This window comes from Cupressus sempervirens, chromosome 10 (genome assembly GCF_028749045.1).
Source record: "Cupressus sempervirens isolate cs-2001-9-10 chromosome 10, ASM2874904v1, whole genome shotgun sequence".
In the NCBI taxonomy this organism is placed as follows: Eukaryota; Viridiplantae; Streptophyta; class Pinopsida; order Cupressales; family Cupressaceae; genus Cupressus; species Cupressus sempervirens.
The window spans coordinates 249,092,655-249,236,833 of NC_143127.1; positions in this window are offsets into that span (position 1 = coordinate 249,092,655).

Here is a 144,179-nt window from a genome sequence, read left to right on the forward strand (position 1 = left end):
ATGGCTCAGCCACAGGGTTTTGAGGTCAAAGGTAAGGAGAACTTAGTGTGCAAATTGAAGAAAAGTTTATATGGCTTGAAGCAAGCACCTCGGCAATGGTATCTGAAATTTGACAGTTTTATGCATGAGCATGGATATAATAGGTGTCATTCAGATTACAGTGTTTATTTTAAGAGGTTGGATGATGATAGCTACATTATTTTATGTTTATATGTTGATGATATGCTTGTAGCTGGGTCTAACATGGATCATATTAAGGGGCTGAAACGCCAATTAGCACATGCATTTCCTATGAAGGGAGATTGTTAGATTGTGGTGACCGATTATGGCCGACATATGGCCGACATGTTATAAACCTAAAGCGGTTTAATACTTGTATAAAAGGGCTTAGGGTTGGGTATTTTTCATAATGTTGTGATACGAAATTGGTTCTTGCGGCGGTATTGAGCTGTAAGGGATTACGGATTGTAATCAGGTTGTAATCATTGGATTGTAATAAGATCGAACTTGTTGTTTGGTGGACGTAGCCCAGGGATTGGGTGAACCACGTTAAATCTTGGTGCCTTGTGTTCATTTCTGTGTGTTCTATTATTTTCTGTTATTGGTTATATTTGCATGTAGTTTTTTATTTTTGTCCATGGTTTATCCTAACACCTACTGCTCTCCCCGTAGGGTCTGCTATGACGTACAACAAATGTCACCCAAAAAAAGAAGAAGAGGAGGGGAGGTGGGGTGTGGTGGCCCACCTCCCACTCATGTGTTCAAACACTATTTTAAAAAAAGATTTGTTTAAATAAGAACAAACAATTTCCACCTCCCTCAAATTTAAATTTTTTTTCCTCAAGTCAATATTGTTTAAAACATATATATATATATATATATGTATATACATGTATATACATGTATATATACATAGATGTATATATATATATACATGTATACATGTATATATATATATATATATATACATATATATACATATATATATACATATATATACATATATATATACATATATATACATATATATATACATATATATATATACCAAAATTAAATCTAATAGAAGGAATGCATAAAATCAATCAATTTTGTATAAAACAATTTGGATTCCTCCCACAAACCCTATTTGTTATTTAAAAATGATTCTCTAAAATTTTACAATGAGGATTTCTAATTATCAAATCATATACAGATCTTCTCAAAATGAAGAACAATTAAAGTTTACAACAAGGGTTCCAACCCAATTTAAAACTCTGAAAATAGATTTATCTAGACATGAAGAATATAGAAATTTGAACAATAGAAAACTACTGCACAAATAAATCCACAAGATTCTACCTGAATCTGATGCTCATATGACAAATGCATGGAGCATGCGAGTAATCCCCTTTCTTCTGAAAACATCTTCCTCTGAAATTGCTCCTTCAAAACCCAATTATGGAGAAATGAATTCTAAATTGCTAATAAAGAGTTTTTCCCCAAATTTAGGGCTTTGATTGTGGAATCATGCGAAAAGCCCTTTTCTTTTATTATTTACTTATATCTTAATTTTCATGCACAACCTTTTTGCCATTTAATTAAAATATCTTTATTAAATTAATTTCATTCTCTCTTCAATAAATTCTTGAGAAATTTTTGATAAAAATATTTATTAACTTAAGTAATAACAATATTTAGCATTTATTTAAACATGAACTCATAAATATTTTATTATTAAATTAAATAAATATTATTACACCCAAAATTAGACTTTAACTAAATCTTTAAATTTCATTCTTTTATTTAATTAATTTCTTAGTTAATTAAATATAATTAAATATAAAATATCCTTCATAAAATTTCTATAAAAGTAAATTGTTAATTATTCTTTTAAATCAATTTAATTATAACAAAAAATTATCACATATCCACGAGACTGAATATAAAAATCCATAATAAAGTACAAAATACTAAATCAAGCTCAAGGGTTAAAATCATGAATTTACGTCACTTGATGAATTTAGAAGGGTAGACAACTTAGATACTTGTCCTACTTTCTAGGACAATTGGTTTAAGTTTAGGACTTGGACTCAAGAATTGTCTCCCCTCTTTTACCATTGTGATACTATGATAGGGTACACTCATCCTGACAATTCAGGGAAGTCGATACCTAGTACCTAAAATCTGCATAAAATCCACACATATACATACACATATATTCTAAACTAAATAAGCAATGGTGGGAAGTGGTGCATCGTGTAGATCCTGAATAGCAGGTGACTACGACTCACTCCCTCAACCACATCAGAAATATCATACATAAAATAAAACATATAGGTACACCATACACATGCAAGTATGGGGTAAGTATCCATAGAAAACACATATAAATAATCTATCTAGCTATCATCATGAAATAATTGGAATCAATGTATACTATCATCATCATCGAAGAACAATCATACATACATAAAATAAGTAACTCATCATATAATCAATTGAGTATGAAATAATATCCAACAATTTAGAAAAAATTGTCATTGATCATCAAACATAAACATAAAGCTGGCCTAAAAGAGTTTGGCAGTAATAACTATAAAGTAAACTAGAGGTAAGCATTACATCTAAAATTGATATTTTACCAAGGAAATTAGAGAAGTGTCTTGCACCTAAGGCCTACTATGACATGTTTTCCTATACTAACTTGAGCATGGTCGAATAGACATCCTATACACTTTATGCACTCATTAGTATATCTGAAATAGTCAAGAAAAATTGGAAGAAGGACCTTGAAAGACTACAACTTAGTTTTGCAGATTGTTTATCTAGAATGACAAGTTGATTAGCAAGAGGAAACACAGTTTTGTATACATTTTTTTGACACATTTTCCATTGATATCAAAGGGGGAGAAATATAAGTAAGAAAAATTGCATATGTTTGTAAAAAGAAGTAGGTATATGTAAGGGGGAGTCTACCTATATACCATTGTAAGGAGTGATAAGGAATGTAATGATCCATTAGAACATGAATAAAATATTTTCTATTTTGAAGGAAATTTTGTGTAGTTAACTTTTGTATTCATTTTTGTATGACATCATTTTGGGACTTAGCCAATTTTTCCAAATGTTTCCATCAATGACAAAGGGAGAGATTGTTGACAATATGACTAGTTATATATCTAAATTATTGTCATTTATGCAATCACAATTAGAAAATTGTCTAAGTGTTAGATAGATTGCAATAGTACAAAGATAGATACAACATGTATGGATGACTGAGTTCAAGTTAGGACATGTGTAGTTAAGGATCAATAGATGACAAGATGGTGATGTCCTATGTCAGTGTGCAGACCTATACAAAATATACAATGCAAGTTACAGTCAAGATACCAGTTCAAGTATTTAATAGAATAGAACAAAGCATATTAGAGTATTGGATTGTACAACTTAAGGAATTATTTTGGTGAGAAAATAATTACTAAGTCATGATGAGCTGACATCTTAGATGTTTACCCAAAGTCATTTTTATATTCAGTCAAGTGTGTGAAAGCGTTAAAGCCAATAGAGCTAAGATTTATTAGTTTGTGAGATATAAGTAAAGATCATATCTTGCATAGATAAAGTGATGTAGATGTGATGCAAATGATTGAGAAGAAATATTAAATGATATGCGAGCCTTATGTGATGTGAAATATGATGTATGATCAAAGCAAGTGCAAGATACAATAGTAAGATAGTATTGTATGTATACCTACTCTTGTGGAGAAACTAAATTGTATAGTTGCATGTTAGGGCAGTGGGCTCTTCTTGCATACATTATATTTGTTCTACCAACTCCTTCTAGGCTTGAGGCTTTTAACAAGGCCTAGTCCTCTAACAAGAACTCGAGACACTATATGTATTTCACAGACTCCTAATAGGGTCAATATCCTTAATAGGATTTTTTTGTTTAGTGAATCATCTTGTGGGTACTGTTGGTGGATATTTTGTAACTGATAGTTTTGAGTAAAAATCTAGTCACAAAATAGGATGACCAGCCACAACATGTGAGACAGAGTCTCTCCTATCTTAAAGGGAAGGCTCCCCTTTCTCACTATTCCTTGGATCAACTCAAGGTAAGCAAGAAATTGAGAGATTTTATAAAATGGATGTTACCAATATCCTTTCATCTTAGCTTTCAAAAAAAAAAATCCACTTACTCTTGGAACAAGTAATCGACAGAGTGAATCTCTAACTACACTTCTATCAAGAGTTAGAAATTGTGATATCAATAAACCTTCACTAACTCAAAGGCTAGCTAAAAATGTACTAGTTTGAATCTAAGTCTAGTTGTATTTCTATATGAAGAGCTTTACAATTAGGGCACAAACACTCCTAAAAGTAAGAATACTTAACTATTTTGTGAATTAAGAAAGAAGTATAGCTATAGACAAAGCTTCTAGCTATATATTTCCACAACCACTCCATGTCAAAGCTTCAGCTCCGATTGCTTCTAAATCACTATGCTCTTTTATTGAACACATAATAATAACATGAATTAAGACAATAAGTATAAATTACATTCAAAGCTTCTAATTTTCTCTATTACAATTGTTTCTAGTCAAAGCTTCAAATCCAATTGCTTCTTTTATTCACTTTTCTCCCAATTCATACTATGCAATCAAAGCTATTCATGCAAAAATGTGGTAGAGTTTTCTTGCATAAAAAAGATATGATTTTTAAAATGAGGGGGCACTCCTTTATATAGGCACAAGAGTTGAGAAAAAGGTGGAGGAAAAAGTGGGAGCAACTCAACCAACTTTGACCTAGTCTAACTACAGGAGAAAACATAGGTTGCATGCAACTGTACATGCAACTTGCATTACATCTTTTACATACACATGTAACTCACATTACATGTAATTACACATCTTCATATAATGCATCCTGTCCAACTACAAACATGAAAGAAGAAGAAGATAGAAGAGAAGGAAACAATCCTAAAGGGCCTTGTACTTGACGATGCAATCTTAGATGATCACAAGATTGAAAGTTCCTATACTTTGTACTATTGCATTCATCTTGATAACCATGATGTCACATTTTTTGATAACTTCCAACTTTGATGAATTGTTTGTTGTCATTTGAAAACTTGATGTAATGCAACTTTTCTCGATCAATGTCCTAAACTCTCCTTTGTAAATTAGCACAAATGTGGCCAAAAAATGCATGTTTTTGAGTCATTTTTGACTTATGAATGCAAAAATGACTTTCACAAATGGATATACATGGATTCAAATGCAAAAAAGTGATTCCAAAATGCAAAAAAGTGGATAAAAACTCCAATTTTTTAAGCATTTTTAGCAAAAACGTGATTCATAAAAGGCACGAAATGAATTCTTTTTTGGCTTCTAAGTGTAAAAATGTGAGCCATGATGTATTGTAAATGATAAAAAATGTCAAAACTCCTCTTTTCCTTGCAAAAATGTGATTTAAATCACTCAAAATGGATTTATTTGAAGATTTTTCTAAAAATGTGCCCTTGGAGGGAGTTTGGAAAAATGTCTTTTAGCAAGATAAATCCATTTTTGATGTTAGAAAATCCATTGCCAAGCAAAAACAACCCTATTGGAGAAAATCTCATGCAAATCCATTGAGAAAAACTCAAGTTATGAGAAAAAATGGAGGTAATTGGAGTTTTCTTTAAAAACATGCCCTAGGACTGAGCTCCAAAAATAAATTTTAGTATGTTAAATCCATTCTTGATGCAAAGAAAAAAATTTCCAAGGAAAAACATCTTCAATGGAGAAGATTTCATGCAAATCCACCAAGTAAATCTCAAGTTATGAGCAAAATCAGGTTCTTGGAGGCCAAATGCATGCTTTCCTTTCAAAATTGAACTTTTTGGGATGCATAGCATATTTTAAAACATGCAACAAGTTAAAATTAGACCTTTTGGGATCAATAACATGTTTTAAAATATGCATCCAAGTAAAATCAGACCTTTTTGGGTGCATAACATGTTTTAAAGCATGCAAGTCATCAAAATTGGACCTTTGATCGCCGTTGAGCTCTGCTAGGGTTTTCTTGCTACATGCGAACTTTCAATTTTTTTTGCGTACAACCCTTCACCTACACTCCCCTTCTGTCAGCACTTTTCATACCACATTTACTGTCAGAGCTTTAGGTTAGGATATAATAGCTCTAGCCAGCGGTGAACCAGATGTTTCTGGTGTTCACGCTACTGCTTCGGACTGCCATGGCACCGCCACCAAACAAACATCCACACAAGTTTGTCCCAAAGGTTTTCCACAAGGTAATCCTGATATTATCCTTCCTTTGCAAGAATTTGATGCTGCATGTGACTGGTTAGAGCACCATACCTTGATAGGGTATTTTGTTGGTAGGACTCCTCTTGAAGCTATGCTCAGAGAATGGGTCAACAAATGCTGGACTCCTCATGGAGTCTGCCTTGATGTTGTACAAAACCTTACCAAAGGTTTCTTTTTATTTTGCTTTGCTAACCCATCGCAAGCAGTCGCAGTCTTTAACAATGGCCCTTGGTTTGTGTGTTCCTCTTTGCTTGTTTTTCAGAAATGGTCCCGAAACTTCACTGTCTTGGATGATAAAAAGCTTAGGGTTCCTGTATGGGTTGAATTCCCAGGTCTACCCTTGCCCTGCTAGCCTTTCATTGAGTCTATTGCCCAAGCCCTTGGCAAATTTGTTACCAAGGAGCCTGAGAAATTTTTTAATGCTCGCCCTTAGCGACGTGTTTGCATTGAAGTTGATCTTTCCAAAGATCTCAAGGATTCTGTGGAAATCTAGATTGGAACTCGAACCTTCTCACAGAAGGTGCTTTACTTGAACCTACCTAAAACCTATTCTAGGTGTCAGTCTATAGAACATAAGATCAGGGATTTCCCTTTGGCTATGCCTAGGGTCAAACCCCAGCCTAAAGCGGCACCTGTCAAACAGGCCAAAGGAAAAAAAGAGGAATGGGTTACTGTTGGGCACAAGGGCAAGCCTACCTTGAATCCCTTGGCCCCTAAGCCATCCTATGCAGTGGTTACCATGATTCCTCCTACTTTCATAGAAGTGTCAATGCCTGCTAGCGTGGAGACGCCAGCGGCTTACATTGCACTTGTTCTGGGGGTTTCGCTGGTTTCAAACCCTGCTGGTTTGCAGGGGATCAAGGTAGCTGCCAAGGCCTCACCCTTGGCTGGGGCTCATACTCCTCTTGCAATTTCTTCCATAGTACCACCAGCAACAAGGTGTTCTCATAGTCCTCCTGGACGTGCGAATATATCGGGGGTAAAATGGTAGGCTGTAAGTCCAGAGGATTTCCTGTCTGACTTCCACTCGGTTTCTACCTTTTTGCAGAATAGCTACTCCTCTTTAGAGGATGAGGATGATATTGAAGAGTTCTCATGAACTTCCTCTCATGGAATGTTCAAGGTCTTACAGACCTCCCCAAAAAGTTCTATGTCTGGGATACCTGTCATAGACTTGGGAATTTAGATTTTCTTTGCCTACAAGAAGTTAAGATTTCTGGTTTCATGCTTTCTGTTGCATGCTGCATCATTTGGCAGGATAGCATTATGTTTTCTTCTCAACACGAAGCTGGTTGAGGTGGTGTAGTTACTCTCCTGTCACCTCGCCTTCATTCTACTATTATCTCACACGGTTTTGACCCCACGCACCATATTATTTGGCTTTTGCTTTCCATTAACAATCATTCTTTTGGAGTCATTAATGTTTATGCCTCCAATGATGTTGTGGAAAGGGCACAAATGTGGGTTTGGCTTGTTGACAACTTGCTGCTAGCTACTTGGGTCCTGTGTGGGGACTTCAATATGGTTGAAGTAGCCTCTGAAAAAGATGGCATTTTGCCTTTCCATTGGACAGCTGGGGAAAGAGAAGCTTGGTTTTGCATGCGAAATAAATTGGGCCTTTTTGATCCCAATACAAACTGCCACCATGGTCGTGGGGCCTGGCACACTTGGTCCAATTTTTGAGCTGGTCCTGACAGCATTTTGAAACATCTTGATCATGCTATGATCTCGGCACAATCTTTTTTCTCCTTCTTTGAAGATCATGATTTACCTGTCATTCCCCTGACAGATGTGATGTTGTCAGACCACTATCCCATTTATTTTGGCATTTCTTGGCAAACAGTTGTCCCCAAGGTGGCCAAGTCTCAATTCTTCCTCAAAATGTATGTGTTGTTGCATGCTTCCACCATCTCCCACATCCAACGTGTCTAGAATTTGGAGCCATGTCCGCATTCCGATCGAGGTTGGATTCAATGGTGGAATGATGCCATTACTAGAATTGCTCATTTTTTTAGCATCTACAGGCGTCAGCTGGCAATCTTCAGAAAATGGTCTTATGAAGCTAACACCCTTGCCCTCAAAAAAGCCTTTGAAGCTCTCACCTTCAACCCATTTGATGTGGATTTACAAGTTTAGCTTGCCAAGCTTTTCCGTGATAAGAAAATTGCTGATAACTATGCTGCATGAGGAGCCCAAATCAAAGCCCATCTCCACTAGTTGGAGGTGACAAAGCCTCGAAGGAGTTCTTCTAGGCTCTCCGAGCCTGTCATACCAATGTTGGGATTAAAAAGATAAAATAGGGAACTGATGTTCTTTCCAGTCTGCCCGACATCCTGCAAGCATTTTTTCTTCACTATGAGAACATCTTTGCTTCATAGGGCAATTTGGTTGCTTAGGAGGAGGCTCTTAGAAAGTGTATCACTGTTACTCCAAACTACCTCGTGGTTGAGCAATGCACTTTTTGTGAGCAACTTCTTTCCCTTCAAAACCTTAAAGAGGCAGTTTTCTCCATGGCGGATGACAAATCCCCTGAGTGTGATGGATTTCCCTATGAATTTTACAAACATCTTTGGCAGCAAATTGGTCCTGATCTGCACAAAGTCTATCTTGAAGCATATCATTCTAAAAGCTTAGGAGCAATCATAAATAAAGGAACTATTAAATTCATACCTAAAGTTGGTGATCCTGAGGACATATGCAACTGGAGGCCCATCACCCTCCTGAATGTGTCTTATAACATCATTGCCAAGGTGCTCTCTCTCAAAATCTACCATATGCTACCTTTAATTGTGTGGCCTGAACAAACTGGCTTCATCAAATCCAGATATATTCTTGACAACATCATTGTTGTCTGGGAAGGTATGGAATGGGCCCGTAAGTCCAAGCAATAGGCTATCTTTTTAAAGATAGATTTTACTAAAGCCTATGATCGCATTGAATGGCCTTTCATTTTGGCTATGCTTCAGGCTCTGGGTTTTGGTCCCAATTTCCTTCAGTCCATGGAGATGCTCTTTGGTGATGCTAATGCTTGCATCACCATCAATAATTTGCAATCTAAAGCTTTTGGACTTTTTTGCTCCATCAGGCAAGGTTGTCCACTAGCTCCAGCGCTTTATGTCCTTGCTACTGAAGGTTTTGGTTATTTACTTGCTCACTCTATGTCTTTAGGACTGGTCCGTGGCATTTTCTTGCCTGAGTCAGTTAATGGTCATTTTTCTAATGATTCTTTTCTTACTCTTCTTGAAGATGAAGAAAACATAAAAAATGCTTTAAATTGTCTGGACACTTTTTGTCAAGCCTCTGGCTCTGCCATTCAATGGCATAAAATGCTCTATTACTGCCAGTCTTTCTTGCCAGCTCCACCTTGGCTCAGCCAGTTTCAATGGAAATAGGTTACTCATGGAGAAATCTTCCACTTTCTTGGCATTCCCTTTGCTTTCTAAGCTTCCCCTGTGGAACTTTGGAATGCTGTGCTTGCAAAGATTAGCAAAAAGCTTGATTATTGGATCACTAAGCCACTTTCTCTTCCCGGTAAATTCCATATTTGTTCTAAGATTCTGGCTTCCACCCATGTGTACTATTCTTCCTATTGGGCTCCCTCCAAAGGTTTCTATCTCAAACTAGAATTTTTGCTCAGGATTTTCTTTGGGCCTCTGGTTCTGACCATCATGGTTTTCACAGAGTTTCTTGGGATTTCTATTGTCTCCCAAGAGAATCTGGGGGTCTCGGCCGGCTTTCCACTCGAAAGAAAGGCCTTGCCCTATGTGCTAAATGGATTATCAGAGCTATTTCTGGACATAAAACCTGGAAGATACTGGTAAGGCATTGCATTTCTTCCTGCTTCCCTATTAACAGACCAGCGTGGAAGGGGATTGGTTTTTAGACCCTTCTCACTATGCATGAACCAATGGTCATACAGGGCTCTTTTGTTATAAAGAGCATCTGGAAAGCTTGGGAAGCTATTAAACCTTGGCTTCGTTGGGCTGGTGATGAGTTTCGCAATGGGCTATCCTTAAATCAATAGAACATTTGTTGGTCTCCCTTGTTTGCCATCCAGGGTACTCCTCTTGCCAAGACTCAAGGTGCCAGTGCTCTACATTTCTTTAAACATGGCATCCACAATACCAAGGATATTTTTTCAAGAGTCACCATGAATTTTAGGTCATGGGAGGATATGCAAGTTCAATACCGCCTTGTTAGTTCCAATCGCTAGACTTATGACCTTCTATTGTCTTCCATCCCTGTGCACTTAGTTCATAAAGTGGGGATTCAGTCTGTTCGTCCTTGGTGGCATGATTGGAAATGGTATCTTGCCACTCCATTTACCAATTATAAACCCAATATGGGGTACAGATGGCTTTCTCCCCACCTTCCAATGGTGGACATGCTTAATCAACGGTGGCATTTACAATCTTCACTTTCTCAATGGAGAAAACATTTCAACACCATTTGGAGTGCCATTACAAAACCTAAGATTGCCCACTTTGTTTGGTGCCTTGCCTTCCAATGTCTTCCCCTGGGGCCTCGACTCAAGCACATTGGGGTTCCTAATCCCAGATGTCCCTTCTATGGTCAACCTGAGTCCTTTTTGCATATTTTTTGGTTTTGCAAGCGTGCTCAAAATTATTGGCACTGGATTCATGATTTTTTCAAGCCTTTCATGCCCAAACCATTTTCATGGCACATGATCCTGCTGGGTGAATCCCCCAGAATTCCTTGAAAGTTCTCCCAGATTTGGCATACCTTCAGGATGGAAATTTTGTTTTCTTTGTGGAAAGATAGGAATGCAGTTTTATTCACTCATAGTTTTTTGGATGTTAACATTGCAATGTACACTAAGGCATGCATTTGTAACAATGTCATTATGCAGATACAGGTGAAAGCTAATAAAGTTGCCTTGGAAGTTGCGTACTTACAAGAATTGTTAAATCATTGGGGCAATGCTTCATGCACCATTGCTAGAGTGCCTCCCGATGCCTCGGCCAATGCCTCTTCGTCTCATGGGTGCCGTTCTCGATGCCAATCCTCTGGCTGCCATTCACACATGCTGCGCTCCCAGGGTCCCCGCCACCGGACATGGCAGTTGGAGGTGCCGCTCCACTTCCCCACCGCATGGTGGTTCTGGCTAGTCCCCGGCTCCTCCCCCTGGGTGAGCTTTTGGCTGGTCCCTGACTCCTCCCCCTAGACAGGTGCACTCTGGCAAGTTTCCTCAGTTGGCCTTGGCAATTTCTCCTCCATGGCCAGACAAGAAGGATGTGGAGACTGCGACTACCCCAGATCCTGCTAATGCTGCTAATAGCTGGACTGTTCCCAGTCTGCCCCACAATCTCACTTATGCGTGGGGATTTCTTGATAAAGATGATCCTCCCTCTACTGGTACTACCTTGGCAGCCTAAGGTTGTTAAAAGTTTTTTTTGATGAATAGTGAATAGTTTCTGGCTAAGGCCATGTTGTTTTTTTTGACTTCGATCGTGTGAACTCATTCACGGGGATCTTGTATCCCCCGGCCCCTTTTTTGTGAATTGTAATCTTAGTAAATTTTATTAATTTAAAAGGACTATTCATCAAAAAAAAAAATTGGACCTTTTTGGGTCACTTGCCTATTTTAAGTTACATCTCACTTTTTAGATGCAAAGATATGAAAAATTCACTTTTCATGTCATAGCATCAAAAAGGTTCACATATGATAAAATTTTGATGTAATGACATCAAAAATGTCCACCAAAGTAAACTTTATATGCAATGCCATGTAAAAAGTCTACTTTTGATGGATTTTTCATGTTATTGCATATAAAATGTCCACTTATGAAGATTTTAAGTTATTTAATTCACTTAAAATTATCAAAATGTTACAAAATGGGTTATAAACAATATTTATTTATCATATTATGACATATAATACATAAAAATCATTTTAAAGTAACATTTAAATAAGAATTTGATTTTTAAAACTAGAAATTAAAATGAAACTATATAGTTATATAGTTACTTTAAGTGAAAAATTAAAAACTAACTCAACTTAAAATTATAACATTAAGTGCACTATAGTCACTTTAAGTTATAAATTTAAAGTAAAAGTTAACTTAAAAACATAACAAAAAGTGAATGTAATGTTATATTTTTCAAAAAGTGAATGTCAATTTGAAAATATAACATCATATTTTTAATTCGTATTGTTGCACCTAAAATGTCCACTTTTGAGGCACTAAAACAGACATAACTCTTGATTGACAACTTCGATTGATCTCTAGGTTAGATTGAATCAAAGGAAAAAATGAAAGGCATGACATAAGCAAAACCAAAGGACTAAAAATAAACAAACACAAAATCAAAAGCAAAGAACAGACTGTGAAGGCTTCAAAAAACAAGCAAATGCTCGACAAAAAGTAAAACAAAAAAAACTTGATGAAGGCCTTTAGTAAAAGGATTCATTATATCAATTGTTATTGATTGGTTGATCAATACTGACCAATTAAATAAAAAACTCAACTCAGAGAAATGTGAAACTAAGCTTTAAAAAGTTTCATGTTGTTACCAACATTTTGTGAGGACAAAATGCAGGACAATAGGTACCATCCCCACTGGGATTTTCCCTTGGCTAGGGTTTCCTTAGTTAACAAATAATGGTGTTATGAGGTCTCTTTTTGCATGGTTATATTTACTATTCAACATTGTTGGTTTACTTTCATATGCAAGTTATAAAGTAATTAACAATATTTAGTTGTGGAAAAAAGTTTGTAGAATACTGATTCACCCCTACCCCTCTCAGTATTATCTATTTCTAACAATTAGGCATGAATACAATTAATTGTTTTATCAAAGAAAAGTTTTATAGATCTTGATTCATCCTCTTCAATATCTTGTTTCTCATTAATATTTCCAACAATTGATATCAAAGCTCAGTTCTCTTGAATGAAGCCTAACATCTTGAGAGCATAAGATCTTGAAATGGAGGAATATAGAATGGGAAAAATCATTGAGAACCATATGAGTGATATCCATATTATATTACAACAACATGAAGGAGAGAAAGATGAGTTAAGGAAATCCTTAAAGAAAAGGAAAGATATGGCCATTCAATAGAATGACAAACTCTACAAGGAAGTTGATACACAAGGATTGTTTAACAATGAGAATACTAATGATAATGATGCATCATTAGAAGATCTATTGGAGACGAATAGCATTCTCAACAAAGAAATCAATCAACTCAAGAGAGAATAAGAAATTCAATCATTAAGATTATGTGAAGTGATTGAATGAAAGAAGGAAGTTGAAGAAGACAAAATCATGGTTGAAGAAGACAAAAGAAAGATTGCTAGTAGACTTGAAGAAAGAGCATTTGATGTATAGAAGCTTACAAACAATCAATTGGATATGATGAAACAAGTTTTAATTACAATTCAAAAGTTGAATAGAAAGGACATGGAGATCACAAACATGAAATTACAAACTAACTAACTAAGAAATGAGTTGAGTCTTATAAAGAACTTCTAGAAAGAATGAACAAACCAAGTGCACCTATCAGACACTTTGAAGAAGTAATGAGATTTCCAAGGTGATTTAGTGATACTTATGGTCTAGGACATGTTAAGCACACTTCATCTACTGAGGAAGGATAATCATCAAAGAGTGGTGAGCAAAGAAATGAAAAATCCAAAGACAAACCTACTTTTCATTAATTTGGTAAACTTGAGCACATTGCTAACATATGCAGGAGAAAGAATGGTATGCAAAACTCTAAACTTGAGTTTACTGGTAATTGTTTTAATTACAATTAGCTAGGCCACCAAGCACATGAATTTAGGTCAAAGAAAAGTGATGCACCTATATTTGAAGGACATTGTTATAATTGTCAAAAATATGGATATAGAGGTCATGAATGCAGATCCAAAGCAAAATCTAACTGGACATCTGAAAAGAAAACACATGCACCTAAGCAAGGTAACTCTTACAATTAGGATTACAACACATGGTATAATTTTCATTATTGTGGAGAGTATGGGCACACTCCAAAGAATTGCATTAAGACACATTTTAGAAGTAACTATAAGAAATGAATGAATGGAAACCTAGTCTATTTTAGTTGTCTCAAAGTTGGACATGTTAGTAAGAACTACAAGACCCAAGAACCTACACCAAATAGTGAAAACAATAAAGGAAAAGGGAAACTTGAGATGATCAAATTATGGAAAGAGACAATAGAAGTTGGAAGTAGTGGAGAAAGAAAAGCTGAGATCACCTTATCCAATGGATCACGTGATAACACATCCAACTAAGAAAAAGATGTATGTAAGGGACTATAGACTACAATGTAATATCATACATTAGTTCCTAATAAGAAACATGATTAAAATTACATATAAGCATGAATAAGATGCATTGGGACAAATTAGAAAGAAGTATTGGGTTGTTGAGTATGTTTTACTATCAAGTTTCAAGCATTAGTAATACAGTCTGTATTCACTAGGCATGCAATATAGATCGAGATCTTACATCAACCAAGCTGATGTATTTTTTGAGAAAATTGATATTGACCAAGCAAGGCGATAGTGATCTAGTATTTGAATGAAAAGATGTGTGAAAGCTAAGATAGTTGTTGTACACCTACCTGAGTACAAACACATTTATTATAGACCTAATTGGATAGATTGAAGGTATATATTTACCAAGATATTTTCAAAGCTCAAGTAATTCAAAGGAAATGTTAGCAATATAGCAAGTGACTCATAGTGCACCATTATAAAATTGAGGGATCATAGTAAGTCAAGTTTTTAGTGTTGAGTAAGTTGTTTTCAAATTTATTTGAAGAAAAAATGTGTGAACCCTAGTACAAATATGGAATAATCTACATCTATATCTCAAAAGAAATGTTGAAGGAAAGTAATGCACAAATTGCGAGGAATGACTAGTGTCCCCTATCAAATTTCAAAGAACATCATAATATTGCATTGAATGGTGATGAATTTGGCACCCTATCATCAATTCCACCAAGGGCACTAATGGTTCATGATGTATGATCATGTTATATGTGTAAAGTGGGAGAGATTGGAGACTATGAACTTGATACAACATATGCCAATTTGTGTGATAGTGGAGTATTGAAGGGTGAACACAAGATAGTTTTTAAGAAAGAGCTAACACATGTCCTAGCCTTTTTGAAGGTTGTCAAAGTCGAGTGGATAAAGATTGTATTGATCCATGTGCATGATATGAAGATATGGTTATAAGGTGGACTAATTAATATAAACAAGTCTTACATAGTTTGAGTCACTAGTTATCCTACTTTGTGGATCAAGTCAATAAGAAGTGTCACAAGGAACATTGTCAAGTAGCAAACAAAGATGAAGTGGAATGGTCGTTGCATGTCAATCAATAAGATCAATGACCCTACCATTGAATTTATCGTCCATGTGATTGAACATAAGTTCTATCAGTCAAGCTAACTGAATAACATGCCTTGCATTGTAGTGGACCTTGGATACAAAATTGTAAAGAAATATCATAGTTATGATCTACCTGAGATGCAACTACAACAATTGTGAGAGAATCTTGAATTAATAAGGAAAGCCAATAACACATCATGTAAGTTTGGTTCCCTACTCATATGTATATTTTTCTATGTAGAAAACTCATTCCCTATAGTAGGAACAAATTCATGGGATTGAAGCAGAACAACAACATAGTAGATAAGTGAATTGATAAGTCAGGAGAGAATTTTGAGGCAATCATGGATAACTATTTTGAGGAATTCAAGAATAAAATGAAGAACTAAATAAGGACAACTAAGTTGGTTGTGGATAATTCTTTTGATGATGTATACTTCATAGTAGACATAGATTTTATATATGTAGAAGTAGTAATACCAAGAGTTTCATGGTTGAGGCCAATACAATATGAAGTTAATGTTGATGAAGTAACAACAGTAGTGACCACACTTCTATCTGAAGAAATTGATGTAAATGCCAAGAAATTTAGTACATATGACACTACCAAGGGAAGAATGACTCTAGAAACAAAAGATCCCAAAATAGATAAGAAAAGGAAGAAGGATCTTGAGGGAAAATTTGGCAAAGGTCAACTTTAGATTATTGAAGGAAAAGGTGAGGATAACGAATTTGAAGAAGAAACCCAAACTAAGTCATCTAAGAGAAAAGAGCTAGTTGTTACTGAGCCCAAGGAAATAAAGTGGAAGAAAATAGCAATTGTGGATCCAAAAGTCAAAGAGGGTATTAAGAAGGTTGTGAACAAAGTTTTCACAACACCTGCTTCAGAGCCAAAAAGAATTACAAGATCAAAGGAAACTTAGCCCCTAGTTATAAAAGAGAAAGCTACTTGAGAAAAGAGAAAGTCAGCTAGAATACCAAAGAAAAATCTACCTAAGAGGCTGAGGAGAAAATTGGTTGTGGCACAACTGGAGGATGCCGATGAAGAAATAGAGTTTGATGATTTGAGAAAACTTCAAATTGTAGCATGATCACCTCTAATGACTATGGATAAGGTATGATAAGAGATTAGTGAATTAGCAACTTAGGTAGGATTCAAAGACATTAATTTTGATTCTTTAAGTAAAGAAGACCAAGAGAAACTTGAACAAGCTATGTTTGACATGTTGATTGTTAGAATATATAGTCCACTGATATAACTAAGAAGGGGAGTAAATTAGTTATGCAACTATTATTACAATTATCAACCTTAAACAAACTTAATCATATGAGCAATATAATAAGAAACCACAACAAGATACTCATACATAATAACACCAGATATGTTAACTAGGGAAACCCTTGATCAGAGGAAAAACCCTGGTGGAGATGGTACCCACAAGATGATGTACTAATATAAATATCCCTTGTTAGAGGATGGACCTTGTTAGGAGTCTATAACAACATTCAATACATTTGAGTCCCTATTTGGAGACTTTGAATCCCTGTTAGGAGATTCCAACCCTGTTAGGAGTTGTGGAAGATAGCTAGACCCACTACCTAAGGAAAGACCAACGAACCCACTATCCAAGTGAGCTATGTATTATTCCTTGAAGAATAATAGAATTGTACTATACTTCTCGTTCCTCTTTCTCTATCCTATCAACCAAACTTCTACTCCTATTCTTGTAACTAGATCATAAATCTTGCATCCAATAATCCCTTTGATTGCTTACACACATTTCTCAAGCACTATGATCTTTTTCAAACTTTTCACTTCATACAATAATGGATACATCTTACAATCAAGAAAAACATCTTTCCTTTATATCATATCTTCAAAATAATTCCTTGAGTCAGCCTTGAGGCTTTTCTAATTAATTATAATAAGATAATCAATTAATTACAATTACAATAGCATTGCTGGCTCATAGTCTATACAAAACTTCACACATGTGATACTAGGGCTTGCACACTCATTGACATTATCAACTAATTGTATTCTACCACTGCCTAACTATGCATCTTCTCATTGCATCTAAAATTTAAGATAGCAAACAAATATTAGGAACTGCTTTCCCAATACTTTCTCTCTAAACTACTCTCTATAAGCTAGGTACATCTTTCATACATCTTCAACTTAGACTTTGTGTACTTGACCACATCAGTAGGACATAGTATAGAACATTTCCATGACTATGCATCACTAGAAATTCAAACCATTGTTTGTACCATTAAGATCTCTTTGTGCTACTCAATCATTCTTTACGAAAACCATGCTATGTTGATATCAATGACAAACACAATCATGAATGCAACATGTCAATACTTTCCAATGCTTAGAATACTCCCCCAAAGTAGTATCATCAACATTCATGCTAGCAATCTCCCCCTTTGGCATTAATGGCAACATAGATGAAAAACATCTAAGTTCCAAGAATAGCAAGTAATACTCTATTGTTGTTGCTGCTACTATCATCTTCTCAAATCATCTTCATCAAGCAAGTATGAAATCCTTTGGATTTTAGGACTGGCATCAACTATTCACACACTAAATAAATCTTAACACAATAGGTGCATACTTCTTCTTCTTAGACATCAGTTATTTACTTCACACTAAACAATTCACAATACATAAGGTGCATATTCCTTCTTCCTTTGATGAATCTTTCTAAATCTCCCTAAAGAGATATTTCTCCCCCATTGCTTAGGAGTTCTTCTCCCCCATTACTTAGGATATTTTTTTCATGCATACTCTCCCTCATTGACACCAATGTCAAAGTTCTCAATCTCAATGTTACAACATCCCAATTGTGAAATTCCTAATATGTTGTACCGAGTCTTCAACTAGCTTGAGTGTCCAAAGACACTATTAAATACCAAATACCAAGATTCCTCGGTGACTCAGATTATCACAAATACTCCCCCATATGGGAAGCATAAGAATTCAATCCAGTCCAACAATAGCATTATGTACCACTGGACTGATGCACTTAGTGCATTACCTACTCAGAAGTATGCAGGGGCTTAACTCCAAGCATACCTCTCAAGTACTTAAGTGTATCTTTAGGCAAAGGCTTCATAAAGATATCTACAATCTGATCTTTAGTACTTACATATTCCAATTTGATTTCCTTTTATGTTGCTTTCTCTCTCAATGCATGATACTTAATATATATATGCTTATTCTTAGAATGCAATATAGGATTCTTAGACATACCCTATGTACTTGTGTTATCATAGTAAATGATAACAAGTTCTTCAAACTCAATTCTAATATCCTTCAACATCTGCTTCATCCACATAACTTGATTATAGTTATTTGCTATTGTAACATACTCTCCCTCAATAGTACTTTGCATAATACAATTTTGCTTCTTGCTTAACCAAGAAACCAATCTTCCTCAAAGAAAGAATGCTTCACCACTAGTGCTCTTTCTATCATCCACAATACCTACCCAATTCACATCAGTATATGTACATAGAATGAAATCACTTGATCTATCATATCAAATTCCATAGTCAGATGTCCCTTTCAACTATCTAAATATTCTCTTTACTGTTGCATAATGATACTCCTTAGGATCAACTTGAAATCTAGCTACAATCCCAATTGCATTTTCTATATCTGGTTTGGTGTGAGTTAGATACTACAAACCTTCAATCATGGATCTATACTCTACCTTACTATAGGTTTCTCATCTTTACTAGATAACCTATGACCAATTACCATAGGTGTACCAATATGTTTACAACTTTCCAAACCAAACCTTTTCAAAAAATTATTCAAGTACTTATCTTATGACATGAAAATATCATTACTATTCTGCATAATCTACAATCCTAGGAAAAACTTCATTTCTCCTATCATGCTCATTTCAAACTTATTCTTCATTTCTTTAGAAAATTTATTACTTGCTTCATCATTTCCTCTAAATATGATTTCATCAAAAAATATTACCATTATCAGCAATCCATTCTCAATTTCTTCCAAATACAAGTTACTATCTACCATACCTTTAGCAAATCCAAGTTTTGCCAAATAGTTGTCCAACCTTGCATACCAGGTTCTAGGTACTTGCTTCAGACCATATAGAGATTTATTTAGTTTGTATACCATGTCTTTGTCTTTTGTCAAAGGAAAACCTTTAGGCTTCTCAATAGATACCTCTTCTTCAAGTTCTCCATTTAGGAAGGTTGGTTTAACATCTATTTGATATACCTTGAACTTTTTATTCTCTACATAAGCCAAGAAAATTCTTAGTACTTCCATTCTAGCTATAGGTGCATATGTCTCCTCATAGACTATGCCTTCTTGAATATCCTTTCCATACAAGTCTAGCCTTCTTCCTCACAACTTCACCTTGCTCATTTGTCTTGTTTCTAAATATCAATTTAGTTCCTATCACATTCTTCTCCTTAGGTCTAGGAACTAACTCTGATGTTTCATTCTTCACAATTTGATCTAATTCTTCCTTCATTGCTTGAATCCAATGATCATCTTTACATGGTTCATCTACACTCTTAGCTTCAACTTGAGAAATCAAACATATCTCTTCATTAACTTTGTTTCTTGTCATTATACCTTTGTCTTTACTTCCAATTATCTGCTCTAGAGGGTGATTCTTTGTCTGATTCTTGTTAGTGGTAGGAGTTGACATCTCAACTCTTATCTCATCTCTAGGTTCAGATCTCTTCTCTCCACTTTTCTCAATAGTTAATGCATCATTATGTAGATCATTATTAGTCTCAAAGAAAACTTCTTCATTTTGTCTAACAATTCTAGAATTATTTTCTTCTTCATCTGAATTGTAATCTTATGTCTTTTCCTTAGTTCCAAATTTTTCATCAATATTGGCATTTGTGCACTCAACTATTTTCTTAGTCCTATGATTAAAACATCTCTATGCCTTGCTTTTCAATGAATAACCAAGAAACATACCTTCATCACTTCTTGGATCAAACTTTCCAAGATCACCATCTCTCTTAATATAACACATGCTACCAAATATTTTGAAATACTTAATTGATGGTGAATGACCAAACCATAGTTCATAAGGTGTCTTGCTCATACCCTTTTCTGATTTGTACTCTATTCATAGTGTACACTATTGTATTGACTACTCTCCAAAATGTCTTGGATACATCATTTTCAAATAGCATCGCTCTTGATGCCTCTGCTACTGATATATTTCTTCTATTTGCAATCTCATTCTAGTCAGGTATCCTAGGTGAATATAGCCAGCTTTTGATTCCATTCCCTTAACAAAATATGTTGAACTCTTAAGAGGTGAATTCTCCTCCTCTATCTAATCTCAAACATTTTATTGTACCACCATATTCATTCTCAACTTTATTCTTAAATATCTTAAATTTCTCAAAAGCTTTATTCTTCTCTTTAAGAAATGCTACCCACATGATTCTAGTGAAATCATCAACAAAAATCATGAAATACCTTTCACCATAGAATCCTCTTGTTTGAGAGGGACCACTCATATCTGTTTGAACAATCTCCATCTTCTCTATAGTAGTGAAATTCTTGTTAGGAAAAGATACCTTCTTCTACTTAGCCAAAATACATTATTTTCAAACCACATTAATAGGCTTAATTATTGTAGGCAGATCTCTAACTAGAAACATGCGACTAACCTTTACAATATTATCAAAGTTTATATGATAGAATCTCCTATGCCATAACCAACTATTATCCACTTTACCAACCAAACAAGTCATTTCTATGGGATTCAACTAAAATACATTACCTCTAGACCTAGTTTTAGTTCCAATCATCTTACCATCCTTATCCTTGATAGTGTAAGTCTTTTCTATGAATTGAATTGATACCCTTTTTCCACCAACTATCCAACACTTAACAAATTATGCTTCAATCCATCAACAAAATAAAGAATGTCAGTGTTAGTTCTTCCATCTAAAGTAATGGATCTAATGTAATTATATTTCTTTTCAACTTGGGAAAATAGAGCCTTTCTTCTCTAATTTATCTATCAAGATCATCTTCTTTAATAGCTACAAATCCTAGCTCATAATCACTTTCATGTTCAGATCTTTCATCAGATTCTTCATCTTCATTGGCATACAAACAATTTCTATCTCTTTTAGGTTTAAACTTTCCCTTATAATTTTTCTCTCTTTTAGGACATTTAGATGCATAATGACTAAAATCATTATGTTTCCAACACTTAAATATATTCTTACAATCTTTTTCTCTTCTCACAAGAAGTGTTATACCTTCCTCAATATTCTTGTCTTCATCAAATCTAGTTTTGTTGCTACTAGCAAAATCTCCATACGTGTTTGTGCTTCTAGACAGGCTTGGCCAAATATTCAAGGCATTAAAATTTGTCTCAACTCCTGTTAGTTCTCCTTATTGCCTCATATCTACTTCTGTTACTTCCAATCTTCCAAGCAATGTTTCCTTGGTAAACTCCTTAGTGCAGGGTATTAGTAGTTGTATCATCTGAGCAACTTGCTTGAATGGTTGTGTCAAAGTTTTCAAGATCTTCCACACAACCTCATCTTCTTTCTTGGTTGAACCATGTGAATAATTCTTACAATAATATTTGATATCCTACTAATATAGTTTCTTACATTTTCATCTTCCATCATTTTAGCATCTTGAAATGCACATATCCAATTTTGCAATCTTACTCTCTTTGTATGTGTATCACCTTCAAAATTATAATTCTTTTCAAATTTCATGAGATGTTTGAAGTTACTTTACCTTACTATATTCATTCTCTAGAAGATTTGATAATAGAGCCTCTCTAGCTCTGATGTTGCACATGAGCAAATCTCCCTCTGCTTCACTACATTCTTCAAGTTTCCCTTCTTTGATAATTATCTTCTCACTCTTTGTCAAGATCCAATAACTTAGACCCATGTACAATAAATGAGTCTTCATCTTCTCCTTCCAAATTTCATAGTTGGCCCAATAAATCTAGGACTATTCTCTCTAAAAATATTTTCCATCAATCTCCCAAAGTTGTTAAGCTTATCCTTCAAGGACCTAATGCTTTGATACCAATTGTTAGAATATATAGTCCACTAATATAACTAAGAGGGGGGTGGAATTATTTATCCAACTATATCATAATTATCAACCTTAATCAAACTTAACCATATGAGCAATGTAATTAGAAACCACAACAAGATACTCATACACAATAACACCAGATATGTTAACTAGGGAAACCCTCGATCAAAGGGAAAACCTTGGTGGGGATGGTACCCACAAGATGATATACTAATATAAACATTCCTTATTAGAGGATGGACCATATTAGGAATCTATAACAATATTCAATACATATTAGTCCTTGTTAGGAGACTTTGAATCCCTTTTAGGAGATTCTATCCCTATTAGGAGTTGTGGCTAGACTCACTACCCAAATATCTTCAAGGTTAAGACCAATGAGCCTATTGTCCAAATGATGTTTGTATTATTCCTTGTAGAATAATAGATTTGAGTAATACTTCCTTCCTCTATCCTATCAAGTAGACCTCTATTCCTTCTGATCTTGTAACTAGATCACAATACTCACATCCAATAATCCCTTAGATCACTTATGTGTATTCGGTAAAAACTTTTCTCTTTTGTGAAATTCACACATCATACAATACTTAGTAAACTTTGCAAAAAAGGAAAACATCTTTCCTTAATACCATATCTTCAAAATAATTCCTTGAGTTGGCCTTGAGGCTTTCCCAATTAATTATAATAAGATAATTAATTAATTACAATTACAATAACACTGTTGGCTCACAGTCTATAGAAAACATCACACGTGTGATACTATGGCTTGCACATCCATTGACATCATCATCTAACTTTCATCTATCATTGGTTGACTGTGTACCTCTTTATTACAACTCAAATGAAAGATATAATACAAACATCAAAAATTTCTTTCCAAGAACTCTATCTTTGAATTACTCTCTATAAATTAGGTACAACTTCCGCACATCTTTGACCTACATACTATGCACTGAATCTCATCATTAGGACATTTCTCTAAACATGTCCATGATTGTGCACCACCAAGCAAGAAAAGTCTTGTCTGTATAACTAAGATCTTTCTTTGTTACTCTACCAATCTTCACAAACTTACTACTATGTTGACATCAATGACAAACATAGTCATGAATGTAGCATGTCAGTACTCTTCAATGCTTAGGATACTCCCCCAATGTAATATCATCAGGATTCGTGCTAACACCTCTCTCATCCCAGTCAACTAGGGTTAGCTTAGCCAATTCTACACATCATAGGATTTTTGGTTGCCTTGGACTTCTCCAACATTGGGTAACTAGTTATCTAATGGATCATCTTCTTGGTGATGGGAAAAGGTTGCTCAAGACAAAAGGTCATGTCATGGACTTGGCTTAATACAAACCTAATCCACTTTATTCAAAAGTTCAATAGCATATGAATGATGTGGGTCAAAGCCTTAACTTCCAAATGCTTGTGTTCTAGTTTAAACACTTCATTCTGACACAATACACTATATGCCTGATCCAACTCAAAGTTACCTAATTCTTGAATTGAATAGTGATAAAATGACATTACATCATGAATAAGTAGTACCTTTGGAGGAATGGTTGAATGTCCTCCTTATGGATCCTTCTCTTCAACAATTGTGGGATATAATTTAAACTTGGGTGGAATGTAGTCTAGGTTTTTTATCAATATTTTAGAACCCTTTTGAACATTTATGCTTGAAGAGGCTTCCATATTGCTTGGTTGATGAAGAACTATAAATGATAACCTTGTCGATAACCCTTTTCAACAACAAAATTCACTCTAAATCACTTAGGGACCCTCAGAATTCTATGCTCTATTAGATCTTTGAATTCATGATAAAGAAATGAATCTTCAATCTCTCCTTTTTATCATTTTTTATATTTTATCAGGAACCACTTAAAACTTCTTGTTCTTAATCTGTTTTATTGTATTGTATAATCTACTTGCATGCATGGAACATAAAACAATAAAGTAATAACACCATAACATAACATTTGGTAACCTAGAAACCCTCCATGTAGAAGGTAAAATTGGGGTGGGGATGACACCCACAATGCATCACTACTACAATAATAAAATTGGCTTGTTAAGGCTTACAATTGATCACTTCTTGTGATCTACTCAGTTAAGAGTAAATAGGATTGTTTGGCCCACCTTATGAAAGGATTTATACAATATAATTAAGTATGTACTCTATTAGGAGTTGCTACAAAGGACTGTTAGGTCCACCCCATCAAAGGATTTGAGACTAATGCACCTGTTAGGATGAATAAGTGGATAAATCTCTTAAATGCAACTTTTTTATTGATGTAGACCCTTTCAAGTAAACCAATATCCTCACTATGAAAAATGAGTCTCTTCCTTTCCTTTATTTTTCTTGTAGCCTTATAAATATTTTTCTCTTTCATATTCACTTGCATGCTTTTTTCTTCAATTGATTGTACATTATTTGGATAATCAAAGTAACTTATATTTTTATCTATCCAAATAATTACATTAACAAGTCATCTACAACTTTAATAGTTTCAAAAACAATCACCAAGGTGGCTCAGTGCTGAGACTCAAGTCCAATAGCTTACTTGGGTGATACTATAGACACTTAGGCTACACTATCAACTTGGCTAACTTTGGCACTTAGTTGATAAGGGACACTCAATTCATAAAAATCATTCAAAATTTTTGGCTAGCTCAGTTTATACTGCTTTGGTTATCATTCTAAAACAAGAATGTTAAATTGACTCAATTTGTACTAGAGCTCAGTAGATACTATCAACTTGATTGACATTATAACTTGGTAGATACTATCAACTTGGTTGACACTATAACTTGGTAGATACTATCAACTCAGTTGAAATTTCTTATTACTTTCTTGGTTAACACTATCAACTTGGTTAATACATGAGCTCGCTTAACACTTCTATTTGGTAGCTCGATCACTAGTGACATCTCATAATGAGTAATTATTTTGGCACTAATTGACAATATGTCTTGCCATAAGGTTAACAGTATCCCCCTTTGGTATTATTGACAAAAATATTTATCATAAACAAAATTTGAAATCAAAATTCTTTAGTCAAACTCCTTCTTTGAGTGTGCTCTGTTCTATAGCTCGGCTTGTACTGAAAACTCTACAAGTCAGTTAGAACTAAAAACTCTATTTTTTATTTTTTTAAATTATTTTTGTTCACCTCTACTTTTTACATATCTTTATGTTATACACATTTCCTCCACTCTATACATATCTCCCCTTTATATGTATAATATATACTTTCCCCCTTGCTTTTTTCCAAAGGGCAAAAATTTACAAGGTCGTACCAAAATGAGAGAGTAAATCATGATGTACCTTCAAAATCAAAGACATAGTCTTATCCCAACTATCTTTCAATACCTTTAATATGTGCGGATCAATCTCAAGCTACATGTGTTCGGCCACTAAAAGGTTTCTATCCTTAACTAGTTTCTTTGCATAATCCATTCTCTTCTACATAATATCCATATGGGGAAGCATCAAACTCTGAATGTCTACCAAGGTTTCCCTTGTTCTAACCTAGTCTCTTAATAGTCCAACCTAAAGATCTATCAAAAATATGAATTTTACAAAATGATTTGAACTAGAACTTGGGTTGAGTGCCAATTGACCGACACTATCCTTCAAGACCATATCAATCTTAGCTAATATATCTTTGATTTCCTTGGTAAACTTTGTTGTATCACTCAACTTTGCATGTAAAGATACACCATTATTCACAACATTTTCTAAAATATAAATTAAAGTAGACAATTCTACTTGATCAATAACTATTTTATGTGCTATATTTTCAAGCACTTTATTTCAAACTTCCTTTCAACCTTTTGAAGAAGTTTGTCTTATCCATTTGTATCTTCATTGTGCTTATGTACAATTTCAATCAATTTTCCAATGATGTGTTCATTTTCATTTACCTCAATAGATAGTGCATCCAAAATATTTCTTTGATATCCTCAAGGACTTCTCTTCTATCTCCTTCTTCCCTAAGCATCTATTACTTGGTTGTTTTCTTCCATAGCTCTCCCAGTATGTCCATTTTCTTAGCAAATAGATTATATTGGTCCCAATTTGGAATCACAATCTCTTCATCAAGATCAATATCATCAACAATATTCCCCTTACCTTTTTCCTTGGCCCCTAATGAAGGTATGATTTATTTTCCTTTGTCAATTGAATACTCCTTTTGCTAATGCTTAATTGATACCCTAAGCCTATTGTTCGATTACCATTGGAAGGGAAATTGGTGAAGATGTAATAATCTTCACTTTACTAATTGGTTGAATTGGGTTCAACTTGGTAGACTATAGCTTTGGTGCAGATTTAGGAGGAGTGGTTGGGAGAGATGCCATAACCTCTACTGCAACTATCTTAGAATCAGACTCTTCAATAGTTTTAACCTCTGGTAGGTCTCTCTCTTCTATAATATTAAAAATGGTTTTCCACATATTAGATGTGGACTATACAACATCCTTTATTTTTTTTGACAAAATTTGAAAAGTTTAAAATCTAGCAGTCTATATGCTTTCATGTTTAGATATTGCCTCCTTTATTTCCTTCTTAGAGAGATTCTACTCTATGATGTCTTTCTCTATCTTGAGTGGATTAGCCCAATGATCAAAGATAGCCTTTAGTAGGGTATCAGAATATTTCCCTTTAAGTTAATTGGGGTTGTACTTCCACTTTTCCATCTTCTCAACCATTGCATCTTCAATTTTCTTCTTCTCATCATTGCTTCTAGTTTCATATTTTAGATATTTTAAATTTTTCATCCCACTACCTTCCCTTAGTGCTCTTAGTCTTATTTCAAAGGTAGGTGGTGGATTTTTAGAGAGATGATTGGAATGTTTTCTTCATCTTCATCATTATCCTCATCCTCAAGCCTCAATTTCCTTCTTGGCTTTCTAGATTTGGTGGTAGTGACAATAGGAGTAGAGGATCTTGTTGATTTCTTTAATGGTGTCTTTGCCTTCTTTGGAGGTTCCTCTACCTCTTCTTCTTCTTCTTCATTATCACCTTCCCCTTCTTCTTCCTCTTCTACATCACCACCTTTATCCTCAATAAGCATGAGAGGGGAAACTGATTTGGCAAACTTTTTCTCAAGGTTTTCTAACCTTTTCTTTCCTCTCTCCAAGATTTTAGGAATCTAAATCTCAAGTGAGATTCTAGTCTTGGCTTCCTCATAAGTTCCAAAATAGGTAGCTTTAGGATCTATAGGCTTATTGATGAGAGCATCAATGATATGTTTGGTTTCATGAATGTTCACTTGATATGCCAAAGGTTTCACCCATGCAATCCTAGGTTTGACTACCTAAATATGCACTTCATTATAGTCAACCAAGAAGGATGTGTCTTGCTCATAATCATCAACTAAATGTTTAGAGATCCTAAACATACTCTACATACTCTCCTTGAAATTCTCAAAATATGCATCCATCATGCCTTCAAAATTCTCACCCATTTCATTTATGAAATCATTGATCTAATATAACTCAAGGTCCTTCTACTATATAATAGTTCCTTTTGATGGAAATAATTTTTGCACATAAAAGAAAAAATAGACCAAGAATGAACCAAACTTACATGAATTGTTATTGGAGGCTTGGATGCTCTCCATGTTCTTTCTTAACTCAATGCATTGAATCTTGGCAAAGTAAAAAGACATGTTCTTCTTCATGACTCTATATGCCAAGTCAACTACTTCACAAGGCATGTTGTTTGGTTGGCTTGAACTATAAATCTTGTGAGCTATTCATGAATGTTGAACTTGATTTCCATGTTAGTCACATTGTTTAACTTTATGTCTTTATCGTCCCATTTAGCTAGGGTTATCTTAGCTAGTTCTACATGTCCAATGGTTTTGGTTGACTTAGACTTCTCTAACATTGGGTAACTAGTTATCTGATGGATCATGTTCTTGGTGATGAGAAAAGGTTGCTCGAGCCAAAATTTCATTCCATCAACTGAAATCAATACAAACCTAATCCACTTTATGTGATAGTTTCTTGGCATATGAATGATGTGGGTCAAACCATTAACATCTAGATGCTTGTGTTCTAGTTTCAATACTTCATTCTCACACAATGCACTGTATGTCTGATCCAACTCAAATTTACCCAATTCTTAAATTGAAAAGTGATAAAATGATATTACATCATGAATAAGTAGTACAATGGAAGGAATGGTTGAATGTTCTCCTTGTGGATCCTTCTCTTAATCAATTGTAAGATATAGTTTGAACTTGAATGGAATAAAGTTTGCATTTTCTATCAACATTTTAGAATTCTTTTTAACCTTTGTGCTTGAAGAGGTTTCCATATCACTCAGTTGATGAAGAACTATAGATGATAGCTTCCTCTACAACCCTTTTCAATAACAAATTCACTCTAAATCACTTGGGGACTCAAAGAATGCAATGCTCTGTTAGATCTCTAAATTCTCAATGAAGAAATGAATCTTTAATTCCTCTTTTTTATTAGATTTTTAATTTTTAGGGTTTCATTAATTCTCCATACTTAGGTAGGTGAAGAAGGGTCAGTTAAGTCTTCAAAACTTGATTGCACCATGAAGCTTAGTTAAGACTACCTAATGTCACCCAGTTGAGTCAATGACTCGATTGAGTCTTACCTTGCTTCATTAAACCTAATTCTTCCATCTATCTAGTGTATCTATTATACTAATTTGGACTTTCTTGTTTGTATGACTGGAACTATGATTTTGTTCATAGCTCTAGTGGTCTCCTTGTATGCTTATACAAAGGTGAATGAATCACCCAACTCATTTCCTTGGGTGTCAATAATTTCACTGATTTGAATTGAGCTCTTTGGAGATTTCCTTACCCATTTCTACTTCATTTGAGTCTTGATCTTATCATCTTTTTTTCTTTTCGTCTTCAACTATAGCTCAATTCATATTGTTCTTTTCTATATGACCAAGTTCTTTTCATACATAACATCTTTTGATAGGATTTATTTTTCTAAAGTGAGTCCTCATATAATTAGCTCAAATGTGTCCATATTACCGACATAGATAACATCTATACCAAGTGTTATAATCCTAACCAAATATTTCTTTAGTGAGTTGTTTAGTAGGATCAAATTTCTTGGTTCTACACTCTGAAGATTTATGACCTTGTTTGTTACATGTGAAGCATTTTCCTTCAAACTTAGTTTTCTCTATGCATTCACTTTCTCTATGTCCATGCTTGTTACAACTATAACATTTACCGTTAAACTTTGACTTTCCATTGCTCCAACATTTTTTTTATGTATGCCCTAATTTTCCATAATGATTACATATAAGTCTTTTGTTGTTTTGAGCTCCTTCTTGTGATGATTCTCCTTGTTTAGTGTAGCCCAATCTTGTTTTCCCTTTATGTCTATTTAAGATAGCTCAACTAACTAATCCATGCTTTCTTGAGATCTTATTTTTCTAATCTAAGATCATTCATGAGTCTATCATTTTATGTCCTTAAATTGATGACTTCTTGATTTCCACTATTAAGCTAATTTATTATATATGCCTGATGTAGTGAAAGTTAGTGATTTTTTTTTTTCTTCTAGTCTTGTGGTGAGTAGTCTTTTTTCTTCTTCTACCATATCTCTATCATTTTTAGCTTTGTTCTTTTCTTCCATAACTTCACATATACTGACTGAATGAATCTCCTATTCTCTTTTCATTTTCTTGACTTCTTCTTGCAGAATTAGGTTCCTTCCAAGGAGATCTTCTATAGCTGCATATTCTTGATCTAAACTTCTTTCTCTACAAATATCTTCAATTATTTCTTTTTTGTATAAATTTGCTTCCAATTTTTTTCTTCTTTTCAGGAATTGAGAGATTTAATTCTTTAGTTTCTTGATTTTTTCCATGGCCACATGTAGAACTGTCTTTTCATTTTCAATGGATTTCTCTAGCTTGTATAATTCCACTATCTTTGATCTTTTATCTCAAGCTATTAAACTTTTGATAAGAGAACCTTGCTTTGATGCCAATTGTTGGAAATGTGATGCAAGCTATGCAACTGGGGGTAGATTAGAAACCACTTTAAACTTCTTGTTCTTAATACACTTTATTATATTGTCTAATCTACTTGCATGGAAAATAAAGCAATAAAGTAATAAGGCCATAACACAATATTTGGTAACCAAGAAACCCTCCAAGTAGAAGCTAAAACTTAGGTGGAGATGACACCCACAATGTTTCATTACTGTAGTGATAAACTTGGCTTGTTAGCGATTACAATTGATCACTTTTGGTGATCTACTCAATTAAGAGTAAATAGATCTATTAAGTCCACCTTGTGAAAGGATTTATATATGTAAGAATTTTCCTAAGGGAAAAATTCACCCAAGAACTAAGAACTCAAACACAAGCACAACTGTAGACCAAAAATGGAGAGATTATGATCAGAATAACAATGTATTCAATAACTTGATCCTCATAAGAGTACACTAGGAGTGCCTGAATATAAAGGCCTTAGGAGAGCTTCTAGAATGCATAGAAGTTAGCACCATGATGTGTCATACAACCAAGCACATGTCCACTAGATATGGGTTATCCTCCATTAAGCACGAAAGTAAGTGCGGTGATGAGAGGATAAGCCTACAAGGGTGGGACACTCAAAACAGTGTTGTAGACACCATGTGCTTAAATAGAGTTGCGTACTCGTGTGTTGTCAACATGAAAACTCAAAAGGTTTGCAAACTCCTAAGTGTCTCACAAATAAAAATAATAAAATAATGCAAAATAATAGACTAATGCATTTAACCTAAGTAAACTTAAGTAAGTGTAAATAGTAAAGTACGTATTTACACCAACACCCCCCCTTAAGTGCAACTTAGGGGAATGCCCTTAAGCTTATGAACTAGGATGAAGATGCATAATGGGTCCTAGCTACTAGGCCATGTTAGGTACCCATGTACATAATGAAGATGCAATCTCCCATAAAGTGAGGAAAGAGGGAAAACCTCATGGGAAAAACCCTCCCCCAAAAAGAGAGATAAAGCAAGGATGCATCGATGGATGGAGTAATCAAGACCCCCCCATTACGACATACATCTAGTATATACATAAGAGAATAAGAGAAGGAAGAGAGACAGAATAGGCTCCCCCCCCCAAAAGAAGAATGCCAACAAGTGAAAGCCACTTTGATGAAGAAGCTGGTCCATGAATGGAAAATAGTGTTCCTCCCCTTAGGAAGAAACAATGCCCAAGGTACACTCCTGAAGACAAGTTCACCCCTTCCAACTGTGCTAAAAAGAATGAATGCAGATCTGGCAAGGATGTCTGTTGAACCTGTTCCACTAAACCATCTATCTCCTCAAGTGACAAAGAGACCTCCACTAATTTTTGTTCATAAGGATCCACAATCATGCCAACCTACGAAGATTGATCATGTAGAGAATGGACATGAGGGTCAGAGTGAGCCCTCGCAAAAATTATAGAAGTATCATCATCAATGAGAAGATGTAAGTCCTCAAGTCTATCTCCCAAGTCAAGTGAAGCTGGAGTTGGAAGACAAGATGTACCATGCTTTGTTGGACCTTTCACTGTGGCAATGTAAGCACATGGATTGGACTGATGTGACCTCTCACTACAACTGTCAATAGAACCCCACGTTTTTGAACTTGTTGAAGCACTATCACTAGTGTCACTATCAGTTTCCACTATGTATGATGTGCGGAGAGGAGTAGAGGATAGGCTTGGTGAACTTTCCTCAAAGTGAATATCCTTCTCCACAAAAATCTCGTGTGCCTCTGGATCCATCAGTCTGTAAGCCTTCACATTATCTTCATAACCAATAAAGGTACAAGGCCTAGATGCCAGTGCCTTGCAACTCCTAGAAGAAAGGTTTGCCCATGTTGGACAATCAAAGACTCTAAGGTAACTCACAACCAATTTTTTTCCACACCATGCCTCAAAAGGAGTCTTGCCATCTAAGGTTGGATGAGGAGATCTATTAAGTATGTGAGTAGCACTGCTAATGGCTTCAACTTCAAGTGTAGGATCAAGAGACTTGGCCTTTATCATGCAAATTTCCATGGTCTTGAGAGTCCTTATCCTCATAGCTACAACATCTGTCTTGTGCAGACTGAATGCTGGTGAGTTCTAAAGATCAATCCCCTCAATTTTGCAAAAGTTCTTAAGTCTTCTGTCTACATATTGGTTCTCATTGTCCACTCTAAGTACTTTGATGGCTTTCCTTGACTTGTGTTCAACATGAGTCTTGAAGTCTTGAAGCTTGTGAACTACTTCATTCTTATGATGAAGGAAAAAGACCCAAGTGAATCTTGAAAAGTCATCAACAAATGCGAGTATGTAGCGGCCTTGGCTGACTGAAGTCACTGCAAACGGTCCTACTAATACCATGTGAACTAGCTAAAGAACAATTGAAGCATGAAAAGACTTTCCTTTATCATACTTCTCCTTGAGATTCATATCCACTGAACAAGATGAACACTCCCCCTTAGAAAAGCTGATGTTGGGTAGACCTTTGACCATGTGTTTTGAGCAAAGTTGATGAAGAGAGTGGAAGTCCAGGTGACCAAACCGCTCATGCCATAGGTTGTCATTTGAGTTAGAGTGAGTTAACAAGGCTTTGGAAGGACTCTTAGGCACAAAGTGGGAGAAGGAATAAAGCCTCTTGTCATCATTGACTTTTCCCACTACTACCAATGAATCATCTCTGAGACTTCACACCATCACTGAATCAAGAAGGAACTCAACCTTATGACCATCTCCAAGGTGAGTGATTTGGTAAACTGATAAGAGATTAGAGCTTAGATTTGGAATGTAGATAACATCTTTGAATTCCCCATCTTCCATTTCAACATTTCCTTTTCCTTCAACTTCCATTTTAGCATCATCTCCCACAAAGATGTGTGGTACCTTTGACTGCTTCAATGAAGAAAAGTCTTGCCTTGAAGAACCCATGTGGTAAGAGGCACCTGAGTCAAGTATCCATTTCGAAGAAGAATTTGAGTTTGCCATAAGTGCTTGACCTTTACCTTTTGAAGAGGTAGGAGTTGAATCCTTGGAAGTACCTGGTACTTGAATCTTGTTCTTTTTGAGTAGATTTTCTAACTCATTGATTCTTTTTTTCTTGCAATGATGCTCGTCATGATTTGTCTTTTAGAAATTTGCAAAAAAGAGTTTTTCCTTCTTTTCATTACTTCCTTTCTTATTTGAAGAAGAATAGCCTTGTTGAGAGGAGTTAGGTTGTGTTTTCTACTTCCACTGCTTCTTCTTGTTGTTACTTTTTCCCCCTTGACTAGATTTGTGAGCATCACTAGCCACTAAGGCTTTGGTCTTAGATGACTTGAGAAGTCCAAAATCCACCAAGTGAGATTATTCAACAATCAACATGTTTGCAAATCCATCAAAGGAAGGCTTGGGGTAAGCAGATCCCATGGTTAACCTATGAGTATTAAAACTTGAAACAAAGTTGGCGTACTCAGAAGGTAGCTTCTTCAGGATGTGATGAATCAACCTGTCATCCTTCATAGGATTTCCACAATCTTTAAGAAGTGCCCTATACTCATTGACTTTAATGATATAATCCTGAATTGTGTCATAATTTTTAGGATCCAAGAGAAGTAGATCATCTTCAATCTAAAATCCCTTTTCTTCATCCACTTTACCATACAACTGTTCAAGTTTATCCCAAGCTTCTTTAGATTCTCAACAATTTTTAATGTGAAAGAGAAGATAAGCTTGTCAGTCTTGTCTTGTCCAATCAATGAGTTCTTTAGCATCAATAGGTTTGGTAATTGTACCATCAACATAAAGACTATATCCTTTTTCCATTAATCTACTCCATGCAATATCTTTCCATGTAGAATAGTTGTGTGATATTAAAGGAGGACATTTAAAACCCATGATGCAAAAATGAAAAGAGCACAAGAGAGAGACACAAAGAACACAGTACACACCCCCGCTTTTCACTCAATCAAAAGACCCCCCCAAAAAAGATGCTTTGGCACTTTATAAGTAGTGCATTTACAATCGGCCACTTGTCAAAATAAACAAAATGGACTTTCTAATTTGGCTATTACAACTACCTTATAAGGCTAAAATCTGTCACTTAAGCATTGTAGCTTAGTTTTACAACAATTCTAAAAAAGAATGAAAGCTTTACAATGCCAAAGAAGCCCTAATTCTGAAAGTGAGAAATTTGTCCACACAACCCTAGAACCTAACTTTAGATCTAGAAAGTAGACAAAAAAAATGCACTTTCAAAAAAAAAAAAAACCTGAAAATGTGACCAGATGTGCCTGTACGGAGCTTTTGAAGTTGCAAAACATAGGATTATGTAGGTACAGTGGCCAAAAAATGCAATTTTTGCAAAATTTGGGAACCAAAACCAGAAAAAAACACCACCCCTAAGAAATTTAGGAAATTCTACTTGATTTCAAAAAAATTTGCACCTGAATTGGAGTCTGGATGTCCAGGATATCGGCTCGCAAAGTCAGGCTGCCAAACTAAAAAGCAATTTGGAGAGGGGTCTTGGAGAGAAATTGCGAGACTAAATTTGATGATCAAATAGCTATTAACATAGTTATAAAATGCCCTGGAATGACATCTAGATGGGCATCAAATTTAACATAGAAAAATGATAACGTCAGCAAGGAAAAGTCCCTTTGGGTGATGTGGAGGATGAGGTGTCAATCTATACTGTATGGATAAAACGTGTCAAGCCTACTGGTGGCTAACATGGTAAAAGGTTAGTTTCTATGTGACAACGTGGCAGTACCAGTGGTTTTCAATGTGTGGGTAGGTCGGTAGTTGAGTCACAGGTGTAGAGCACCACATGGGAGGCTAGGCGTATTCCACGTCTACATACTGCAGCGGGTAGAAGAAACTGTCGCCAAATTTTAAAAAAACTTGTCGTGTTTTTACTACGTGAGTGGGAGTTTAAACAATGGGCCGAAAGGTTATTTGCAGCAGTCATTGGTAAACTCCAAGTTGTGTCGAAATTGAAATCAGGCAAAAATGCAACAATGTTCGATGAGAAGATTTGGATCGCTGTCGCAAGTGTCAAAAAAGGGCATATCTTGCACTGAAAGAACAAAATTCACTGCTGTTGGAGGTTGAAAAATGTTTGCTGTGCCCAAAAAACTTGCATCGAGCACGGGTTTCTTGCTTATTGGTCCCACATTGTGGGTGCAGTGGTCTACGAGCTATTTAAATGATAGTCACTGTAGATTCAAAACAAGCGGCCAGTGAGTGGGGTTGCCTGTTGTGGGGTTTCACTAGAATTCAATGCTCCCGATGCGGACAGTGGCCAAAAATGTGCACCGCCGATTGGTGTTGCCCGTCTGCTTAACTTTGAATTCAATTTTCGCTGCCAATTCCTCTGATTTATAAGGTATGCTCGCTTGTGTATTAAAAGATAAGCTCTCATACCGCAAATCAGGGCCTCTAGGTTCTGATTTGCAAAAAAAAATTGCCTCATGGTCGACTATGGGCCAAGGTAGCCGAGTTTATAGTCAATTTTCACCGGTTTAGCATTCTGGACACAACGGAGAGGTCAAATCTAGTGCTGGATGCTCCCAATTTTTGTAGCACTCTGGATTCAAGCTGAGGTGATGAAGCAAGAAAGAGGTCTCGAACAGCTTGTGATGAGAAAATCTCTATGCTCTGATACCATGTAAGAATTTTCCTAAGGGAAAAATTCACCCAAGAACTAAGAACTCAAACACAAACACAACTGTAGACCAAAAATGGAGAGAGTATGATCAGAATAACAATGTATTCAATAACTTGATCCTCATAAGAGTACACTAGGAGTGCCTGAATATAAAGGCCTCAGGAGAGCTTCTAGAATGCATAGAAGTTAGCACCATGATGTGTCATACAACCAAGCACATGTCCACTAGATATGGGTTATCCTCCATTAAGCATGGAATTAAGTGTGGCGATGAAAGGATAAGCCTACAAGGATGGGACACTCAAAACAGTGTTGTAGACACCATGTGCTTAAATAGAGTTGCGTACTCTTGTGTTGTCAACATGACAACTCAAAAGGTGTGCAAACTCCTAAGTGTCTCACAAATAAAAATAATAAAATAATGCAACATAATAAACTAATGCATTTAACCTAAGTAAACTTAAATAAGTGTAAATAGTAAATTACATATTTACACCAACAATATAGTACAATTAAGTGTGTACTTTGTTAGGAGTTTTTGCAAAGGATTGTTGGGTCCACCTTGCTAGAGGATTTGAGACTGATGCACCTAATAGGATGAATTAGTGGATTGATCTCTTCTATGCAACTTTGTTTGTTGATGAATATCCTTTGAAGTAAATTGATCACTTGATTGTGATAGATGAGTCTTTGCCTTTCCTCTATGCTATTTGTAGCCTTCTAAATATTGTGCTCTTTCATATTTACTTATATGCTTTGTTCTTCAATTGATTGTACATTATTTGGATAACCAAAGTATCTTATATCTATATCCATCCTAATAATTGCATTAACAAGTTGGCTACAACTTTAATAGTTTCAAAAACAATTACCAAGTCGGATCAATGTTGAGACTTGAATCTAATAGCTTACTTGGGCGATACTGCAGACACTTGGACAACACTGATCACTCAAAAAACTTGGTTGGCTTAGTTCACACTACTCTTTCTACTTGGTTATCATTCTAAAACTAGAATTCTAAACTAACTTAGTTTGCACTAGAGCTCAGTAGATACTGTCAACTCAGTCTGCACTATAACTCAATAGATACTGTCAACTTAGTTGACATTATAACTTGGTAGATACTATCGAATTTGTTGATACTACTTACTACTTGCTTGGTTAACACTCTTGACTTGGTTCATACATGAGCTCATTTAACACCTCTATTTGGTAGCTTGATCACTACTGACTTCTCATAATGACTAAGTATTTTGGCACTAATTGACAATGCCATAAGGTTAATATAATCAATAGAAGAATGCATACCTTTATTTGGTCCAAGTGTCACACCATTTAGGAATATCAAAGGAACCAATAAAAAATTCAAAGATGATTTAATAGGAATCAATCAAGAACTACACAAGTCAATGGATTTCCCCCAAACTTGAATTCATACTGCAAGGGCATAAGAACGTTAAGATAATGAGATAAAGAGTTTAACACCTTCAAGAATACCTTGTGGCTTAATCAATCAATAAATTATTTCAATAATTCAATAGATATCCTTGATTTGACATTACAAAAGTATGGGGTTATTAGGATAATCCAAGGAATCAACAAATATAAGAACATCTTTTGTTAAGGAATGGTCATCTTAATGCAATACAAATAATTAAGATTTCAATAGCTCAATAAATATCCTTGATTCCACATTAAAAGATGTATATATATTTAAAATGATAACACTTAGTATATTATTTCCTTATGGTATGAAATATATCTATAGTTTTTTATTCAAGAAGTAGATGAGAAGAACTAAATTGATGGTTAGTGAATTGATCAATTTGTTCCTCTAAATATTTCAATCTTCTGGTTCTCAATAGTCTTTCCCAACTTGCAGACCTACATCTTCAAGATCTTACCTCGAAAGTTGTAAAACTTTCCTCTTTAGAGAACAAAGCTCTGATACCAATTGTTCAAAATAACAATGGGAAAGTAAGTCCTAAGAGGGGACGGGGGCTGAATCAGCACTTAAATTTTTTACCTCTAAAACATTGATCTCATAGACTAACATGTAAACCAAAATAAAATAACATGGATCACATCCATAGCATGATGTAAATAACACATAATATAGTCAATTGGTTACCCAGAAACCCTCCAATGACAAGGTAAAACTAGGGTGGGGATGACACCCACAAATCTTAACTATTGATGTTGTAAAGTGTGGCCTATTATGGTTGCAATGTGTTTGATCATAATCTATGATCTACCCTATGAAATATCTACCTTGTTAAAGGCTTACAAAGAGTGTTAGGTCTGACCTTGATAAAGGATTTGAACTTACAATAAAGCAAGCATTGAGTTAAGAGATTTACATAAGCCTATTAGGACTACTTGGTTAAGATATTTTCTCGGTATCACCTATTAGAATGATTCAACACCATGATCCTTTGGTTAGCACTTTTCTACTTGATGGTATATCTTCTCTATACTGATTAAACCTTTATCCTCTTAATCAAATATGTCTTCTCTATCCTTTCACCTCTATATTCTATTCTTCTCAAACTAATTCTTCAATGCATAGCTCTGTCATAGCCATCTCAAGCACCATGAATTTTTTCTATGCACTTTACATTCATCTCTCTCACACACAAACTCTTTAGGATTTTCCTTGGTAAATAAACATTGGTGGGGATGGATTAGGTAAGAATCAACGGCTATGGTTGATCCATATTACCGCCTTAATATTCCTTTTTTCTGATTGGCTGCATGTACTATATAGGGATTTGCAATATACCTCCATACTTATCTTTCGTAATCATAAAATATGATTATGTCAGCCCAAAAATGGTTATATAAAAGTTTGTGCCATTAGAAAAAAAGTATGCCAAAAATTGTTCACTCGACGTCTAAAGACTTTGATGCTTAGCCTTCACTATGCTCCTAATGTTCTAACTCAGCTTCTAAATAGCTTGAGACTCTCTATTTACTTGACACCTTAATCACTCAACATTTATAGTCTACTCAACACTTAAGTGATGCAACACTAACTATCCATATTGCTTGACATGCCTTGATCACTCGACTTGCACTGGTTGCTTAGCTTGCATTGTAATTTTGCTAGATTATGACTAAGTGTTTTGTCACTGCCTTATAAAAACCACTATGAGATTAACAATCTTTCCCTTTGACATGATTGGAAAAGAAACATTTTCATGGCATATGTATTCATACATTATGCATAAGTTAGAAAATATATTCTTTATTACTCGACTCAAATACAAAACTTTAAAATTTCAAAATTTTGCAAAATTATTGTTTTTCCCATACTTTATTACTCCCCCTGAGTAAATGCTTCATTTCTATTTTCTACTCTAATACTTCTATTGAGTAGATATCTACCTTGACAAACATTTTCCTTCAAAATTTCATAATCTCTTTTTTGACACTTATGTTATTTGGGTTGTACACTTACTGTGTGTTTGTCCAAAAATGGCTTGTAAAGATCCATGATTATCTTCAAAGTTGCATCCCAATTATTGAGTGCTACCTCTAGAGATTTAAACTAAATGTATAGCTAGGCAATAAGGTCAACTAAGCCATCATGTGGTGAAAGATGATAATCTTTTTTTATCAAAGTTTCAACATAGGCTAGTTCCTTATGCAACACTTCGATGTGAGGAGTTAGCATTAATTGGATACTAATTAGAGTAGATCAAATATTAGCATCTTGTGCTTGTAACTCAACAAGCCTACTCTGACTCATTAGTAACCTCTAGAAATGTATCTAACTTTGACCAAGAGACAAATTAATAATACTACCTATAAGTTGTAGATCTCCTTGTAGTTGGTCAATTACCCTGTGGGTCTCTTGTGTGTATAATTCAGCATTGCATAAACTAGTGTATAGAGAGAAGACATTCTCTAACACTATCTTCACACTCTCCATCTTGGTTGCTAGGTTAGTCTATCTAATTGTAATAACACTAGATATCTTTTCTAGTACCTTAGTATGAAACTTTTTGTCTAACTAGTCTAATAATTGAACATTAGAATCCACGTCTTCATCCTTTATCTTATCCACAATAGTGACAATTTGGTCTATGATAAGCTTATTTTCATTTAGTTCTGGGAGGTTGAAAGCATCAAAGAATATGTCTTTAATGTCATGTAAGACTTTCTTTTTCTTGTATTCCCTCCTCAAAATTTATTGCCTCTTTTTCCTTTGAATAGCTTCTTGTAGTATACTCATTTGTTCAATAGTGATTGTGTTTAAATCAAACTTTGGGAGTTCAATCACTTCATCTAGAATTACATCCTCAAATGATGTAACTTCAACACTCTTATTTGTGCTGGTACTCAACCTTGATATTTGTAATGGAGTTTCCTGTGTACTTGATTGTTGAAGAGTTTGATTGCTAAGAGGAGATGTAGAAACTAGCAATGTGACTAGTGTCTATATAGAAATATGTTCCTCATGCCTAGTAGTCAAATCCAACTCATCAGTTTAGATATCTTCCATATGTACTACACCTTGTTGTGGTGGATTAAGTACATCACTTGCTTCTTGACCTATGTATACTTTAGTTCCATCCTTTTGAATAGTTATTACTACTAATAAACCCAAACTTTTTAGGTTTGGCACTGATGTATCTACATGTTGTGCTTCTGCCTCTTTCATCTGGAATACCACTATGGGTATTGTAGATGGTATCAGTTGTGTAACCTCTTGTGGTTCCTAGTTTATACTTTAATCTTGTGAAAGATCTTGTGACTCTTTTTCTCTCACCTCTATAGATGGTGGGGCCACATTTGATGTGTCTTTTTGTTGCTACCCTACATATACAAGTTTTTCCTTTTGAAATTCATAAACTCTCACCAATATAGGATTTGTGCATAGCATTGCTGCATTGGTAGTGTCCTTTAGGATTTTCTTTAAGTCATCCTCAGTCAAAGGATTCACATTCTATTCTAAATTATTAGAAACATCCTTGATAATAACAACTTAGTCATATTGACCCTCTTTGACTAGTACTTGGCACTTGTACAACTTGTACATCTTGCTACTCATCTTCAATTGTAGCCTCTTCTATTGTTTCCTTAGGGTTCCTTAGTATCTACCACATTAGCTTCCTTGATTTTGTTTTCATCCTTTTCTTTCTCTCCTTCCACATTCTTCTCAAGTTCTTGTGTTTCTTGCTCATCTTTCTTTGTGATTTCCGAAGTGGATAACCCACATATTTTTTTCCAAATTTGTGTACTTTTGTTAACATCTTCACTATTCCTTTTCAAAACATGGAAAGCTGTGTATTTTGGGAAAATTTTACTTTTATGCTTTTCCATAACTTTAACAATCTTCCTTCTATCTAATTCTATCATAACTTGTGCTAATATTGATTCCCTAATTTATCCCTTAGTTTGCAAGCTATATTGTCATTTCTTCTCAACTCTGTTATATAGACTTTTGGGTAATGAGTTGGAAATTTCTAGAGGAGTTGTCTTGAATGTAGCCACCATCTCAGATATGACCTCCTCAACTTCATTCTTATCAACTTTTCCTAAGTTATCAAAATATACATGTGTGAAACTAGATAAATTTGCATTTGTAGTAATATTTTCACATAAATTATCAATATCAGAAGGGGGATTGTGGATTACCACCTTGTATTTACTCAAGTCATTTGACTCGATCTTCTCCTCATCTAAATCCTTATGAGGTGTGCTCTTCTTCTTCATACTTTTTTAAGTATTCTTAGTAGGCTCACTTGACTCTATTGTATCAACTTCTCTCTTGCCCTTACGCTTTGTTACTTATGTAGCTTTAATAGTGGCTTCCCTTGTGCTTGACCTAGTCATAGGTATAGTTGGCTTTTGATGTGGCTTCTTCATAGGCTTCTCTTTTTTCTCCATTGTCTACTCCTTAGCTTTCCTCTTCTTAGTCTTTTCTTTAGATGCTTCTTCATCTCCTTCTTCCTCGAAACCTTCTACATCATCACCTTGGTATTCACATAGGCCTTGTGTCAATTCTAATGGGGCTTGGCCTTGTTCTTCCTCTTCATTATCTTCTTCTCTTTCCTCTTCGCCTCCTTCACCAAATCCCTCTTTTAGCTTCTAAACCAGTTTGTTCTTCTTCCTAATCACTGTAGCTATCTTCAAATCAATTATGATCCGAGAATTGGCTTCCTCATGGTTTCCAAATGAGGTTGGACTCTTTTCAATATCTTTTGCAAATAGAGTTGTAATTGTTGTAGAGGCTTCATCCACACTAATCTAATATGGAAAGGGTTTCAACCATCTGACCTTGGGTATTTCTACTTGCAAATATGTGTGGTCTACATCTACTAGGAAATAAACATCATCATAATGTTTTTCCACCAAGCATATAGGAATCCTTAATCTCTGCTTCACGGATTTCTTGAAATACTCAAAGTAACTAATCATTACTAACTCAAAGTTATCTCCAAGCTACTCAATAAATTCTAAAATCTATTGTGCAATTGACCTATTTCTCTTCTAAGCAACTTGACCAACGGTGGGGAAGGTGTTCTGTACATAAAATAATATGCAAAAAATTAAAGAACCAAACTTGCATGATGCACTTTTAACTTTCCTAATGGCCTCCAAGTTTTCTAATAGTTGTTGCAGTTGTAACTCGGAAAGGTCATAGGAATGGTCTCTCTTTACTATCTCATAAGCCAAATCAATAGCCATACACGAAACACTATTCAATCAGCTAGACTAAGAAAACTTGTGAGCTATCACTCTCACTAAAAGCACAACTAGGAAATATGATATAGTGTCAATAGACATCCCTCTCTTATTCCACACAACACCTATATTTTTTTCAATTGTTTCCTTGGCATCACTTCTCATACTCTTAGGTTGATCAAGGGTAGGATACCTTGATACTCAATTTATAATCATCTTATTGATCTTGATTGGTCCACCTTCAACCCAAATATAGTTATCATGTATGCAACTTAGAACAATTCTAATCCACTTGGTCTTGAACATTTGAGGAAAATCTAGGGCATGTATTAACCCTTTCCATTCAACAATTTTGTACTCTTCCCTCAAGACTCCATTATCATATAGTTTTTTATAGGCATCTCTTATCTCCATATCTCCTACTTCTCTAATATTTCCAATATAAAAACATCTAATATCTTGGATCATGAGAACCTTTGGTGGTATCATAGATAGTGCACTAGATGGATCTCCTTTGTAAGAAATTTTAGGGATAGCACAAAATTAGGGTTGTCTAACATCACTACTTATCAATTGAACATTGAAAAACTCTTTCCCCTCTTTTCTAATAGTTTCAAAAGAGCTAGCTAGCATTTCAATTACCTAGCATTTGCAAGAAATAAAACAACAAAACTTGGCAATAGCTAAATACCTTTGAACTCTGATAAAAAATGTTGAGTAGCAGTTGAATTCAATTCACAAACACTGGAATCTTCTCTTGAAATTCTCCTTCATGATCTCCATGTGCTCTATAAACTTTGGTAAGTGAAAATGAGTCAAAAATTGACTAAATAACCCTCCATATTCAGAAATAAATGCTAAGTGCTTGCATAGATATAAGCTTAGCTATGATAGGACTTTCAACACACTCAGTCAACATATTGAGCTCGATTCTTATTACCATGTCTTCTTAACTTGGCTATAACCACTATTCCTTTCCTTGCTTGGTAACAATAGTCAAATCTTCTATGTTCAACATCAACATAGAAAACTAAAAGAAAAACTATAGATTTCCTCTAGGTTCTAATCATTACATTGCATATTAATTCATGCATATATGATCTTTTCAGATATTAAATTCTTGGAACTGATGTATAATTTAACTTTTCAAATATTAGTCCCACACTTACCTTTTATTTCCTAGTTGGGGGTGATGTGATCACATAATCCATTGGATGAAGTGACCTCAGCTGAGCTTGATGTACTACCTTCTTCCTTCTTCTTCCATGTCTTGTTCATCTGCACCTTTACCTTCTCAACATTGACCTTTTATTTTTCTTTATTGTTTCCATTACTCAGTGTTGGTGACCTAGTTGGATAATTTCTATTGACTAAAGTATGTAGTCTCACTTAACCATCTATTGTAGTTTCCTCTAAAATGTGTTCCAATGCAATTCTTAGGAACATGTCCATATTCTTGACAATAGTGATAATTGTGCCTTGTGTTGTAATCCTAATCATAGGATTTTCCATTTTGTTGTACCTTTGTCTTCTTGTTTGATGTCCACTTGGCCTTAGATCTACACTCATATGATTTATGTCCATAATTTTGGCAATTATAGTATTATCCTTCAAATATTTGAGTGATCATGGTCTTGGTGTTGCATTCATTTTCCTAATGTCCTTATTTATTGTAGTTGAAGCAATATCTTCTATAATTATACTTGGCATTCTAATTGACAATTTTGCTCCTACAAAAATTTGTTGTATGACCCAATTTTCCACAATTATGACAAGTAGGTTTGTAGTTCTTACCTTTGTTATTCCTTTGCTCACCATATGTAGATAATTTCCTTTCTCAGTATTGGTCTATCCCAATCCAGTAGTATCATTGTTAGGTCTTGGAGATTCTATCAATTTCTCAAAGTGTTTGATGGCTTCACTTGGTTTGTTGAAACTTTCAATGAATTTCTTCTCTTCTCTTAGTTCATTTCTAAGTTGATTATTCTATAACTTCAAGGTTGTGATCTCAATGTCCTTTCCATTCAATTCATGGTTTGCAAGCATTAATTGATTCATTGCATCCAATTTCATGTTAGCAAGCTTTTGCACATATGATGTCTTCTCTTCAAGTCTATTAGTCAGTATCATTTTGTCATCTTCAATCATGTCTTTGTCTTCCTTAGCTTTCTTTTTTTGTTCGGCCACCTCACATAGCAATATTTATTGGACTTCTTATTCTATCTCAAGATTACCAACCTCTTCTATTAGGGCATTATTCTTTTCCATCAAATGTGCAACTATTGCATAAATTTCACTTGAATTTCCATCCTTAAACAATCCAATAGTGCCTTATTCTTGGTATTGAGTGTCATTTTTTTGAATAGATAATTCCTTTCTTCTTTAAAATGAATGTTGCAATTCATCTCTTGCCACCTTGAGTTGATGTCGAGTAATTTTTCTTTCAATATTTTGATTCTCAATAGTCTTTCCCAACTTTTAGAATTCCATCTTCATGATCTTACCTCCAAAGTTGTAAAATTTTCCTTTCTAGAATAAAAATATCTAATACCAATTGTTGAAAATAACAATGGGAGCATAAGTTCTAAGAGGGGGTGTGAATCAATACTTAAAATTTTTGCCTATAAAACATATCACCAACATCCATCTATAACTTAACATGCAAACTAAAATAACATAACATGCATCACATCTATAGCATAATGTAAATAACATGTAACATAGTAAATTGGTTACCTAGAAACCCTCTAATGAGAAGGTAAAACTAGAGTGGGGATGACACCCAAAAAATTTCACTACTACAGTTGTAAAGTGTGGCCTATTATGGCTATAATATATCTGATCATAATCTATGATCTACCCTATGAAAGGTTTTCCATGTTAAAGGCTTACAAAGACTATTAGGTCTCACCTTGTTAAAGGATTTGAACTTACAATAAAGCAAGTACTCAATTCAGAGATTTACAAAATCCTATTAGGACTACTCAGTTAAGAAATTTTCTTTGTATCACCTGTTAGAATGATTCAACACCATGATCCTTTGGTTAGCACCTTTCTGCTTGATGTCAGATCTCCTCTTTACTGATTAAAACTTGATCCTCTTGATTAGATATATCTTCTTTATCCTTTCACCTATATATTATGTTCTTCTCAAATTCATTCTTAAATGCATAGCTCTATCATAGCCATCTTAGCCACCATGAATGTTCTCTTTGCACTTAACATTTGTCTCTCACACACACTTACAAACTCTTTAGGGTTTTCCTTTTTAAATTAATATTGGTGAGGATGGATTAGGTAAGAATCAATGACTGTGGTTGATCCATATTGTTGCATTAGCTTCCCTTTTTTGGATTGGCTACATGTACTACATAGGGATTTGTAATATACCTCCATACTTATCTTTCATAACCATAAAATATGATTATGTCAGTCCAAAAATGGTTTACATAGAATATTGTGCCATTGCAAACAACTATACTAAAAATCATTCACTTGGCATCCAAAGAATTTGATGCTCAACCTTCATTGTGCTCCTAATGTTGTAACTTAGCTTTTGAATAGCTCAACACTCTCTATTTACTTGACACCTAAATCACTCAACATGTATAGTCTTCTCAAAACTTGAGTGACTTAGTACTAACTATCCATATTGCTCAACATGTATTGGTTGACAACTTGTGCTTGGCATGCCTTAATCACTTGGCTCACACTAATTTCTTTGCATACACTATGTGCTCAGCTTGCACTATAATTCTACTAGATTATGACTAAGTGTTTTTTCGCTGCCTTGTCAAAACCAATCTAAGATTAACAAATAGGAAAAGAGGACATTGAGCACAGGTCCATCCATGGTCCAAGAAAGGCATGATGAAAAGGGTGCTAAAATTTTGTAAAAGGAAAGTGAAGCCATTTTAGTATGGTACATTTAGCCCCCACTTTAGTAGGAGTATGAGTTTCCTCAAGCTCATGGTAAAGTAGATCAAGAGAAAAGAGTTAATCATGGTCTAGGAAGCAAAGAATTCATCAATCTCCAAAGAGACTTGAGTCTTTGTCACATCCAAAATTGTAATAAGAGAGATAAGCACTAAAAAGGGGTGTATTTACTCACCCAATAATGTTTTTGTTCCTTATTGTGAACCACACAAGAAAGGGGAAAGAAAAAAAGGAGGGGGAAAGGTCTTTGCAAACAAGAATGGCATTGAACGGTCTAGCAAGTGTGTGTGGCATGCTAGTTAGCCCATCAAAGATGAATCAAATTGTCTAGCAAGTGTGTGTGGAATGATAGTCAATCCATCAAAGGATCCAACTTCAAGGGAACTCCATGTCCCAAAAAGAAGAATTGAAAGTGACCCAGGCATAAGGATGTGTGTGTCCTTAAGGGATCAAAACAAGATCAAGCTTCCCAAACTATTAGCTATCAAAAGAGGGGTCCAAAACAAGTATCATGCCTCCCAAAATGTCAATAGTTTAGAGAGAGATCCAAAAGATACCAAGGTCCAAAGAATTGACAATAGTTCTAAAACTAGAAGGAAAAGAGAGAGAGAGAGAGAGAGAGCGAGAGAGAGAGAGAGAGAGAGAGAGAGAGAGAGAGAGAGAGAGAGAGAGAGAGAGAGATAAACATGAAATAATAATGCATAGATTTGGAATAACTTAGAAATCATACCAAGCACTTAAGGTTGAAGTAATTCAAGCTATATGTAAAATATGTATGTGTACTTCATGGTCAAAGGATAAGTGGAGTGTATGCCATTGTGTTAAAGTGATTGGAAACACCTTAATAGGAGCAATAGCTTTAATGAAAGTGTACATGAATCCACTAAAGAACATTTCCACTATTAGATGTCCCCAAAGAAGAGAAAAAATTCAAGAGAAATGAGCACATAATAAAAGAGATAAAATAAGAAGGGGTCTACCAAATTTGGGTTGAGTAAGATCATATGATAATATATAATATTATATCAAGCATGAAATACCATTACCCAAAGGAAGTAGAACTACATCACAATGCAAGGAAATACTATATTATGGAGACCAAAAAGAATTTGTGCTACCATATCATAAGCAACCAAGAAGACAATAAAAAATCACTAGTATGAACAATAGCACAAGTACAACATAACATATAACAACATATAGAAGAAAAAAGATACAGATAAGAGAATGGATATGAGAGGATGATTACTTTATCCTCTTGTGCTGAAAAAAGAAACAAGGAGCTTCTCAAGAAAACACAACAAAAGAACACAAAGACTACCATGGTTTTGTATTCTCACCCCCACCCCCACACATCCCCCTCCCCCCACCATATTGGTCCAAAATACTAAGGGAAGTATGGTGACTCACTCGCAAGAGGAACAACATCTATCACAATAGAAATTAGAACTAATTCTAAGCAAGGACTTTGAGAGTCACTATGCTCATTACTAGGAGTGATTGTAAGATTAATAGAAAGCATATTATGAAAAGAATTACCCATATCAATAAATTATTCATCACTAATAATATGTTCATCATCTAAATTATCTTCCATATCAAGATCAATATAATCTAAAATGTGAACAAAATCATCATGTTTATCTATACATATAGTGTTGCCTTGTTTAGCTTCCTCCAAAGATTTATGCATGTTTAAAGGTCAAGAAGGTGTAGGTTGAGAAGAAAGAGAATGAGATTTATCATTAGCTTTATCTTGACAGTCCCTACTATGCTAATGGGCACATTGGTTATAAATAGTCTTACGAGATAAACTAGAAGAAATAAGATCAACTACCATAGGTTTCAAAGAGGGAATGAGTTCATATATAGTTGCTGAAGGAACATATGTAGAAGGTAAAACATGTTAAAATTAGAAGAAACAACTAGAGTAGACAAGATAAGAGCAAGGGAAAAACCCTTAGGAAGACTAAGTTCCATGATCTTGGCTGCTTTATGTTTTTTAAAGTTTCTATCGAGATGATTGGGACGAGTAGGTGTTTTCTAGGACAAGACTGACAATAAAAATTAATCTTAGCACAATCTCTAGTATATAGTGTCTTATAAAGGGAATGATTGAGAGTAATAATGTCTCCATCAAGAGGAAAATTTAAAGCATTTATGAATAGGAGGAGCTACAACTTGCATGGAAGAAAGCCAGGGAATACCAAGCTTCACTTGAAATCGATCAGAAGTAGGAATAACAAAAAAGGTAGTATAAATAACTTTCCCTAAAACAAAAACAAGAAAAGTTTTAGAACCTTGGGGATAATAAATAAAACCATTACAAGTTTTAATCTATACATGAGTTTTATCAAAGGTATCTCTATGCAACCCTTTATTAAAAAGGTCTTCTTCAGTAATAACATTCACAAAAGAAGGATCAACAAAAGTACCATGAGAAGGAATGTGAGAAACTCTAGCAGTGATGTATAAAGGACCATTAGGTGCCTTAAACATATTAGCCTAACTAAAGCTAATAAGATGTGTTTTTTTAGATAGAGGAGAAATTAAAATTTGAGGTTCAAACTTGACCTGATTCACTTCTTCTATCTTTTCATCATTATTAATATAGCAGTCAAAATAAGAAGATTGATTAATAAAATTGACTAAGTGTGAAAGAAAAGGATTAGTGTAAATTTTTAAATTTTGATTAGGAGACACAACATATTATTTGTATTATTAACTTGATAATCAATAGATATAGCCTTAGAATAAATAAGGTCTTAAATAGCATTCTTCAAAGCATAACACATTTGAGTATCATGACTAGGTTGATAGTGGTATTGATAGAAAGAATTTGAATAAAAGACTTAGGAAACAGTTTAGTAGTATCAATAGAACAAATAGGAGGAAGGTTAAGAAGTCCAACATGAATCAATTTAGTCATCACCTCATAAAAAGGTTAAGATAATTGAGTGTACTTATACTTAGGATTATATATAAAGGAAGAAGTAGTCATACCTTTAGATACAGTAGCCACTTGATCAAATACTATATTTCTTGACTTGATTTTGAGGAAATTTTTAGGTTTAGAAAACTTGTTTGAGCTTATTATGGTGTTACTCTTATAACTAGAAATAGGAGCCATTAGAGTAGAACTCTCAATTTGACTCACTTGTAACTAGTAATGGTGAAGCCCTATACATGGATGTGAAAAGTAGGTATACTTAGTAGGGAGAATATTATCTTTAATGTCTTTCTATATATTAGAAATAAATATACATTAAGTATCATGATTACACATAGGATAAGAAATTTGAGCATACAAATATTTAAATCTACCAATAAAATTAGTAACTTTCTCATTAACATCTTGTTTACAATGCATTAAATTAGTTAAAGAAATTTGTAGACCAATATTATTTTGAAATTGTTGGATGAAATAATTAACAAGAGTTTGAAAGGAATCAATAGAATAAGGAGGTAGAGAGCAATACCATTGCAAGACTCTATCCCTAAAATTACATAGAAACAACTTGGCCATAAGCCTATAGCCATGAGAAAAATTACTTCATATAGTCTGAAAAGTTTCAGCATTAATTATAGGATCTCCTTTACCATTATAAGTCTTAGGAAGACGTACCTAAACATGTTGTGGTATAAAAACATGAAGGATATCTAAGAAAATGAGATTAGTAATGATGCATGTAGGAATGTTGTACTTAGATTGAGTTAAATGAGCTAGTTGTTATTGCAATGAAGTGATAGTTTGAACCAAGCCACTAATGGTAGGATCAAAAGATCTCATAATGGGCATAGGTATGATAGATGTATAAGGAAAGTTATAAGAAGCGAAAGGAATATGTAAGGATTTTAGAGGAGGATTAGAAGGAATAGGTAAAGGGTTTGAATAAGTAAAAGGAACCACATTAAATGAAGGTAATGAAGAAGGAATGGAAGTAGAAGGAACATTCATGGGAATTGAAAGGCTATGAAGACCAAAACTTAAAGGAGTGGACACTTGTATATAAGTATTCATAAGAAGTGAAGCATATGTAGGTATCCTAGAAAGAGTGGTGAAAATTGGGATAAAAGGTTCAATGGTTGTGGAAGGAGGAGGATATCCTAACTCTTGAGCACATTTCATTAAAGACTTATCATGAGTATTAATAAGGTGAGATTAATCATGTAAGATAAAAATTTTATTATCATTATTTTTAATAGTCTTATTAAGAGCTTCAATATAAGAAACACTATCAGGATTCTAATTTTCTTGTGCAAGCCAGTTTCACATTTATCAAATTCATGAGAAATATTATCAACTTGTGAAGGAGGAACTCTTAAAGCTTCATCATCATCATGGAATGAGTGAGAAGAGTTATTCTCTATAATAGGATTAAGATCATGAGAAATGATGTTAGTTGCATCATGAGTCCTAGGAACAAAATAAGAATCATGATCAAAGGAGCCCATGAGTCTACAATGTTGCCTAACATGAATGCTATAGGTTGGACTTAGTTTAATTCAGCTCATAAAAGTGAAGATCAAAAAAGAGGTATCTAATGAGATCTAACCATATAAATTTAAGAAAGAGCATAAAAGAGATATCTTGCCACACACAAGATAGCCAAATCCAACACTAAAGAGGAATTTAAGGGGTTCGCCAAAAACAAAGAAAACACCTAAATCAAACAATCTAATTCCAAAAATAATGAGGCACAAGTTGGGTTCACCAAAAATTTTGGGTGAAGCTAATGCCAAAGAAGAGAGATTACCAAAAAGAAAGATCTAATTCCAAGAAAGAAGGTAAGAAGGTTGGGTTCACCAAAAGAAGTTAAACACCTAAAATAAAACCATCTAACACCAAAAAGAAGTGTGGACAAGTTGGGTTCACCAAAAGAAGGTAAAAATCTACAATAAAACTATCTAACACAAAAAAAAAGGGGGGGACAAGTTGAGTTCACCAAAATATTTATGGGGGAAAGAGAGGCACTTTAATAGGATTGTAGATCTTCGTTGATCCAGGATATTAACTATTCAAATATGTATGTGAGGGAAGAGAGAAATCCCCTAATATGATTCCACTTTTAATCCAAATTAGATTCTCTAGAACCCCAAATATAAAGGGTCCCAATGCCAAATTTGAATTATGAAAGAGAATGATACAAGGAAATACACTCTTTGCTCCTTATAGGATAATGTGTATCTAAAATTGAACTAATTTCTTGAATAATATAGATCTAGATGTTATGTGTATACAATCAACACAATTAAGATATATATCTAAGATTAAGATATTAAAGGAAATTAAATATGAAAGAATCATCTTAAAATATGTAGAGAAAGATGTATTTTAGCTCTAAAATTTGTGGGTTTGAGTTTTTTTTAAAAATATCTGGTTGTGGATTCCTAAATGACTCAACAAAAGGAATAAAACCCATAAATTGTTCATCAAGAAAGAAAAAAGGACTAGATCAACTAGAGGAAGGACACCTTTCCACAAAGTTGATGAGTTTGATGACATTGTAACCAAATTGAATGGAATTCTCCAAAAAGATTTCAAGAAATTATTTCTAGATCTGCATGCAAAATTATGTTGCCATGCTTGTACACATAGAAAATGAAGTGTTTTTGTTGTTGGGTTGGATGTGGGCATTCCTTGGTCAAACCCTAGGTTAAGTAATTAAAAATAAATGAGAAATATAATTGTAAACAACTAAAAATAATATAAATGATAGGATTCACCTTGTTTAAAACCCTTGTTAATAAGGATTTCATTTGTAGTGTGTTGTAGATCTTGAATTAGGTATAGGAATGTAGGGTATCTCCAAAATTTGCAATAGACCTACCATAATCTCATGATGGTACCATGGATGTCAATCTACATCAATGTAGAAGATAATTAATGCTTTGATATAGATATCATCCTCTAATGGCCAACAATAAGCTAGATTTTGAAGAGCAAATGCAACAAAAGATCCTTCAATGCTAGATAGAAATCTCCTTTCTTGAATGTTTGAAAATCCTTGAACTCCTTCAATGCAAAAGACATAAATATTACTCTTGTATAATCTTGAATTATTTGAGAATGTGATGTATGAAAACACAGCCTCCAAGTCTCTTTATATATGATTTTTTGAGCAGGAAAATAATACAAGTCAATCAAAGAGCAAAATTAAACTAATTAAACCCCCAAATCCTTTTGGGCCTCAAGCCCCAAAATCACTAGGGATTGGGTTGATCAAGGTTGACCTATTCTAGAAAAAATTGACCTGAGTTGACCGTGTCCTAGAGATTAGGTCAAGGGAGCCATAAAAAGAGCAAGTTGTTACCATAAGAAAAAGAGGAGAAAATGGAAGAAGATAGGAAAAGAGGACATCAAGCATAGCTCCATCCATTTTCCAAGAAATGCATTATGGAAAGAATGCTAAAATGTCTTAAAAGTAAAGTATGTCCATTTTAAGATGGTGCAATTATAAGTAGTTTGAACTATGTTATTATTTAATATTTTATTGAGAATTATAATTTCCCTTCATGGATATGTTAGAGTGGATGATGTGTGGAATGAGTAGAAGAATGACAAGGGAAAAGGTTGCATTAGATATAGAGTGGGTAGGTTTGTTTATGATGGGAATAATGGACATGGTAACATACAAGATGGATATAGTGGTTGTTGTGAGTATTCATGATTTCATTCATCATGCATGCTAGGTGAAAAAAAATATTTTGAAGATATATTTTGTCTTTGCAATGCAATAGAGGGATGTGCATATTAACATTATAATACATGTTTTGATCTTCTTGATTTTTTTTTTGAAATTGTACATCACTTTCATCCATATTATGATGAGGCCCATAAATATCTTGTATTTCATTTCCCATGCTCTCATGGTTATTGCGGCATATATACTTAGCATCTTTCCTATAAAAAATAGTTAAATTTCTATTCTTAAAATCACATTGTCTTTTAAAAATCATCAATTATTATCTCTTGTTAAGATATATAAATAAATCTTGTACATACCTATAACAATGGAAGATCAATATCATCTAAGTTGCATTCATTTTTTAAACTATCCCCTATGTTGAGGTGGTATACATATTTATAGCTCGCAAGTTGTAAGCAACATGAGTCTAAATAAATACAAAATTATTTATTATGATTTGTGAATAATAAATAACATGATGATTCACATATAAAATCATTCACAACCACATATGAAAAATACTCTCTATTTCAATAGCATGCAAAAATGGAAAATGATAGGTTTATGGGTATATTTTAACAATTATCATGAAGTTTTTAATAATAGTGATAACAACTAAAAATATAGTTATATATGCACCACCACAAGATTGATTTCATAGTGGAAATGAAGAGATGTAAGATAGGAATCATATGGTTAGAGAATATGTATCCAACGAAGGAATTGATGATACCCATTATACTTTCTCCTCCACATGTTAAACATGTGTTCTCATGGTTTAGTAAATAATTGAAAGAAGACATATAGCAATAATTAAAGGTTTGGTTGGTAAATATAGAAAGTTGGAATCTCTTTCTTGAAATCCTTTTGGATGTGGCATTGGAAAAGTTAAAAATAATGTGCTAGTCAACTAGTTATTGTTTTAAATTAAAGTTCACCAAGATAACTAGGGGGAGGGGGATGAATCAGTTATACATTTAAAAATTCCCCAATGTCTTTATTAAATATGAAACATGTAAACAATAGATGCAACAACTATGTAAATATAACCATACACAATAAATCCAGATATGTTAACTAAGGATATCCTTGATTAGAGGGAAAACCCCAGTGGGAATGATGCCCACAAGATAATGTACTAATATAAACTTTCCTTGTGAAAGGATAGACCCTATTAGGATTCAATGAAATATAATTAGTACATAGAGTCCCCATTAGAAATTGAATCCCTATTAGGATATGACAACTCTATTAGGAATTATGCCAACCCTATTAGGAGATGAAAGGAGGACAATTGAACTCATTGTCCAAATAGCCTCACGTAGTCTTCACTAGACAATATTTTGAATAAGTATATCCAAGATCTAACCTAACTAAATAATAACTCCTTTTCCAATAAAATTCCTTGGAAGCTCACAATACCTCCTCAAATCAATATTTTTTCTTATTAAGCCAAATTTGCATTCAAGTTTTCATAACCAAACATCACAATGCATATCATCTCACTAATAATTATAACCAAGGATACAATCTTTCCTTTATACCAAGTCCTAATAACAAGTATTGAATCATCCTCGAGGCTTTCCCAATTTACAATAATAATATAGGACAATATTAAGATGTTACCTTATAATTGAACTCTTTCTGCAAAGCTATTTGCAATAGTTGACTCATAGGAAATATCTTCTAAATAATCTTCACCAAACCTCACATAATGAACATCTATTTATTCACTCTGAAACACATCATCCTAAACATGTCTCTAATAATCCTCTATGCTTTCTTAACCAAATTTTATCTTTGCTAAAACTCTCTCAGAAATTTGCCTCTAAAAAACATCACATAACTCATCAATATCTTCATATTTCTTTACATGAACATAACTAAAGTATCTATAACCATCACTAAATATACTCTTAACCATTCATAACCAGACATTTTTACAATTGACTGCACCAAATGAATCTTCCTCTATAACTTCGGTAATCTTAGCAAAATAAAAAATATTTTAACATCAATGACAAACTCTTTCATGAATGCAACACATGAGTACTAAATTATGTCTCTAAGAATGCTAACATACTCTCCCCATAGGAATATCACATTCATGTTAACAATATCCCCATTTTTCATTGATGGTAACATAGATGAAAAACATATAAGTACCATGAATACCAAGTACATTTCTTCCTCATTGACCTTTACTCCCCCATACAATCAATATGCAGAAGGAAGGTGTTAATCTCCCTCATACATCAATATTCTCTCTCTGATTGATATTAATCAATATTTTTCATTTACTACTCTTTCTCCCATTGACATAAATGATAGAAGTGTCATTATTCCAATTCTCTAAGTTTAATCATTTCTAAAATAATATGTTCAAACTCAAGTGTCTAAAGACACTGTCAAATATCAATACTAGGAGTACTTGATGAATCAACTCAATACACAGATACTCCCCCATAATAGAAGCATAAAAAATCTAGTCCAAACAAAAGATACAATTATCTGCTACATACTAGACTGATGCAATCTTTGCATCAACTACTTTGAAGTAGGTTGGGGCATAACCCCAAGCATACCTCTCAAATACTCAAATATTTCCTTAGCCAAAGGTTTTGTAAACATGTCTTATATCTACTCCTTTGTGCTAACATATTACAATATGATCTCCTTCTCTACTACCTTTTCCCTCAAAAAATAATACTTGAGTGAGATGTGCTTTGTATTTGAGTGTAAAACTAGATTGTTTGATATACTTATTGTGCATGTGCTATCACAATGTATGTTAACAGGTTCTATAAACTCAATTCCAATGTCTCTTAACATTTTCTTCATCCAAATAATCTGATTAAACTTATTTTTTGCTGCTACATATTATGTTTCCATTGTACTTTATAAAATACAAACTTGTTTCTTTCTCAACCAAGAAACTAATCTTCCTCTTAAGAAGCATACTCCACCACTAGTACTCTTCCTATCATTTACACTTCTTGTCCAATCATCATTAGTATATGGACACAATGTGAAATTATGTGATCTATCATACCATAAACCATAATTAGGTGTTCCTTTCAAATATTTGAAAGTTTATTTTATTTTTGCATAGTGTGTCTCTTTAGGATCTACTTGAAATCTTGGCATAATTCCAACTGCATCAGCTATGTTAGGTCTAATATGTGTCAAATACTATAGTCCACCAATCATAGATCTATACTTTTTCTATTTTTCACAAGGGGATTCATCTTTACTAGATAGCTTACATCTAATTACCATAGGTGTTCTAATGGGTTTAAAATTATCCAATCTAAATCTTTTCAAAAAATCTCTAAGATAATTATCTTGTGATATGAAAATGCCACCTTTGTTCTCTACAATCTACAAACTTGTTAGGATTAAACCACAGATAGAAATAACAATTACATGCAAATATAACCATTAATAGAAAATAATAGAACACACAAAAAAAAACACAAGGCACCAAGATTTAACATGGTTCACCCAATCCTTGGGCTACGTCCACCAAATAGCAAGTCCGATCTTATTACAATCCAGTGATTACAACCTGATTACAATTTGTAATCCCTTACAGCTCAATACCATTGCAAGAACCAATTTTGCATCACAACATAACATAATAATCAAAAATACCTAACCCTAAGTCCTTTTATACAAGTATTTTATGCCATTTTAGGGTTACAACATGTTGGCCATATGTCAGCAACAACATCGGCCATGGCCCAAAAGAAAAATTTGGGGTAGTGCCCTGAACCCCAAAGAATTTATGAAGTATGTAAAGTAATTTCTTGATTAGTCACTAAAAACTAACAATCTCTCACTTGGGGACTGATTAGGCTCCACACTAAACAAAAATCTCCCACTTGGAGACTGATCCTATAGCAATACCGCTACCACATGGGGCTCCCACTAGATCAAACCACCCTAGACTCTGTTATTCTATTATTCATGTTTAGTCTAGAAGACCAACCAAAGCTAAAGAGGAAGTTAGCTTCTCCCTTGTTACTACCTTTTTCAACATATCTACTAGATTTTCATGTGTATGTATCTTTGCCAGCTTTAACTGTCCATCCTCCAAAACTAACCGAATGAAATGGTACTACAACTGTATGTGTTTGGTCTTTGAATGCAGAGCTGAATTATTTGCAAGATGAATGGAATTCTAACTATCTGTGAAAAAATAATTATCCTATTAAGGATGTCCCAATTCTTCTAAGAAGAACTAAAGCCATATCATCTCCTTGGCTGACTTTGTAGTAGCAACATACTCTACCTCTGTAGTGGATAAAGCATTAATCTTTTGTAACCTAGAAACCCAACTCACGGCTGCCCCACCAATAGTAAAGACATAACCTATAGTACTCTACCTAGTATCAATATCCCCTACCAAATCTGAGTCAACATAGCCCTATAAATTAGTAGTAGAGCCCCCAAAGTGTAAACACTTATTAGATGTTCCTCTCAAATATCTAAGAATCCACTTGATTGCATTCCAATGCTCAATTCCTAGATGACTCATATCCCTACTAACGACTCCCACTACATGTGCAATATCTAGCCTAGTACATACCATAGCATACATCAAGCTTCCTATAGCTGAAGCATAGGGTACCTTGGACATCTTATCCTCCTCTGCCTATGTCTTAGGACACATCTCCTTAGTCAACTTCAAATGACCAAGTAAAGTTGTGCTGACAGCTTTAGCATTCTCCATAGAGCAACATTGCAACACCTTCTCCACATAATCAGCCTGAGATAGCATCAATGTTTTGTTCTTCTTAACTCTAGAAATCTTCATACCAAGGATTTTTTTTGCTGCCCCCAATCCTTCATAGCAAATGCATGTGCTAACTAGCATCTCAGCCCCTTAATGTGATCCATGTTAGACCTAGCGAAAAGCATATCATCAACATATAAACATAAAATAATGTAGCTATCATCATCCAACCTCTTAAAATAAACACAGTAATCTATATGAAACCTATTATATCCATGCTCATGCATAAAATTGTCAAATTTTAGGTACCATTGCCGAGGTGCTTGCTTCAAGCCATATAAACTTTTCTTCAATTTGCAAACTAAGTTCTCCTTACCTTTGATTACAAATCCCTGTGGTTAAGCCATATATATCTCTTCATCCAAATATCCATGAAGAAAGCCTATTTTAACATCTAGCTGCTCTAAATGTAAATCTTCAGTAGCCACAAAACTTAAAATAGTACATATATAAGTCATTTTAACAACAAGAGAAAATATCTCATCAAAATTAATTCCCTTTTTCTATGCAAATCCTTTGACAACTAACCTAGCTTTAAATCTTTTCTTACCTCCTTCCTCTTATTTCAACCTATAAACCCAATTATTCTATAAAGCCTTTTTACTTGCAAGCAACTTGCATAAATCCCATGTCTTATTCTTCAGCAAAGAGTCCATTTCATCCTTCATTGCAGACTCCCACTGAATCTTAGTATCCACCTACATAGCTTCATCATAACTTTCAAGTTCACCAACATCAATAAGTAAAATAGAATACAAAGAGGGAGAAAATCTTTTTGGAGGTCTAATTTGCCTTGTTGATCTTCTAACATTCACCGGTGTATGTGGTATTTGTTGTTGCGGTTGTTGCACATCATGAGGAATGGCTGGAACATCAACGTTTGGAGTATCATCCAACACTACATAATCATCTTCTTTCTTCTCATGTTGCTACAACAGATCTTTGTACAACACTTTCTCATTGAATATGACATCCTTGCTTTTTTAAAAAAAATTTATTTTCAAAATCCCAAAGCCTATAACCAAATTCATTAGTGCCATATCCAAAAAATACACATTTCTTTGACTTAGCTTCTAGCTTGGTTCTCTTTTCAAAATCTACGTGAGAAAATGCTTCACAACCAAAGGTCTTGAGAAAAGAATAACTCACCTTCTTACCAGTTCATGCTTCCTCTAGAATTCCATAGCCCAAAGGAGTAGAGGGACCTCTATTAATCAAATATATAGTAGTATTGATAGCCTCTATACAAATGTGTAAGGGCAACCCAGCATGCAACCTCATGCTCCTTGCATGCTCCATTATAGTCATGTTCATGTGTTCAACCACTCCATTTTCCTATGGAGTCCTTGGAATAGTTTTATGTCTATGAATACCATTAGTGGAGCAATAATCTTCAAATTCATGACTATAATACTCACCACCATTATCAGATTTGAGACATTTTAATTTCTTGCCAATCTCATTTTCAACCAAGCATTTCCATTTCTTAAAAGTTTGAAATACATTTGATTTCTATCTAAGGAAATAAACACATACCTTTCTTGTTGCAACATCAATAAATGTAACATAATAATGAGAGCCTCCAAGGGAAGATACCTAAGCTAGTCCCCATACATCGGTATGCACAAGCTCTAATTTCTCTTTTTTGTTTTCCTTCCCAGTCTTTACAAAACTCACTCTCTTTTGTTTTCCATACACACAACTTTCACAAAAATCCATATTAACACATTTCAAACCTAGTAAAACTTTCTTTGAATGAAGTACTTTCATACATTTCTCACTCATGTGCCCAAGTCTATTTTGCCATAGCATTGTATCATAATATACATCACCTATTTGTTCTCCCTGCTCAACTACAACAATTATTTCTAAACAATCATTTTTCTCTGAAATAATTAAAGTAGAAGGAACAATATAACCTGTACAAAGATATAAGGTGTCTGCTTTCACACCTTTCGCTACTACAAGGGAACCTTTTGAAATCTTCCAATTTTTATCATTAAAAGTAACTACACAACCCTCATCACTAAGTTGCCCTGCTGAAATTAAATTCCTACTTAGCCTTGGAACATGTCTTACCTCATGTAGTAGCCAATGATTCCCATTCTGTAACTTAATCTTAATTTTTCCCTTTCCAACAATCTGACAGGGTTCATTATCCCCCAAATAAACAAGCCCAAAATTCCATTGGACATAATCAATGAAATAACCTCTATGAGGTGTAGCATGAAATGAAGCACCAGAATCTAAAACCCATGAATCATCAACACTTTCTAAAGACAGAAGCAAAGCATCCTCTTTAGATTTGTTACTTACCAGATTTGCCTCCTCTCCATCTAATTTATCTCCTTCATTTTTCTTTCAATTCCAACAATCTTTCTTTTTATGACCTGGTTTCCCACAATACAAGCCATCATTCGGTCCTCTCAATTGAGACCTCTTCCCCTTTGACTTTCCTCTTGATTTCCCATAATTTCTAGAGTTATTTCCTCTCTCAGTCATTTTGCCCCTACTTTGTGCATTCAAAGCACTTCTTGATGTAGATCCACCTAAGGATTTCCTACGAGTTTCCTCACTCAAAACAACATCGATCACATCTTCACATTTTAGGTTACTAGATCTAGGAATAGAATTACTCATAGCCATTACCAAGCCATTCTAGCTTTCAGGCAAAGAACACAAAATCAAGAGAGCCCTCTCTTCATCAAAATTGATACCCACAGAAGATAACTGACTAGTAATAGTATTAAACTCATTTAAATGATCTGCAATAGATCTACCTTCTACCATTTTCATATTAAATAAATGCTTCATGAGAAATACCTTGTTTGAAGCAGAGGGCTTTTCATACAGTGTCACTAGGGTTTTCATCAACTCTTCTGTCATCTTCGCTTTTGCAATATTAAATGCCACCAATGGTGCCAAGCATAACCAAATGCTTCCAAGTACCTTTCTATCCAAAAGATCCCATTCATCATTTGACATAGATCCTTGATTCTTGGCTTTGTCATCCAATGACTTTCATAAATCCTTCTGATAAAGATAGTCTTCCATTTGTATCTTCCATAATTGGAAGTTCTACCCATTAAACCTATCAACCCTTAGCTTACTCTCATCTACCATTGCTCCCACTTAACCATGAGACTCCCACTTAACCATGAGACTCCCACTTAACCATGAGACTTTCCTACAGAGGATAACTAAAAGACAACCTCGCTCTAATACCACTTGTTAGGATTAAACCACAGACAAAAATAACAATTACATGCAAATATAACCAATAATAGAAAATAATAGAACATACAAAAAAGAACACAAGGCACCAAGATTTAATGTGGTTCACCCAATCCCTGGGCTATGTCCACCAAACAACAAGTTCAATCTTATTACAATTTAGTGATTACAACCTAATTACAATCCATAATCCCTTATAGCTCAATACCATCACAAAAACCAACTTTGCATCACAACATAACATAATAATCAAAAATATCTAACCCTAAGTCCTTTTATACATGTATTTTATGCTATTTTAGGGTTACAACATGTCGGCCATATGTCAACCACAACGTCAGCCATGGCTCGAACCCTAAAGAATTTATGAAGTATGTACAGTACTTTCTTGATCAGTCACCACAAACTAACAAAACCTAGGCAGTGTTTCATCTCTCCAATCATAATCATCTCAAATTCTTTCTTCATTTCTTACAAAAATGTTTTTTTAGCTTTATCAGTACCTCCAAAAATGATGTCATCCACAAATACCACAACAATATATAAATTATCTTCATTATTTCTCAAATACAAATTACAATCAATATTATATTTTAACAATCCCAAATTTGTCAAGTGTTTATCCAATCTTGCAAATCAAGCTCTAGGGGCTTGTTTCAATCCATATAATGCCTTTTCTAATTTTTAAACCATGTCTTCTTTATCTATCAAGGGAAAACCTTCAAGTTTTTCAATGTATACCTCTTCTTCAAGATCTCCATTCAAAAAGTTTTATTTAACATCCATTGATAGACTTTAAAGTTCTTGTTATTTGCATATGCCAAAAACATCCTCACTACTTCTAATCTAGAAACATATGCAAAAGTTTTTTCAAAATTAATTGCTTCTTACTATGAATATCCTTTACAAACTAATCTTTCTTTGTTTCTCACAGCTTCATCTTGTTCATCCATCTTGTTTCTAAATACCCATTTAGTTCCAATAACATTATTATCTTTAGGTCTAGGAACCAATTCCATTGTCTTGTCCTTTTCAATATGCTCTAATTCCTCTTTCATAGCTTTAATCTAATAGTCATTTTTACAAGCTTCATTAGCATTCTGAGGCTCAACTTGAGAAATTAAACACAATTCTTCACTAAACTTGTTTCTTTTCATAACTCCTTTGTTCATGCTTCCAATGATTTGATTAGCCGAGTGGTTATAATCTAGTTCTTCTCTCTACTAGTCTCTTTATTCTTGTAATTCAATCTTTAATTTAGTTTTGGTTTCGTAAATTAATTCTTGCACGACATTTTGATTATTAGTTCTTTGATTAGTCTCTCCATTAGAATCATAATCAAGTTTCCTCTCTTGAATTCTAAACCTTTCATCAACTCTCAAACTAGTACTTTCAACAATTGTTCCTAAGGTTATTTCTTCTACTTCTTCAGCATCCTCATCATCACTATCATCTAGGAAATTCACCATCTTAAATCAAGTTCACCATCCTCATCAATATGAAAGCAATATTGTGTAAACTTTAACTTATAATTCTTCTTAGGCTTTATCTTCTTCTCTCTTTTAGGAAAACTAGATGAAAAATGACCAAATTCTTTGCAAGTCCAACAAGAAAAATAATTCTTACTCCATATATCTTCTTGTCTTCTTATTTCCAACTCTCATAATTAATTCCATCAAACTTCAAAGTTTCTTTTCTTAAATAAGCCATGTATCTCCTTAAGTAAGAAACCTTCACTAGACAATCTTTTAGATAAGTATATCCAAGATCTAAACTAACTAAACAATAAATCATTTTCTAATAAAGTTCCTTTGAATCTCATTTTATATCTTCAACATCAATCTCTATTCTTATCATAGCCAAATTCTCATTCAAGTTCACATAACCAAGCATCACAATGCATATGATTTCACTAATAATTACAACCAAGGAAACAATATTTCCTCTATAACAAGTCCTAATAACAAGTATTGAGTCAGTCTTGAGGCTTTCCCAATTTACAATAATAACATAGGACAACATTAAGATATTACAATACACATTACATTACAATTAAACTCTTCCTTCAAAGATATTTGTAATGGTCGGTTCACACAAAATATATTATGAATAGTCTTCTTTAGAATTCACATAATGAACATCTTTTTTTTCCATCTAGAACATAACATCCTCAACATGTCTCTAACCATCCTCTAAGATTTCTTAACCAAATTTCATCTCTACTAAAACATAAATATATATTCAATTTACCATTACCTGCTTTCCAAATATTCTCTCTAAAAGATGCCTCCAAAAAGCATCGCATAACTCTTTCATATCATCATATTTTTTCTATGAATATAACTAAAGAATTTGTAACCATCACTTAATATATACCTTATTATGCATGACCAAACTCATCGACCATTGACCATGCCAAATTGATCTTCCTCTACAACTCTGGTAATCTTCATAGAATAACACATATGTTGGCATCAATGACAAACTATATCATGAATGCAACACATGGGTACTAAATTATATCTCTAGCAATGCTAACATACTCTCCCCATAGGAATATCATCAACATTCATGCTAACAATTAAATCGACTAGTTCTTGTCCAAAATTTTACAAGAAGTTCTTAAAAAATAAGTGATAAGAAGATCATTACCCATAAATTAGCATGTTGCAAACTATATCTTCCACAATGTAAAATAATAATTCTAATTAGTAAAAAAAATCAATAGTTAATTTCTATATTTTAATCTCAAAATTATATTAAATCACATGTAGCATAAAATAGTGAAATGATATGAAATTAAATGGTAATAAAATATGGAAGTGAGTATGAAAGTACATGAAATGAATTAAAATATGGGATAAAATAGGTCATAAATGGCTCTCATCAGTTTGGAGGCATGGTTTTAGTTTTAAGATGTCATTTTTTTCATGCTTTGATTTCAAGATACTACTTTTATTGCACAATTATTTCTTTCATTTTTCAACATGCAATACTATGGACAAGGGTTCAAAGGTGAGGAGAGGAATTTTTTTGGGATTTTCCATGCCAAGTATTTGATGAAGGTGACAATAAATCCTCACGAAGGCCTCCATTCTCTATTTTTGGACTTTTGTTTCTATTTTATTTGATTTGTGTTCATCTCAACCTCAAATGTAATCTCCATTCCTATTTTTGTGTTGTGGACATTGTAGCTAAATTTGTATTTATGAATACAACAATCTATGTTCATTAACACAATTACATCTATGAGGGAAATGCACTCTTTTGTTCACGCCTCACTACTATTTTTATGGGAGTGTAAAATATTTTTTATTTTACATCACTATTAATATACATTGTCTGGTTGAATATTTATGGTGTAATATTCCTTGCTACTATTAGGGTTAAATATTTTGTGCTAATATTAGAGTTTTCATATGAGTGTATCACTGAAAAAATTATACAATCATATGAAAACCCTTATATGTAATTAAATGAGTGTTTCAAATTTACTATTATGGCTTACTACTAACATTGTGATTTCAAATTCACAATTCCTAAAGTATTTCAATAGTTCTAAGTATCAATGCAATTATGTGAAGAAAATATTTCTCTAGTTGCCTTTAAACTCTAATAGTAACATTGAATGTTAAACCGTAATGTTAGCTATGAAATAATTTTAGTCACAATGAATTTGAGAACCATAATGTTATTTTTGAAAATCTTACATTAATATTATAAGTTTGAAATGCATACTGATCTTAATAATTAAGTTTATACAAGAAGTATCAATTTTATGAATAGTGTGTAATTTTAATAGCTATATTGGTAATTATATTTATCAAAAAAATATGGTTTACATTGATGACTACATCACTTCAAAATTGTCTTGACGTGCCATCAAAATTGGCAGAATAAAAAAAATCTTTTAGTAACAACCTCCCAACCCTATTCAATATAACCAAATAGTGATATATTAAACACATACCACCACGCCCATCTTGCATGACCACTAGTTGGAACTCAAGCTAACCTTGTTGCATTAATTGAAAGTTCTTTATGAATCACTAGTCCAAAATAGTTAGAGACATCCTCCTCTCATCAATGCCCTCATCTCTTTTGTATTTTTCCCACCAATCATGCTTGTAAATGATTTTAATATCTACACAATTTTTTGGAATGTCCACACTCCTTAATATCTCAAGAATAGTATGATCATATAATCTCACATAGTTAGTATTGGTTATTTTTAAATATCTTTGCCATGATTGGTCATGCAAACTTGGAATCTACATACCTTTATCAACATTGGCTACTACCAAATCCAAATCTCCCAAATAGTCATCCTTAAAGACTAGTTTGTAGTGCGGTTTGGTAGCCACCTTTTACTTGTCCAAAAACATAATCTGGTTTCCAAAAAAACCACACAAATATCAATTATTAGATGATACTAATGGTTAGTATGCAAATAATCCCCACCAATAATCTTTTTCACTACCTACACAATGTACCTACACTTATGTGTGTTTGTATATATATACACTCTTACGCTCTCTCTCACACACGTACACATAATATGTACAAATTCAAAAGTGATGTTTATATAATTCATTGCCTCATAATGATATGCAAAGAAACTATATGGACCATGACCACTCAATACTCCTTTCACTATCATTAAATACACCTTTATCTTACATAGATACATACATGCATCATGCTTTTACTTTCCATCTCAAGCAACTTGAAAAGGTGGGATTGTGCATGTCTCAATTAGTACACGAAATGGTCCAAATTTAGAAACCTAGGATGTACATTTCTTGAATAAGAGGATAATAGAATATAAAATTACAAATAAAGGTGTGTTTATTAACACATACTACCCTATTCCTAAGTGCATGCACTTTTTAACACCTTGATTGAGTCATCCTATTATCAATTTTGGAATGCAATGACATATATGTTAGATTAATTAAACATAGCTAGAAATATATAAAAAATGTCCAGTCCATATTTTTACAAGACATTATTATTGTTCATATATGGTAGTACAAATAAAAAAGAAAGAAATATACATGTGTGAGTGTATAGATTTCCTAAGTAAGTTTCTTAATAAAATAACTAGGACATCCAAATAGGAAAACCAACACTTGTTGAGGTATATTTTATTGTAGAATATAAAATGGGGCCCATGCTCTCATCTCTTGATGTTTCACTATGAGCGCTACTTAACTTATAATAGGGATGCAATATCCCTTGGTTGTAATAGATGTTGGTACCCTTGCAATGAATTATTAGAAGTAGAGAAGACAAGGGATGGTGATTCAATTTAACAATGCATTGTAGCTCAATAGGTAGGGATATTTATTTTGATCATATCCTTCAATATGCTACTAGACTTATGAAAAGAAATGAGCAAATTTGGTGTACTATTTAACATTATTTTCCTAACAAAGCCATAAGATTCTTCTAAATGGTTAGTTTCCCATCGTCATCCTTCTTATTCTTTAAATTTCTATTTTCTATCATCTTTTTTCCTTCTTTTATTATTCTTTTCTTAGTTCCTTTTCTCTTACTCTTAATATATTCTATTTTATATATGTGTCATTTTTCTTTTCCAATAGGCATTATGTCATATTATCTTTCCTCTTCTCTTTCTTTCAAACTTTATCTCCTTTATATATTCCTCTTATACCACTTTATCAAATAATTCATGTAATCATCTAATGTTAATAATTGAGATTGATGACTCAACTAGATTTTGTTATCAATAACCATAATTTTTTGTCTCGTGACAACTCTAAGAATTTGTTGATTTCTATTTTTGATTGAAAACCTTAGGAGTCCAAAATTTGGGAGAGTAAATTTTCCTCTTCCTTATTTCCACCTTCTATTAATTATTGTGTGTAATTTTCATTAATTACACTATCTAATAGGATATAATCAACATATTAATGCACCACTTTCATTGGGTCAATCATGGGTGGTGATGGGAAAGTGAAAGTGCCTTCTTATTGACCATACAAACCAATAGTGAGATCCATCACCTTATCTAACAATCAGGTTTGCAGTATTTGTAGTGAATGAATAGAAAGATTCTCCTTTATTTTTTTTACCTTGCCTTCCTACATGTTTTGTATGGGGGGATCATACGAGGGTTTGGCATTTGGATGTTATTGACTAATTTGAGCAATATTTTCTTGAATGTCTTTTCTTGAAATGTGAACAATATTGAATGGGCTAAGAATGTTTTTCTCTATTTGAGCCCCATTGAATTCATTAATTTGGGGATTTTTTCTTGGATGCATGTCCTCTATGAGTTCTTTGGGATTAAGGGGTCATATTTAAGTCTTTTTGAATCTTACCACAATGTTAAAAATTGTCGATAATTTTGTTAATGATTTTCTATGTAGTTTTTCAAGTCTTGTCCTCCTATTTTGCTAAATTGGGGCATATTTCTAGCCATGATGCATTTTTTGATTTGAATTATGTTTTGAATGGAGAAAACATAGTTAGGTATTTGGTCTACAATTTGTGGGAAGTGTAAGCTAACACTTTTATTAGGTTAACACCTAATAATTCTTTCCTTTTGGATGGTTATGAATACAACATGGCTTCCATGATTATAAAAAATAAGTAATTGTTTATTTGTGGGTGAGACATCATCTAGAAAAAATCACATGAAGTGGTGGAACCAATTGAAAAAGAGCTCCTTTTTCTTACACACATGTAGATTGTTTCCATGTAAGCACATAATTCATATTTGGAAATGCAATTCTTAATGACATTTTCCCCTTAAACAAGTAAAAGACTAGAATGCTTTTCTTAGAAGCATTAGGATTACACAATGGTAATTCATTCTCAACTCTTAGGTGTGATGTATGAAATATTCCTACTCCCATTTTTGGATAGTAACCTCATTGCCCCATTTCCGCCCACCTAAACACATATTTAATTACAAATCCAAATGTGAGAAAGGCAATATGGATTTTCATGATATATTGAATAAAATGTGTCATAAAAGGAAAAGATAATTTTCAGTCTATGGTTAAGCTCCATATCTTTTTTCAGGCCTCTAGTTGTTTGAAATGCCAACTTTGGATGATGGACCTTAAAAATAGACTACCAAGACCTATCTAATAACTTATCCTTGAAAAAGGTGGGTCTACTTTCACAAAATCTAAGTAAATGTTGCCTTATAGTTAATAATTAATAATCCATTTCCAAATCCTACAATCTCTTTGAACCATTTTTTTTCTTCTTCACTAGTTGTTAAGACCATTAAGGGACCTTTCTTGGATGTGGTAATAAGACCACCCAACCATTTGGACACTATTTCTATTGGGATGTGTCATTTCTTAGATGTGTCACTTACTAAAATGATATTTTACTATACATCTTCAGTTCCCCTTCTATCTCAAATCAAGACCACATATTTTTTGGCAACATAACTTTTTGTGGCCTTACAATTGTAATTACCTCAACTATTAGTGGAGCAACTTAGGAATTTATGGTAGGGGGATAGGTTTTAGGATCCAGAGGGATGATGGCTCATCTTGTATGTGTAGACCACCTTGTCTATGCTCTTTTCTTTTTGGCATGAGTTGTAATTCTATCTAGCTCCTCCATCTACATGCATTATGGAAAATATGCATGCTAGCAAAGGAAGCAAGAAACTAAATTTTGACTAGCTAGCAAAGACAACAATGCTTCATAAAATTAAAGTATGGTATAGAATGATCCCCAAAAAGTTGCAAGAAACTATCCATGGTATATTAAAGATTGAAACTTGATTAAATAGAAGTAGTATGTTTATGATAACATGATTTTTTATTTTTTTTATACTGAGGTGTGAACAAGGTAGTCAGTGTCATACAAATACAAAGTGCGGAAAGGAAAGTGTAACACCTTATGACATATAACAATTATCTGGCATATATTCATAGCTAAATCCCTCTTCATCAACCAAATATGGTGGTGTTGTAGGAGAAAACTCTTTCTAAATTATTTTTTAGTTATAGACATGACAAGATATGTTAGGAGACACAACGTTGAGATGATCATGAGGTATACCATATACATTGGTAAATATCCAAGATGGAATATTTTCATTCACAACTCAAACCCTTTTTTTCCATAATAGATTCTCAATGCTTTCTCAAACCAAGGACTATATATATTGAAATATTTAGTATTTTATGATTTGAGGTTAACCTTGCATAATTTTGAGAAGAAGGAATATTTTTTTATGAACACAAGAGCATAACAAGGATTTGGTCCCACAAGGTATTGGTCAAAAATATGAGCATGTGTTCCCAATCCATGTTATAGGTACTTGAAGTAGTGGGTGTGTGATCTTGATGGTTCACTTTGTGATGGGAATTGGTCTACATGATGTATTGAATAATAACTTGATAAATCTTGAGATATTTTCATTTGCAAAAGTTGAATAGTAGGGTGTAATAACATGTTGACCTATGAGTGTGATGAACATTGAAATAGTTTATGCTACACCACTTTCACAATTTTGTATAATTTGATTGCATTGATCTTTGTGAGTGATGTCAAAACATAACTATGTCCATCTTTGTTATTTGAATTGTATCATTATTACTTGCCTATATATGTTATAAATGATTAATATAGATAATAATCCACATAATGGTCGAGATTATAAATTTGATATGTGAGCTCTAAAATTGAAGGGTAGTGGAGTTATAGTAAAGTGTTAATTTAATTTCATTGATTAAATGTACTTTACTCCCTTCTTAAGATTTTATTTTATGCACCTTTTGCATTCTAATTTAATAATTAATTAGTAATTATTAAATAGAATTTACCTTTTAGGTTACCCTTTCAGGTTTTGATCTCCTTCTATAAGGATAGATCATTTGTAATTATCTTACATCTTTTTCATTTTTGAGAATACAATTTGCATATTTTCCAAGCAAAACCCTTGCCTCCTCTTGTCTTTTTCTTCCCTTTCATTGGTTTTTTACAAGCAAGTATTCTTCAGGCTCTGTGGATTTGTATTGCTCAAATCCTTCATGGTAGCATAGCAAGATTTTTTGTAGCTTGTTCAGTATTTGGAGAAAAAGGAGAATGAGGGTTTGATAGAATAGATTGGGATTTTTTTAGGTATTTCTTTTGAAAAGAGGGGGTTCTTTGATTTTTAGATCACTTTGAGGCCAAAAAAACCTCATGGATGGATTCAGAAGGCATCAAAACCCCATTTTCATATAAAGTTCATCCATTTTGAACAATGTTGATCTAGGAGGCAAAAAAAATTTCCTAGCAAGGGTATATGACCTTTGCACACATTTCAAGGTCATATTTTTCTCAAAAATTGCAAAAAAATAATAATTTAAATGATTTTTGCACCACTAGCGGTCAACTGTCATGCATCACATAGCGAGCTCTGTGCAACCTCTGCCAACGGCTCCACACTCTCACCCACCACTAGTCGGCCATCACCATCATTGGTGGCTCCACTCAACCACCACTCCAACATTCCTCAGTGATATCTTTTATTAATATTTTATTTACTTATTTATTTATTTTTAAAAAATAAATTCTTTTTTTCAAGAATTTCCAAGGGGCCTATCTTTTTTGCGACATCTTAAGCATATAGATGCATTTTTTCAATCCAAAAGAAGTGTCAGAAAGTTAGTTTTGAGATAGAGATGATGGCATAGGTAATTTTAGGAATTTTTTCCAGTTTGGTACCTATTATTGTGCTTGAAGTCGGTTAATGACTTCTATTTTCTAAGGGGCATAACTTCTTCATTATAGCTCCATTTTCCAATCTAAAAAAAGAGTCAAAAAGATCTCCTTGAGAAATTTCCATATTTTATGTCATTTCACCAATAGTTTGTACAACGTATTTGTGATTCATTTCTGAAGCTTTTTTTCTATTCACTCATTTATGCATTCTTTTTGTAAGCTGGGGTTTGGTTATTTGCATTGTGGGGGGTATTTTTATATTACTTTTTATTATTATATCAACATATCAAACAACTTCAAAATCCCCTTCTAAAACAATGGTCGAGACATCTTATTGTCTAGAACTTCTGACCCCTCACAACTACCACACTTGGAAGACCTTGATGAATCAGTTTCTCTGATCAAAAGGGTTATGGTCATGTTTAGATTTTGCACAAACTATTTTTTAGAGGCCTTATGAGATCATGCAACACTAAAACAAGATGGATGAGGCAAACAGATTGATTGCATTATAGGTATTAGATAGTCTACAATTTCATCTAGATGGGTGCAATACTACTCTAGCTATGTGGACCAAGATTCATGGCTTGTTTGGTACTGTGAATGAGTTCAAGGAACTTCACATAGAGGTAGAGATTACCTCTCTTGTACTAGATTCCTTCCCAACTATTGATGAATTATTGATGAATTCTAATCAATAGAGATCTATGTTGTATGGTTTTGGAAAGATGGAAACTACTGTTGAGTGTATCTATCTAATTCTCTTTAAGCTTCAATGAAATTTTTAGATTTTGGCTTCAACCTTCTATTCCACCAAAGATGCTTTGGGCAATAGATTTTTTATGCCTACTTTTGAGGTCTTTTGTGATCACTTGACTAGAGAGCAATCGAAGCTTACATAGTTGGATATTGTACACTAGAAATTTGTATACTTCTCTAAATCATTCCATTTAAGATCTAACTCCTAAATTATGATCTAAAGCTTCCTAATTGTGGAGTGCAAAGATTAAGAAATGAAATTAGGTGCTCCCAAAACAAGTCTCAAGCTATAAATCTTTGCTATTAAAAGCATAATATGGAAGATTCTAAGATGAATGCAACTAGATTTAAACTATGAATGCAAACTAAATATGAACTATGAATGTAAAATAACAATATATGAAATGAAATGCAATGGAAGAAGAAAGAAGATGGTAAATGAAGAATTGAGAGGTGAAATACAAGAAGAAATGTAACTATGCAAAACTAAAATGGCATAAATGCAATTAGAATGAATTTTAACAAGTGAGTTTACAAGCCTCCTTTGGTGATGTCTTCAATGATGGAACTTCATGATGGTGTTGACCAAATCTTCTCCTCTTGATGTGAAAATAACCTTCAATATTTGAAAAAAATCTGTAGATCCCAATGGCATAACCTTAGCTTTCTATCCCTTTTGAAATGAGGAAAGACCCCTCTCTTTTAAAGAGAAATGGATGGTGGAGATCAAAAGACAATAAATGCATTATTAAGTGTGGAGAATGAGTGTTGCCTAACTTATAGTATTAAAATGTGCTTAGTCAAAATAAGAGGCTCTACTCATATAAAATAATGTATTTTGCATGTGTAGACAAAAGACTTTGTCAAAATAGGAGGCTCTACACATGGAAAATTACACCTTTCATGTGTAGACAAATGATTTTGTCAAAATAGATGGCTACACATAGAAAATGTTTTTCCTTTTATGATCATAACTGGGTACATGAATTTTTTATAATTTTATTTGAATTAAAAGGGGGCAAATTCTTTTAATAAAAAATGTGTGTTTAGAAAATGGTGGTCAAACTATAGGTTAAAATCAAATAAATTGATTTTACCTTATTTTTGAGAATTTATAATCAAACACCTGATAACATTAGCAAGAAATGCTAGAAGGGGGTTTATGGTCTGGGTAACCATTTTTAGTTGATTACATTTGTCCCTCTTTGACTAATGTGTGATCGATATGGGAACACATGAGGTCAAAGAATAGAAGAAGCTAAGCATTCCTCATCTAATATGTGATGGATATGGGAACACATTAAATGAAGAAGCCATGATAGCAAATAGATAGATAGCTCTAACTTCAAAGAATGAAGCCATTCTCTAACTAATGTGTGATCAATATGGGAACACATGCAGTCAAAGAAAAAAAGACTATAATAGCAATGGGTATAGCAAGCATTGAGTGACCAGACTAATAGTGATAGTCTAGAACACTAGTAGATGGATCAAGAGCAAATGTACATCTTGTATATGTTATCAAGCATAGCAATGATATCATCTGCCCCCTCAGGATCAAAATTGAAATGATAGAGAGGAAGTGTAGAAACTAGCAAGATATGAGAAAATTGAGATATAGTAAAGTCCATAATGATAGATAGATGATTAGAACCAAAGATTGACCATAAAGAAGTGATGGAATGGCCCAATTTGACAAGAGTTGACCATGAATGATAAAATATGAAAATGAGGTCAAATCAATCAAAAATAATGATGTAGAGGTATTGAAGTAGAAATGAAGCATGGTAATAGTGAAGACATGGAGGAATGAAGATGCCCTAGTGGAGATTCAAAGACTAGACCTCCAAAAGTCAGCTAACTGTAGAGAAGAAGGAAGAATGTGAAAATGTGATTTTGACCCAAAAGATAAACTCATATTTCAATTTTGATCCTAAAAATATATCTAAGATGTAAAAATTAGCTAGGGTCAAAAATGATAAGAGATACAAAAGGGTAGATAGATGTGATGATAGGGTTAACCCTTTTGATGATAGAATATCAAAGAGGCAAAGCAAGAATGCAATACTATGAAAACTAATGTGCAAATTGGTTTACTAGCAAGGAACACAAAACATTTAGACTCTAATTTCATCATCGAGCATTTATAAGATCATACAATCATCACTAGCATGACTTATGAAGATATGAATATGACCTTATTGGGATGTCGAAATGAGGTGTAAGCATTAAGGCACAAGAAGCCAAAATGACCAAAATACCTATCCCTTTCAATTTAGCAAGGGAACATAAGCATCAAAGCATAAAGGCTAGGATGACTAGAATGTTTCTTGGAGGCAATCACACCATACACATGAGAGATCCTTCTCATGCTAAGTAATCAGAAAGTTTGTTGTCCGCAATGACCCTTACATTTGTAACCTGAGACAAAAGTTTGCAATGGATACTCGTAGTGACCCATATGTTCACTAAGAGGAAGAGTATCAATATGTACTATAGCATAAAGAACTCACTCAAATAGACAAATATGAGAACCAACCTCACTAAAGCATCCATATAAAATGAGTCGAGGTATACATGACCATCCAACATGAGATAGAGGGTCTTATAGTAGACAACCCTTTTATATGGATTCTTCAAATCATTGGAACTAAACCATCAATAAAAAAACAAAGAAAAGATCATGTCCTACAATCCTTCCTCCTCTAGTTTTGAACATCATCGAGTTGCAATAGACATGTGATTGAAGAAAAGAAAACATCACATAGTCTTTGTTTATTGCATAATAATGTGTGATAGTGTTTAACAGTGCAGTTTGTTCTTATCTTGTTTAATAAAGAAAAAGTGGGAGTTGATTTGGACTAGTAAAGGATAGTGGAAATCCAAACATCATGTTGTATCATGAAAAGTTTAGTTTCCAATGAAAAAATTGAGTGAAAAGTGTAATAACAAAGGATGTGTGAGACACCTATCTACAACTATCCAATTTAATATTGATAATTCAATAGACAACTTCACCTACTCCCAATATTACTTTGATGCATTGCAATGACAGGATGAATGAAATGACATGTAGAGACAACAATGTATGTTAAAAAAATTCTATAAATAAGCAACTACATTAATTGAAACAATTCACAAATCTGTAAGATTATTAGTAGTCTTGAGAAATTGGAGTGAAGTAAATAGAGCTTGTGAATTATTATAGTCATGGCTAGTGCTCAAGATAAAGTGCAGTTCAAGAACTAGAAATGGTAGATACTGGAAAGGGGGGATGGAAAGATGAGGGAAGTGATAGCTTGATGGATGGAATATGGAAAAGGGGATAGAAAAGAGAAAAGCACAAGTGGTTAGTACCAAGAGGAGCATCGTGTCATCAAAGGGTTCATAGATTCAACCTAGAAGTGGTTGGAACAAGTTAAGTGGAGCTACCAATCTAGGGTCCAATAGAGGAAAATGCAAAGGACCCTATCTTGCTTCAATTTTTAGCAAAGAGTGAAATGTAGCTCATGGAGCAAGAGAAACTAGTAGAGGAAACAAGATCACCAAGCATGGAAAGACTTAGTGAGACTGCGGATCTGCATATCAGTTTCACACGTAGCCAAGCAGAGGAGAAAATGTTGATAGAGGAGCCTTCCCAAGATATGGAGCAAGGACCAATGATAAAGCCTATTGTATCACCATGGAGGTGGGTAAAAAGAATCCTAGGGGGTATAGTCAATATCCTCGAGGAGAACACAAGTGGTATTCTTAAGTGTCCATTTCATCCATTTAAAGAAGTGCAACCTAGTTTGGTTTTCCCACCAGTTCATGATGAAATCAAGGTGATGGAAGTGGAGCTAAAGGAAACACCAGTGGTAGAGAAAAATTAGGCTAATAACATAGAGAAAGATGCACTGGTGGTAGAGACAAAGTGGGCTGATAATGTAGAGAAAGATGCAAATTTCTTTCATGGTTTGATTGAAAGAACTCAAGAAGATGGAGCACAGGAGGAGGTGAAGTGAGCAGAAGTAGCACTATTAGCAAAATGAGCATGGGAAAAAATGATGGTAGAGTGGGTGGTGGTGGAAAAAATTTGCAATGAGATGGTATTGTTACAACCTCAGGTGGAAGCTTTCAAAGAAACTATGGCAAAGACTAATGCCATAGTGTACCGATCACAAGATCAATTAAATGTTGCCAACACAAGGATCACCCACTTCATGAACTAGATGCATGAAGTAAAGAATGAGAGAGAATCATGGAAAATGACTATGAATACATATAAGGTATAATGAGACATGTCTCAATAGGTGATGACACTACCTAAGGCAGAAAAATTGCAAATGGATATGAATGAAGTTAGGGAGAAGTCAGAGAAGCTGGCACAAGAGGCAGCATACTACATGAGATTTTACCATCAAATAATCCCCCCAAAGTATAGGAGAAAAATATCCTTCTTGGATAGGAATTTTATTACTCAGATGAATACTTTGTTGAGATGTGCCCATATCCCAATTCTGATGGATACAATGTGGGAAGGTGCAAGACTAATGCTAGGAGCTTCATCATCTAAGACTACACAAATAGGAATACCCCCAACTGGAAACCCAAATACCCCACCTCCATGAGGAGGACATTGATGAGCATTGTACTAATGTTGTGACTTTGTGTATTGTGTGGTAGGAAGTATTTGTCCAAGTGGATTGTGGTAATCTCATGACATATGTGGATGTTTTTGTGATTTTTTTGGAAAATGATTTAAATGTTTTAGGAATTTTTGAAAATTATTTAAATGTTTTGTAATTTTTTTATGAATTTTTGGATGTTTTTGGAATTTTTGAAAAAATATGTGAGTGTTTTTGGAATTTTTGAAGAATATTGGAAAGTTAATTTTTGTAAAAGTGGGAATAATATAATGCGTAGAGTAAGGAAAACCTTTACTTATATGTGGGGAGTTAAATATCCGTGTGGGCTTGTAATGAAAGAAGAGTATAGATTTGCATAACATTTGGAGAGTTGTGGTGTATAAAGTGTAATTCTATGTATACTAATAGCCCTTATAGATGATTATAAGGCCAATGTTGGGATGTTTCTCTAAGTGTGTGCCGAGACATTTTGGGGGCTTAAAAAGGATGGTTGGGCCTTGCAAAAGGAGCTTTAACACAAAAAGGTGTTTTGGGGGCCTAAAAAGGATGCTTGGGCCTTGAAATAGGCATTTGGGCCTAAAAAAGGTGCTTGAGGGGCCTGAAAAAGATGTTTTGAGCTAAAAAGGAGCATGAGGGGCCTAAAAAGGCACTTGAGGGGCCTTCAAAAAGGTGCTTGGGCCTAAAAAGGCACTTGATCGGCCTTGAAAAAGGCACTTGGGTCTAAAAAGGCACTTGATGGGCCTTGAAAAGGCACTTGAGGGGCCTTGAAAAAGGTGCTTGGGCCTAAAAAGGCACTTGAGGGGGGGTGAGCTCTCATGCTTACACTTACTTATTTTGTGCCCCTAGTTAGGTGATGATGAAAGAGTCTGATGGATATCCAGGGTTTCAGGATAGCATTGATAGATTTACTGAAGGAGGTTGGACCAATCATGGCCACTGCAACTTAAATATGACTAATGATCCATTGGGAATTGTTGTTCTTGACAAGAGGAAGGAAGAAGGGACTCTGCTGACGCCTCTTGTTCTATTCACATTGTGCCAAATTTTCCAAAGCCTAGTGAGATCTTTCAAGACATAACTACACTACTTCTTAATAAAAGTGAGTCATTTCAAATGTGATGTACCCTATGTGAGCTGAAATGAGCCAAGAATTGACAGGAATTTTGGGGTGTTGTTAATGTTTCGAGCATTTTTGTCTATTCTTGGCAATTATTACCCCTTTTTTGGATTTTTTTGGCAATTTTTAACAATTTTTGAATCCTTTTGCTAATTTTAGGCAATTTTTGGATTTGTTTGGTGATTTTGGACAATTTTTAAATTTTTTTTTGGTGATTTTTGAATTTTTTTGATAGTTTGTGATAATTTTTGAGTTTTTTGGGTAATTTTAGGCAATTTTTGGATTTTTTTATAGTAATTTTTGGATGTGAGTGAGATTTGTTGCAATATAGGGGTAATTAGGACCGTGGGAGGCACCTAAAGAAGCAAGGAGATGAAAAGTGGGCCAAAAGGCAAAATATTGGGCATTGATAGCTATGATTGGGATGCAGGAGGCAAGGAAAAGAGTTTGGTATGTCAAATGAGTCAAAGGAGGGTTAAAATAAACATTGGGAATCATTAGTCATGGTGGATAGCTAAGATTTGCATTGATTTTCTTATAATTTATGTCTATGGTATCTCAATACATAATTTGACTCCCTATTTCTCCTGATTTGTTTATTTTCCCTTTGTTGTTGACATACTAACTATCTTTGCTGATGTGAACTACATCTAATGCCAAAGAACCAATGAATTGTAACCCACAAGTGTTTCTCAATTGGGAATGTGTGAAATTAACTAGGTAAGCCACAAACAAGCAAAATTTTCTAGGGGCTATTGCTTGAGGGCTGTCTTGACTTCTTCTTCTTCTTTTTGACTTTTTACAATTTTTAGGATTTTTTTAGGATCATAGATATGTACAAGATAGTTGAGTAGTAAGCCTTTAAGCATAGAACTTCTTCAACTATAGGACATTGATAGGTTCTACCAATTCTTCACCTTCAAGAGTAGACAACCAATAAGCCCCAGACCCAAATGTTATTTTTATAATGTATGGGCCTAACCAATTAGGTTCAAACTTTCCTTTCTGCTCTCTATGTTGTTGATTTTTTGAATTTTCTCTAAGCACAAGGTCACCAACTTGAAACTCATGTGGATGAACCTTCTTGTTATACTGTGTAGTCATGCACTTCTAATAAGCCCTCATGTGATCAAAAGATACCTTACGGTGCTCATCAAGAGTCTCTAATTCCTATATTCGCATAGCTCTATGGTCTTTATTAGTTATCAACCCATGTTAAGAGACTCGCAAGGAGGGGATATCTACTTCTAATGGGAGAACAGCCTTAGAGCCATCGACTAAAGAAAAGGGTGTGGCCCCTATAGGAGTATGGATGGTAGTTCTATAAGCCCAAAGTGCTAGATTTATCTGTAGATGCCAATCTCTCCCAAACTTATGAATTGTGTGATGCAATATTTTTAGAAATTTTTTGTTGGAGGCCTCTACTTGGGCATTCCCTTGAGCATAATAAATAGAAGACCAATGTTGTTTGATCTAAAACTTCATGCATAGCTACCTTAGGTCCTTTTTTTGAATTGTCTTCCAGTATTAGTGATAATAGAGGAAGGAATACCATACCAAAAAATGATGTGATTTAGTATAAAAAAGGCAACATGTTTGCCTATAGTAGCAGATAATGGCACAGCTTCAACCCATTTGGTGAAATACTCAGTTGTTGTAATGATGAACTTGTGACCACTAGATGAACTTGGGTGAATTTTTCCTAACAAGTCAAAGGCCCATTGTTGAAATGGCCAATATGTCATAGAAGGAATCAACTCATGTCTAAGAGCATGAATTAAATTACCATGGAGTTGACATTTTTGACAAGACTTGGCATAACGAACAGCATCATCTTCCATTGTTGGCCAGTAATAACCTACCCTAAGCAACTTTCAAGCAAGTGAAAGGTCATTAAAATGTGCCCCAAAAATGATATCATGGACTTCAACAAGTGTCATTTTAAACTCTTCTAGCTCTAAAAACTTAAGAAATGTTTCATCTAGACCCTTCCTATACAAGTTACCAAAGTCCAAAATGCAATATCAGGCATTACAGAGGAATTGGCATTTTTGGTTTCCCATGAGGTTCTCAGGAACATGATCATGTAGGTAAAAGAAGATGGCCACATAGTGGGAGGAATCATGATCTACAATAGTGCAAATTACGTGATTATCAAAGGAATCGTAGGTGAGATGATGTAGTTCTTCCACTAGGAACTCAAATTGGGATCCATGTTCTCATAGTTAGAGAATGGATGCTAGAGTGGCCATAACATCAACAGCCTTGTTTTCTACTCTAGGAACTTGCTGAAATGTCACAAAAGTGAAGTAGTTCCTTAGAGCATCTATTAACCTTTTGTAAGGTATCAACTTGTCATCTTGCATTTGATAGTCATTATTCACTTGGTTAATAAAAAGTTGAAAATCTCCATAGATATGCAATTTAGTTGATCTCCATTCAAGAGCCATTTTGATCCCATTTGTTAAAGCTTCATATTTTACCATGTTGTTTGTACAAGGGAACAAGAGTTTGTAAGATTTGGGGATCATATATCCATGAGGGGAAACAAACAAGATACCTACTCCAGCTCCATTTTGTGTATGAGACCCATCAAAGAACATTTTCCAAGTTCTCTCAGTGATGTACATAATTGCGGCATCTAGAAATTCAGCTTGTATAGGTGTTGTATCTTCTAGTGGAAAATTAGCTAATTGGTCAGCTATGGGTTGATTTTACCTAGACTTTGTTAACACTTGTCATTCCAGATATGAGTAGAACCTTTGTGCAAATTCTTATTAAAAGGTTGAGCTTTATCAACTAATTGAGAAATAAACCTCCTTATGGATTTTAGAAAGTTGAGCTTTATCAACCAATTGAGAAATAAACATCCTTATGGATTTTAGATGTCCTTGGAGACTTCTTAGCTAACTAATGTTGTGAGGTAGAGGCATTTCCATGATAGCTTGTACTTTTTCTAAATCAACCTCAATTCCCTTAGCTGAGATTATGTAACCTAGGAGCTTGCCTAACGTGACACCAAAGGCACACTTCTTAGGATTTAATCTAAGTTGAAATTGTTCCATGCAGTCCAATATCAAACTCAAATCATCTAAGTGAGTTTCTCTTGTTTTGATTTTTCCAAGGTATCATCGACATAATCTTCCATTTTATGGTACATCATATCATGAAAAATAGTAGTCATTGCCCTTTAGTATGTTGCACCAGCATTTTTTAGTCCAAAACACATGACATTCTAGTGAAAGGTACCCAATGCACATGTAAAAGCTATTTTCTCTTGGTCTATAGGGACAATTTTAATTTGGTTGTAACTAGAGAATCCATCCATTAGTGAATACATTTCATACCCCATAGTCATATCCACTATCATGTCTATGTTTGGAAGTGGAAAGTCATCCTTAGGGAAAGCTTTGTTGAGATCTTTGAAATTAGTACAAACCTGAATAGATTTTTCATGTTTAGTGATAGGTACAATGTTTGATATCCAATTTTCATAGTCTATAGCTCTAATAAATCCTGCACTCAAAAGTTTTTCTAACTCAACCTTAACCAATAGTGCAATATGAGGATGCATCTTCCTCAACTTTTGTTTGATAGGCTTAACATTAGGAGCTATGGAGAGATGGTGCATAATAAGATTAGTGTATAACCTAGGCATAACAACATATGTCTAGGCAAAATTGATCTTTTTCTCTTTAAAGAATTTAGTGAATTCTTCATTTTCCTCTTGTGACAAAGACTGAGCTAGATATATGATTTTAGGAGCTTCCTTAGTACCAAGGTTTATGGGCTATGTTGGTTCAATAAGAACTCAAAATCTCTCTTGAAAATAGCTAAGGAGACTACCAAGTACCTCATCTATAGGTGCCTCAAAGAGGTTTTCACCATTAGATACATCTTTATTTTTACTATTTTTAGGCTTAGATAAGGCCACAATGTGGTTTTTTCCATCTGACCATTTTTTTTTTCTTTTGATTTTATGACTAAGGTACTTGATATCTGATTCCATCATATGAATCATGAGTTCACTAGTGGAAGAAGTGATAGGTTCAATGGCATTTAGGTAATAGGTGATCTCATAGTCATTTTGGAAAGATTGTGTTTTTGGCTTTTGATGTTGAATGGACCAATCTATGAGATTAGGATGAATCAATGAGAGTGAGTTAGAAGCTTCAAGGTTATTAATGCAAAAGGAGTCATCTCTGGTGATAGGAAAATTTGATCCTATGGTGAATGTTGCAAAGGTATCCAAATCAGGAATAGTCCTAGAGGGACTAGTGTGGCCCACTAAAGCATTTTGCAAGCCAAACTCATTAGACCCTATACTAGACTCATCTACCACATTCAATTGGATTTCATATGTGTGAATGACATCAACCTCAAGTTCACAAGAGGCCTTTGATAAACTTTCCCATTCATACTCTTGAGAGTCTATACTCTGATCTCTAACAATTAGATAGGTAATATTTTGTCTGATCTGTCCTTTATTTAAATCTTCAAGCTTAGTTTCATCCTATTCTAGCTGTCTAGAGGTGGAAGCCTCATCATCATTATTGGTAGTGAATGTTTCTTCTCCCCAAAAAAGAGAATTTATAGGTATAAAGTCTTCATCTTGTGAAGTGGCAGAAACAAAGAGAGAATCATCATCCTCTGATTCACTAGATATGGGGGTATTTTGAGTAGACACTAGCATATTATCCTCTAGCCCAAATCCTAGGCCAATAGTATCTCGAGCATCATGACCTTGAGTATGACTTAAAGGGTTAGCTAGAGCTTTTTGGTTACTAGTTAAGGACCCATGACGTTGATATCTCATGTTTGCAAGAATCTTATATCCTTTTCCATATCATTTAGGAGAAATGGGAGTGGTGACTGTAATATCCTCTTCATCCTCCTCTCCCCTATATATCCAATCTTTAATAGCTTGTTCTTCTTTTTATACTTCTAGGGGAACTGAGGACTACACAAAAGTGCCAAAAAGTGTCATGGCAGACACAAAAGGTTTTTTTTTGTGGACAACTTTCTGTAAGAATTTGGCTTAGGCTAGAATTCACCCAAGACCAAGGAACTCAAACACAAGCACAACAGTAGACCAAAAGAGAGAGTATGATCAGAATGATGATATATTCATTCAATATGCCATATTAAAGTACACTAGGAGTGCCTATATATAAAGGCCTCTAGAGAGCTTCTAGAATGCATAGAAGTTAGCATCATGATAAGTCATACAACTAGGCACATGTCCACCAGATATGGGTTATCCTCCATTGAGCATGGAAGTGAGTACGATGATGAGAGGATAAACCTATAATGGTGTAGCATGCAAGTTAGTGTTGTAGACAACATGTGCTAGAAAAGAGTGTGAATAATTGTGTTGTCTACATGATAACTCAGTGAATGATGCAAACTCTAGTGTTGTAGACACCATGTTCTGAATTAGAGTTGTGTACTTCTATATTGTCAACATGACAACTCATGAGAGTACACAAAATCCTAAGTGTCTCACCTAAATAAATAATAAAATAATGCATTAACCTAAGTAAACTTAAGTGTAAATAGTAAATACATATTTACACCAACACCCCCCCTTAAGTGCAACTTAGGGGAATGCCCTTAAGCTTATGAAAACTAGGATGAAGTGCATGATGGGTCCCAGCTACTAGGCCATGTTAGGTACCCATGTACATAATGAAATGCAATCTCTCATAAAGTAGAGAAAGAGGGAAAACCTCATGGGAAAAAACCTGCCCCAAAAAGAGAGATGAAAAACACATATGATATATGGATGGATGGAGTAATCAAGACCCCCCCATTACAACATACATCCAGTATATACATAAGAGAATGATGAGAAGAGGAAGAGAGATAGGATAGGCTCCCCCCCCCAAAGAAGAATACCTGCTAGTGACTGCTTTGATGAAGAAGCTGGTCCAAGGCTACAAAATGGTGTTCCTCCCCTTAGGAAGAAACAAGGCCAAGGGTAAAAATGAGATGCTTCCACTATATGTGGAAAGAATCTCATAGGTAAGTGATGTCTCTAAAACCTACTCAACTAGCTGAAGAACCCATCTCAAAGAACTGTCTACCACTACAACCAATGAAGAACCCCTCTGCAACTACTGATCATAAGTATCCACAATCACTTTAACCTATGACGATTGATCATGTAGAGAATGAATAAGAGAGTTGGATGAAGTCCTTGTGACAACTCAAGAAGGTGCTTTTGTATCTAGAAGAAGAGGCAGATTATTAGTACTATCCCCCAAATCTATCACTGAAGCTCGACCTAGAAGACTGAATGTACCCTGTTGTGTTGGACCTATCACTATGGCAATATATGCATGTGGACTGGACTAATGTAGTGACCTCTTACTGCAACTATCAATAGAACCCCACATGTTTGAATCTATTGAAGAACTATCATTGGTGTCACTATCAATTTCCACATGGTATAATGTGCAAACAGGATTAGAGGACAAGCTAGGTGAACTATCCTCAAAGTGCACATCCTTCTCCACAAAAATTTGATGTGTCTTTGGATCCAATAGTCTATATGCCTTGACACCATCTTCATAACCAATGAAAGCACAAGGCCAAGGTAATTGTGCCTTGCATTCCTTGGAAGATATCTTTGCTCATGTAGGACAACTAAATACTCTAAAGTGTTTCACAATAGGTTTTCTACTGCACCATGCCTCAAAAGGAGTCTTGCCATCTAAGGTTGACTGAGGAGATTGATTAAGAATGTGAGTGGCATTGATGATTGCTTTGACTTCTAATGATGGATCTAGAGAGTTGGCCTATATCATCAAACTTGCCATAGACTTAAGAGTTTAGATCCTCAAAGCTGCAACATCTATCTTATGCTGACTAAATGTTGGTGGATTCTGAAGATCAATTCCCTCAAGCTTGCAAAAGTCTTTAAGTCTTGTGTTCATATACATGTTTCCATTGTCCATTCTTAGAACTTTGATATATTTCTCAAATTTCTTTTCAAAATGATTCTTGAAGGATAGAAACCTATCCAACACTTCATTTTGATTATGAAGAAAGTAGACCCAAGTGTATCTTGAAAATTTATCAATGAAAGTAAGTATGTAGTAACCCTGGCTGACTGCAAAAGGACCTGCTAATACCATGTGAACCATCTATAGAACACCTGGTACTCTTGAAGAATTACCTTTTTGTAACTTCCCCTCTAGATGCATATCCACTAAATTTGTTGAACATTCATTGGGGGAAAAGTTGATTTGGGGTAGACCTTTGACCATTTTTTTTGTGCAAAGTTGCTAAAGATAGCAGAAGGAAACATGTCCATATGGTTCATGTCATAATTGCATTGTTGAATTTGATTGTGATAACAAGGCCTTTGAAGGAGACTTGGGCATAAAATGGGAGAAAGATTATAGCCTCTTGTCATGATTCACGTTCCCCACTACAACCAAGGAGTCATCTTTTAGACTGTGCACCTGTAGTAAGTCTGGAAGGAACTCAACTCTATGTCCATCTCCAAGGTGAGTGATTTGGTAAATTGAGAGGAGATTAGAACTTAGGTTTGGAACATAGAGAACATTTTAAAACTCTTCATTTTCCATTTCCATGTTTCCTTTCCCTTCAAATTCCATTTTAGTATCATCTTCCATGAAGATATGTAGTACCTTTGACTGCTTCATTGAAGAAAAATCCTCCTTTGAAGAACCCATGTAATAGGAGGCACCAGAGTTAAGAATCCATTCCTTTGAAGAGTTTGAATTTTCCATGAGTGCTTGCCCTTTGCCCTTTGAATCTAAAGAAGACTCTTTCTCCTTGTAAGAATTAGGTAGTGGAAGATTATGTTTCTTCATGATGTTGGTCAACTCATCAATCTTTTTAAGATAACACTCATGTTCTTCATGACCCATTTTCTTGCAATAGGCACACTTTTTCTTCTCCTTATTGGTGTCCTTTTTGGAATTCAAGGAATACTTGCCTTGTTGATTAGATGATGGTGTTGTCTTTTCTACATCCTCTAATTTTTCCTTCTTCCATTTCTTATTCTTACCCTTTCCTTTATTTGAAGACTATCTAGCTAAATTCTAAGAACCCTCATTGTTGGCCACCAATGCTTTAGACTTAGGTAATTTGAGAACCCCCATTGATTTCAACTTCTTTTCTTTAGTATCCAATAGATCAACATATTCATCAAAGGAGACTTTCTTATAGGCAAACCCTAATGTAGTATTTGAGGTGTTAAAAGAAGAAACAAATGTGAAATACTTCGATGGAAACTTTTTATGAATGAGATAGATCAATCTGTCATCTTTTATAGAACTCCCACAATCAGTAAGCTTTGTCCTTAGTTTATTCACCTTAATGATGAAATCATGCATTGAATCAAATGACTTAGGATCTAAGAAGACAAGCTCATCTTCAATTTTGAAAACATCCTCTTCAAACACTTTACCATATAGGCTTTTGAGGGTATCCCAAGCTTCCTTGGATGTAAAACACTTCTTAATTTAATACATGATCTTATCATCAACCCCCAAACATATATCAACTAGGTCTTTCCTATCCATTGCTACCCAAGCTGAAATATCACTTGCTAATACATTATCACTTGTTGGTTTAGGAAGAGTACCATCTACATATTGAGAAACTCTATTGTGCATTAAATGATACCACATTTTGATGGACCATGTAACATAGTTATGAGGAGTTAATTTTGAAAACTTAAAATTTCCCATAATGCAAAAAATGCAAAAAAATTGTAGAAAAGAAGGAACACAACACCAAGAACACCCCCCCCCCCCCGCCCTTCACTAAATCACGAAATCCCCCCAAAATAGATCCGTTACAACCTCTTGAATGATTACAAATTTGGAACTTTACAATGTGCTACAATTCTAAAGCAATACAAAGCAAAGAAAGGCTATATTTCTAAAATTGACACTTGTGTCCACATAACCCTACAATTTGAGTATATATCTACAAATTAGATGAAAAATAACACACTTTCAAAAAAAATGGAACCTATTTTTTACTCTACATGTGCCTATACAAAGCATTTGAAGTTGTAAAATGCAAGATTATACAGGTACAATCACCAAAAAATGCAATTTCTAAAACATCCTTGTACAAAAACTAGAAAAGAGCTATACCACTAAAATTTTTAGGAAATTCTACCCAATTTCAACAAAAAATGGACCTAATTTGAAGTCTGGATAACTGAGATATGGCCTCCCAAAGTTGGATAGTAAAATTAAAAATCAATCTGGAGAGGGGTTGTATTAGCAAAAGATGAGGTTAAATTTGATGGTCATATGGCAGTAACAACAGTTAAAATTTGGGATAGAATGATGGTCATATGACTATCAAATTTAGGCCTATAAACTTGATGACGTTAGTGTACCTGGGCCCTCTGGTGATGTCAGCATCGTACGAATGATGACATCAACATACAAAATCATATGTTTGTAGTGTATGGACTGTATGGACAGGAATGAGGTGTTTAGCTAAGTTGGCTGTATAAATTGCTTATGAAGTGCTTACATGTCTGCTTAGTTAGATGTTGACTAGATGCTTGTGTGGGCACTGACATAGGTGTTTTCTCACTAGGTAGGTATGCCAGGTGTTAGAGTTTTATTGGTTGTTTTTCCATGTGATGTTTGGCCAAATCAAGCCATGTGGGTAGGAATATGAATGCCCTATGGCATGGTGGGAGTTGACTACAGAGGTTTCCTATCAACTTGTTATTGCACCATGTGGTGATGTTGCAAAGGGGCCCAAAATCGAGTTCACATGTAATTTGGCATTGTTGGACTACATTTTATGGGTGCTGGAGGGAGATATTGCTGACATTGGAAAATTCACAATAACTGTGCTAGGTTAATGAATGTGTTGCCTAACTTTGACAAATATCAATGGTTGGATCTATCACTGCAAGAATTGGAAACCTTTTGTATGCCAAAAATTGGGATTTTTAAAATCCCACATCCATCGTGTGAGTCCCTCTATAGTTTTAAATTGAAATCTATGATAACATTAAACAAAGCTACCCATCGGTGGGAGTTGTGGCCCACTCACTATGGAAAAATATGTGGACTCACCGAAAATATGTGCTCATGCTCGATTATGGTAGTGTTGTGGCTAAAAATTTGTACAAAGCCCATCGAATAGAATATACCACTACCAATAAATAATGATTCCTTGTGTTAATATAATAACAAAATATCCAAATTGCAGAGCTAGGGTGTGACTGCTCAGTTCTACAAAAAAAAAATTCTTTGACTAGGAAAAAATTGAAAATACCTAGATGGAAAAATAAATTGCAAAGATTAAATTAAATTCAAATCACAAAATAAATAATTAGATCGATTAAACAATCATACTCGATTTGCAAATCAATGCCTTTGGGTGCTAGTTTGTAAAAAATTTTGCCTCATGATCAACTTTGGCCTAACATAGGCATATTTATAGTCGATCTTCATAGAATCGACATTCTAAACGTAATAGCGAGGTTAGATCTGGCTCTAGATGCTCCCAATTTCTTCATATTCTCTAGATTTGGGTCGAGGTGTTGAAGAATTAATGGTCTTGAATGGCTATGTGTAGAGAATCTCCCCAAGCTCTAATACCATGTAAGAATTTGGCTTAAGCCAGAATTCACCGAAGACCAAGGAACTCAAAAACAAGCACAACAGTAGATCAAAAGAGAGAGTATGATCAGAATGACAATATATTCATTCAATATTCCATATTAAAGTACACTATGAATGTTTGTATATAAAGGCCTCTAGAGAGCTTCTAGAATGCATAGAAGTCAACATCATGATAAGTCATACAACCAAGCACATGCCCACTAGATATGGTTTATCCTCCATTAAGCACGAAAGTGAGTAAAATGATGAGAGGATAAGCCTACAATGGTGTAGCACACAAATTAATGCTGTAGACAACATGTGCTAAAAATGAGTGTGAATAGCTATGTTGTCTACATGACAACTTAGTGAATGATACAAACTCTAGTGTTGTAGACACCATGTGCTGAATTAGAGTTGCATACTTATGTGTTGTCAAGATGAAAACTCATGAGAGTAGACAAACTCCTAAGTGTCTTACTTAAATAAATAATAAAATAATTCATTAAACTAAGTAAACTTAAGTAAGTGTAAATAGTAAATACATATTTACACCAACACTTTCCATAAGACTGAGGGGAAATAGGTAGAGAAGAAATAGAGTCTAAAATATATTTGCCCATACCAAGACTAATCATTTCCATTTTCTATTCACACTCTATAAAAGATGGTGTTGTCTCATGAGAAGAGAAATTGTGTAGAACCAGTGTTTCAGCAGTAGAAAATGTGTTGATAGAAATTGAGTTGTCACCAGGGACAACTACTTTAGTACCATTAGAAGAGAACTTGATGCACTGATGATACATAGAAGGAACCACTTGCATTTCATGAATCCATGGTCATCCCAACAATAAATTATATGCAAGGGTTATATCTAGGACTTGGAAAACAATATCCTTCTCCACTAGACCAACTCTAATTGGTAGCACAATTAGACCCTTGGAAGGTCTTTCAACCTCATCATAGATTTTTATAGTGATCTTGCACCTAGGGTCAATAGCAAACTCTGACCTGCTCAACTGTTTAACAATGTTGAAAGAAAATATGTTTAACCCTGTACTATTATCAATCAGTACACACCTGACTCAAGTACCTCGAATTTGAACTTCAATGTGCAATGCTAGATTATGCAGGTGACTTAGAGTCTTATCATCTTCACTTAAAAGGGAAAGGTAGTGTAGAGTGGAGATATGGTTGACCATGGTCTAGAACTTATCTACATTAATGTTGTTGGGGACAAGAGTGGTACATAAAGCTTTTTCTAGAATCTTCTTATGGAGGGATGATATCTCTAACAACTCAAAAATAAAAATTTTCATAGGGGTCTTCTATAATTGATTGACAAGGTCATAAGTCAATGTAGAGGTAGTTGATAAACTGGTTGGCTTAGTACTTGGTTTCTTAGAAATATTAGCTACTCTAAGAACAACTTTTGGATGACTTCTAGTAACAACATTTAGTTTATCACCATGAGATGAAGGAGTAGCCCCTCCAAGTATGATCAAGGGTTCATGTCTAGTAGAATCTTGTGTATCAATAGAACCAACACCTCTTAAGATAAGTTTTGGTCCTTCATAGCTAGTGTCATAGTCATCATATCTAGGCCTCATTGTATTAACACTTTCACAAATAGGTTCAAGCATAGCAATGAGATTGTTGGCATTAGCATATGTATAGTTGATTTTAGCATCATAATTCTTCTTTCCTACATTCATGTTGGTGTTTGAACTTTCTCCTTGAGTATATTTAGGTAAAGGTTCCTTGAAAGCCTTATGATCTGAGTTTTTAATGAGTCCATCTACACCAACCTTCTCATCCTCAATGAGATCTTGAATAATGTCTTTTAGTTTAAAATAGTTATCTATTATATGGCCTTTTTTTTTATGATAGTTGCAATAATGGTCATCTCTCCACCAAGGAGGTTTGACAATGGGGTCATATGGTCTAGATTTGTCAAGTAATGTGATGATTCTATGTGCAAGTAGGATTTTGAGGATGATCTCATATGAATCTCTGAGAGGAGTCAAGACATGCTTGGGTTTTTTTAATAAGCTTGTCCTTGTTAGAATCCTTTTTTGTAGATACCCCTTATTCCTTTGGTGCGATTAGATCACTAGCCAAGTTGAAAATGGGTTCTTTAGTTTGTGGAACATCCACAACACCATCATTTATCACATATGTGTTCTTATTTCAATGTTTATTCTTATCTTTCCAATTACCATTAGATTTATCCTTGTTAATAATAATCTCATCCTTTTTAATGGCAATATCTTCTACACAAAAAGAACTTTCAACCATATCATTAAAAGTGAGGTAGATTTGTTTTCTCAAGTCATAATGAAATTCTAGAACAAGACTAGACACAAAGATATCAATCTTCTCATTCTCAGGCAGTTGTCATGGGTAACTTGAATATAGCTTTCTCCACCTTTGTAAATAAGTAACAAAGGGTTCTCCCACCTTTTGCTTCATGTTGCACAAGTCTAGCATAGTAATAAAATGTGAGATGTTATAGGAATAATGTTGGATAAATTTTTTCACTAGCTCATCAAAATATTTAAGAGGAGGTGTGATCTTGGTGAACCAATCCATGGCTTGACCATTTAAGCTTCTTGGAAATAATTGCATGAGATATGTATCATCATGAATAAATTCCATACTAAGTGCATAGAATTATCTTATATCATCATAAGGATCTATATTACCATCATACTTATCATACTTAGGGATGTTGACATCTCTTTGAAACAATATCATGTATAGATTCTTATCAAATGGCAATGCACATATAGACTCAATAGTTAAAGAGGTCTTTGGTTTCCACTGCTCTTTCTTTAATTTTAACATTTGTATTTCCAAGTCTTGTATTCTTTGCATAGCCATTTTAAGGGGAGTGTGCTACCTCTTTTGAACTAGATTTTTCACATCAAAGTTAGGCAGTAGCTTGAACCCTTTGGAAGCAAGATGCATGAAGTATTGATCACCATTTTGTTCTAGTGACTTGAGCATCAATTTTTGAAAGAAATCATCTTGTTGAAACTTTATGAGATCTTCATTGGTTATCTCCATGTCTATATTACTTTCATGGTGGAATTTATGGGATTCATGCCCATGTTGGAATGATTTAGGAGGTGATATGAAACCACCATGATGTGACTGTGGAATTATAGGGGGAGAATTTTCTCCATCATCCCCATGATTACCAAAAGGATTTATGTTGTCATTATTTCAAAGCTCACTAGTACTTGGCCCTCCAAAAATGTTGGCATTAAATCTTGTGGAAAAGAGAGAAGTTTTTTCATCCATATAAGCCTTTTTTTCTCTCTCTCTCTCTCATCGTTGTAACTTTTCATTGTTTGCAAAAAATTCTTTGAGTCATCGATTCCTTTCCTCCCTACTCATTGTGAGAGACACACTATTTTTTGACCTAATAGTAGTGAGAGGAGTGTCTAGAGTACTATCAAAGTGACCAAGGGGATCAAACTAGTTCAAAGAGTGGTTATCCTCTTCTACGTCAAAAATAGATTGAGAATCAGAATTTTGTTTGCATGATTGTCTAGTAGAAAAAGATAACTCTATAAAGCTAAAGGAAGGGTGGTTTCCTTGGTTAATCTACAACCTAGTTGTAGCTGGCATGTAAAAAGTGCAATGCTCAACTAATAGGACAACACAATATCACTAGAAGTCCACACCAAGAAGAGAAAAATGTTCATTTAATATGAGAATTAATTATAACAGTGAGAATGGCATCCAAGCAAGTTACGACACTAAGGGCTCGAGCCAAAGGAGTAGCAAGATAGTCATGTAGCCAAGCAGGCAAGTGGAACAACAAGTGAACAATTCCTCAACTTAAGTGTGTAATCTATGCATTGAGGGAGTATTTTCAGCTTAGATTGGCTTAAAACACAGTAATTATGAACCCAAGTGATAGGAAATGCCCTAAAATAGCCTCTCATGGAATCAAGATCAAGTATAGTGAGGAATTAGGATGACAATTTATCAACAAAATGTTGTTTTGACACTTTTCTTAATGGAAGGTCTACACTTAGTAGCCAAACAATAGTTTTAGGTATTATAGAATGATATTGTGAACGATACTTTTCTAGTGGGTTGTTTTGTTTTTGTATCCAGACATAAAGTAACACCAAGCAGTAATCAACAAGCATTTGGTTTAAAAATAGTAGGGGTAATTACATGTCTCAATCAGTTGAACAAGGGACAAAGGAACCTTGCCAACACATAGTTGTGATATTTGAAAATAAAGAAATCCTATGAATGCTATCATTGTGTTTTATGTTCAAGAACATTTACATGGGTCATTCACAATCAAAAATACATGCCAAGCAGATCTACCTAAAGGTCACGACTCATTACTCAATAACTTGGCCCATGCTAAGTGCCCTCAAGGGACACAAATGGTGAGTGTAAAATATTGGGGAATCTAGGTAACCCACTAGGATCAACCTTGCACCAAGAAGTTCAGTGGATAAATAGGGTAGCTACTAGCTTAGGGTGTTTAGAAAAGATTTCTATTCATAGCACTCCTATTGTCCTTGATACAAGGCACCTCCTCTTATGGTGAGTAACCAGTATCATGACCATAAGAGTACCTTAAGAATTTCTCCCTAGTGATTTCTTCATGGTTGAAATCTCACAAGTGATCACACTAGGTCAGACAAGTTATACGTCTACCAAGGTTTTGTGTCCTTGATAGCCTTGAGTTTATAGTAAATTAGAATAGCCAAGTTCACTTGTCTCCACTTGGGTTGTTCCTCTTGGTTGCCCAAGAGTAGGCCCACTAAATGATCTTAACTATAATACATTGGATCCACTTTCAAGGGTCAAGATTTTTAATTCACCTTGAGGGTGAAGAGCATACTCTCCTACCTCGATTGTTTCTCTCAAACACACCAAAAAGATTTAATTATCCGTTGCTTTTGAAAATCTAAAGGTGGGTCAAGATTTCTAATTCACCACAAGGGTGAAGAGCATACTCTCCTATCACCAAAGAACCTCAATAAAAAGTTTAATGTGCCTAGGAAATGAAAACAACTAGTAGAGTGTCGCACATGAAAGTGAATTAACCCTCCTAACTTAGGCTAGATTTCAAAAATGAATGCCACAATTTAAGCAAAGAACAAAATTTTAGGCTTACCTTATTCGAAGCTAGAAAAGGATAGGCACATTTTTAAGGGTCTTCACCTTGTTTATTTATTTTTTTCATCTTTGACATGCGTTCTACAAGAAATATTTAGCAAATTTGTTTAAGAGTTTTTCTTTGGCATGCGTTCCTTTTTTTGTTGATTTGATTTGTGTTTAATGAGCAAGTTATGAGAGAATCCCTACAAAAAAACATGAGTTAAGGCCTAGTAACCAAATAAGATTGGAAATAAAAAGTGGTTAGTTTCCTCAAACATTCAAGTTATCCCTTTTCACTAAGTGTATGCAAGAAATTGCAAGCTAATCACAAAATGATCTCTTTTCCACTCTGTTTTTGACTAGTCAACAAGATTTGATTTATTTCTTATGATTTTGGTTTCAAAAATAGAAGTAAAAATAAGGGACCCCTGCTAAAAATGAGAGAGATTTCTAAAAATGTAAGAATGTTAGTTGTATCTACTCATTTTTTCATGTGGGACCCACTTTGTCAAAATAGACCATTTTTAGTAAATCAACTATTTGAGCATTGATATAAGATAAAAATAAAAAATTCAAAGAAATAACCCCCTCTATAATTCGTAGACCTATCCAAAAATGTAGATTTTTTTGAAAATTCATTGATTTGCACCCAAAATTGTGTTTTTACGAAAAACAAAGAAATCATTACAAATCATGCAAATCAATTCAAATAAGTTTGAATTTCGAACTGAAGTCTCTCTAGATTTTTTTCACCCTACAAAACAAAATTCAGATTCATATCACAAATATTTTGAAAGATATGAGTAAATCTTTCAAATTTCTATTATTTTGACCCTCAACCAGCATGCACAAGAGTTAGCCTTAATAACAAAATGAGAATCCTACAAAAAACCAATTGATTAGATCTAATGAGTTACTGTAAAAATCATAAATGAGAATGTAACTAACATTTAAATAAGAAAAATGGAGCTAGAAACTTGGTTTCTACCCCATGGTGGGTGCCAAAAATGTACACTACAAATTTGTATACTTCTCTAAATCATTCCATTTAAGATCTAACTCCTAAATTACAATCTAGATCTTCCTAATTGTGGAGTGCAAAGATTAAGAAATGAAATTAGGTGCTCTCAAAACAAGTCTCAAGATATAAATCTTCACTATTAAAACCACAATATGGAAGATTCTAAGATGAATGCAACTAGATTTAAACTATGAATGCAAACTAAATATGAACTATGAATGTAAAATAACAATATATGAAATGAAATGCAATGGAAGAAGAAAGAAGATGGGAAATGAAGAATTGAGAGGTGAAATACAAGAAGAAATGTAACTATGCAAAACTACAATGCCATAAATGTAGTTAGAATGAATCTTAACAAGTGAGTTTACAAGCCTCCTTTGGTGATGTCTTCAATGGTTGAGCTTCATGATGATCTTGATCAAATCATCTCCTCTTGATGTGAAAATAACCTTCAATACTTGAGAATTATTGTATATTCCAATGGCATAACCTTAGCTTTCTATCCTTTTTTAAATGAGGAAAGACCCCTCTCTTTTAAAGAGAAATGGATGGTGGAGATCAAAAGACAAGAAATGCATCATCAAGGGTGGAGAATGAGCCTTGCCTAACTTATAGTATTAAAATGTGCTTAGTCAAAATAAGAGGCTCCACTCATAGAAAATAATGTAGTTTGCATGTGTAGACAAAAGATTTTGTTAAATAGGAGGCTCCACACATGGAAAATTACACCTTTCATGTGTAGACAAAAGATTTTGTCAAATAGGAGGCTCTACACATGGAAAATTACACGTTTCATGTGTAGACAAATGATTTTTTCCAAATAGAAGGCTACACATGGAAAATGTTTTTCCTTTTATGATCATAAATGGGTACATGAATTTTTGATAATTTTATTTGAATTAAAAGGGGCAAATTATTTTAATCAAATATTTTTGTTTAGAAAATAGTGGTCAAACTTTAGGTTAAAATCAAATAAATTGATTTTAACTTATTTTTGATAATTTTAGATCAAACACTTAATAACTTTAGCAAGAAATTCTAGAAGTGGGTTTATGGTCTAGGTAACCATTTTTAGGTGCTTACAGATACTATGGCTAGTTCTAAGACAAAGGCATTTGTAGCTCAAACATCTATAGGAAAGCTAAAGTAGAAACTAAAGCATAAGTCAAATTTAGTAGATAATGAGAGTTCCTCCAAGCCTACTCCCAAATTAGATGCTCGGAAGCCCTCTCAGAAGGGTAGTTCTTCTAATTCTAGTGAGTCTTCATCCAAGATAAAGAAGTACACAAATGATCCTTGTAGTTTTTGTGGCAAGGAAGGGCATCCAGTTTCCAAGAGTTGGAAATGTCTTGAGGCATTAGAGGAGGCCATGCAACATTCCAATATTGCTTCTCTAAAGCCTCCACCTCCTCCTATAAGGAAAGGGCATGCTCTTTCTACATGAGCATTATCTTCTATAGCTTCTTGGTTCTTGATTCCAAAGCTTCCCATCATATGAAAAACTCACCTAATTTGGTTACCTCACTTGCTTAGAGTGTTACTATATAGATTACAGTTGGTGATTCATCTCAACTTTTAGTCATAGGTTCAGGAACTATCTCTTTAGAAGGTGGTTAACTATAGGATGTTCTCTTGGTTACAACCATTTCTATGATCCTCTTATCTATCTTTCATTTTTGTTATTCAGGATCTAGAAAGATAATTGAGTTCTCACCACATGATGTGGTTATTTGAGACTTCCATGATCCTAAATTCATTATTGCTATAGGAAGTGTTGATCTTCAGTCTCACTTATATCAATGTGATGGCTTCTAGAGCTCTAATTCTACAGGTGTTTCTCTCATTGCTCATGTAGACACAATGGTAAATCTTTGGCATGAGTGTTTTGGCCATGTCAAGTACAAATATCTATAACAAATAAGTACATAGGAGCTAGTGATTGGGTTGCCTCAAATCTCTTGTACTGACGATCTATGTCAAGGTTGTGCACTTGGCAAACATCATAGAGATCCTTTCCCAATAGGTAGATCCACACATGCTAAGGAACCATTGGAGTTGATACACAATGATCTTATGTCATTTCCTACTCCATATTTTTTAGGTGCTCAATATGTGTTCACCTTCATAGATGACTTCTCTAGATGCACATGGGTGTACTTTCTAAAGTACAAGTCTGATGTCTTTGATTCCTTTCAAATCTTTAAGACATTTGTGGAGATGCTGTCTAGTCTTTCTATTAGGTGTATATGCACTGACAATGGGGGCGAATATGTGAATTAATATTTTAGTTATTTTTGCACTAAGCATGGTTTATAGCATTAGTTCTTTGTTCCCTATACACCTTAGCAGAATGGGGTTGTAGAGAGAAAGGATAGGACATTATGAGAGATGGTCAATTGTATGACTTTTTCTAGATCTACAAGTTCTTCATTTGGGGATGAAACTATCAATTATGCCAACTATATTTAGAATCAAATGCCTCATAAGGTATTGTGACACATGACTCCTGAGGCTCGGACTCATGTCAAGCCTGATGTTTCTGCTTTCTACATTTTTGGCAGTGAGGCTTGGGCATTTATTCTAGATGCTCAATGAAAAGCCATAGAGAAGAAGATTTGACCACTCACTTTTGTTGGCTAATGTGAGGATGTGAAGGCATACAAGTTGTTTGATTCTGATTCCAGAAATGTCTTGTTTTAGTGAGATGTCTAGTTTGATGAGCATTATCATCTAATGGATCCTCCATCTCTAGCTTCTTCCTCACTACCTAGTACTTCCTCTACTCCTCTATAGGATTATAATCCTTTAAGTGAGATCTAGATATTGATCCCCATTCACCACCTCCACTATATGTTCCATGAGTGCCCAAGTGGGCTCATAATATTGTTAATGCAATAGGACCTTTAGCAGGTGACCCTACTGATGCTCGTCGCACTTTTGCTTAGACTGTAGGTAGTGGCCTCTTGATTCATGCCATTTTTGATGATCCACAAAGTTTTTCATAGGTGACAGGACACTCAGAGTGGGATAGGGCTATGGACGAAGATTATTTTTCTTTGATGAAGAGCCACATATGGGATCTTTGTCCTCTTCTTGAAAGGAAGAAAGTTGGTTCAGTGTCGATGGCTATACTATACCAAGTATGTTATAGATGGTTATATTGATAGGTACAAGGCACATCTTATTGCAAATGGTTTTTCATAGGTTGAGGGTATTGATTACTTTGAGACCTTTTCCCCTATTGGCAAGATGAATTCTATTCACCTTGTACTCTCTCTTGCAACTTCATAGGGATGGACAATTTTTTAGATGGACATGAAGAGTGCCTTTTTGCATGGAGACCTTCATGAGGAGATCTATATGGATCAACCTCATGGTTTTGTGTATGACTCTTCATTAGTATGTTGAATTTGGAGGTCTTTATATGGTCTCAAATAGGACCCTAGGGCTTGGTATGAGAAGATGGATTCCTTCTTGCTTGCTTCACAGTTTACTCAGCTTCATTCTGATTCCATAGTTTATATTCAACATCATGAGGCTAACCTATCGATACTTATGCTTTATGTTGATGACCTCATCATCATAGGAAGCTTAGTCTCCATGATACAGAGTGTTTAGCAAGCATTGAGAGCAGTTTGAGATAATAGATCTTGGACATCTACACTATTTTTGGGTCCTATAGGTTGTTCAATCTTTAAATGGGATAGCTATACTCCAATAGAAGTATGCTCTTTATATGCTTTAGAGATTTGGCATGCTTGATTGCAAGTTTTCTCCCACACCTCTTCAGTCAAGTGTTGTTGTATCTACCACTTGCTCTACTCCTACAATGGATTCCACTTTATATAGATAGCTTGTGGGTAGTTTTTTGTACCTGACACACATATCTTGATATTTCCTTTATTATTGGACTTGTCTCTTGATTCTTCTATGATCCTTGTGGGAGTCATTGGAAAGATTCCAAATGTATCTTGACGTATACTAGAGGTACAACATGTTATGGCATTCACTACAAATTAGGAGATCCTCACATTGTTGGTTTCACATATTTAGATTGGGTTGTTGATATTGATGATCACAAGTCTACTTTTGGTTTTGTATTTTGTCTTGGTTTTGGTCCTATCACATGGTCTTGCAAGAAGAAACATGCTCAATCATTATCATCTATAGAGGTAGAATATAGGGTAGTTGTAGTGGCTAGTCAAGAGGTTTTGTGGCTTCGATAGTTGATGATAGAGTTTGGATTTTCTCTTGATAATCCCACCTTTCTTTGGTGTGACAATTAGAGTGTTATACACATTTCATGTAACCTAGTTGAGCATCAATGGACCAAGCACATCAAGCTTCACATGAACTTCATCAAACACCTAATTTAGGATGGCACTTTGAGATTAGAGTACATTCCTACTACTTAGCAGGTTGCAGATATCTTCACTAAACCTTTTGCATCCTTGTGATATCTTGAATTGCATTCTATACTTGGGGTGAAGGAAGTTTCACTTGGAGGGTCTCAGTGATGAGTCCTTCCTTCCTTCTTTTTCATGTTATCTCCTTTTGGAGTAGAGTTTTTTCCACTGGGTTTTCTCTATTTCTCCATTTCATAGAGATTTGGTTGTGATTGGGTACCTCATCAAGCCTTGTTGTTGGGACCCAAGATTGCTTTCAGCATTGCATTGTAGTTTCCTTGCTCTTTCTACATTTTTTGTAGCTAGATTTTTGCTCATCCTAAGGGGGGTGTTAGACTAAAGTTTTAATTTAGTTTCATTTATTAAATGTGCTTTACTCCCTTCTTAAGATTTTACTTTATGTACCTTTTGCATTCTCATTTAATAATTAATTAGTAATTATTAACTAGCATTTACCTTTTAGGTTACAATTTTTGAGTTTTGATCTCCTTCTATAAGGATAAATTGTTTGTATTATCTTACATATTTTTCATTTTTGAGAATAAAATTTGCATTTTTTCAGAGCAAAACCCTTGCCTCCTCTTGTCTTTTTCTTCTCTGTGATAGGTTTTTTACATGTAGGTATTCTTCGGGCTTTGTGGATTTGTATTGATCAAATCCTTTAGTAGAATATGGATAAAAGTGGTTGGAAAAAATTAAGTATGTTATATTTAAGGATAATGATTGATAGTGAATATTAATAGTGATGCATAATGAGATAAATATGCAATTTCATGTAAAATTGATATATTATGTAACATGAAAATGATTCTTGAACAAAAGTAGTATGCTTCCATTTAAATACGTCAACTTTTTTTTGTCATGTTTGACATGAACATGTGGATAGTAAAATAGTGAGGAGGGTGTAATATAGTATAATATAAAATTTAACCACAAGGATGTCAAACAATGAGAATACTTAAAATTTGAAATCCTGTAAACATTAAGTAAGTGCTATAAATAAATATAGTAAAATCACAAGGATGTGAAATAGTAACTAAGTGTTTAAGGAACACAAAATAATGATGTGTGGATATGTAATCTGGTGATTGAATTAGCTATTAGTAAAGAAACTCACTTGGAAATAGTAAGTGGGCTACCTATTAAATGAGTGTGAGAAAAATGCATCAAAATAATCCCCAAGGATATGAAATGAGAGGACACAAAATTGAAAATGAAACTAACATGATTTGAGTAATAAAAAGAACAACTCTTTCATACATCTAATACTCAAAGAATATTAAAATTATAATAAAGATTTTTAAGGAACCAAAAAGGTTATGTGTGGTAATGTAATATGGTAATTGGATTGGTTATTAATACTATAAGGGAAAAAAATAGAAACATGATCTAAGGATGTAAAATGACAAGGGTTTACACAAAAAAATTAAAAGAGGAGGGAAGTAAAATGTATTATGAGGATGAGGATATATTATGATAATGGTTTTCAAAAAGCATGCAAGGATGTGAACATTATTAAAAAAATAAAAATAACATAAATGGGTGAATATGTGAGAAGTGTAGACATAATATACAAGAATTCAAGACAATTTTAAATTAGATCAAGTGAAACACCAAGAAATAGTATAAATTCATCTTCTCCAATAAATGATGCGTCTTCTTCCTCCTCTTTGATGGTTTAAATATTACACAAGTAATTGGTAAATTATTTTATGCATTAACAATGAGAAAAGATGTATATTTTTCCTTTTATTTGAAGTACTCACTGCTTAATAGTCTTCATCCCCATAGAAAGAAAGATAGTAAGCATGTTCTTCATGAAGGTCTTATTTTGTTAATTAAAGATTATTGTAGAAAGAATGTCATGAAACTTTTTCCTATTGTGGATAAGAAGAGGAAGTCTTTTGGGAAAGAGCCTCTAGATAAAATGAGTTCCAAAAACACAAAAATCCATAATGTGAAAATTTAGGAGGTTCATAGTGAGAATAAGAAGGGTAATAAGAAGGATATCGAGGTTGAAAATATTTTGAAGGTTAATAAGGATACAATAGATTCTAGGAATGAAGAAGAAGAGAAGGGTGAGATAGAGATTGATGATCTTATCTCCAACTTTGATGGGTATTATGTTAGTTGGGGATCTTCTTCGGCTAAAGATGATGGGGAAAGTAGTAAGGATGAGTCCATGAAAATGGTGATCAAGACTCATTCTAATTCTTTGGACCCTAATGAGGATAAAGGCATCATGACTCAAGGAGAAGGACCTACTTAGATGGAGACTCAAGACATGAAGCTCTTGATTAATTCATATAAGGAAAATCTTGCTCATAAAAATGTCCTTGTGATTAATAATCAAAATTTGAATAAGGAAAACCAAGAGGAAAAGACTTGCTAGGGCGGTTTAAACAAGAAAAAATTGTTAAAGCTAAATGAGACCCAGGATGCTACCTACAATCCTAAGAATTTTTTTGAAGATGAGGTCAATGAAGATGGGAGTAACAAGGGGAAACTAATTTTCCTCCACAAAGCTAAATTGAAAGCTAATACTTCTCTCCAAGTTGATTCTTGGTTCTATAATGAGATTATTATTATCAAGAAAAAGATGGGGGAGCTTTAGAATAACTTGGATGAAGAGAGAGCTAAAAGAATTCAGCTAGAGAAGCAAGTGAGAAATATCCCAAAGAAGCTAAAGGCCTATGAAATGGAGTTGTGTCAATTGGTTAAGGACAGTGGTCAAGGATGGATATGGTCACCTCGAGTTTGTGTGTAGTTGTTACAACCATTGGTAGAAGAAGAAACTAGGAAATCATTTCATCTGTTGCAGTTCAGTTGATTGGTGGCCCTAGTATGAGAACCAAAAAAAGCACAAAGTAATTTGTTGACGTTTCTCCTAGTTTGTTGGTGGAGGAAATCCTTCAAGGGACTCTGACTACTAGTAATGAGATGACTAAGGAAATCAAAGAGATATCTTAATTGTTGGCTCTAGTTGTTGGGTTGGTTATTGGTCATGGTTCTCTATGTCTTTGTTTCTTTTTCCAATTTTTATTTTTCTAATATTTTTTTAGGTTCTAGGTCCTTGTAAAACCTCTTTTTGAACTGTGATCAATTATTTTGTAGGTTCCAAGTCCTTGTAAAATGTGGTCTTTTGTTGTCGTATTGACTCTTTAGGTTCCAAGTCCTTGTAAAATCTAGGGAACTTTTAACGTTTAATGAGATGACTAAGGAAATCAAAGAGATATCTTAATTGTTGGTTCTAGTTGTTGGGTTGGTTATTGGTCATGGTTCTCTATGTCTTTGTTTCTTTTTCCAATTTTTATTTTTCTAATATTTTTTTAGGTTCTAGGTCCTTGTAAAACCTCTTTTTGAACTGTGATCAATTATTTTGTAGGTTCCAAGTCCTTGTAAAATGTGGTCTTTTGTTGTCGTATTGACTCTTTAGGTTCCAAGTCCTTGTAAAATCTAGGGAACTTTTAACGTTTAATCCTTATTTTTGTTGTAAGTTGTTTCAAGTCCCCTCAAAACCTACTTTTACCATAATCTAAAACAATGAGTAAAGATGCTCAATAAATAACTTTATAGTATTTACAAAATAAGCAAGTTTCTAAAAAGAAATTGTAGATAAGATCAAAGATGATCTTATCACCTAAAATTACAATAAAGTACATTATTGTGCATTAAATAAATAATAAAATATTATTTTAATACCCTCCCTTAATACTAAATCTATCAACAACACCACTAGACCCCCTTAATTTTACAAACTAGCCTAGACTGGGACTCTTGGTGAGGATATATATTCTATGATTTGTTGTTGCAAAATACATCAATTGAATACATTTATCTTCAACAAGATATTTAATGAAGTGATAATGAGTTTCCATGATTTTGGTTCTTTCATGGAAGACTAGATTCTTTCCAATTTTGAGAACTCCCTGATTATCACAAGATAAAGGAGTGAGGCCTACTTGAGATATTTGTACATCCACAAGCATCCATTGAAGCCAAACTGCCTCTCAAGTTGCATCCATCTATCAAGTAGAGAGGCACAATTTTTTTCTTCTTACTTTTCCATGTGACTACACTAGATCCCAAACTAAAAAAATACCCAGATGTTATTTTATCATCAACTAAACCTACCCAATTTGAACCTATGTAACCAAGAAGTCTAGAATCTTGACTTTGAGCATACAAGAGTCCAAAATCAAAAGTTTCCTTTACATAACACAATACATACTTTGTTTCTACCCAATGATTATCCTTGTGGGATTTCATGAAGAGTGAAGTGTAGCTCACTATAAAACTAAGGTTAGCTTTGGTGTCAGTGAGATAGATGAGACTACCCACTAGTTGCTTGAACAATGATTCATCTACTACAAGTAAATTAGACTTAACTGACAACTTAAGCCCTTTTTCCATGGGTATAGAGGCAAGTTTACAATTCTGCATTTGAAACTTATCCAAAATACTTTGAGCATACTTGGAATGGGAGATGAAGATACTACTCTATATTTTCCAAAATTCAACACCTAAATAACAATGGAGAATTTCCAAATCTATTATGTCAAATGAGCTACACAAACTCTATTTGATCTCACCACTCAATTGTTTTAAGCTATTAATAATGATTAGGTCATCATCATAGACAACTAGTAAAATATTAGTACCAACTTGTTTGATATACAAATTAGGATCAAATGGACATCTTTGATAGACATGAATTGTAAGGTACTTATCACTATTGATGTATCAAGCCCAAGGAGCATGTTTTAGGTCATAGAGTGCTTTTACCAGCCTACACATCTTGTGTTCTTGACTGAAAACCTTGAACCCTAGGCTAAGTCATATAAGCTTCTTCTTTCAACACACCATTGAGGAAAGCACTCTTAACATCCATATGATAAACTTTCCAACTAAACTAGGGTGCTAAGGAAAGGACAAGCCAAAAAGTACTAACCTTGGCTATAGGAGAAAAAGTCTCCTCATAGTTAATGCATTCCTTCCATGAAAAAACCTTAGAAATTAAATGAGATTTGTACTTGTCAAGGGTTTTTTTAGCTTTGTGTTTCACCTTATACACCCATTTTGAATCTACTAGGATTCTTCCTTGAAGAAAGATCATAAATGACCCAAGTGTGATTCTTCCAAAGACTTTGATATTCAAATTCAATAGCATTTTCACCCTCAAGTATCTCTTTAGCCTCTAAATATGTTTGAAGCTTATAAAAACTATGAATGTTGGCCATGAGAGAAAATTTAACTATATGTTATTTTATCTTGTTTATGAGCTCACCATTATGAAGATCACCAATAGTCTTATCCCACCATTTAGGCCATAGAGTAGAAGAACAAATATCAAAATATAAAAGCTAGAAATGGTACTCAATCTAGAATAGGTTCATCCAAAGGAAACTTGGGTTGAGCATCTTCAAACTCAAAATATGCATCATCTCTTCCATCAAGTAGCCCCATCAAAAGACAAACACCCAAATTAAAAGCCTTCAAATGTTGATCCTCACAATTCTACATGGATCAAGATGGGTGAAAAGGTCAACTTGCTTCATCAAAGAAAACATCTCTACTAAAGAGAAGATGATTAGTGTCTACATCTATCAATTAGTAAGCCTTATGGTTGTCACTATACCCTATGAACATAAGGTTTTGAGTCTTGACTCTTGGAATCCAACTTGGAGTGTTGGGAATTTGGAATCCATACATAAGATAAAGAGCCAAATATTTTGAGATGATTCATCCTAGATTTGCAACTAGTCCAAAAATCTTTAGGAGTCCTTCCCTTAAAATCTTGTATAGGGGATCTTTTAAGGAGATAGATCGTAGTGAAATTTTCTTATGCCAATAACTTATTAGGAGCAATCATGTTCCATGCCATGGAATGATCCATCTCAACAATAATACATGTGCACTTCTCTACAACACCATTTTGCTAAGGAGTATGGAGTGTGGTTAACTTATGTTTTACATTACATGTGTCACAAAAGTTGGAGAATATAATAGAATAAAATTTCCCCTCATTATTTGACCTAAGAGTGATTACACAACACCAAGATTATTTTATACAAAGGCCTTTAACTTCTGAAATACAATAAATGCATATAATTTTTTTATCAAAAAGTATACCCATGTTTTATGACTGAAGTCATCAACAAAAAAAAAAAACACCTCCAACTAGTAACAAAAAGTGTATGCATTAGCCCATAGACATACACATGAACCAACTAAAGTACTTTTGATGACCCAATTTGGATCATTCCAAATGAAGAACAAAATTATTTGATGCCTTCTTGGAAACATTGTTTCCCTCTAATATATGTGAGTGGTTAAAGGTTCATGACTATTCATTTAGTAACTTTTGGTAATTTTATTTGATGTAATATATATTTATAGTTTAGTTAAATATAATAATACTTATAATAAATACAACTATAATAAAATACTTATATTATATTATTATGCTTAGTATTGATTACACTAATGACATATAAGATAATAATAGATAATTTATTAATATTTTTATTTGAATAATGATTACTTATTAACTTATCATTATTATATTTAGGTGGCTCATATCATTATATTGACATTATTAGTTATATTTTATTTATTTTGTTGATTATTATAGCATGTAATACTTGTATATGTGAAATGCAGGCCTCAGATCCTCACACAAACTTCAATATTGTCATTATTTTAAAGATCATCCTACAATGAATATGAGATTATTCATCCACATAATCTAACAGTTCAACCTATTGCCTTCTAACTGGAAGGATTTTTCCTTTGCTCTCAGAATGAGAAGTAGATAACCAGACTTCTAGAATGAAGGATTTTAAGCTATATGAGATATGCAAGATTAATTTAAATGTATGCAAGATTATTCTAAGAATAAGAAAGAACAATTAATCTAAATAGATGCATTATTAAGCTATACGACATTGATATGAAAGGATATTCAGCTAAGAATGCAAGAGCAAATGAGCAGATATTCCAACATAAACTCGATGAATATTCAAATCAACCTCTATAATGAGGAATTGAAGGCTTCCTAAATTGAACCCTAGAATCAACTGACAGTTGAGATTAATCAGAATGGATGATCCAAATTAAAGGTGAGACTCAATCATAATGGAAAATTCCTTAAGAAAAGCAAGTTAACTAGTTGCTATTGAGTGTAAAAAGGAGTTAACTAATTTAATTTGGAGTGGAATAAGGAGTTAATTGATTTAATCCCTTTTCTTATTTTAGTTCACCAAGAGTTTCCATTTTTGAACTAAAGATAAGATTTGGAAAGAATATTTAATTTAATAAAATAGAATATGGCCTCATAAATAGATAAACTTTAATCAATTGAATAATTAAATTCATTAATTAAAAAGAGGAAATATCTTATTAAATCAAATATATTTAATTCCTTTATAGATTAGCTAAAGGGGTGAATTTAATTTAATTAAAATATGAACACTTATAATTAAATTAATTCAATTAAAAGGTTAATTTAGCCAATTTAACGAATATTCAAGAATTAATTAAAGTAAGTGATTAATATAGTTAATGATTTTATGCATTTGACACTTAAGTCAAGTAGAGATTATCAGAATTAGAATTGCCTAGTAAAATAGGACTTAGGAATAATTGAATAGACCAAAATTGGTTAATATGGCAATGTGTCAATTTTGAGGTATTATATTTTTCCCCTCTTTGAATGAATGTGTGAGCAGTATGTTCAATTCAAAGAAATCAGAAGTATGAAGCATAGATCAAGAAATGAGATTGGTTTCAAAATTGATGACACAAAAACCAATTAATAAGCTTTTAAAGGTTATCTCTAGAATGAAGCTTAACCTTAGGGGATCCAAATAGAACACCTAGATACCAAAGTTGATAAGCTTTTAAAGATTATCTCCAAAATGGAGCTTAACCTTAAGGAATCTAGATTGAACACCTAGATACCTAGATTGATAAAAAGAGATAACAAGACCTATCATTAGTTGTAGACTCATCTCCAGAATGAGGCTTGATTCCCACAAGTTAGGGTTCATGCTGTCTCGATACCTATCCATTGAACTCTTACAAGAACTGTTATAAGATTGATTAGGTGATGAAAAGACAAGATAGACAACAAATGATGCCAAATAGAGGGGACAGGATGCCCTAAGTGATAAGATGCCTTGAGTGATGAGATGCCCCTAGTGATGAGTACATAAGATTTAGATTGAGTTGAAATTTAGATTCAATGATGTAATCATCCTGCCCCCTCAAGAGTGAAATCGAAAGATGACACACCATAAATATGATGTAGAGTAGTATATCAAAAGATACAGAAGAAATATAGATTCTGAAGAGTATGGAAGGGATCAGAATTATCAAAAGAAAATTTGGAGTCAATTCAAACCAAAAGACCAAGTTTGACCAAAGTTGTCTTTTCCAAAAATGTTGAAAATTTTGAAAAAATGTGATTTGAAAAGATTCCAAGATTCACAAAGTATCAGCAAAATTGGACTGCAAAAGTGTTTGATCATATTGGTCCCAAAATGTAAAGTGTGAATTTGAGCTATTTAAGTGTGTCAGATTATGAATTTTATCTCGAAAATGAGTTTAGAGTAACCAAACTAGCCAAGAGCATGATTAATCGATCATATGTGCAGTTACGAAGAAACATGATACTTTAAAGAAGCTGACAATCCCTCATCATGAAGGATGCAAGTAAATTAGTGATCGAACCATGTGCTTATGCAAATGCATCCCTAAGTCTGGTAACCAATCTTTGACAATTATCATCATCGGGCATGTAGTGAATCCTAGACTTCATACAATACCCACTGGCATTGCAATCATAGGAATATGAATAGGACATCTATTCTAGTTTTGTCAAGATTAAATGTAAGCATTTTAGGCACAATAAGCCAAAATGACCAAAACATTTGTCCCTTTTAATATAGCAAGTTAACATAAGAATCAGTGCATAAACACTAGGATGACTAGAATGTTTCTTGCATATAGACACACCAAACACACGAGAGATCCCTCTTATGCTAAATAATCAGTAAGTTTTCTATCTACAATGACCCTTGTGTTCGTAACCTGAGATAGAAATGTGGTAGATATACTCATAGTCACCTGTACATTCACTTAGCAGAATGAGTATTAGCAATTACTATAGCATAGAAAATTAACTCAAATAAGCAAGGAAAAGAACCAACCTCAATAAAGAGTCCATATAAAAGGAGTCAAGGTACACATGGCCATCCAACGTGAGATGGACGCTCTTATAGTGGACACCCCTCTTTATATGGATGCTTCAGATCATTAGAACTAAACCACAAATAGAAAAGAAAGAAAAGATCATGCCCCCAATCCTCACTTCCCTAGTTAAAAGAGACATCATCAAGACCCTTGAAGAGACATGATAAACCAAAAGCAAAACAAACAAAGAAAAGCTCAGCATATCCCAAATAGATTCATCATTTTGAGTTCATTTTTTGTGTTGTAGGATTAATGTTAAGTGTCAACTTTTGGAACATGTATGAAAGAAATCTCTTTAGTAGGATAAAAACAACAGACAAACATAGTTAGAACAACTAGTGATCGAAGTCAAAAAGGAATCTTCAGTAAGAAGAACCTTGGTAGGAAACTAAGTGACAGTAGATAGACATAGTTAGGAAAAACTGATGAGTGACATGAGAGAGAGCTTCCATGAGAGGAATCTCAAAAGTGATATGAGTGATAGTAAGCAAATGTAGTTAGAACAACTAGTGACTGATGTGAGAGAGATCTTCCATGAGAGGAATCTCAAAAGTGACATGAGTGATAGTAGGCAGACACAGTTAGAAAAAATAGTGATTAATGTGAGAGAAATCTTCCATGAGAGGAATCTCAAAAGTGACATGAGTGACAGTAGGTAGATGCAGTTAGAACAACTGGTGACTAATGCAAGAGAGATCTTCCATGAGAGGAATCTCAAAAGTGACACAAGCGATAATAGGTAGATGTAGTTAGAACAACTGGTGACTAACATAAGAGAGATCTTCCATGAGAGGAATCTCAAAAGTGACACAAGAAATAGTAGGTAGACATGGTTAGAATGATTGGTCACTGACATGAGAGAAATCTTCCATGAGAGGAATCTCAAAAGTGACACAAGCAATAGTAGGCAGATGTAGTTAGATCAACTGGTGACTGACATGAGAGATTCCATGATACTATAGGGTGTTGCCCTTAATTTATGACAAGATTCAATCCATGGACACATGAGTGAAAGTGGAAAACTAAAGTAGGAGAGAAACTTTACATGAGCCAGAAGATGTGTTGCAAGATATTACATTGGGAACAAGAGGTACATGTTTACTAGGTTTTCACCTTCTTGGCAAGAATTCTTTTTACTAACATGATGCCTGTTTCCAAGTTTCCATCAATGGCATTTTTCTTGTTTTTCAATTTATTTTATATTATATTTTTTATTTTTTCAAATGTTTTTGGTATTACCAAGGTACCTATTGCTAGGTTTTCACCAGGGTATTTTCTTCTAGACCTTTTTCAATTTTTAGACTTTTTTTCAAGAAATTTAGATAAATATAGAGAGCTTTGGAAACTAGATTAGCTGTAGAACCGCCTCAGGTGTAGAGTATTGATGGGTTGCTTGACCACCTCTCCCTTAGCTATAGAAATTTGGTAAGAACTAGATCTAAATATTGCAGTGACTATGTAGGGACCAAGCTAATTGGGTTTGAACTTCCCTTTTTGTACCCTTTATTATTAATTCTTAGGGTTTTCTCTTAGAATAAGATCACCTAGTTGGAAGTCATGTGGCTTAACTTTCTTATTGTAACTTTTGGACATACGCTGCTAATAAGCTTGAAGATGATCACATGCCACTTGTCGACACTCATCTAACAATACTAACTCTTGAAGTTGAGATATTCTATAGTCATCATCAGTAATGAGGCCCTTCATGGAAATTCTCAAGGTAGAAATTTCAACCTCAATGGGAAGCACAACATCTACTCTATATACTAGGGCAAAGGATGTTGTACCCATTTGAGTTCTGATACTTGTTCTGTAAGCCCATAAAGCTAGGTTAATTTGAAGGTGTTAGTCCTTTCTAGATTTTCTAACTGTGAGATGCAAGATCTTAAGGATCACCTTTTTGGATACCTCTACTTGACCATTACCTAGAGGATAATAGATAGAAGACCTATGTTGTATGATTTTGAACTTCTTGCATAACTCCTTCAGATCTTTATTTTTAAACTATCCTCCATTGTCAATAATAATGGAGAAAGGTACACCATACCTACATATGATGTAATTTGTGATGAATAGAGCTATAGTTTTCCCATTTTCTATAGAGAGAGATACTGCCTCTACCTACTTACTAAAGTATTTTTTAGTTGTAATAATGAACTTGTGTCCATTTGAAGATGATGGGTGCATTTGACTCACAAGATCAAAGGCCCATCGTTGGAATGGTCAAAGCATGATAGATGGAAGTAGCTCTTTGGTTGGAGCATGAATTAGATGCCCATGGAGTTGGTATTGTTTGAAGGACTTGGCATATTTGATTATCTCTTGCTCCATATTCAGCCAATAGTAACCAGCTCTAATAAGTTTATGAGCTAGTGTCAAGCCATTAGAGTGAGACCCACAAATGCCCTCATGGACATCAATTAATGCACATTTGGACTCATCAAGTTCTAGACACCTAAGGAGTGTTCTATCAAGACCTCTCCTAAACAAGTCATTAGTAATAATGACATACCATGAAGCATTGTGGATAAAGTGACATTTTTATTCTAGGTTAGACCATCCAGAATTGTTTGGTCACACAAATAAGAGTATATATGGTGGCAGAAAGATGAATCATGTCCTACAATAAAATAGATCATCTAAGATTCAGGGGAGTTATAGGTAGAGTAGAGTAATGTTTCTACCAAGAACTTGTGTTGAATATCATTCTCTGGCATCTGTAACAAGGAAGCAAGAGTAGCCATGACATCAACCACTTTGTTGTCTACTCGAGGAATTTTTTGAAAAGTAATATGAGAAAAGTATTTCTTCATGTCATCCACCATGCATTTATATGGGATCAACTTCTCATCCTTTGTCTAATATATGTCATTGACCTGGTTGATTATGAGCTATTAATCACCAAAGATGTTCAATTGACCTACTCTCCATTCAACTACCATCTTCATGCCATTAATGAGAGCTTCATATTCTATGATGTTGTTTGTACAAGGAAAAAAAATCTTGTATGCCTTAGGTATTGAATACTTTTGAGGTGTTATGAACAATAACCTAGCACTGGATACCTATTGTGTGAAGGAACCATCAAAGAACATCACCCAAGTTTGGTGTGTAAGCATTAGAATTGATTCATTAGGAAAGTCAATGTGTGGTAAAAGAAGACTCTACATTGGTGCCTCTGCTAATCAATTAGCAATTGCTTATCCTTTGATAACCTTCCATTCAACATACTAAATATCAAACTCGCTTAAGATCATGACCCACTTAGCTAACCTACCTATTAGAGTTGTCTTGCTCAGTAAGTATTTTAGTGGATCAATTTAGCAACTAGTCACGTAGTATGAGCAAGCATGTAGTGTCTCAAATTTTGGGAAGCAAAGATGACTGCCAGGTAGGCTTTCTTGATAATATTATAGTTCATTTCATATGAGATCAATGTGAGGCTCAGATAGTAAATAGCTCTTTCCTTATTATCATTGTCTTCTTGAGCTAGCAAGATACCAAAAGATGTTTTTGTTGCTAAGATGTAAAAAATAAGAGGCTTCTCATGAATAGGAGGCATCAAGGTTGGTGGATGAGCAAGGTATTTCTTTATTTGTGTTAAACTGTATTCACAATCTTGGCTCTAGTTATATTTCACAACTTTATACAATTTTTTTGGTAAAAGGTTGCAACCTATCCACCAACTGTAAGATGAATCTACGAATGGATTGAAGTCTTCCTTGTAAGCCCCTCATTTGATTAATATTACGAGGTAGAGGCATATCCATGATCACTTAAAATTTCTCTAGATCAACCTCAATTACTTTTGTAGACGAAATGTAACCAAGTAATTTCTTAGATGTTACCCCAAATGCATATTTCTTGGGGTTAATTCTTAGACTAAATTTCTCCATGCGATCCAAGATAGGTCCCAAATCTTGAAGTTGAGTGTTGTGTTTTGCACTCTTAACCAGAGTATCATCTACATAGTCTTCCATTGTTTTGTGCATCATGTCATGAAAAATTGTAGTAACTACTCTTTGATATGTGGCACCAGCATTTTTCAAGCCAAATGGCATCACATTCCAATATAAAGTTCCCCATGCACAAGTGAAGGCAATCTTTTCCTAATCTTTTGGTGCAATTTTGATCTGATTATAACCAGAAAATTCATCCATGAGTGAGTACATTTCATATCCTATTGTCATGTCTATTATCATATCAATTCTAGGTAGTGGAAAATCATCCTTCGAACATGCTAAGTTCAAATCTTGGAAAAATGCACAAACTCTAATAGATTTTTCATGCTTGGAGACTAGAACAATGTTTGATATCCATTTAGTGTAATCAATAGCTCAAATGAAACCAGATTTTAGAAGTTTTTCCAGTTTAGATTTGAAAAGCAATGTAACATGAGGATGCATTTTTCTAAGTTTTTGTTTGACTAGTTTAACTCTTAATGCAATGGACAAGTGATGCATTATGAGATTAGGATCTAGTCCTAGCATATCTGAATATGTCCATGTAAAGTTTATCTTTTTCTCTTGGAAGAAAGAAATGAATTCCTCTTTCTCTTCAGGAGATAGTGACTATGCAAGATGTATACTATGAGGATGTTCTTCTATTAACAAGTTGATTAGTTGTGTTGGTTCTATCAGGATTAATGATCTTTCCTAAAAATGACTAGAAAGTGTGTCAAATATCTCATCTACAGGTGCCTCAGAGATATTTTCACCCTTAGATATGTCTTTTATTTTTACTATTTTAGGTTCCAATAATACCACAATATGATTTTCACCATTAAACCTTCTATTTCTTTTCTTTTTTATTGTCTAACTAAGATATTTGATGTCATCTTTAGTCATGTTGACACTTTGTTCCCTAGTGGAAGATGTTATCGGTTCGACAACTTTTAAGTAACAGGCAAGAGCATAGTCATTTTGGAATGTAGGGACTTCACTAGATGCATTAGAAATCTAGTCCATGAGCTCAAGATAAGTGAGTGAAAGAGATATGGTGGGTTTGACTATGTTCATAGTATAATCATTAAATGCTTGGACCAGTAATTCAAGACCTAGAGTAGCTTCATCCACAAGTGTGTTTAAATTCCTTTGAGCACTAACATCATTAACTGAAGACTCGAGGACACTAGTTGGTAGGACTCATTTAACTTAACCCTAGATGATTCACCTACTTTAAGGAGGTTTTCATAGACATGAACTTGATCTATGTCTTTGTCTATAGTTGCTTCTAAGAGAGAGAGTCGAATTCATACTCTTGAGAATCTATGCTACATGGAGACAAACTATAGAATTCCTCAATAATGATAGGGAAAAACTCTCCTTTATCCTCTCAATTTTTGCAAAGGTACTCAATGTGTAGAGCATGACTAGACTCTTCTTGTTCTTGTTGAATATAGGGAGAATCACTAGTGTTGTTAGAAGAGTTTCTATCACCATCCATGGTACTGACACATGGTACAAAATCATCTTGTTCTACAATGAATTTAGCAAGATCATCAAGAATTAGATAAGGATAAGGATCCTCATCATTAGCATTATCTTCATGGTTGTCAGACTTAGCTTGTGACTCATTTTTTAATGAATTCTTAGGTTCTAGTATAAATTTGTTAATCCCTAAATGGAAGGGAATCTTCTTGAAGCCTAGACTAGATGTGTCTTAATTCCTTCTAGCTATCACCTTGATGGGGTCAACTAAACCATTTTTGTTGCATCCAATAGTACCAGTCCCCTTGTAGGAAAAAAATTTCATGAGTCTAAGATTGGGACCATATTTTTCAAGAGTAATTTCATGAGCCTATTCTATGAGGTCAACTAGAGTTTCTTCTTTGTAGATCCATGTAGCAATAGCTCTATTTTTAGATTCATCCCCGAGAGGTAAAATATCTTTGAAAAAGGTACCATTGTACTTAGTTTGAGGTGTTAACACAAATAGTCTCTTCACTTCAGAGGGTCTCCCATAATGATGAGGAGACTCGGAAAGAGATGTCAAAGACAGAACTGGTTCTATGTGATATTCACCCATTCCAATTTCTTTCAACTTGAGTGACTATTTAATTTGCTTTAGCTTGTTATCATGATGGTCTATAGATTCCCTATTAGTACGTACAAAGTTTTTAGTAGATTTTAGCATGTTATAGGTATAGCTAGTAGTTGTAGGCATGGTGACTTTAAATCCATGAAATGGGAATTTTACGATATAAGTAGATAGCATAGCTCACATCTCATGTATCCATGGTCTTCCTATCAAAATATTGTAAGCTAAGGGAATGTCAAGGACCTAAAAAGTGACATCCCTTTCTACAGGACCAACATAGAGAAGCAATATCACAAGACCTAAAGATTTTCACTCAACTTCATCATATGCTTTGATAGTTATCTTATGATGAGCATCAATGGATTCTTCTAAATAGTCCAATTATCTAAGCAGAGCAATAGAGACAATGTTTAAACTAGCTCCATTATCAATAACCACATGATAGATATATTTCAAGTCTATCATGACCTCAATGTGTAGAGGTTTATTATGTGGATGACTTATTGAGTTATCATCTTCCTTAGAGAGGTTCATATGGTAAGCTCAGGTTAGATGACCTACCATAGATTTCAACCTCTCAAGATCAAAACCTTGAAAGACTTTTGCCTCAGTGAGGGCTTTGTCAAGAATCTACCTATGAGCAGGTGAGATTTTGAGAAATTCAAAGATAGTAATTTAAGAATTTATTCATTGTAACTGATCAAGAATATTGTACCTAGTAGCCACAAAATTTGTTGCAATTTTTATTCCTTTGCCTAATGGACTGGCAAGAGGTTTGTCTTTATGTTGTTCTAGCTTAGGAGTAGAAGGCATAGGGCCTTTGAGGACCAACTTAGTGCAAGAATGCATAACAACATTGACACAAGATTGTGATAGTTCATTGTTAGATGTGTTGGAAGTAGGGCCTATTAAGACAAATGGTGTCTTAGGTTTAGTTTTATCTTGTTTGCCATTGATGGTGATAACATCATAGTACTCGACATCCACAGGTTCATGTTGTCACTTCAGTTTGCACCCTTGTCCAAAACCTATGCATGAGGACAACCTAGTGAAACATGAAAACAACCTCCAAGTTGTGGGACTTGAACTGTGAGGTTGAGTCTCTGGAGAAGGCCGGCTTCCTCTTACTATCAGGATGCACCTAAATACTCTTGGAGAGGAAAAGGGAGAAAGAGAGCATGAAAGCAAATCTACCTAATCTAATCTAAAGAGGTGATGCACCAAAATAGAGTGTTCAGACCAATCTCTGCCCATATATGCACTTTTGAACCAGAATGAAACTAAAGATATACACATTCAGACTTGCTTTAATCTAAAAACCACATGCAGATCAGAAGACCAAGATGAATGACACAAGGAAAGAGAGATTCACTTATATATCATTCATAGATCCAAGGAGATACAGTCATGCAAATTACAGATCTCTACAAAACATTAGTGAGAGGCAAAGAGTTCTTGCACTTTCACACCAATGGCTGAAGGAGATAAGGTAGAATATCATTCAATTCAAAGGCAAAGGCGATTTTTACACTGAAATTATAGAGCAACAGTAGAGGAAAGTTAGAGAAGGATCAACCTTTACAAAATTTACAAAAATTGCCTTTATAGTGCAGGCATAACTGAGATTTCCCTCCAAAACTATCCCGCAACCACCTGCCATTAAGTCCTGCAGGGAACAATCATGGGGATCTGAAGAAATTTCTAATCTTTGTTGCAAAAAAGTGCCTTGAGAGGACAAAAATAGCACCATAACTATGCTCTAACCAAGTAGATGGATCAACTGGGGCAGTGGAGTGTTCTTCCTTGTCTTGCATTCACTTCTGGTGGTTGGAATCAATAACAGAGATCAAATCGCATGGCAAAACCTAATCTCCCCTATTTCTATCTTATGAATCAACAAGGTCAGCAAAACAACCTATCTTGGCACTGGGATGAGCCACGTGGACCAACAGTCCTTTATCTTTTTGCCACCTTGCAAAGTCTCCTCGAGTTGACCATGTCTTTCATCGCTAATCGTGCCATCTTGCAAACCCTGACCGTGATGGCAACAACATAACCGCCACCCCCTTAACTATCAATCTTGGCTGAGCTCGTAAGGATGCATGTTACCTAGGTGCTATGTCACTATGGGTATCCTCCGAGCAATTTCCCATAGTGAGATAGCACCCGTTGTGGATCTTCCTTAATCTAATGATCGTGAAGACTCATCATTTCCTACGCTTTGCCTTTAAACCTCTGAGCCCACGAAACACTATCAGCACACCTAGTATTATCCATATCACACCTAGCAACACATGGCATCCAACTGGCAACCCACAGAGAAACTGGTCCCGCAGAGACACGTGGCAGCTACCCGCTTTCTCGCATTATTTAATTTCCTCACATCTTGATAATGTGGGGAAGTGCCAACCCTTGATCTACCTACATCGGATAGTGAACATAACTTGTGCTTTCTAAACCTCTAAGAACATCCACCATGACATCACCTAGGACATGTTTTGCCAAATCACTTCCCCGCAATATTTGTCTTGCCTACACCTTGATTTTGTGAGAAAGCCTCAGCCATGGATCAAATCACATCGGACAGTGAGGACTTATCCAGTATCTTCCTGTGAGGAGGGCAAGCAAATAATGTTAGCAAGACACGTGCCCTCCACCCGCTTTCCTGCAATATTTAATCTCCTTGCATCTTGATAATGCAAGAAAGTGTTAGCCCTCGATCCTTAAAGATCTGATGTTGATCAAAATCTATGCAAGACTGTATACCTAGTTAATTGGATGGGCCAATAAGATTCACCTTCGTACTCTAACCTATCTGACAGTTGCCATAGAAGACAAACCACCTGTCGATACCTTCTAAGAAAGTGGGCCCATGACATCAGCGAGATAGGTGTCGCCAAACTACTTCCCTGCATTTTTTAATTTCCTCACATCTTGATAATGCAGGGAAGTGCCAACCCTTGATCTAGGGAGATCCAGTGTTGCTTGTAACTCATACTTTCTAGATCACTGCAACCATCTGCCGTGACATCATCTGGATGCGTGTCAACAACTAGCTTTCCTGCATTGTCAGAAGGTCTAACAAAGCTCAGAATGCAAGGAAGTGAGCACCAATCGATCTACCAACTCAACCACCACCTATTCATCCTACGGTCCACAAGATCAAAATGGACCCACTTGCCATGCATCACAAAAAGGATTTCTCACATTATTTAAAGATCATGCATTTGGAAAATGCGAGGAAGCAGGGAACCGTAGATCTTCTAAGATCTGATGATGAGGAACTTGCAGGCCCACAGAAATATAATAAGGAATAACAAAAGGTTCAATCATTTAATTTTTTGATGTTCGTGGGGGTGTTTAAAATAATATTAAACTGGGAAGTGACTGTTGGCGGGTTGGGCATTTAAAATTCAAATTTTGGCGGGGGCACAAAAATAAGAAATAGTTCAACCATATGGACTATCTCATCATCATCATTATAGTACATGTAGTTGATCTATTTATGAGGTTCATATTTTGAGTTTTCTCTTTTTTCATAAGATGGAAATGGCTCCTTAAAAGCCTTATGATCTATGTTCTTGTTATGTCCATCCACAACAATGTCACCATTGGCAACTAGGTCTTGGATTTTGTGATGCAAGTTGATGCAATTTCTAGTTTTGTGACTTTATTTTGGTTATATTCACAAAATGTGGTTTCATTCCACCATGGTGGTCATGATTGTGGATCGTAAGGATGAGAGTTATCCAACAAAGAAATGAGCTTGTTTTGCGGAAAGCTCTTATAAACAACATCCAAAGGTTCACCAAGAGGTGTGAATTCTTGTTTTGGGCGTGTAACCCAAGATAAGCTCTTTAATTTGTTTCCAACTATCTTTTTGTTAGAAGGAGGTTTCTCAATAGTCTTGGATACTTTGAGATTGTCTGTGAGATTGAAAGCTACCTTAGCAGGTTTAGGAGTAATGTTATCAACAACTCTGTCATGCACAACCTCTCAATTTTTGTTCACATACTTGGATTTTTCCTTATTAGAGGTGGATCCTTGTTTAGTTTCCTTTTGATAGGTTAACTTTCCCTTTTTGATCATTAATTCCTTTATCTCGATACCTTGTGTGACCATATCTTCGAAGGTATATGGACCTTTAAGTTTAACCTTATACCCAAAATCAGGTAAAAGATTATCCATAAAGATATCAAGTTTTTTTGTTTCAGGGATTTTACATGAGTGATTTGGTGTAAAGTTATCTCCATCTCTGAAGGAATTTGAGGAAAAGTTACCCAACTCTTTGTTTAAGATTACACAAGTCTCAAATGTTGACCAAGTGTTGTATGTTGTGAGAGTACTATTGGACAAGCAAGTTTGCAATCTCATTGAATGTTTTGATACATGTAGGCAATTGTGAAAACTACTGCATAGCCTAACCACCTAGACTTCTTGGAAATAGGTGCATGAGATATGTCTAATTATGCATAAATTCCATAGATAAGGCACCAAATTCTTGTAAATGATCTTGGGGATCTGTAGTTCCAAAGTATTTGTTGTACTTAGGTAACTCAACTCCTCTTGGAAAAGGAGGCATGTCTATGCTCATGTCAAAAGGAAATGGACAAAGAGCATCTAGAGTGTATGTTTTTGTAGGTTTCTCTTTATCATGCATCATTTGGGCTAGTTGGTCTTGCATTATCTTCAATTGGTTTTTCAATTTAGACATTTTAGTCTCCTCTTCAGGTGCAATGATAGTTTCAACATCAAAGTGATGAGGTAGCTTGGTTCCCTCTTGAGCAAGTTTGAGAAAGTATTTCTCTTTCCCTTCATTAAGTAAGATCTCCATGACTTTGTGGATGTTTTTGTCTTTACAACATTTTTTGATATGCTTAGGGAGTATTTCTACCTCTTCTTCATTCTCGTCAGTAAAAGGTTCCCAATTTCTTTTAGTCCTATGTTGATCTTGGTCTCTTCTATGTTTTCATTGTTCTGGTTCTTGTTTAGCCATTTTAGTAATGTGATAAGTTTTAGTGTATGTTGGTTAAAAAGGTTGTCTAAATAAGAATTCAGTAATGTTGTTTGGAGATGTATGACCTTTTCTAGTTTTAGGATTCTCTTGGTACAAGGGGTTCCTAGTTTGTTGTAATTTTATAGAAAATGATCTCTAAATACGAGGATAAAAACATGATTATGACCTCTATCTCTACCTCATCTAAATCTAGAACGATAAAACATGAAAATGATCTCTATCATGATTATGACCTCTATCTCTACCTCATCTAAATCTAGAAGGATAAAACATGTTTCCACTTCTTGTTGCCACAGTCATAGACAAGGACAAAAGGCAAAAGTCTAGACAAGGACCACACTAGAACATAGTCTCAAAAAAGAAAGATAAAAGTGTTGTATACTAGAGTAAAAGTTGGCTAAGTAATGGTTAGAATGGCCAAAGATTATGACTATCATGAAACCAAGTATGATAAGCATGAGGGAACAAAGTCAAATTAACTAAGAGACAAGACTAGTTTATGTGTAGGTTATAAGTGTTTAGCTAAGCAAGATGTCATTGTTTGACACTGTTTGCAAATAGAAAAGATGTAAACTATTGTAGGTAATAGACAATATTTAGAGCATAGATAGTTTTGATAGAACAAGTTGGCAGTTTTAATATAAGATCCAACATGAAGATTCTCAGGGAATTGCACAAAAGGACACAAAGAACCAGGTGAAGATTCAGAACAACAAATTTTGACTAGGTTTCTCGCATGAGAACCTGTACAAAGATGCACAAGGAAGTGCTAAACTAACAAGAAAATAGGGTTCTAACATAGTAGGATAGATTGCAAGATCTCACATAGAGATTTGCACAAGACTAAATGAGGACTTGGATAGGACCATGCCAAGAAGTGCAAGCTCAATAGGTTCTCGCACAAAATTTTTCAAAATAGTGTGCGAAAACAAGGACTAGACTAACAATTGAGATAGATTTTTGAAGAGATTTTCAATGTTTTTGACAGTTCTAGATAGATTATTGGTTGTTTGATAGATTTTAAGTAGATAGCAAGATGGTTTTTAAGTATTTAAATAGTATTTGGTTTCAAAAAGATAGTTTTTTTTTAGATAACACAAGAAACAAGCAGTAGTTGCAAACAATCTAACTGAGGGCAAAGCAACTTAGAGGGATGGGGGGAGTCTTGATTTTTTGTTTGTTTGACAGGCTTGGAAAATTTTAAGACTCAATAACAAAAATTCTTTATCCCTATAACCAAAAATAGTAGACGAATAAAAATATTTGTCCCACAACTTATGTGCATGTGTTTTCCTCACATAGTCATGTCACCCCACTAGAGCGCCCATGTTTTTGGTGTATTCCAAGGGCTCAATAACATATATGTTGAATTAACACCCTTGTGGTAAGGGTCAAGCCTATATACCACCTTCCAATGCTCAGGTACATGCCTATGGTGAGTTCTATAGGAGAGATTCTTCCTCCTCCTTCCACAAAGATTATGCTTCCTTTTAGAGGTGAACTAGGTAGCAACTATCTAAGAGGTTTTTACTTGGCTTCCATTCATATTAATCCTCAGTGGCTTTGCAAGAAAATTTGAGGCCATCAACCCACACCAACATTTATAAGTGCATACACTTGACTAGCAAGATTGGGGTTGGTGTCGGTTAGTGCAGTTTACAGAGCCTTTTCTTGATATGTGATATCAAAATGAAGAAGAGGAAATTAATATGGCTTTGGAATCTTTTGCTCTACAAAGCTTCTTTATTATAGTGAGTTGGAATCTTTGGCAAAAGGAATGTGCTCACTCTGGTCATTCATGGAGGTTGGATCACTTCAGAAGTCCCTCTAAAGGTTGATTCAAACTAATGGTTTGGATCTAAGGGTCCAAGTTTTTGATTTTCCTCAAGGGGAAAGAGCATACTCCTCTACCTTGTTACCTTACCCAAACATGCAAGACATATTAATCACCAAGATAGCTTATCGATCCCACCTTGTCCTATTCCAAGACTTTGATTCCCTAAAAGGAAATCATCATCTCTTCATTAAAGGCTTCATTTGGGAGAAACACTAACTTGCTTGCCTCCCTTGGGTACTATCTTTTAGAGCTTCTAGGTTTCTGATTTACATTGAGCATCACTTCCAAGTGGTAAAGAGCATACTCCCCTATTCCCCTGTCTTGCACCCTACAAAATTCACAAGCCCTATTTATACTGTGTGGAAAGAAATAAAGAAAATACAACATTTTAAGTGGATTTTGAATGAGTTTTTGACATGCGTATCTTTGACAAAGTGTCCTACAATCACACAATTAGTACTTGTTTCAAATGTTTTGATAAGGTGGCTTCGACATGCATTCACTATGAGCTAGAGCAATGAAAGTATATACCAAACATGAGTTATGATGTCTATAAAAAAAATTCTAGCAATCCCCAAGTAGAAGCTTAACTATGGGAAATTAAAATTTAACTTTTTTTGTTCTTTTTTCTACCCATAAAATAGCTTAGAAAATGTCAAAACCTATGAAAACATTAAAAGTCAAAATTCATTTTATACTTTTTTTTTAAATAAAAAATAAATGTCCTTCAAACCACTATTGAGTTGTTGCAAACCAGAAATTTGAATGAAAATGCTTCAAAAAATATAGTTAATCAAATGTATAATGATAAATTTGAATTCTGAATATTGTATTTGCACATGTTGTTGCAAGATTTTGCACAAGATCATGCACAAGCCTATGTGAGAAAATGATGTGCACTACATGAGGAACTATGCATTTATGCACTTTTTCACACAAGAAAGTGCAATGAAGGAGGCAAAATCCTCAATTCTTTATGTGAAAATGAAATTTCTCTTGCAAAAATTTGGAAAATAGTATGGATGACCATGACAGAATCATAAAAAAATGTAGAAAATAGAGTAAATGAGGCCAAAAATTTTGATTTCTTAGCCCCACAGTGGGTGCCAGAAACGTATATGTGAAGTGTGAGCCTTAGATCCTCACACACACTTCAACACAATCATTATCTAAAAGATCATCCTAGAATGAATATGAGATTATTCTTCCAAGTAATCTAAGAGTTTGACTTGTTGCCTTCTAACTAGAAGGATTTTTCCTTTGCTCTTAGAATGAGAAGTAGGCAACTCGACCTCTAGAATGAAGGATTTTAAGCTATATAAGATATGCAAGATTAATCTAAATGTATGAAAGATTATTCTAAGAATAAGAAAGAACAATTAATCTAAATGGATGCATTATTAAACTATATGAGATTGATATGCAAGGATATTCAACTAAGAATGCAAGAGAAAATGAGCAGATATTCCAGCATAAGTTCGATGCAAATTTAAATCAACCTTCATAATGAGGAATCAAAGGCTTCTTAAATAGAACCCTAGAATCAACTGATGGTTAAGATTAATTTGAATGGATGATCCAGATTGAAGGTGAGACTTAGTTATAATGTAAAATTCCTTAAGAAAAGGAAGTTAACTAGTTGTTATTGAGTGTAAAAAGGAGTTAACCAATTTAATTTGGAGTGGAATAAGGAATAAAATAGTTTAATCCACTTTTTTATTTTAGTTCACCCAAAGTTTCTATTTCTGAACTGAAGATAAGATTTGGAGAGAATATTTAATTTAATAAAATATAATATGACCTCATAAATGGATAAACTTTAATTAATTGAATAATTAGATTCATTAATTAAAAAGAGGGAATATCTTATTAAATCAAATATATTTAATTCCTTAATACATTAGCTAAAGGGGTGAATTTAATTTAATTAAAGTATGAACACTTATAATTAAATTAATTCAATTAAAAAGTTAATCTAGCCAATTTAATGAATATTTAGGAATTAATTAAAGTGATTAATATAGATTAATGATTTTCTGCATTTGACACTTAGGTCGAGTAGAGATTATCAGAATCAGAATTGCCTAGTAAAATAGGACTTAGGAATAATTGAATAGACCAGAATTTGTTAATATGCCAATGTGCCAATTTTGGGGTATTACAATACTATATTGTTAATCATATTATGTATATATAAGTTATAAGTATGTTTGAATGCTATGTATTTATTATTTATTATTACATTTATTATCATATGTATTATCAGACTTATATAGAATAGTTTATATTAATTGTCTATAATTGACTATAATTATAATTATATTTTATGTTATAATTTAATATTTAGTTTTGTTATCGATATTACTTATTAATATTTGTTATAGTATTTATTAAAATCTTATTAAAATGGGGACATGAAAAGTCTGTCCCTCTCAATTTTGCTTGTCCTCAAGCAATAAATACGATCCTAATTGATTCATAGCTCAGATTCCTTGGCTTCCCTGCATACACATTAAATACTTGTAAAAGTATACATGTTAGTATATGATGGTCTTATGCAAGAATATATGAATGAAAACACAATGTAAACACGAAGTAGACACATGAATGCATGAAGACACAAGGAAGACACGAAGCAAACATATTTATGCATGAAGACATGATGTAGACACATAGTATACATGTTAAAAAATTATTAGAACCCTTCTTAGAATTTGAAATAAGAAAAGGTAATGGAGTGTTTTACCACTTTGATCATGAATGTTGCACTCCTTTCCCTTGTCTAGGAATCAAAAGTTATTGAAGATGCATATTTTAACAACTTTACTTTAGCTAGTACTATAATAGGATGTCTAATTACCTAGTGGATGGTAGATTTACTACTACTCGAGTTTGGACATGCTCAGCTTGGGGCTCCCTCAAATCTTTATCCATATTGGGATTTTGTTGTCCCAACTAGACTGATTTACTCCTCCTCCTATGCGCACTCCCTACCAACTAGGTACATGTTTAATTCCATTATGGATGGTAGATTTATTGCTTTTCAAGTTTGGACATGGTTAGCTTGGGGCTCCCTCAAATATTTATCCATATTGAGATTCTCTTGCCCGAATGAGATTGATCTACTCCTCCCGGCCGTGTGCACACTCCCTTTAATAGGATTGATGGGTTTTTGCTCTTTTTTCACATACTTTCCTTATTGATTTTTTTTTATTACCAATTTTTCTTCTAAATAACCTCAAAAATAAGGTCAAACCATTTACACATGACATACTCTTTATAATTAATTTTTCCTTAACAAATCCCTCTTGTGCATATTCTACAAATCGAGAAACATCATAATACATTTATTTGATTGAGTTGATAATTTCATTGCTTATCAAATTGTGGCAACTTATTAGCAGTTTGGACTAGAATTGATCCCTATTTTAATGTTGTCACCATTAATGGAATAGAACCATTCCTAGGATGAAGAGGCATAAGTATATGTTCCCAAATATGATGGTAGTTATTGATTGGAAGTAACATTTGTGAGATGACAAAAATATTATTCTGAAAGTCCATAATATTGTGGATGGAAGTGTGGATTTTGTATGTGATGTGTTTGTTATCTATATCTAAGTCACCTTATCTTTGTTTATCATCATTGTAATAGTGTAGGATATATGCCAATCCTATTATTCCCTGACAAAATATAGTTGATTAAACACAAATTTAACTCTATTCATCTTGTTACTGATATCAAATTTTCTTTGTGCCAAAATAAACATTCAAAATTAATATCTTAGGCTTAAATAATGTCTTGAATAGATAAAAATTGATATTTTTATTCTCATTCTTGGATAATGAGCATGATGCTTGTATTATTCTTCAAGGATGCACCAAAGAATCCCTCCATTATAGTTTAAAATAGGTTCCAACCTTCATAATTGTATTGGCTCTGGTAATATTGGTCCTTTACCAGATTAACATGAACAATATACTCTCCCCATCTTTATTTACTTGCTGACTTAATTTTCTAAATGTTAATATCTACTTTTCTATTTGATCTTCATATTGTTCTTTATTTTCCTACTCTAAAAACAAAATTCCTTAGGATGGCAGGATTATGCTCTGATACCACTTGTGATGACCCAATTTTGATCATTCCAAATGAAGAACAAAATTATTCGATGCCTTCTTGGAAACATTGTTTCCCTCTAATATATGTGAGTGGGTGAAGGTTCATGACTATTCATTTAGTAACTTTTGGTAATTTTATTTGATGTAATATATATTTATAGTTTAGTTAAAATATAATAATATTTATAATAAATACAACTATAATAAAATACTTATCTTATATTATTATGCTTAGTATTGATTAAACTAATGACATATAAGATAATAATAGATTATTTATTAATATGTTGATTTGAATTATGATTACTTATTAACTTATCATTATTATATTTAGGTGGCTTATATCATTATATTGACATTGTTAGTTATATTTTATTCATTTTGTTGATTATTATAGCATGTAATACTATATTGTTAATCATATTACGTATATATAAGTTATAAGTGTAGACACCTAAATTTGATTACACTGCTTTGGTAATCTAATTTAGCCATCTCTAAAGGCATCATTAATTAAATTCTTATTTAATTAATCCTTTGCCATCCCTAGTTGATTAATTTAATTAATCATCTATAGTCCTAATTGATAAATCAAATAATCTATTATTTATCAATTAAATCCTTTTCTCCTATCTAATTCCAAAAATCCCCATTTATTAAATAAATCTATTTGATAAATGAAATCCTCAAATTCAAAAACCCCTAACCTATCTCTAATCCTCCATTTAGCCTAATCCACCCCATCCACCCATACTAACCAAGCTTAGCCACTAACTCACCCACCCTCATTAATGCCATCCACTTGCACATCTCTAACATCCCTAATCTAATCCTAAACCCAAGCCTAATCCACCCCCTAATGTTGTCACATTCCTTAAACAAGTTTAAGACTTTCCTAATCCAAACCAAAGTCTCCCCTCAAAAAAACCCAACCACTAAGTCATGAGTGCTCTTACAAAACATAAAAGACTCTTACAAGCCCACTCATGACTCTTACACCCATCTTCCACACTCTTCCCTCTTCCACACTCATTCCTCTTACATCCCTCTTACATACTCAACCCCACTCATCATGCCTTTAACCAACCCTTTACCCTACCCTCTCACACTCATCCTCCTTGTGACAAGTGTCACCTTCCCATTGGTGCTAAACAAGCACAATCCATGTGCTCCCCTTTGAGTGCATCTTAGCCCTCCTTAAGCCTTCATCCATCCTTGCATCTAAGCCCTCCATCTCTCTACCCCTTAGCCTATAAATTGAATCCCATCCCAAGCCATTTCATCAACAATATTTGAGCTAAAGTTACCATGCTATTTTGAGAACCAAAGCCATCTATCTTACCCTTATAATGCCAAATTGAGAGCTCACAAAGCTACCAATTTGCCATTACCCATCTCCATTGAAGCAGCTTTTGAGCATCTTGAGTATACATCCACAGAAAAAGGACACATCTACAGAATCAAGAAAGCATGGAGTGTTTTCTCTTGTGAGGTTTGCACTTCTTGTTTGCTTTCTTTGTCTAAGCATATATGTGAATTTAGTTTTTTTGGTTTGTGAATGTTTACTTTATTTGTTAATGTTCTTTGCACACTAAAATTCTTGTTCTACATTTTGGCACGCCCGGTGGGACCCCACTATGGGTCATTTAATCATCTATTTTCATCTATATGTCATTTTTCTAACCATCTAATGTTTGTTGTTGTTTGAGTGTGTTGTGAAGGTGTTTTTCTTGTTTTTGCAGGTTAAAGAACGCACTTAGGAAGAAGAAATACCATCTAAAAAAAAAAAAAAAATTTGCATTTTTCAACTTTTTTGGCGCAGTTTTGGCGTCTGCAACCTGTTCTGTCTGCAAAAATCCGCGTCTGCGAAAATCGACATCTGCACAAATCAACGTCTGCGAAAATCTGCGTCTGCGAAAATTGACATCTGCGAAAATTTGCGTCTGTGAAAATCGTCGTCTGCAAAAATCCGCATCTGCGTAAATCGGCGTCTTTGCTTGTCACCTGTGTTATGTGCCGCAAATCTGTTCTGTCGTCTTTGAATACTAGTGTCTCTATATTTCAGCGTCTCCATATTGTGGCATCTCTGCTTGATAGACTGTCGTCTCTGCCTGCTTTCTGCACTTTGTAGCTAAAAAAAGAGTATAAATCAAAATTTGACTTTTAGTGGTTCCGTAGGATTTAGACCATTTTAAGCATTTTTACGCGTAGAAAAAACAACAAAAAAAGTTTTAAAAAAATTTTCCATAGTTAAGCTCTCATTTTTGAAGATTTTGGCTAACTAACTAAATTGCTTTTTTTTGTCTCATTGCAGGTTGGAGCACATATGGAACCACTAACCATGTTTCTTGTAGGTTTTCATGTTGCTAAAAAATGAACTTGAATGCTTAACCATTTGTCTTTGAATGCATGTTGCTAAAAAATGAACTTGAATGCTTAACCATTTGTCTTTGAATGCATGTTGCTAAAAAATGAACTTGAATGGTTAAACACATTTTCCATTGAATGAATGTTGCTCAAAACACACTCTTGAATGCCATGGATTAAAATCAACTTTCCTTGGAATGCATGCTTAAAACAAAAAATCCAATCTTGAATGCCAAGGATCAATTAACCATTGCAATATCAAACATTTCATTTGGAGCTTCTAAAATTGAACAAAACAAATCTCTTTTCCACATGCAATCTAGGTAAAGTTTGATTTTTGGACATTTAAGAAACTTTGTTAAGTTAAAATACAAATTTACAAAAATCAATTTGAGTAGTTCCTTGGAGTCACCTCTTTTCTAATCACCCATCAAATATTAACCATTGGTTGCAATCTCAGCGCCATTTATGGGGATGGGTCTACTTGAAAAAGGTGTTAAATGTTCCACAATCTAACTCACTCACTTGGTCTTTGAACGTTTGCTTTAACTTTATCAAAATTCTTAAATGGCCAAAACTCTAGATTAAATCGATCACACTTCAAGTTTGGGCACTAAAATTGAACAACAACTAACGTGGAGAGCCTCCGAGTGCGCGCTTGAAATCGAATCTCACACACTTTTATTTTGGGCTTAAAACAAACTCACACTCAATCTTGAATGCCTTAAAGAAAATTAATCGATACTTGACATGGAGGGCCTCCGGGCGCACGAGTTTTCTTTTGTTGACCCCAACTCTTCTTATTGTTTGCATTCTTTGATCGATTTACTTTTGTTGGCACTTCAAGTTGGAATTGAACATTGTCTCTTAAAAATGAGTGCTTGCAAAGTCTAGATTAGCACACATAAGAGTCAGTTGGTAAAAGAACAAGCATGTTTTTTAGCCCAAGGTCATCCAAGTCTTCTCTCCCCTTGTCGTCTTTCGAGGCCATCTTGGGTGCATAAGATTAGGATCCAAAACCTTGTTTCTTTTTAGGAGGCCTGCTTGGGGATTTCATCACCCCTTGGACGACCTCAACTCCAGCGTTTCGGCGGAGTATAAGAATCGGGAGGTGAATCGAAAGACACCTCTCTTGGAATCAAAATTTTGTCATTCGAGCTAAGCCTCAAGGAACTTTATACCCTTGAGAAGTGAAAGAGGAGAAGTGGGTTACCGCTCCTCTCAGCTGTGTGACATCCTTTTGGTCTCATCTACGGATTTGGGCCTCACGTACCTTGCGTATATCGAGGACTCCCTAGCTAAACCAACTGTCAGCCTTGCAGAAAATCATCTAGGATGTTAATGTGTTTGGAGTGACTGATCGAAACATTTGTAGAACATACACACTCCTCGACGCAAGTATCACATTCTGAGAACCACAAACTTCTATCTGGGTGTTCCTATCTATTGCTTGTTTTTATTTTACTTGTTGAATGAATGTTTGCCAAACTTGGTCAATCCTAGCTTAGGGCACACTTAGCGTAGTCACTACCTATTTTAGAAGTTGAACAAGTTGAAGCAAAACAACCAAAATCTCCCAAAGCCAAGCAAATTCAGAAATTTATGTCGGAACAACCCAAACCCAAATAGAAGTTTCACAAGGTCAAACTCAAGCCATCTCTAGCATACCAAGAACTTTCAGCCAAGAGAAAAGAAATAACACCAAGCCCATGAATTGCCAAACTCCACAAAGCAGAGGACAAAGCTACCGACGAAGAACTTCAAGAGGCCTAGTTAGAGCGTACCATCAAATTTAGCCAACATCTAGGAGTTAATCCTGCTTATGCCTTACCAACTAGGCATGATTTCTATGATTAGACACCCTTGTTTCTCCACATCTTCTTGGATAAGCTTCACTTTAGAGTCATCTTTGTAGAAAAGCCAGCCATCTTAGGTTATCCCCTTAAGCATTATTAGCTCATCCATCTCATTTAGAATCATACCATCTAGCCAGTAATCGAAAATTTGCACATCTAAGCTTTCAAAATTGTTGTCACCTTGCTAAAAGTTTTCCATTCCTAAAATCTTCCAAATCCACCAATCTCACCAAGGTTATCCCTTTGACAGAGCTTTGTCTAGGGTAATCTAGCTTTGTCACTTGTTATCCCTCATCACCTTGAGCTAAAGGTTGGGATCCACAAGTGGTCAATCTCGTGTTCTTCCTAAAGGATAATCAGTCTATCCTTAAGTTGACACAATCACCAACAAGCTTGCACATAGGAAAGCAGACCTTTTGTGCTTTGACAACATATTTTTGAAGTTAGAATCCCCAACCCAATCCTCCTTAGGTTTTTTCATATAGCTTTGCCTCAACCTAGGAAATCATTTGCATAGAAAAGCCTTCCCCCTTTTGCATCCATCAGCATTATTGCATCTCATCCCTAGGAGCATTTTTCATGCCACCCGTCACTCGCTTAGCCAAGAAGAAAGAAACAATGGAGCCCTATCATTTGGATCGAACAGCCTCACCCCCCTTGAGCACTCAGCCATCCTTCAGCCTAGAGCCAGCTATGCCATCACCTACTGAGATTGAAGCTTTCATGAACCAACCAGGAAATGCAGTATTGGTAAACGCCATTATAGATAAAAACAAAGAGACAATCATGGCTAATTTTTGAAGGGACAATGTAGGAACCTTTGACTTTGGAAGACCCCCTCCATTATCAGATCCATCTCACCCATTGTTTGGGCAGCTGCCACCACCCATAGGCTCTTATGATCCAAATTATCCTCAATATATTCCAAAAGAAGAGCCTCCAGCCAATCCATATGACCCAACAGACCCAAACATACCATCATCCACCCAAGTTGAAATCTCCATGTTGCAAGCCAACCTAGCCACCACCACTCCATCCTTGGTTCATACCTCTCCGCTCCCAACCCCCTTTACTCAAAACACCTCAACGTTCACCTCCTTCACTATTGCTATTGCTCCCCAACCCAGCCTTCCAAATCCACCCATCTCCCAAATTAGTGCTAGCATCTTTGGCCAACCTCAGCAATATATAGCAGGGTTGCCACCCATGGGGCCAAGTAATCAACCTTTCATCACCCCCAACTTGTTCACCACAGCCCAAAGTACAATCCCATCATTTCCATTAAGTCTTGGGAGCTCAATACCACAAGCTACTACCTTCACTCCACAAAGCTATCAAAACCCACAAGCTACTGCCAATCTTCTACAAAGCTCCCAAGTGACCCTAGCTCCCACCACCACTCTACCAAGCTTCCAAATCTAGCCACAAAGCTATCAAACCCCATCAGTTCCATTCCCAAGCTTTCAATTCCCACCACCTCCACCACCAACTAATCCATTACCTCCAATTACCAACTACTTTTCAATGCCACTTCTAGGAGGTAATCCACCACCCCAGCCAACCACCAATTATTTGCAGATACCATCCCAAATGGGGGCACAACCCACATATATTGGTCAAACCCCACAAGCCCTCTGATCCTTTCCCCAAGCCTCACAACCATCTTATACCTTACCTCTACAAAGAAATAAATTTATCCCATAGCCAGCTTATGTTTCTCAATCCCAACCTCAAATCCCATATCAACAGCAAGCCTCACAGCACATGCAGCAATATGCGCCACCTCCCCCTCAACAACCCATCATCCACCATGCAGCTGCCCAAACAATGTACAATCCCTATCAACAAATCCCTCACAGCCATCCATATTCAGTGGCCCCATCCAGCACATACCTACCTCAAGGCACTCCTACATTGGCGGCACCCCAACCATCACCTATCAATTCAGAGTGGGAGCAAATGAAGACAGCTTTGAAAGCCATCCAAGAAGGGAATGATCCAAAGACATTCAAGTTTGAGAATGTGTGTCCTTACCCATTTGACAGAGCCATTACCACGACACCATTTCCCAAACACTTTGAGGTACCTAAATTTGACAAATTCAGAGGAAAAGGAGACCCTGTCACACATATCAAAGAATTTTACATGCATTGCCAGGACATGGCATACAATGATGTCTTCCTCTTGCGCCTTTTTCCCAAAAGCTTGGCTGGACCAGCTCTTGAATGGTTTTATAGAATCCCCTATGGCACAATTAAAAACTTTGCTGAATTATCTGAAGCATTTGTAGCCCAATATGCCCATCTTGTTGAAACAGAGCTATCAATAGTTGATCTTGTCCACACCAACAAAAAAGGTGGAGAAAGCCTCGCCAAATACCTGCAAAGATGGCAAACCCTTACCACCTGCATATCCTGCACCTTGCCAGAATGCCATGTGGTGAAAATGTTTATTGATAATGCACATCCCAGCTTGGCTCACCACATGACCATGAACTATTTGCAGACCTATAAGGATATCAAAGAGAAACGAATGATCCTTGAGCAAGGACTCATCAAAGATGGTGTGGTAAAGATTTACAAAGAGGCCAACCAAAATCAATCACATTCCAATGACAAGTCTAGGTATTGGAACAAAAACAAGCATGTTGCAACAGATGGGGTTACTGACACCAAACATGTGAATATCGTTGGTCCTTCTCAAAACCAGTCTAACCCACCATATCAAACAAAGAACCAACAAGCTATCAATTACCAACAATGAAATAACCAAAGCTATCAAAACCACAATACAAGACCCAACTTTTAAGGGTCTAACAATCAAGCTAATGCCATCAATGTAGCTGTAGGGAAAAAGCCCAGATTCTAACCTGCACCTAGAAACTATACACCCCTTAGTGAGCCATTGGATGTTATTTTTGAGAAATTGGCTAAGGAAAACCTCATCAAATTTCCTCCTACCCAGCAAATTGATCCAAGCCAATCCAAAGCCGCATGGTACAAGGACAATGAGTATTGCAAGTTCCATAGGGTAAACGGTCACACCACCCTCAGATGCATGAAACTGAAAGACTATGTGTAGGACCTCATTGATTAGAAGGAAATCACTGTTGGTGCCCAAACCTCTCCCAATGCAGGCTTACAGATTTATCAAAATGCTTTTCCTCCACACAACAACCAAAATACTAGAAAAGCACCTATCCAAAACAACACCAACAACCGCCAGCCAAACCAACAGCATGGGAAGAACAATGACCACACTTCATCCTATATAGACTATGGTAGCCTTATAGGTTGTATATCTGAGAAAGAGCCTTCTGTCAATGATATCAATATCCGAGGACCAAACAATGAGTGTTCGGTCACCACTCGAAGAGCGCGATTTAACATCGCAGGCCCACCAGTTTTATCAACACCATTAGCTCCATCAAAAAGCCGGTGCAATATCTTGGAACACCTTGGGAACATGCCAGCCCAAATATCCATTTTAGACCTTCTCCGCACTAGTCCTGTGTAGAAAGACATCCTTGACAGTGCTCTCATAGAATCTTGTGTCCCTTCTGATATCAATGCTACTAATTTTCATAATCTTGTTGGACACCTTTCATTCTCATGTGCCCTATCTTTCAAACCCACCGACATACCCGCGGTTGAGCCAGATCACACCCTTTTGCTTCGCATAGCCATCATGTTATCCAATTTTTCCGTGAAAAGAGTAATGATAGATAATGGATTAGCCTTGAACATTTGCACCCTAAAATTCATAAAACAAGCTAGGTATACTGAGGCAGATATGATCAGTGAGGTTATCACCATCAAAGCTTATGACAACTTGGAAAGGACCACAGAAGGGACTATTTTGCTACCAATCAAGGTTGGGCCAGTCATCCAAGAGACAGTTTGCCATGTTGTTGATCTAAACCTACCATTTAACATCCTCCTCGATCGCCCATGGATTCATGCTATGAAGGCCGTTCCATCCACCTACCATCAGTGCATCAAATTTCTGCATCAGGGCACTGAGGTAACCATCCATGCCAATCCAGAACCCTTTGCTTATTGCAATGCGGTTGAAGCTTCATTGACAAACCATTGCCCTGGAATAGACATCGGCACATCCATTGCCAGCTCATCCCACACTTGTAATGACGCAAAAACCATCCTCGCCTCCACCCTATCTACCGTAAAGATCAACAACAAAGGTTGTGGAGAATATAGTCTATCAGATGCATTTGTTGTCGGAGCAATCCCACTTGATCCACATACCCATGGACGACCGACATATCATAAAGCTAGGGAGATTCCGCCTCCTTGATACAAACAGTTTGGCCCAACCACCTTTGTGTCCTCAAAAACCCCTCTTCATGAGGAGCTCACTCCAAATATCAACAATTGGCTACATAAGGATGCACCTCCAAGAAATCAAGCACGCCTTGATCACTTCAGCCAGAAGTATCCCCAACAACATAAGCTCATCACTGAAAAATGGAACTATCAAGGAGGTGGACTAGGACCAGAAGAAAGGGGCATGCAATGTCCCATCGAAGCACATAATTGGGAAATAAAGTTAGGTCTTGGCTTTGGCATACCCACAACTGGGGGCACCAACAAGAACGGTCATGCTTTTTCGAACATCCACCGCGACCTTGTCGAAATCGAAGACATTCCTGAGGAAGTTGAAAAGAGAGCCTATGATGATATCCCAGACCAAATCTTCCTAGGAGAATCTGTTCTCCGAGAACTATCCATCCATCTCATTGACCTACCACTTGCTCATCCACAACTCATAGATTGGGACCAACCAAGTGTCATACATATTGATGAGTTCGCATCGGAGGAAGTGCTTCTAAGATTCATGGGAGCTGAAACTCCTCATAAGAAGACAAAGCCAGATTCTACCTACATCTACAAGCTAGATCCCAAGGGGTATTTTGGAGAAAATCCCCAACCTAGTTTCGATACACCCAAAACTGAAACTAAGGTAAATCTGGGACTAGCTAAGGCAGCGAAGAGAACCCCTCAGCAAGAAAATCTAGAGCCACAAGAAGAACATGAGGATTTAGTATTGCCTCCTCAAGACAATTGACCATAGGTGTCTTCTATTCTAATAGAGGATACTAGAGAAGTCAACATTGGTTCTTCAGAGATCCCTAGAATTGTTCACATTGCTACATCCCTATCACAAGACTAAGCTGACCTCCTCTTTGAGGTTTTACGAGAGAACATTGGCCGATTTGCATGGTCATATCAGGACATGCCAGGACTTGATCCAAAGCTTGTAGTTCATCATCTTGCAGTCGATCCAAAGATCAAGCTAGTCAGACAAAAGCTTAGAAAAATGCACCCCAAGGTGGCATTACTAGTCAAAGCTGAACTAGAAATAATGTTAGCTGCTAAGGTTATCCGACCTATCGACTACTCAAAATGGATCTCCAACATGGTCCCTGTCACTAAGCCTTTCGGTGACATCAGAATCTGTACTGATTTTAGAGATCTTAACAAAGCTTGTCCAAAGGATGATTTTCCCTTGCCCAACATAGATATGATTGTAGATCTTACAGCTAGACATGAAATCCTGTCCCTTATGGATGGATTTTCTGGGTATAATCAGATCAAGATTGCAGAAGAGGATCAGCATAAGATAGCATTCACTACCCCCTGGGGAACCTTTTGCTACACCATGATGCCTTTTGGACTAAAGAATGCTGGGGCTACCTATCAAAGAGCTATGACAGCCATTTTCCATGATCTTATCCATAGCATTTTGGAAGATTATGTGGACGATATCCTAGTCAAATCTCGCACCTTCATGGATCATCTTGCTGACCTAGAAAAAGTCTTTGATAGGTTGGCCCAATATCATCTCATGCTAAATCCCAAGAAGTGTTTCTTTGGGGTCACATCTGGCAAGCTTCTAGGATTCATAGTTTCTAAACGAGGTATAGAGATTGACCCCAAAAAGGTCAAGGCTATCTTAGACATGCCTCCTCCCCAGACACTGTGACAGCTTCGCTCTCTTCAGGAAAAACTTCAATCTGTTCGGTGCTTCATCTCCCAACTTGCAGATAAGTGTACACCATTTTCACACTTGCTAAAGAAGAATGAGAACTTCAAGTGGGATCTTTTATGTCAGCGTAGCTTCGATCAGCTCAAGCAGTATCTCACCAATCCCCCTATCTTGGTTCCACCAGTTCCTGGTCGTCCCTTGATCTTGTATATATCAGTAGCACCTACTGCTCTAGGGGCACTTCTAGCACAACATGATGATTATAGCAGAGAGAGAGCCATCTACTATATCAGTAGAACCCTAGTTGGTTATGAACTCAATTACACTCCTATGGAAAAAGCTTGTTTGGCAGTTGTTTTCTCAACTCAAAAGCTTCGCCACTACATGCTAAGTCATACCATCCAACTAGTCTCTAAGATTGATCCTCTCAAGTATATGCTCTCTAGAACAGCACTCACAGGTCAGCTAGCAAAATAGGTTATGCTACTAAGTGAGTTTGAGATCCAGTATGTGGACAGAAAGGCAATCAAAGGGCAAACTATAGCAGATCACCTAGTTGATGCACCTCTAGTAGATGCATATCCTTTGCTCACAGAATTTCCAGATGAGCATATCTGCCTAATTGAAGAACAACCCCCATGGAAGCTTTATTTTGATGGCTCATACACCTCCCATGGATCAGGGGCAGGAATATTATTAGTTACACCTCAAGGAGATTACATTCCAAAAGCCTTCAAGCTACAATTCCCTAGCACCAACAATATAGCAGAATATGAAGCTCTTGTAGCAAGATTAAAGATAAAAGCAGAATGGAATATCACTGAGTTAGAAATATTTGGCGATTCCCAGCTCATCATCAAACAAGTCTTAAAAGAATATCAAACCAAAGATGAAAAGCTATTACCCTACAAAGAGCTAGTTGATCAGCTAACCCAGCATTTTACAAAGCTTCAGTTTACACAAGTGCCTCGAATGCAGAACAAGGCAGCAGATGCCATGGCCACTATCGGCTCACTCTTGGAAATTCCCCAAGAAGCTACGCAATATGAGTTTTTAGTTGAGCAGCTCCTCACACCTGCCTATGCGAATGAGGATTCAAACAGTGTTTGTATCTTGGTTGGTCCCCAATCCCCTTGGTACCATGAAATTCACGCTTACCTTAACGATGGTATCATATCCCCTCACCTCACACGTACCCAATGCAAGAACCTCATCCAAAAATCATCCCGCTATGTTATCATAGCCAATACCCTATATCGTCAGGGTTATCACGATACTCTCTCTCGATGTTTAGATGAAAATGAGGCCGCGATGGCATTAAAAGAAGTACATTCTGGACTTTGCGGTGCCCACACGAGTGGTATTGTCCTAGCACAAAAAATCCTTAGAGTAGGCTACTATTGGCCTACCATTGAAGAAGACTCTTGTGACTTTGTCAAAAAGTGTCTCCCATGTCAGCAGCATGCAAATCTTGCGCACGCTCCAGCACAAGATCTACAACCTATTGCACCACCTTGGCCTTTTTCTTGTTGGGGCCTTGATCTAGTTGGAACTATCACACCTCTCTCATCTAATGGACATAAGTGGATAATAACAGCTACAGACTATTTCACTAAGTGGGTGGAAGCAGTCCCCTAGCCTCAGCTACAGGAGTCCAAGTCTCCAAGTTCATCTTGTACCACATTGTTTGCCGCTTCGGCATCCCATCCACCATCTTCACTGACCATGGAGGTAACTTTGAAAATCTCAACATGGAAGAATTATGCACTTCCCTCCGCATCCATCACCACTTTTCTAGCCCATATTTCCCACAAGGTAATGGCCAGGCAGAGGCAACTAATAAAACCCTCCTCAAAATCCTAAAGAAAGTTGTCAATGATTCCGGCCGTGATTGGCACCTTCAAATAAATCTGGATCTATGGCCCTATCAAACTTCCTTCCGTACATCCACAGGCACAACTCCATACTCCCTAGTCTATGGTGCCGAAGCGGTATTACCTATAGAAGTTGAACTTCCCTCACTACGCATATCTTTGCGAGGGCAAATCTCAGATGAAGAATACAGAGTAGCTCAACTCACCCAGCTAGATCTCTTAGACGAGAAGAGACAACAAGCCTATGAACATCTCACAGTCTATCAAACTTGTCTCAAAAGGAATTTCAACAAGAAGGTGCTCCCATGACACTTTTAGCCAGGTGACATGGTCCTCAAAGAAAATATGAAAGTCCAAGCAGATCGAGAAAAGAAAGGCAAGTTTGAACCTACATGGCTTGGTCCCTATGTGGTTACTGCCTCCTTTGGCTCCGGAGCCTATCAATTATCTACACCAGAAGGAGAACTCTTGAATAATACCACTAACATCATTCATCTCAAGAAGTTCTATGCTTGAAGATCCTTGGTATACCCAGCTTTTGAAAAATACAAAAAAATAATAGTAAAGAGAAATAAGCGTCCAATGGTAAAAACTTGGCAATTCAAGTGCCTTGGATAGGTACCTTGGTGAAAACCTGGTAATTCAGGCACCTTGTGTGCTAAAGACTAATCCACTATCTATCACTATCCTATCCCTCATCCATCCACCCACCATCCCATAAAACACCTGCTTGTTCCCTTGGTGTTCCAATCAAATATCCAAAATTTGATGGAGCTTGTCAATACCTCCTGTACAACTTGTAAATCTTGTACCAAAGATTTGCTATAGGACTGTTGGTTAATTGCCAGGGTTACCTAGAACATCAAGGCCTTTTTGCCCGCTCAAAAAGCTCCAATGGATTCCCTTCATCTCCATTATCCCCCATCCATATCCTACATCTATCGCTCCTACCCCATCTTATGCATCAGTATCTCTTTGAATCACTCCTCACGCTTATCTTTAGGGATCCACAATCCTAGTCTTAGGGATCCACCAATCAAATCAATCCACCAAGCCTCATCTTTTGAGATCCACAATCCTAGTCCTAGGGATCTCCGAAACCCATCTTTCGCCAGTCTGACTCTTTGAAATCCTGTTGCATCAGTTTTATCATTCTATCATCCATCTCCCTACCATGGATTCCTTTTATAGCGCTCTGCTCCTCCATCTCCCCCCCCAATCCTGGAAAGTCTTAAGCTTGCTTTACTTGTGTGCCTCTGATTTCCCTTTATCATTCTCTCGTAGTGAGAGTTTGAGCTAATTCAGCCCCTTCTCTTTGCCAACCGGTGTCTTAGCTCATCTCAATTTCTTGTACTTTTCAAGAAGTCGTCGAGCCTCATTTCTCTTCCCATCGCCTTCTTGAGGGGGCATCATCTAAGTCTAGTCTCTCCTCTTCTTATCTGAGACTGGGGCAACCTTGTTGCTAAAACATCTTCCTCGTGTCGTCTTCATTCAAACTTTTTTGAAATAGTGTTGTCTCAACACTATGTCAAAGAGGGGCAAAATGTAGACACCTAAATTTGATTACACTACTTTGGTAATCTAATTTAGCCATCTCTAAAGGCATCATTAATTAAATTCTTATTTAATTAATCCTTTGCCATCCCTAGTTGATTAATTTAATTAATCATCTATAGTCCTAATTGATAAATCAAATAATCTATTATTTATCAATTAAATCCTTTTCTCCTATCTGATTCCAAAAATCCCCATTTATTAAATAAATCTATTTGATAAATGAAATTCTCAAATTCAAAAACCCCTAACCTATCTCTAATCCTCCATTTAGCCTAATCCACCCCATCCACCCATACTAACCAAGCTTAGCCACTAACTCACCCACCCTCATTAATGCCATCCACTTGCACATCTCTAACATCCCTAATCTAATCCTAAACCCAAGCCTAATCCACCCCCTAATGTTGTCACATTCCTTAAACAAGTTTAAGACTTTCCTAATCCAAACCAAAGTCTCCCCTCAAAAAAACCCAACCACTAAGTCATGAGTGCTCTTAAAAAACATAAAAGACTCTTACAAGCCCACTCATGACTCTTACACCCACCTTCCACACTCTTCCCTCTTCCACACTCATTCCTCTTACATCCCTCTTACATACTCAACCTCACTCATCATGCCTTTAACCAACCCTTTACCCTACCCTCTCACACTCATCCTCCTTGTGACAAGTGTCACCTTCCCATTGGTTCTAAACAAGAACAATCCATGTGCTCCCCTTTGAGTGCATCTTAGCCCTCCTTAAGCCTTCATCCATCCTTGCATCTAAGCCCTCCATCTCTCTACCCCTTAGCCTATAAATTGAATCCCATCCCAAGCCATTTCATCAACAATCTTTGAGCTAAAGTTACCATGCTATTTTGAGAACCAAAGCCATCTATCTTACCCTTATAATGCCAAATTGAGAGCTCACAAAGCTACCAATTTGCCATTACCCATCTCCATTGAAGCAGCTTTTGAGCATCTTGAGTATACATCCACAGCAAAAGGACACATCTACAGAATCAAGAAAGCATGGAGTGTTTTCTCTTGTGAGGTTTGCACTTCTTGTTTGCTTTCTTTGTCTAAGCATATATGTGAATTTAGTTTTTTTGGTTTGTGAATGTTTACTTTATTTGTTAATGTTCTTTGTGCGCTAAAATTCTTGTTCTACAATAAGTATATTTGAATACTATTTATTTATTATTTATTATTTATTATTTATGATTATATGTATTATCGGACGTATATAGAATAGTTTATATTCATTGTCTATAATTGATTATAATTATAATTATATTTTATGTTATAGTTTAATATTTAGTTTTTTTATTGATATTACTTATTAATATTTATTATAGTATTCATTAAAATCTTATTACAATGGGGACATAATAGTACCTTAGAGGCTTTTCACAAATCATCACTCATGAACGGTGTCCTATGTTGCTTCCCATCTTAACAAGATTTGTAAACACCATGATGTTGAGTCTAGATATTAGGTAAACCATCTACAAGTCCCTCCTAAGCCAACTGAGAGAAATGGTGCAAATTTAAGTGCCCATACCACTCATGCCAAAGATTGATGATGGAAGAACTTCTAGCTATCATGTCGAACTCTAGAGAATCACCAATATCCATAGGTCAATAAAGACCATGATCCCCAATGCAAATAGATATAGTAGTGTGAGTCTTTTGATCAATAATCAAACACTTATGTGAGCCAGATACAAAATCCAATTGAGGAGAAGTCTAAATGATCTAACTAACTAGGAGAATGTTTAGTTCCATGTCAGGAACATAATACACTTTGAGGAATATGAAATCCCTCCTACCAAAATGTACCTAAATAGTTCCCTTATCGAAAACTATGTATTCTTCACTTCCAAAAATAAGTGATTCTATGAATCAATCACATCGATGTGTAAAGTGGTGTGAAGCACCTAACTCAACATACCAACCATAAAACTGTTGGAAATGGAAAGGAGTAACTAAGAGGGGAGGGGTGAATTAGTTACCACAAAATAAATCCAAAATCCCCTTTAACATGTCAACACAATATAAATCCAATAACTTTTTGTAACTTAGTTAACACTGAATATATTACTATTACTCGATTAGCATTGAACGTGTAGATCTTAAGATATTAAATGTGATTAACCTTACTTAACTTAGTTGTAGAAACATAAAGCAAATAGCATGAACACATGAGACATCAAGATTTAATGTAGAAACCCAATTTGGAAAACCACCAATTGCAACTAGTTACTATTTTTTACTTTTTTGAAGTGAGCCCTATTAGGAGAAAACCTGGTTAAAGGTTACAAAACACACTGTTTGGTGCGACCCTAATAAAGGATTTAATTCCACTTCAATCTAGAAATACCACCTTGTTAGAGGATTTGGAAAATAGTTGTTAGGCTAACTCTGTTAGGAAATTTGATTCACTGCTACAATTATTAGAGAGTAACAATGACTTGACCTAATTTCTTATGCAACTATCTTTTTTGATTTCATATCTATGTTATTGCTCAAATACTCAATCCTCTTTGATTAGAATGTTCTTTGCAACTCAGTCAACTTAGATACTCTGATATCCTTCCAATTCACTTCCTTAATTTATCTTCTTCAATCCCATGATTCTCACTCTTCAATCCTCAACTTGACCTTATACTTATATAAATAGACTTGTCAAGTCAATTGAATATACTTTTGAACAAAAAAAATTCATCCCTTAATTCTGCTAGCATTAACTAATAAATCAATTAAACTCAATGTGTTATTAGTCAGCTAATATAGAATTGAGTACTTGGCCAACTTAGGGAAACTCTTCATTAATCGACCCAAATCGATCAATATTAACTTTGAACTAACTTTCCTTTGGTAATTGAGTGAACTCAATCAACACAGAATCCATGACAACTTTTCTTTGGTAACTAAGTGAACTCAGTTAACACAATCTTCCTTCGATGCCCATGTGAGCTCAGTAAGAACTGACTTAGAATTAGAATGCTTAGCATACATACAAAGTAGTCTTCAATTCCTAAGTGAGCTTGGTAATCATTGACTTTCTCGGTAAGGCATGACATTTTTTGTAACATCAAAGACAACATACAATTGTATAATTGTTTTCAACAATCTTCCTCTTTGGAATTGATGGCAACACAACATGTCATAGTACAATGAAATTTTGGAGTAAAATAGGAGTAAGGATAATATCCTTAGTTTCATTCTGATTCTCATCCATGAGAACTCCCTCTGACATCAATCTCTTCCTCTAGAATGATTCTCTAGTTTCTTTGACTACAATTTCTCCCTCTAACAAAAAACTCTCCATCTTTACTAATACAAAAATTTCTATGATATGATATCAAAATCTCCCTCTTTGACATCTCATGCCAAAGACAAAAATCAATGTGTTTTTCATGTAAGTGATGTACTTATTCATATGTAATCTACTTTAACAATACTAGATCAGTTTGTCTAATCTTCAGAGTGTTGGGTTGATGCATTACTAAAATATGATTAGTGAGCTTTAGATAGGGGAATGGCCCCTAGCTTACCTCTTAGATACAAAAATACATCCTTAGGTAATGGCTTAGTGAATATGTCTGTAATTTGTTCCTTTCTATTTACATATTCCAATCTCACCTCCTTTCCTTGGACTAATTCTCTTAGGAAATGATATTTTATTGCAATGTGCTTGGTCTTGGTATGCATCATAGGATTCTTGGAAGTGTTAACTACAATGGTATTATTACAGAAGATAACTATTGGATCCTTGATTTCTACCTCCATACCTACCAGTAGTTGTTTGAACCAAATGATGTCGGAACAATTAACTACTGCTACAACATATTCTACTTTTATTGTAGACTAAGAGATGCAATTCTACTTCTTTCTTGTCCAATACACTAGCCTCTTTCCAAGAAATAATGCTCCCCCACTAGTGTTTTTCTTGTCATCAATACTTCTTGCCCAATCAACATTATTGAAGGATTTCAATTCAAAGTTGCCTCCTTTCATATACCACAAACCATAATCTTCAGTACCTTTTAGATACCTTTATAATTCTTTTTATTGTCATCATATGGTTTTCCTTTGAATTAGCATAGAATCTTTCCACCATTCCAACTGCTAGTGCAATATCAGGTCTTGTACATACCACATACTGAAGCTTTCCAATCATTGATCTATATGTATTCTAATCTACCTCTTTGGAATCATCATTTTTGGAAAGCTTATGTCTAGTAGACATAGGTGGGTGTTCCAACTGGTTTGGAGTCTTTTGTTCCAAATTTCTTTGATATCTTCTTGATGTACTTTGATTGATTAATGTAGATACCATCTTTCTTCTATTGAATTTTCAAGCCAACAAAGAATTTAATCTCTCCAAACAATGACATTTCAAATTCTTTACCCATATCCTCAAAAAAAAATTGCATAAGCCATCATGTCTACTGAATAATGTATCATCCACACATATGTATGCGAGCACTATCTATTCACCTAGTCCTTCCTTGATGCATAGGTTGTTGTTGTCATTTTTCCTTTGAAAACCAATCTTTACCAGATGATTGTGCAATCTTTCATACCAAGCTCTATGGGCTTATTTGAGACTATATAAAGCTTTGTGTAGTCTGCAAACCATATCCCTTTTGTTAGGATCTATGAAACCTTCAAAATTTTCAATTTAGACTTCTTCTTCTAGGATTTCATTCAAGAATGTTGACTTTACATCCATCTAATATACTTTAAATCCTTTATGAGCAGCATAAGCAAGTAGTTTCCTGACACCTTCTACTCTTGCAACAAGAGGAAAAGTTTCTCCATAGTCAATACCTTCTTCTTGAGCATAACCTTTGCAAACTAAAGTTTCTTTGTTTCTTGAAATGTCTCCATTCCCATTCAACTTATTTTTTAATACCCATTTTGTGCCAATGACATTTTTGACCTTAGATCTAGGAACAAGAGTCAAAGTTTTGTTCCTTTCAATCTGATCAAATTCTTCATTCATTGCTTCAATCCAACTTTCATTTTCTTATGCATCTTTAACATTTCTAGGTTTAAACTATTAGGATTAAACCATAAA